This window comes from Labeo rohita, chromosome 15 (genome assembly GCF_022985175.1).
Source record: "Labeo rohita strain BAU-BD-2019 chromosome 15, IGBB_LRoh.1.0, whole genome shotgun sequence".
Taxonomy (NCBI): domain Eukaryota; kingdom Metazoa; phylum Chordata; class Actinopteri; order Cypriniformes; family Cyprinidae; genus Labeo; species Labeo rohita.
In genome coordinates this window covers 38,497,809-38,639,482 of record NC_066883.1, presented here as the reverse complement: position 1 = coordinate 38,639,482, position 141,674 = coordinate 38,497,809, and the positions used below count along the sequence as shown (strand labels likewise).

At 39.3% G+C, this 141,674-nt stretch overlaps 12 protein-coding genes and 1 long non-coding RNA gene across 21 annotated transcripts in view; 7 read left to right on the top strand and 6 right to left on the bottom strand.

The window, feature by feature from the left end:
• LOC127177414 (transmembrane protein 25) overlaps positions 1-15 on the bottom strand; it is a 5,866-nt gene extending 5,851 nt beyond the window's left edge. For both annotated transcript variants that reach the window (XM_051129687.1, XM_051129688.1), the window contains exon 1: positions 1-15. This exon is cut by the window's left edge and continues 121 nt beyond it. The gene's annotated coding sequence lies outside the window, so the exon portion shown is untranslated.
• A 1,927-nt stretch (positions 16-1,942) lies between these two features.
• Positions 1,943-30,813, bottom strand: sik3 (SIK family kinase 3). Of its 3 annotated transcripts, XM_051129682.1 has the most exons (25): positions 30,560-30,813; positions 20,471-20,587; positions 20,317-20,380; positions 20,065-20,226; positions 19,867-19,991; positions 19,181-19,304; positions 15,737-15,855; positions 15,532-15,642; positions 15,301-15,432; positions 14,844-14,918; positions 14,619-14,728; positions 13,237-13,387; positions 13,007-13,159; positions 12,312-12,385; positions 11,694-11,819; positions 9,664-9,805; positions 9,465-9,584; positions 7,509-7,570; positions 7,312-7,421; positions 6,960-7,233; positions 5,395-6,119; positions 5,027-5,169; positions 4,807-4,936; positions 4,597-4,727; positions 1,943-3,352 (listed from the first exon to the last, which is right to left on the bottom strand). In XM_051129682.1, exons 1-24 carry the CDS (start codon positions 30,806-30,808, stop codon positions 4,606-4,608), a joined length of 3,720 nt encoding a protein of 1,239 aa, XP_050985639.1. In that variant the 5' UTR covers positions 30,809-30,813; the 3' UTR covers positions 1,943-3,352; positions 4,597-4,605. The 3 variants fall into 3 exon arrangements, with proteins under 3 accessions (XP_050985639.1, XP_050985641.1, XP_050985640.1); XM_051129684.1 differs by lacking the exon at positions 6,960-7,233 and having other exon boundaries at positions 7,284-7,421; XM_051129683.1 differs by lacking the exon at positions 11,694-11,819.
• Positions 30,814-31,495: 682 nt separating this feature from the next.
• LOC127177417 (platelet-activating factor acetylhydrolase IB subunit alpha2) lies at positions 31,496-34,353 on the top strand. The gene is made up of 6 exons (XM_051129691.1): positions 31,496-31,663; positions 32,110-32,176; positions 32,333-32,422; positions 32,534-32,650; positions 32,724-32,846; positions 32,917-34,353. Exons 2-6 carry the CDS (start codon positions 32,111-32,113, stop codon positions 33,178-33,180), a joined length of 660 nt encoding a protein of 219 aa, XP_050985648.1. The 5' UTR covers positions 31,496-31,663; position 32,110; the 3' UTR covers positions 33,181-34,353.
• Positions 34,354-34,593: 240 nt separating this feature from the next.
• On the top strand, positions 34,594-45,865 carry sidt2 (SID1 transmembrane family, member 2). 2 transcript variants are annotated; one of them, XM_051129685.1, is made up of 28 exons: positions 34,594-34,865; positions 35,862-36,084; positions 36,178-36,299; positions 37,518-37,682; positions 37,907-37,952; positions 38,818-38,919; positions 39,022-39,105; positions 39,473-39,572; positions 39,689-39,754; positions 39,835-39,928; positions 40,462-40,517; positions 40,668-40,679; positions 41,076-41,114; positions 41,193-41,270; positions 41,793-41,908; positions 41,985-42,058; positions 42,147-42,213; positions 42,299-42,372; positions 42,481-42,604; positions 42,713-42,830; positions 43,130-43,266; positions 43,469-43,577; positions 43,663-43,739; positions 43,823-43,869; positions 43,948-44,053; positions 44,276-44,386; positions 45,138-45,251; positions 45,337-45,865. In XM_051129685.1, the coding sequence occupies exons 2-28, from the start codon at positions 35,887-35,889 to the stop codon at positions 45,397-45,399; spliced, it is 2,499 nt and encodes an 832-aa protein (XP_050985642.1). In that variant the 5' UTR covers positions 34,594-34,865; positions 35,862-35,886; the 3' UTR covers positions 45,400-45,865. The 2 variants fall into 2 exon arrangements, with proteins under 2 accessions (XP_050985642.1, XP_050985643.1); XM_051129686.1 differs by lacking the exon at positions 40,668-40,679 and having other exon boundaries at positions 34,595-34,865.
• Positions 45,866-48,140: 2,275 nt separating this feature from the next.
• Positions 48,141-65,074, bottom strand: LOC127177350 (centrosomal protein of 164 kDa-like). 3 transcript variants are annotated; one of them, XM_051129605.1, is made up of 31 exons: positions 64,892-65,074; positions 64,365-64,474; positions 61,709-61,820; positions 61,378-61,621; positions 60,766-60,876; positions 60,599-60,682; positions 60,432-60,509; positions 59,906-60,007; positions 59,123-59,728; positions 58,196-58,951; positions 57,595-57,648; positions 56,693-56,755; positions 56,534-56,601; positions 55,879-56,140; positions 55,608-55,831; positions 55,407-55,493; positions 55,119-55,302; positions 54,745-54,819; positions 53,710-53,832; positions 53,467-53,610; positions 53,054-53,137; positions 52,151-52,219; positions 51,860-52,056; positions 51,620-51,781; positions 50,792-50,966; positions 49,507-49,614; positions 49,195-49,291; positions 48,876-49,112; positions 48,764-48,809; positions 48,550-48,651; positions 48,141-48,461 (listed from the first exon to the last, which is right to left on the bottom strand). In XM_051129605.1, exons 2-31 carry the CDS (start codon positions 64,444-64,446, stop codon positions 48,365-48,367), a joined length of 4,833 nt encoding a protein of 1,610 aa, XP_050985562.1. In that variant the 5' UTR covers positions 64,447-64,474; positions 64,892-65,074; the 3' UTR covers positions 48,141-48,364. The 3 variants fall into 3 exon arrangements, with proteins under 3 accessions (XP_050985562.1, XP_050985560.1, XP_050985561.1); XM_051129603.1 differs by having other exon boundaries at positions 58,196-59,728; XM_051129604.1 differs by having other exon boundaries at positions 50,792-50,924; positions 58,196-59,728.
• A 975-nt stretch (positions 65,075-66,049) lies between these two features.
• On the bottom strand, positions 66,050-72,906 carry socs9 (suppressor of cytokine signaling 9). The gene is made up of 2 exons (XM_051129754.1): positions 72,639-72,906; positions 66,050-70,792 (listed from the first exon to the last, which is right to left on the bottom strand). Exon 2 carries the CDS (start codon positions 70,646-70,648, stop codon positions 69,128-69,130), a length of 1,521 nt encoding a protein of 506 aa, XP_050985711.1. The 5' UTR covers positions 70,649-70,792; positions 72,639-72,906; the 3' UTR covers positions 66,050-69,127.
• Positions 72,907-73,570: 664 nt separating this feature from the next.
• On the top strand, positions 73,571-76,683 carry LOC127177467 (uncharacterized). The gene is made up of 4 exons (XR_007829230.1): positions 73,571-73,716; positions 75,813-75,948; positions 76,057-76,101; positions 76,210-76,683. It is a non-coding gene; the product is annotated as an uncharacterized LOC127177467 (long non-coding RNA).
• Positions 76,684-79,426: 2,743 nt separating this feature from the next.
• paf1 (PAF1 homolog, Paf1/RNA polymerase II complex component) lies at positions 79,427-85,653 on the top strand. Its single transcript, XM_051129696.1, has 14 exons — positions 79,427-79,635; positions 79,907-79,936; positions 81,097-81,189; positions 81,277-81,398; positions 81,514-81,580; positions 81,689-81,790; positions 81,874-81,979; positions 82,063-82,131; positions 82,211-82,314; positions 82,427-82,543; positions 83,742-83,870; positions 83,944-84,049; positions 84,216-84,300; positions 84,380-85,653. Exons 1-14 carry the CDS (start codon positions 79,589-79,591, stop codon positions 84,688-84,690), a joined length of 1,488 nt encoding a protein of 495 aa, XP_050985653.1. The 5' UTR covers positions 79,427-79,588; the 3' UTR covers positions 84,691-85,653.
• A 489-nt stretch (positions 85,654-86,142) lies between these two features.
• On the bottom strand, positions 86,143-89,433 carry gmfg (glia maturation factor, gamma). The gene is made up of 7 exons (XM_051129697.1): positions 89,270-89,433; positions 88,890-88,986; positions 88,763-88,812; positions 88,632-88,681; positions 86,837-86,919; positions 86,674-86,747; positions 86,143-86,410 (listed from the first exon to the last, which is right to left on the bottom strand). The coding sequence occupies exons 1-7, from the start codon at positions 89,270-89,272 to the stop codon at positions 86,339-86,341; spliced, it is 429 nt and encodes a 142-aa protein (XP_050985654.1). The 5' UTR covers positions 89,273-89,433; the 3' UTR covers positions 86,143-86,338.
• A 4,847-nt stretch (positions 89,434-94,280) lies between these two features.
• On the top strand, positions 94,281-104,692 carry LOC127177469 (protein Smaug homolog 2). 3 transcript variants are annotated; one of them, XM_051129758.1, is made up of 13 exons: positions 94,285-94,598; positions 96,638-97,077; positions 99,232-99,699; positions 99,886-100,128; positions 100,217-100,326; positions 100,658-100,744; positions 100,829-101,099; positions 101,190-101,275; positions 101,878-101,990; positions 102,071-102,278; positions 102,506-102,632; positions 102,925-103,008; positions 103,338-104,692. In XM_051129758.1, the coding sequence occupies exons 2-13, from the start codon at positions 96,882-96,884 to the stop codon at positions 103,364-103,366; spliced, it is 2,022 nt and encodes a 673-aa protein (XP_050985715.1). In that variant the 5' UTR covers positions 94,285-94,598; positions 96,638-96,881; the 3' UTR covers positions 103,367-104,692. The 3 variants fall into 3 exon arrangements, with proteins under 3 accessions (XP_050985713.1, XP_050985715.1, XP_050985714.1); XM_051129757.1 differs by having other exon boundaries at positions 94,286-94,598; positions 99,883-100,128; XM_051129756.1 differs by having other exon boundaries at positions 94,281-94,598; positions 99,883-100,128; positions 100,658-101,099.
• A 4,047-nt stretch (positions 104,693-108,739) lies between these two features.
• Positions 108,740-117,247, top strand: LOC127177425 (cilia- and flagella-associated protein 251). Its single transcript, XM_051129699.1, has 6 exons — positions 108,740-109,015; positions 111,266-111,294; positions 111,384-111,456; positions 113,455-113,523; positions 113,602-114,212; positions 116,286-117,247. Exons 1-6 carry the CDS (start codon positions 108,964-108,966, stop codon positions 116,352-116,354), a joined length of 903 nt encoding a protein of 300 aa, XP_050985656.1. The 5' UTR covers positions 108,740-108,963; the 3' UTR covers positions 116,355-117,247.
• A 2,493-nt stretch (positions 117,248-119,740) lies between these two features.
• Positions 119,741-124,552, top strand: psma6l (proteasome 20S subunit alpha 6, like). Its single transcript, XM_051129700.1, has 7 exons — positions 119,741-119,965; positions 120,344-120,438; positions 122,095-122,176; positions 122,580-122,735; positions 122,809-122,987; positions 124,133-124,227; positions 124,314-124,552. The coding sequence occupies exons 1-7, from the start codon at positions 119,890-119,892 to the stop codon at positions 124,369-124,371; spliced, it is 741 nt and encodes a 246-aa protein (XP_050985657.1). The 5' UTR covers positions 119,741-119,889; the 3' UTR covers positions 124,372-124,552.
• Positions 124,553-132,696: 8,144 nt separating this feature from the next.
• Positions 132,697-138,161, bottom strand: otx5 (orthodenticle homolog 5). Its single transcript, XM_051128609.1, has 3 exons — positions 137,811-138,161; positions 136,569-136,720; positions 132,697-135,438 (listed from the first exon to the last, which is right to left on the bottom strand). Exons 1-3 carry the CDS (start codon positions 137,905-137,907, stop codon positions 134,794-134,796), a joined length of 894 nt encoding a protein of 297 aa, XP_050984566.1. The 5' UTR covers positions 137,908-138,161; the 3' UTR covers positions 132,697-134,793.
• Positions 138,162-141,674: the final 3,513 nt, after the last annotated feature.

Here is a 141,674-nt window from a genome sequence, read left to right as displayed (position 1 = left end):
ATTCATTTTAATGCTACTACTACTTATTTTTAGCTTCTAGTATCTATTCCATCAAGTACTAGTGCTTATTTTCTAGTAACTTTTTAAAGATGTTGGTCCTTATTCATTAGATACTAGTTCTTATTTATTAGATGACAGTACTTATTTCAGTAGTGACTAGTAACCAGTGTTGCCAGTTCCTCTAAAACTGTAATTAATTACTAGCTAATTACATCTTCAACAATGTAATTTGATTACTATACTAATTACTCTCTCTAAAAACTACTGCAATACTTATTACTAATCACTTCCTAAACACCATTTCAACCTCAACCAACTGAACAACACAAAAATAGACATGAAACGGTTCTTTAAATTCTTTCAAATTTATAACATAAAATTGCATAAATTATTCTTGAACTGACCAAAGGGAGATGATTATATCAAAAACACACATTTTAACATCAGATGTTACATTTTTTCAATCCACTGTTTTGTGTAGAATTATTCTATAATCAGTACAGTATTAAATGCAGTTACATTAGAAGTAACTGTAATTAAATTCAAGGGAACAAATCAAATTTCAAGGGAAAAGTAAAAAAATTACAGAAATTAGATCATTAATTAGTAATGCATTCCACCCAACACTCCCAAATCTTTGCAGCTGAATTCTGTGGATCTGTCAGTCAGCTGTTCAGTTCTGACTAGTATGTATTCGTTAGATACTGATACTTACTTATTAAATAGTATTACTTTAAGCAAATTTTATTGTCTAATAAACACTAACACAGATCGTTACCTGTGTTCTGTAATTCATTCTCTCTATCTTTAATTATTGCCTCTTTGTCAAGTGTTATGTAAATACATTTGCATATCTGTTCATTTATACAGCTGTATATAGAGTAAATAATGCACAAATCAATCTTTCGTTCCAGATTCATACACATTATTATGTTAAGTCTTACCTAAATGTTCTTTTCTCATGTCAGATATGTATGTATTTATGTACCAGAGCTCTCAAATTTCTTGTGTTGGTGCAGACTTGGAAAATAATTCTAATTCTGATTCTGACAACGGAGTACGAGTATCTAAAAAATTACTAATATCTAATGAATAAGCTGATTTATCTTTCATGCTACTAGTGTCTAGAGAAGAAGCACTAGCACCTAATGGATCTGATGCTATTAGCTAAAAACAAGTACTAGCAGCATAAAAATATATAATAGCACGTTTAATAGATTAAATATTAAAAGGGCTTGCCATACTCAGAATAACTCAGATCTGAGCTCGACTCGTCAGGTCTGCTGAGCCTCTGCAGTGCAGATTCACATTCAGACACGAGCAGCTGCACACAGAACTGACGATGAGGAAGCAAACCCATCGACATCAGTCGTGATCCTGGTACAAAAACACTCACTGACGCCAACAATCGGTTTCTCTCCTGAAGTTAAGGTCGAGTCCTCAGACAAAGGCTGGTGGTGTTTTTCCCTAATTTTTATTCAGAGCATCTCCTTCGTTAACAGGAAACGTTCACAGAACTAACCAGGGTTCTCTCAAAGTGATGAACAGTTTTTAAATGTTACCACTTAATAATGTTTATAAATAGGTAGAATGGAATGTTCCCTTACAGCTCACTCAACCAAACTAAACGTTTAAAAACGTTCAGAGCACAACTTCACTATTATTAATGATGGCTCTGACCTGAAACATTTGCATGTGCTCATTTACTGATTGTTTCAAAGCACCTTGACAGAATAAACAGGAAAATAACTGTTTACAGGCTGCTTCAGTTTGGGGCTGTCAAGCAGCTGCAGTCGTGTGAGTGACACTAGCAGAGCATTAAGGTGTTTCAGGTGTTGCTCTGGATCTCCAGCTCCAGCACCGCAGTGTGATCATCAGATTCCGCGGCACTGCCGCCCCCTGCTGGACGCGCTCTGAAAGAACACTCGCACACACAGCTCGGTCATATTCATTTCTTTATTTATATATATTTATTATTTCTCTCAGTTTGTTTGGAATCTTTTTTTTTTAACCATTGTTGCACTTTAGTATTTTTTCCAAAAAACATAAAGCCAAAAAAAAACAAACAAAAGGAACAGAGGAAAAGGACAAAGCTCTATAAAGGAAAAGAGGGAGGAGCGTGACATGATGGACAGACGGAGGATGATGATGATGATGATGGCGGTTCTCTTCATCACAGACTCGCACGCGCCCGTCTCTCCTCAGACGATCACATGACAGTTATTGGATTGGTCGGACCGAAGACGAAACGGCGGCAGAAATCGTCCAATCACAGCGCTGGATGAAACGGAGTGGCGTCTGGCCGCTAAACTCCGAGAGAGACGTGAAACGAAGCGCCCGTCCGTCCGTCCGTCCGCCCGCCTGTGCGTTTGGCTAAAAACATCGACGTGACTTCAGAACAGAAATGAAACGGCAAAATCAACAATATACAAAAGCTTTTCCAACAACATCCACAAAAAAGAACCGATAAAGCTCCGAAACAGAAGTGAAGAGCGTCTGCGAGCAGCACGGGATCCGTCGAACTCCCCGCGGCGCACCGGTCCTCGGACGGACGGACGGACGGACGGACGGAATGAAGGAGGAGAACGAGAAACGGGGAGGAAGAGGAGCAAAACAGAAACGAAAGTCACAAAAACCGAAAGTGCAAAAATCACTGTGAGGAAACAAACGCAGCTGTTCTCTTGCAACATAGAACGCTTTTAATAATAATCGTCATTCTTTTAATAATGTCATAACCATAAAACGTCTTTTACAGAAAACAAGAACAATAATGATCATAATTCCTACAGAACATTAGCCATAAAAATGCGTTAAAAATAAAAAACAGAAGTGAAGAAAGTCGAGAGCGAGTGAGAGTCGGCCGTCCCGGCGGAAGGGGTCGATCGTGACGTCACGGCCCGACCGGAATGATCCGCCGCGGCGCAGCGGACGGGACGCGACGCCCACCGCAGCGCAGGCTTCACGTGAAATACTTTGGGTTTGTGGCGTTTGGTAATGACGTCTCTTCGTGTGTGTGTGTGTGTGTGTTTGTGTGTGTGTGCGCGCGCGCGCACGCGCGTTTACGTAAGACTCTGTGTTTGCCTTGCACATCGGAGTGCGCGAGAGCGCTGCTATGGCAACGGTAGGAGGGGTTTCGGGTGCGGGAGGGGCGGATGATTATTGGGCTGCAGCAGACGGGCGGCACTCGCCCCAGCCAATCAGAGACGCTCCCGGCGGCGCGGAAGAGGAAGCCGAGAGCTCCGCCCACTGCGTGCAGGCCACACCCACGACACCCCGACAGACAGACGATGAGGATTTGGCATGACAGCACAACACAGCAGACGGATATGAGCTTTATACAGCAAATACACCCCTGAGAGAGAGAAAAAAAGACAAGTTACAGAGCGAACCATCCACTGTATGAATTACAGAAGGTTATTTCACGATAAACCGTGCGTAAGTGCGGGACTCTACGCTACTGGTCAGGTCACACGCTGACTGTGTTTACATGCACCCTCATAATACGATTTTAGTGAGATTTAGACAATACTGCGATTGAACTTTACCTCGTGTAAACACAATACTGCAATCTGATGTGATTAAGCTCATAATCAGTCAAATATGCTGATCATAACTGCAATAAACAGGCATGTTTACACCTTAATCGCATTTGCTCAAACGTACACGGATGACGCACGTTTTTCACACAACTCCGTCAATGAACTCTGTGACATTCTGAGGATTAAGAACCATCCAATGTCCATGAAAATGTGTTTTGAGCTCATTTATGCGGTGCATTGGTATATGTGAAAAACAGCACGACGCGAAGCCCTTCAGCTGTTGTAAATTCACTGTAAACCACAGCTTCACGTGGTTTATTGCTTTTATAAAATGGTTATTTCATATACACAGTAAGGCTTCACAAAACCAAACAGAGCAAATAAAGTGTAATGATAGAAATAAAAACATTCTTCCGCCGAACAATGTAGTTCCTCAGAAACGGTTGTGGTTGCCGAGCAACACACACAGACGTAAACAAAGGTGTATGTTTGTAGAGTAATCGGGGCTCTGCGCTTTTCTTTTTTTCTAACATTATTAAAAGGATCTCATCTTTTATCAAAATTACATTTTTTGAGCTTCTTAAAAAAATTCAAATTAAAACAACAGAATAAGTTACCAATCAAATGAAATCAGTATTAACAAAATTTGTACTACAGAGGTGCACAGAAGAACACAAAAGTGGCTTGTAGGTGTATTTTCAGATGTTTAATGAGGCTCAGTAGTTTAGATATAAAATTAGTTTCAAATATAAAATTTTGAATACAGAAATATTAAATTATTTAAATAACTGAAAAAAAACTATATTTTAAAAATATAATATATATATATATATATATATATATATATATATATATATATAAAACTGCCAGTAGAAACCCTTTGAAGCGCAAATACAAATATGCTGATGGGGTCAGTCGCACCGCTGCTCTGAAATATTTTTTCATAGTTGCGCGCATAATCATATTATTGGAGCACATGTAAACATAGTCATTATATCCTTATATAATAACATATTTAATAATATAAAGGCGTCACATGCGTGTGTGTGTGTGGTACCTGTGTTCATTAGACCCCGGCCTGTTCCACGCTGTACTGCAGATCTGGGGTTTTGTAGCTTAGCAGCATGTCACTGGTGCAGGAGGACGGGTAACACGCGGCGGGGTGAACGTCTGCCTCCACGTCACACGCTAAACACACACAACACCGTCAGTGAGCGTAAGCGTGTGTGTGTGAGTGTGTGCGTGCCTGTAGTGTGCGTTTACACACCTGACGCCTCCCTCTGCTGCAGCTGCTGGCTTCCTGTCAGAGACGATTGGCTGAGAATGTCCGACATGCGGGCGGAGCTTAGCGCCTTCCCAGCCAATAAGCTCATTCCAGACATGGGCTCCGCCTGCTCCTACAAGAGAAGAGGTCAAGAGGTCAGTGCTAGAGCTGCGTCACACTCTCACACACACATTCACTCGCTCTCACACACTCATGGACTTACGTAAGCATCGTCGCAGGTCTGGATGGTGTGATGTCGCTGTAATGATCCTCGCGGTCTGTAGGCGTCTCCCTGCGCGGCGCGTGAGCCGTAACCGTTATGATCTCCCTCCATCACCCGACAGTCCGCGGCATCAGCACACGCCTCTGAGACACAACAGGACACACAAGACATAAGCGTGAGACACATTCTACACCAGCAGCAGCGCAAATCAAACAAAACATCAGAAAAATGTTATTTTGTTTGCATTGCAACATTATTTTCAAGCACATTAATCCACAAAACTATTCCATCTCATGATTTAAACTTCCATACAATCATGCCAGTAAAATACTTTAAGAAACGAGAGTAAATTGTGAGAGTGTGTGTACCTCTGGTTGCCGTGGTGCCGCGCATGTAGGCGTGTCTATGCGTGGGGGAGGAGTATGGGGGCGTGCTGCCGTGGGGCGGAGCCAGCAGCTCGTGCGTCTCGGCGCAGGAGGCGGCGGCTTTGGCCAGCAGGCCCTCGTGATAGGCCGGCATCTCGTCCTCCTCCATGCTTTCCGAGTGAGGGAGGGGTGGGGCGGGGCACTCGGGCGGGGTCCTGATTTGGAGCAGGTGATGATAGTGCTGCGTGGGCGGGGCTTGCGGAGGGGCGGGCTCTAAGCTCTCGGCAGCTTGGCCCAGTTGCTGCAGCAGCAGCATCTCTCCGTAGTCCTGTGGGTTTGCGGGCGTGGCCGAGGCGGCGGAGGGCGGGGCCGGGCGGGTACTCTGGCGTTTGAGCAGCGCGGCGAGGTCTTGCGGAGGCAGGCGTGGGTCGGCGTGTCCCGTGAGCGAGTGCCGCGGCGAGAGGAGGCCCTGCAGGGTGGGCGTGACGTGCTGCTGGGCCTGCCGGTACTCGAGCGGCGTGGGCGAGAGCAGAGCCTGCTGCAGCGCAGACGGACTGCCGTAACCCACCGCCGCCGCGCCCTGATAGCCCTCCAGCCCCGGCACCTTCAGGGACGCCCCCTGCAGGTAGGGGTTGTAGGTGCCGATGACGCCGCTCACACCGGCCTCGCCGAACATGTGCGGGTTAAACTGCTCGTACGTGGAAGTGTGGAAGCGACTCAAACTGCGACTGCAACACAATCAAACACACGAGCAGGACTGTGAGATAACAGAACCTAATTAGCATAACAACACCTCCTACTATCACTATGTGGGCGGAGTTTGGTCCAATCTGACTCCCCCCCTCTAACACAAGTCAACATGAAACAGTTATGTAATGTAGGGCTGTCAAATGAAAATGAAATGTTTTGAATATTTGTCGAAAAAACACCATTTCAGTAAAAGTTTTTAAACTTCAAGTTCAATCTGTAAAACTTTAAATGTTCCATGCTGATTTTTACTGTAAATTTGACAGATTTTTTCTTTGTTTACACTGAATGTTGATTTCATGTTGACTTCAAAATACTGATATCAAAACTGCGTTAATGTTTTGACGCTGATCCAGCGGTTCTCAACACTGTTCCTGGTGAAGCGTTCAGTGTTGTGAATCACTGCGCTCATCTAATAACAGATCTAATGATCATCCTGTCTCAAATGCACTGGAGATCAGATGTAATGCGGTGTGATCTCCAGCGAACGCGACACAGGACGCTCATCTACTGCTAGCACTGGACTCCACCAGCACGTCTCAAAGTACCTCAAAGGGCCGGCGGTCAGTCGTCTGGACCGATATACTGTCGTCTGGGAGAATCTCTCAATATTTACACAAATCATTTCCACAACAGATTCATTGACATCATCTACTAGCACTAGACATGCTGAACTGCATTGAAATGAACATAAACAGCACTGATTCAAAATGAAAATAAGATTGAAACTACAAAGCCATTTGAAAAAGAAGAGCACAAAACAAACGAAACGAACAGAACGATCGTGACGTGAGAGAGCGTTTCGGCGGCGCTCGCGTCACCTGTGAGTCTCCGCGTTATCGGCGCTCAGCTGCTTCCCCAGAACTCTGTGAGACGGCGTCGCCAGGAAAGCCTGCCGCTGCCCGAGCTCCACCTCCTGCACCTGAATGGTCACCTGCTGCTGCTGCGGGAGGGTCTGCGCCAGTGTTCGGGCGGAGCCTGGCGGAGGCTGCTGATTGGGCAGCGCCATGCGGGGGAGGCTGGTGGGGGGAGGGCTGGCGCTGGGAGACTGGTAGAGGGCGGAGCCATGCTGAAACTGAACCGCAGACGGCCCGCCTGTGGGAGGAGTTTAACACGTCAACGTCACGAGACACTCTATTACTCACACATCGGCTCCTGCGGAACGACACCGACCGTGCGCCTGCATCATCCCCTGACTCCCCGGAGGAGGACTCTGATTGGCTGGCCTGAAGAGGTGGTTGTTGGGATGCGTAGGAGGAGGACTGGAGGGCTGAATACGCAACCTGAGAGAGACAGACGCACAGCGATATGTGTGTGTTTCAGTGAGAGAGAGCATAAGTATGAATGTGTGTGTGTGTGTGTGTGTTTACCTCTGTAGCTGGTATGTAAGGTGACTGCTGGGCTGGTTTTCTCCATGTCCCAAAGACAGGGCCTGCAACAGGAAGTCAGCATGGTCAAATCTCAGTTACAGTCAAGAATGTGTGTGTTTATTTAACTGCTCTTCAATCAGCAGTTCTCAACCTTTTTGTCTCTATTATCCATCACAGTATTCATAGACTCATTCGTTTTCTCTGGTTCGTCTGCTGTAATGATGATTACTAAGAGTTTTCTATGGAAGCCTGTTTCTGCCACTGAAATTGTTTTTAAAAAGGTAACTACACTTCAGGATTCCAGCAGATTTAAGAGCCGATGGTTGTTCAGGGTTTCTGCTCTTTACGACCAATCAATCTGCATTAGTTTTCCACTCATTCATGATGCACTGGGTCAGGATTTTAAATTACAATTTCAATTACGACCCAATAAAAAATTTATAGCTGGGAATTACTAGAAAAATTTGTGTTTGTTATTTAAATGCCCATGGTGTTTTATTCATTTAAATAACTTTTCCAGGTCTAGCAATCAGACTTTTACAATGCGGCATCCTTATATATCCTGGCATTCAGGACTGTGAGAATCCTCGTTGTTTAAAAATAAAACGTTTAGGGAGTGACTCGTCTAGACGATCTAGAAATATCGAGATTTCTGTTTGTTCTAAATCATCATAAGTCAGCTTGAGAAGTTTGCAGAGGCCCCTAATGGATCCTAGACAGAACCCACTAATTTATGGAGAAAACGTCAGAAGTGAGTTACATGTGACAAAACCTGCCTTTGGTGACGTCCTCATTTAGAAAAGCAATTCATTAAGTAACTGTCTTTTGCAATGGGTTCAGTGCGTGTAGTTATTATTATTATCTATTCGAAAACAACAGAACCACATGTGCGTTTACATTCAGTGAATGTGTGTCAGATCAGGGTTATTACAGTAAACAAATCATAAAAAATCTTTTAACATTCATGTTAAATTAAATGAACTTCAGCTGAAATTAAATATTAAAAAACTTCAACTTGTTTCAGCTAGAACATCTCACTTTCATTTAGTTTAATCTGATGTACTAAAGTAACTACAACTGATATACACACACACACAACATAATGACAAACATATTAAATAGAAAAGTAAATTCTATTCAGAAGTCCACTTCCAGAACAACAATTTACAGATGACCCTAACTTCGCCCTGAGTTTGAACTTCCAAAATGTAGTTTAAATGCAGCTTCAAAGGCTCTAAATGATCCCAGCTGAGAAAGAAGGGTCTTATCTAGCGAAACGACTGGTTATTTTTGAAACAAACTGGCAACTGCTATACTTTTTAACCTCAAATGCTTGTCTTGTCTAGCTCTGTGATGCACATGCGATCTCTGTGTAATCCGGGTCAATACAGTTAGTGTATGTCGAAAAAACTCCCATCTCATTTTGTCCTCCAACTTCAAAATCGTCCTTTATCGCTGTTTTACCTTTTTTTGTTAAGGGTGTTTGATCTTCTTTGCATGTTTACTTAAATGTAAACACCAGGTCGGTACGTGAATTTTGAAGTTGGGGAAGAAAATGAGACGGGAGTTTTTTGACAAACCCTAACTGTATTGACCCGGATTACACAGAATTCACATGCGCTTTGCAGAGAATAGACAAGAAGAGCGTTTGAGGTTAAAAATTATATAAATTGTCAATTTTTGCTTAGACAATAGCTGATTGTTTCGCTAGATAAGACCCTTCTTCCTCGGCTGGGATCGTTTAGAGCCTTTGAAGCCGCATTTAAACTACACTTTGACGTTCAAACTTGGGGCACCATAGAAGTCCATTATATGGAGAACATTCCTGAAATCCTGAAAAAACAATTTCTTATCGATTGAAGACAGAAAGACATGAACATCTTGGATAACAAGGGGGTGAGTACATTATCTGTAATTTTTGGTTCTGGAAGTGAACTTCTTTAAACAGTGTCAGACCTGTATTTGCTGGTGTAGGATCTGCTGTTCTTGCTGGTAGAGGACGTGCTGTTGCTGCGTGTGCTCCATCAGCCGCTCGTCCTGCGGAGCCGCGTACATCTTCTGAAGCTGCTCGCACTCCTGCACACAAACACACGTCACTGACCGACCGCACGCGTCACACGACGAGCTTCGCGCGCGCGTTTTTGCGCGTCAGTACCTGTTTGAGCTGTCGGATCAGGCTGTTGTTCTCCAGCTGGGTCTTGAACGCTTGGATGGTGGCGGCTCCATCAGAGAAGCGTCTGACGGGAGAGAAGCGCTCCATCGGCAGGTGAAGAGTGTTACAGTCCTTATACGACGACCTGAGACACACAAACGCTCTTCATTAATGACCGAGCCGATACGGTGCTAACGTCATGCTGGAATACAGACAGACACAATCTCCCAAATCACACTTAAAAACCTGTCAAATCAACATCGACATCAGAGTGCTGCTTTAGCTCTGCATGTGCAAACAACACAATTAACTGGTTTAATTTCATTTCTAAACACTTCTGAATTCATGCAGTGAAACAGAAGAGCACAACACTTAAACATGGAAACACGTCTCAGATTTGAGCGATTCTCTGCTGAGCTTCATAACCTCATGGAGTGGAAACGCTTTTAAATTCACATTAATTCAAGCTGAATGAAGCAGAAGTGACATCAACATCTTCAACATCTGACCACATTCAGTATTTCACTGTGATCGTAGCCAGAGGTCAAACCTATCATCACGAGGTCAGGGGTCACCGAGAGTCTCTGTCCATCAGCGGTGTTTATTTGCTGCAGTGCAGTGGCGCTCTGATCATCCCGTGTGTGTCCAGCAGGGGGCGCAGCGACCTCACACTGCACTTCCTCAGCAGACAGGAAGAGACGCTCTTCATGTTGTCAGTCCTCTCAGGGTTTCAGCGCTTTCAATTACTTTTTGCATACAAATACATATATACATTTACATTTAGCTTGAAATATAGTCATTGTATGGAAAAAGTACCAAACAGAATCAAACACTAAGCATTATGTTCTAGATCTGTGTGCCGGACAACACAAAATTGTCAAGCTCCAAATATTAAGTCAATAAAAATAACAAATAAATACATAAATTGTTTATAATAATAATACAATATATGGTCATTTAACCCTATAAAGACCTTAAGTTATTACCATGATCAAACTTTACTTTTAAACCTGTTTCACACTCAATCTACTCCATGCCTTCTGTCGTCTGATTGATAGTTTAGAGGGGGTTTTTTTATCCAGTTAAAGCTCTTATTAGTCTAATCGTACAAATGTGTGTTTTTGCTGTCAAATCTTGACTGATTTTTATCAAGTAAACGTCAGAATAACTGCAGTCATTTCCAGATAAACACTTACTGGACTGTAGCAGCTTGGCTTTACTTGATTTTCCATGAATCATTTTGTAGAAAAATCAGTGAGTGTGAAATCTGATCATTAGGATCTTTTGAGGAATGCCTCCAAAGCCTCCAAACATCTCACATCGTTTGAGGAATGTTTATTTATTCATCATCACTGTATGTTTGAATCATTTCAGTCTCATCTTACGAAGACATTATTAGAGATACAGAGTGAACACTCATATTTAGATCATTTTTTATGTCAGTATCTGCTCTACTGTTATAACGATTTCATTGATTTACATTATAAGCAGCAGAATTTCATCGTAGAAATCTGCAGCAAGTTGCATTTTTTTTCTCAGTTTCTGAATAAAAAACAGCCATGAAAGACTGATGATCAGAAACGATACAGAACATTACACATACTTCAGATTTTGTTTCAGAAAAAATTCTATTATTTCGTATGTCAGGCTTTACAGGGTAAAAGGGAAAAAGGATCAAATGCTGCCATTAAACATTCACTCACTTCCAGATCATATACAAAGAAAATAAAAATAAAAAATAAATAAAAATAAAAAATTGAAGGACAAGAATTGAATAATAATAATAATAATAATAATAATAATAAAAACAATAAAAAAAAACAATAGTAATTAATAAAAAGCAGCCCATTTGACACTGATATCTTATTTGTCCAGTGTCCGGTGTGACCATCAGCACAAACACTGAGCAACTCCAGTGCGCTCATATTCTACAGTGTGTGTGTGTGTGTGTGTGTGTGTGTGTGTGTGTGTGTGTGTGATGTGAGTGTGTGATGTGTGTATAAGTGAGTGTGTGTGTGTGTTTCAGCCCTCACCGGCAGTGCTGTTCGGGGCTCCAGCCCCTCTGCCGGGCTCTCTGCGTGTCTGCCGAGAGCTCGCTGACCGCGTGACCGGGACCCGTGCCGTGTGTCGTGTGCCGCTTGGAACTGTTCGCCAAATACCTGGACCACAGGAAGCAGCACGGATCAGTGCTCTGATTGGCCGCCCCCAGCCTCCAGAGGGCCACACATCCAATCGGCACACAGAATCGGAGCGGCTCCGCGCGGCGCTCCGTTTAGCAAAGCGATTAGACAAAAGCAAAGCCACAGAAGGGAAGTTTGCCGTCGTTCGGCACGAGAGAGAGAGGTCAGAGGTCACTTTAGTAGCACTTTAGAGGAGGAACTCTGGAGGATTTAGAGTCGTTTTAGAAAGTGATGCTGATGGACAGACAGAGACAGAGAGAGACGCCCAGAGCTCAAAGCAGCGCTGCAGTGTTTAGTGTGTCACCGACAGAGACCCGCAACTCCCAGCGCAGCACAGCAGCTCATACACACACACACACACACACACACACACACACACTCCTCCAACACCCGTGTGTGCAGCTGCACAGGAGTCTGTGTTGGATTTAGATCAGGAAACACCAGCGCCTGCATGCAAACACACTGCCCTACCTCTGAACCGCCTCTGGATCCGGTTCGGCGTCGGACCCCTCCTCATCCACCGGAGCCACGTCCAGGATCGGATGCTGACAAACACACAGAGACTCACGTCAGAACTCACACTCTGCTTCTGTCAGACCCCACCTTCTGATTTCTGGATTTAGTCTATCTTCATTTTAATGGACCAATATTGATTTGTAAACTTATATTCTGTGTTGTTTTCAGCTGATAAATGCTTTGATAAATATATGCACTATACTACATATTCATTATATTGCATTCATATTTATTATGGTGAGACACTGCAGGTGAATAGGGTAAAAAATAACTAGACCAATGTTAAAATGTTAGATTTAAATATGAAAATTAGGCATTATTTAATGAAATGTACACTAACTTGCATACATTTCTATAAACACCGGATGATGTCAGTTTCAAAATTCTTGTTTAATTCTTTTGACATACTGAAGTCCAACAGAGGGAATTTGGATTATCTGATTTTTGTCACTCCAGAATTCAGAAAATATTTAGAACAGACAGAAAACCATACTTTTTCACAATTTTTGGGGAATAAAATGTTTATATAACCAAGCAAATTATATATGAAGAAATCCCTTGGTAAAAACCTTAAGGATAGACAGGAATAAAATGTAAAGTTTGAAGTGCAGACAGCCTTTAAAAATTGTGGGATTGTGGGATTGTCTCACCGGGCTGGTGACCAGCGGCGACTGACCGCGCGGCCTCTTCAACAGCTGCTGCGCGTGAAGCTGAATGTTGGCTCCGCCGTCAGACGCCCGGCGGCCCAGAGGACCCATGCCGTTCAGCAGCTGCAGGGTGGGAGGCTGCAGGAGAGACTGTTCCTGCACACACGGACGGACAGGATGTCAGGTGATCTCAGTGTCAGGAGTGTGTTTGTTTGTGTGTCTGTGTGCTTTACCTTGTACTCCAGCTGCTGCGTGGGCTGCAGGTTCGGGGTGGGCATCAGATGCATCTGCGCCATGGTGGGAACCAGCGGAGGGAAGGGCGGCTGAGGGGCCACACGCGGAAACCCAGGCGCCAGTTTCTGGAGATCCTCCTGAATCTCAGTCCTGACAAACACAAGGGTGGGAGGGGTTTAGAGACAACTGGGAGGAGCTTAAATTATGTGAGTGGGGTTTATGATGAAGTTCACTGGACTAGTCAAGTGGGAGGGGTTTTCAGTGACCTGGGAGGGTCTTGAGTTAGGTGGGAGGGGTTAGAGTTTTTTAGAAGGGGTTTGCATTGGAAGGAGCAGGGTTCCTACCCATTTTCCATTTCAATACTTTTCCAGAATCAAATTTCCAAATCTCTCAGCATATTTTCAGACCATATTTAACATAAATGGTTCATAGAGCAACATTACATGCACACGAAAAACTTTTTTGTGCCCTCGAGAAACCATTCACATGCGCATAGGAATTTTTTGCATGCTTATGCATTACAATTTCTAGATTTATATAACCTATTTCCTTTGTGCATTGCTATGAATAAAACAAGAGCATGGATGCACATGAATTAACAGATCTACTTGCTCAAAACTGGACTTTTCTTATTGTGTTGCTACTAATATCAAGGCATAATGTCCAATTTTTACACATCCTCTGTGGCGGCAAAGAAACCATCACACGAAATTGGCTGATGACCTGAGTCTAGAACTGGTACTGTAAAAAGTCATTAAATTTGTCTCTCATTTCAAGGTCTTGGGTCTCTTTAACACATACCTTGTGGAGACCAAGAAACCACACCGCGAAATGGGGCAATAGGTGGATCAGTGTGCACTATATGCTAAGTTAAATGGTTTCTCGTGCGCACATTAAAGTCTGTATATTTTATATTTTTGCAAAGATCCCTGAGGCTGTAAAATACGGTGCTAAGAATATTGTGAGAACAAAATGCTTATAAACTGCAGTTTACATAATCAAAAAATGCCTATTCGACAATCACTAAAGAATCACTAAACAGCTGCCATGAAATCTCACGTCTTGTAAAATAAATGTATTAATTTATTATTATTAAATTTAAAAGTCTGGAAACACAAATATTTTTCCATACTTTGCTTTCTTTTTTCCATACTTCAATCAAATTCCATACTTTCCATACTTTTCCGAACACCATAGGAACCCTGGAGGAGTGGTTTAGAGTGAACTGGGATAGACCAGTTAGGTGGGAGGAGCTTATAGTGAATTAGGAGGAGCTTTAGTTAGGTGGGAGGAGTTTATGGTAAACTGGGCGGGACTTGTTAGGTCATAACTCAAATAAAAGGGCAGGAGAAACAGAAGCACTGGCTGTGATGAGCGGTACCTGGGGTCAGGTACACCGACTGTGTGGCGCCTCATGGACAGGTATCGGGCCATCGCCTCTGGACTGGGCTCTTCTCCCTCATCGCTGTCCAGAGCCATCGTCCCGTCCGTCTGAAACACACACACAAAAACTATCCGTCCTGATATCCTCACACTCATCCACTGTACATCAGAATGGTTTATTGTGCTGGTGAGAGCAGAGAGCTGAAAGCAGCACCACACTCACCTCAACGATCTGATTCTCTGGGTTTATGAGCTGAACCTGCGGTACCGTCATACTGACGGCAGCGTTACTCTGATCCTGCAGGACACACACAAACATACGTGATGAAGCAGATCAACCATCAGCTCTCAAACACACAGTTAGATCTTCATCTAGTTTCAGCCTTTTTGTTTTTAAATCAGATCCAAATTCAGGCTGCTCTGAATGAAACGAATCCCTGTTGTAAGTGATTTCAGAGCAAAAACGTGAAAAAAAAAAAAGACTATCAGAAGGCTAAAAAACACTGCATGACATAACCAGGATCCTCTAACAACCCCACAATCCCCTTCCTCTAAAATCATCATAAGTTCTGCAGAAGCCCACGGCTCTGCTTTCATACAGTATGTAAATGAAGCACTCCGGAGCTCATGCATATTCCCCTCATCGGGAATCAAAGGTTGCTAACGGTAACGGCACACACCTGCAAGGCGTTGAGCGGGTAGAGGGGGCGGGGCGTGGGCGGAGCCAGACACAGGTTCTTGTGCCGCTTGAGTTTGTCAGTCAGCAGACTGTAGGTGGCGCTGTAGTGATCGTACGAGTCCGCGTGCAGAGACTGAGAGGAGAAACCACCACACAAATGTTTCAGAAGAGCCCACTGGAATAAAGCATACGCATATGTGTGTGTGTGTGTGTGTGTGTGTGTGTGTGTTACCTGTAATGTCCGCTCGCGGTCAAAGCCCATCTCTGACATGGCCATCAACACCTGCTCGTTAATTAACTCCGTTTCTCTCTCCACCTTCACCTGCTCACATTCTGCTATCAGCTGACAGAGATACAGGCAAATCAGCAACATTTCTACACATCGTAAGGTCTAAGAAACGCAAAGATCACGTGTGTGTATAGTGTAAGTGACTGACTCTGTCAAACTCAGGGTCGGGGTCTCCTTGTCTCATCCACTTGTTCTTGCAGATCTGCTCCATTGAAAGCCGTCGACTGGGTTCCAGAACCAGCATGTGTCTGATCAGATACTCACAGTCTGAAACGCACACAAACACACATCAGTCATGCAGACATCGAGTATGTGTGTGTGTGAGAGAATGAGTGAACGTGAGTGTGCGAGAGTGAGTATGAGTGTGTGTGTAAGAGAGAGAGTGAGTAACGGTGCGTTCAAGTCACGTCGGACAGAACGTATTTACGAGTTGAACACACATGAACGCCACAAAGTTGTTATTACGAGTGGGAAATTCAAAATCTTCTTTAAGCCCCGAGTTTCTGAGCTGGGGACGTCCGTAAAAAAACGTGTCGGATGCTGTGGACGCATCCAAAGACGACAGATATGCAGCGTCTTCACTGACCATAAATTTGTTGAAATTAATAAAATGATTATTTTTTGTAATGTACAATAAAACTGTTACATATACAGAATATTACTGTATAATTACCATAGAACGTATAATGATGCAGTTTACATCACCTTCATAAATTTAATAAAAACAGAATAAAAAGCAAAAATACAAGGATACACATTCTTTATTCGTCATTTTCCAGATGCAGAGTTTAAAAAAATCATTGAATTTTATGTAGAAAAGGTAAATCACCATCTTGTTTTGACCAAAGTGGCCTGACGTCATAATGACGACTTTTCAACTCATAAGTACGAATGTCCCAGGAGGACTTGAAGGCAGCATAAGTGTGTGAGAGAGAGTAAGAATGCGAGTAGGGACGGGTATCGTTGAGGTTTTATTAACATTTTCTTGAGATCGTGTTAATACATTGGATAAACTGTGTTTGAGTGAATACTTTCGTTTGACATTTGGACGCACACCCGAAGCCCAAAGTGTATTTTGCTTGTCTGTTTTGGAGCACGCACACAATTCAGCTGGGGGAACATGTGCTTTCAACGTTTTATCAAACATGTCCCACAATTTATCAACAATAAAGGCTGTATTTTACAACTGTGCCGATTCTAACGTTAAGTTTGGGTTTTACAGAGGAACGAATGCGCACTGCTGTGAAAGTACAGAAGTTAAAAGAATAGTTTTACTTCATTTCTTCTTTTTTATGAACCTTGGAAGCCAACGTCGAAATCAACAATAAAATTAGCTTAATATTACACCCACAGGCCAAAAGTGTAAGCAGACATTTGATTGTTTGGTTCTGTCCTCTATCACCACAGTTCAACAGGGCGTTCATGTGGAGCGCTCCGTAGCTCCTCTGCGTGAGCGTGATCTCTCTACTGAAATTACGAATAGCAAAAATGCATCCTAGACAAATGTCCTAGTATTATTGCATATAAAAACAGCTGGCGACTGCATAGAAGTTGCAAAATAATGTATATATAGCAATAATAAATGTGTATTTTCTTAATTTCTCCAGTACCGACAGCAGAACCATTAACGTCAGAGCTTATCGATACTCCGGTCTTTCATTATTTAGCCCGGGACCGATTAAAAACCGGGTTTCGGGACCCATCCCTGAATGTGAGTGTGCACGAGTGAGCACGTGAGTGTGTGTCTGTCAGAGAAAGTAAGCATGTGTGAAGTCTGTGCACAAGAGAGTGCATGTGAGTTATGCTGGATACCAGTGTTGGGGAAAGTTACTTTTAAAAGTAATGCATTACAATTTTGCGTTACTCCTTAAAAAAAAAGTAACTAATTATGTTACTTAGTTACTTTTTATGGAAAATAATGTGTTACGTTACTTTTGTGTTTCTTTTTAAATCTGGGCAGGGCTTGCTTGTTTGTTTTTAATATAAAAACTTTGATTTTTAGCCCTTTCACACAAAAAAGTGAAATAAATAAGCCTAAGGCTGAAGGAAAAGTAAATTCACATCTGTACAGTAGAACTGCAGGAGAAGGAAGTTCAACACACTTCAGCAAAGAGGAAAAAAAAAAAAAAACACAAAACCAGTCATAAGGGTCAATTTTTCAAAACTGATGATGTATATCATCTGAAAGCTGAATAAATAAGCTTCATCCATTGATGTATGGTTTGTTATGATAGGACAATATTTGGCCAAGACACAACTATTTGGAAATCTGGAATCTGAGGGTGCAAAAACAAAACAAAAAAAACAAAAAAAAACCAAATCAAAATACTGAGAAAATCGGCTTTAAAGTTGTCGAAATGATTACGTAACTTGCGCTGCTGGGTACACACCACAAGATAATCAGGCTGATTTTGGGCAGATTTCTCCCCTTCTGACAAACTTAGGTAATGTCCTGATTATCTTTGTTGTTCTAAAGATTATCAGATTTTCCTGTGAATGACTGAATCTGCTCAGAAGAACGTTGAAGGTGCTCCAATTGCAAATCGTATATATTCAACATCAGAAAGTGTGTATTTTTCATATGCATATTTGTGTTCCCCACTTCAGTTTGCAAATTGATATTGTTCAATAATAATAATAAAAAAAGCAATTTCTTCCTGCCTATCGTTCACCATGTTTATTTTAAAGTCTTATTTTTATTTTTATTCTCAAGTCTGGTTGAAAATCTGTTGGTGTGTGGTGTGCTGCCTTAGTCACATTGCGGCACACCACACACTACAGGAGCAAAACAGTTCAATCTAGGATTTTTTTGTCCTCATGATTGTGGTCTCTCACATTTTGAAGATTTTAAAAATCATTTAGTGTGTACGCAGCATTAGAATGTGTCAAAGTGTGTGTGAGCAGTTTTGGGGGTAACACATTACAAGTAACGCAAGTTATGTAATAATATTTTTTTCAAGTAACTAGTAAAGTAACGCATTACTTTGAAATTTCTAAGAAAATATTTGGGTTACTTTTTTTCCCCATTTATAGATTGACAAGTGTCCTGTGGGGAAATTGTGAGTAAACATGATGTTACTGTATTCTAGACTAAATGTGAACATGCATTAATTCATCTCACTCACAAAAACAGATTCAGTATTCCTCAAAATGAATAAAAACAGTGTATTGAAACCCTGCAATAATTAAATATGTTAAATAAAACGAATATCCTTTATGTATTTAATCCCATTTTATTAACCAGTGTCTTTGCTGCTGACCTTCACTGACGCAATTCAGCCGTACTAATAAGCAAAAATTACTTTAGATGAACTAACATTTGTGCTCCTGCATAAATGTACTTTTCTTTCAGAGGTGAATTCATTTCACTTTTACATTAGAATTGTTTTATATTAAAAACAAAGAAGCAAGCCCTGCCCAGATTTAAAAAGTAAAGTAACTAAGTAACTCAATTAGTTACTTTTTTAGGGAGTAACGCAAAATTGTAATGCATTACTTTTAAAAGTAACTTTCTCCAACACCGTGTGTGAGTATGAGAGAGTGTGTGTGATTGTGAGTTTACGTGAGTGCGAGCAGGAGTAAGTGTGAGTACCTGTGGACATGAAGAACGGGATCCGGAACTTTCCACTGAGGACTCGAGCGCGGAGGTTCTGTAAAGTGCTTCCATCAAACGGTAACGCGCCACAGACCAGGACATACAACACTACACCCAAACTCTACACAGAGAGAGAGAGAGAGAGAGAGAGAGAGAGAGAGAGAGAGAGAGAGAGAGAGAGAGAGAGAGAGAGAGAGAGAGAGAGAGAGAGAGAGAGAGAGAGAGAGAGAGAGAGAGAGAGAGAGAGGTTTACATCAGTCTCAGGTCGTCACACACTCTCATGCTCAATACTGGAGCTGATCACATGATCACTGCACATGTGTGTCTCTGCTGTAAATCTGCACACGACAGCAGGATTTAGAGCAGTGTTTGACTGACAGGTGAGTTGGCGGGTCTCTCGCTGTTGTCCAGGATGAATTAGTGTTCATGTGATGTGTATGTGAGATGTGTGTTGGTATCGACACAGATTTCATTTGATTCAATATTGATTCATTTGGAAATATTTCCGTTTTTCTTACAGAAAGTAAATCTCTCTCAACTAATAAACTATTCAGGGAATGCTGTCAGCTGGTGCATTAGATAAAATAAATGTAACAGTGTATACAAATACTGTATACAAAGATATAAATGATACAGCCTTAATGGGGCGGTGTACGTGAGGTCAGACAGACGCTGGATTTTACCCATATGTCCACTTTAGGTCCGTCGTACTCTTTCCCTTCGAAGAGCTCGGGCGCGGCGTACGGAGGACTGCCACACCACGTCTTCAGCAGCTGTCCTCGAGAAAACAGATTACTGAAGCCGAAATCTGAGGAGACAGAGAGACGCACGGGTCAAACACATCCATAAACACCCACAGACACAAACACAAACACACACACCTGCAATCTTGATGTTGAGATTGTGGTCCAGCAGCAGGTTTTCTGCCTTCAGGTCTCTGTGGACGATGTTCCTGCAGTGACAGAAATAAACCGCCGCTACGATCTGCTTGAACTTCCGCCGCGCGTCTTTCTCCGCCATTCTTCCGTGAGCCACGAGATGATCTGAGAAACGCACGGGAGGAGAAACCTGTTACAGACACGTTCAACAACGTTTAGGTGAACGGATTCGTCCGAATCAAAGTCGCTCCTCACCAAAGATCTCTCCTCCGCTGGCGTACTCGGTCACCAGATAGATCATCCGCTCCGTCTCCATCACCTGTCAAACACACACAGGCTCAGCCAATCAGATTCAAACAAACACAAACGACAGACCAATCAGCTGCGAGCGTGAGGGAGGGGGCGGGACCTGGTACAGGCGGATGATGTGAGGGTGTCGCAGCATCTTCATGATCTGAACCTCCCTGAAGATCTTCTTCAGATTCTCATCGTCCAGCTGAGTCTTATCCACGATCTTTATCGCAACCTGAACGACAGATCACAATAATATCAGCGTAAACACTAACGTGCTTCATTAGCATAAATACAGGTTGTTTACGGTTGCCAAGCAATGTGATGATCAAAGAGCATCTATGAATGAATTCATATAAAATTCAACTGATGTGCAGACACACGTGTGTGTGTGTGTGTGTGTGTGTGTGTGTGTGTCCAATCAGATCAATGGATTGTGTTTTATGTCAGAGAGACAGACAGTAAATCAGATGGAGGAGCAGCAGACAGCAGCGACTGTTCCAGTAACACTGACGCACAGTGTGTGTGTGTGTGTGTGTGTGTGTATTTTAAGCATGCGCTGCTATTAATATCACTGGATCCGCTCCAGCTACAGTGATGCAATCAGACTCCAGCTGACCCTGTGCGGCCTGAACAACATCTGGATACACACGCATACATACACACACACACACACACACACACACATATTTGCTGGTCGCAGGACTGGAGAACAGCAAGTTCTTTCTCATGCAAATGGGTCCAAAATAAGGAAACCAGCAGCAGCAGAAAAATCACAGACTCACAAAATCATCTCATGCTTCTAGTTTGTGTGTGTGTGAATTAGTGTTGTCACGATACCAAAACTTTGACTTCGATACGATACCTGACTAAAATATCACGATACTACTAGTGAACTGATACTACGAAAAAAAAACAGAACAACAGGAAAAGTAACTGAATAACAGACGATCAAAATGGAGATCATAGTGATTTTATCTGTTAAAACAAAGCATGTCATCCTCCTTTAAAAACAATTTATAAAATAATAATAATCACATGCCAGTGCCACTACACAGGATTATGGTGAACAACTGCTGATGCTACAGGTGTGTAGAGATCTTTGCTATATTGGTAAGTTATCTTAGAGGATAAAGACAAATCTTATTTCATGATATAGCAATAATATTTCACAATAACAATTTGTATCAAGACATAGTCATTTTTGTTATTTTATCTTTGTTATTAATAAGAAGAAGCTAGATGCAAGTAACAAACTAAAGGACAACCACAAAAAAAACAAGACACAAATGAAATAAAGCGGGCCCTATGAAATCTGTTTTATTTTTTCCTAAATTCCATTTTAATTTTTCTAGACTCTATTTTAATGGTTACATTTTAATGGTCTAATTAATTGAAATCATGAAACTTGCTGAATTTAACAGCAATTCATTACATAAATAAGAGAAATTACACGTTTTTAAGGCCCTATGAAATATGGGTAATAATTGTATTATTTTTCTCATATTCAGCTTTCTTTGTGAATCTCTCATTGATTTTCTGGGTTCTATTTTAATAGTTTCATTACATTAATAAAAGCATGTCTAATGAATTTATAAAGAATAATTCGATTTGAAATTTGATTAACTTATTGGATTAATTTATTAATTTATAGGCTATTTATTTATCTTTTTTTTTTCAGAAATACAGTGTTTCGTATTTACAATTCTCTGGTAAATAAATTCTGGTAAATATTTTTTTCTGGTAAATATTCCTTAAACATTGTTTTAATAATATTTTTATTAGTAGTGGGAGTGCTATCTTTACATTAAGTAATATATTCATATATTTCTGACTGTCAAGTTAAAAGTTTAGGTTTCTGTTCGTATATTATATGACGATAGTTTTCCGCAAAAGAAACGGTAAAATGCTGATGAAGTGAGTCTCAGAGCAGTTCTAGAGATGATGTTATTGTGTTCATATATTGATGCGGCAGAGACTGAAAACACAGCGAGCGTAACGTGTATGTGTGCAGTAAACAAAAATGCGCAGAAATGCAGAAATACGGCTCTTATTAAAATATATTCTTAAAGTACCAGTACTAGTAAAACGCAGAATCGTATCGTTTTTAAAAGCAGGGTATCACAATACTTTTTAAGTACTGGTATATTGTGCAACACTAGTGTGAATGTTCTGCAGAATATCCACAATGAAGTGACCAAATGAGATGAGATTCATCCACTGCATTATACAAAAATCACACATCAACACAATTATATCTAATATATAAAAGACACTGTACACATATATTGTGAACATATAATGTTTTCTTAATTTTTCTCCATATATGGTGCCCCAATTTTGAACTTCCAAAATGTAGTTTAAATGCGGCTTCAAACGATCACAAATGCGGTTGTAAACGATCCCAGCCGAGGAAGAAGGGTCTTATCTAGCGAAATGATCGGTTATTTTCATAAAAAAATTCTATTTAAATACTTTTTAATCTCAAACGCTCATTTCGTCTTTCTCTCCCTGAACTCTGTGTGTTCCAGTTCATGTCAGTTAGTGTATGTGGAAAAACTCCCATCTCATGTTCTCCCTCAACTTCAAAATCGTCCTATGTCGCTGTTTTACCTTTTTTGATCTTCTTTGCATGTTCACTTTGTAAACACTGTGTCGGTACTTCTGCAGCGATGTAGGATGATTTTGAAGTTGGAGGGGAAAATGAGATGGGAGTTTTTCAACATACTCTAACTGTACTCACCCGGATTACACAGAGATCACACAGAGCTAGACAAGATGAGCATTTGAGGTAAAAAAGTATAGAAATTAATTCATTTTCAACTGAAGAAAGAAAGACATGAACATGTTGGATGACAAGGGGGTGAGTACATTATCTGTGAATCTTCATTCTAGAAATGAACTAATCCTTTAACTAATGTTAACAAATGGAAGCTCATTACTGATAAATCCTTTCAGATCAGTTTCTCACACAACACTGGAAAAAACTAAAGAAGGTCAAAATGTTCAGAGATGATGAAAATGCATTACTACAGTCACTACAGACACACTGAACACACTCAATATGCAAACACACTCCATAAAACACAGAACTCAACTGATATCCTTACAACACACACACACTCCCTATCTGAGTGGACAGGACAGAGAGAGACAGAGAAAGGAAGCGCAGCGACATGATTCAGCACGCAGCACACAGGGATTATAGGCATGGCAACCGTGTGTGTGTGTGTGTGTGTGTGTGTGTGTGTGTGTGTGTGTGTTTTGCTGAGTAAGCGACTGTTTCCTGCACGCAGAACAAGACAGAGACAGAAGAATCATGTCAACACACACACACACACACACACACACACGCCGCATGTTTGCACTGCAGATGCTCTGATCTGTGCTGACGTCAGCGTGACACAGTTGGCCTGTTATTGACGTGACGTCTCATCAGCATCAGACGGAAGCTACAGAAGGACAAAACGCTGCAGCTGCGACACACCAAACACCTCACAATATCATCAGCACATATGATTCTGAGCACTATTTTCAATAAATGCTGCTCTTTTAAACTTTCTATTCATCTGTGAATCCCGTGAAAACAAAATGTATGACGTTTCCACAAAAATATTGTGCAGCACAACTGTTTTCAACATTGCTAATAATCAGAAATGTTTGTTGAGCAGCAAATCAGTATATTAGAATGATTTCTGCAGGATCATGTGACACTGAAGACTGGAGTAATGATGCTGACAATTCAGCTGCGCATCACAGAAATAAATTACAGTTTAACAGATATTCACATAGAAAACAGCTGATTTACATTAGAATAATATTTTACTATTTTACTGCATTTTTGATCGAATAAATGCAGCCCTGGTGAGCAGAAAACACCTTAAACATAACATCTTCTGAACACAGTGTATTTACTGGACTGTGATTGAATCATAACCCTGTCTGATGTACTGATGACCATAAGAATCACACAAACTCAAATGTAAATGTCTGGATGCATTACAGTAACAAGAATGAGATTCGTTTTGCATTTCGCTAATTAAATATAAGAGAAGAATGTGCCGAGTACAAAGACAACTGGAACTATACAAAAGATCATCTCATATTGTTTTCTCTTTTGTTTGCGATGAAAAATAAGCTGTTCATGTGAGCAATGACAAAAACGGATTCATCCAGAACTGACCATCACACACACACACGTTTGTTTTTGTGAATTGTGGGGACTTTCCATAGACTTCTATAGATTTTATACTGACCAAACGATATTGTCTGTCCCCTAACCCAACCCTAACCCTAAACCTAGCCCTCACAGAAAACATGTTTGCATCGTTACACTTTCAGATAAACATCATTTACTATTTTTAACAATTTTTTAACATTGTGGGGACCGCAGGCCAAAAATTTCAGGTTTTACTATCCTTGTGGGGACATTTGGTCCCCACAATGTAGCAAAAACAAGTACACACACACACACACAAATACACACACGTTTTATGGGGACATTCCATAGGCGTAATGGTTTTTATACTGTACAAACCATATTTTCTATCGCCCTACACTTAAACCTAGCCCTCACAGGAGACTGTGCACACTTTTACTTTCTCAAAAAAACTCCTTCTGCATGATTTATAAGCCTGTTTCCTCATGGGGACCTAAAAAATGTCCCCACAAGGTCAAAATTTACTGGTATTACTATCCCTGTGGGGACATTTGGTCCTCATAATGTGATAAATACCAGGTACGCACACACACACACCCCCACAGGCGGCACCTGTTATCTGACATCAGCCTGGATTAAGACACGGACAGAGACAGAAGAGAGAGAGAGAGAGAGAGAGAGAGACATTCCAGATGAGAGCAAGTCTTAGCATGTTAATTGGCTTACACAGCTGAGCGTCTGCACTCACACACGTCACTGCTGAACACACACACCATTCACACACAGACAGACAAACGGACACACAACTATCAGCACAGAGTCTGAGACACACTGATGTCTGAAGACACACACAAGCACCAATCACAGCTCGCTTCTGGATCACGTGACGGTCCTGATCTGAACTCTGACGCAGGATCCGGCCGCTGCTTTAGAGCAGGCGACTCTTCAGACTCTTCAGTGAATCGTCACTTCCTGATAAACTGCCACTAAATATCACTAAGAAAAGTAGGAGAAACAACTGAATATATCATCATAATTTTCACATGCAATAAATTACGTGCAATTCAGAGAGAGCAGACGAAACAATACATGTGGTCAATGCTTGTAATACAGCTCTTTAAGGCAATTACACAAAAATACTTTGACGGCAGACTTCGCTCAGGCATTTTAGAATAATCAGATGCTGTGCAATGAGATCAGTCTGCTAGTTAGTCAAATATCCCGTCCCAAAACACAGTCACATGACTGAGAAATTAATTCACAAAATGCGTTTTAAATCTTAATTATTCACATTAACCCTTTTCCACAAAACTCAAAAACCACCGCAAGTGAGCGTAAAAACTTTTTTGGCAAATTAAATGATTTTTTTCAGAATTTTGGTGTTTCCGTCACTCACTTCTGATGCGATAATTCAAAATGAGCATAAAAACAGGGTGATGGAAACACAGCTAGAGTTTGGAATAAAACCATTAGCAAACATTACAATCAGACCCGTTGTCAATCCGCCAGCGCTAAGAGCTGATGGATTCCAAACCCGTAAGACCTTCGTTCATCTTCAGAACACAAATTAGGATATATTTGATGAAATCCGAGAGATTCCTGACCCTCCATAGACAGCAATGGAACTGACACGTTTAAGGCCCAGAAAGGTAGTAGTGATATTATTAAAATAGTCCACGTGACATCAGCGGTTTAACTGTAATGTTATGAAGCCACTAGAATACTTTAAGTGCGTCTCAGTCTCCGCCAGCATTCACGACAGCAGCATCACACGCATGCATCACGACACTCCCGAGAACGCACGTCAAAGACTGACACGGAAGAGAAGAAATTTCGAACGAAGATGTTATTTTTGTTTTCTTTGTGCACAAAAAGTATTCTCATATCTTCATAACATCACGGTCAAAGCACTGATGTCACATACTTTTATCAGTGTCCTCACTAACTTTCTGTGCCATAAAACGTTTCAGTTGCATTGCTGTCTGTGCTGGGTCAGAGAGCTCCAGTGTTGCCAAGTGCGTGGTTTTCCTGCAGAACTGAGCTACTTTAACGCTGTTGCCAAGGGTTGTTTTTAATGTCCGCTGGTTGAAGCAACCCCAATAACATTATATTTAGCCCCTGGAGTACGAATTTACCAGGGGAACCCCGACAAAAAAACGTGTATTTTATCCCCTGGAATGTGATTTATAACAGGGGACCCCCCTCAAAACGCGACTGGGTTAGTTTTGAGTAGCAATTGGATGGGTTTTGTTGAGAAAACCTGGCAACCCTGGAGAGCTCTCGGATTTCATCAAAAATATCTTAATTTGTGTTCTGAAGATGAACGAAGGCCTTACGGGTTTGGAACAACAGGAGGGTGAGTAATTAATGACAGAATTCGTATTTTTGGGTGAACTATCACTTTACCATAGAAAAGCAATGGAGAAGCAGAAATCTGTGCTGAGCTACTACTGTACGCCTGATATCTGATGTTTGATGATGCTGACAGACCGAAAGCTGCTGCCGTTTTACTGTTACTAATCATTATTACTGCTGTTATACTTTTTCAGTTGACCTACAAAACTGCATGTCTACATTTTAAACAAAATCTTATTTTATTTCTGATCATTTAGGATGGATCTAAGTGTGTTGAATCAGTGAAACATTCTGGGAAACAAATTGTGAATTTATTTTTTGCAATATCACCCAGCACCACAATGCATGAGGATCTCCTGAGCATCTCAAAGTAACTCCTGAACCACAAATCATACAAACATCATCAAATCCAGTGACTGATTTTTCTTGGGCATCAGCATGAAGTGCAGAGAACTTCTAAACACAGCTGTGGCTTGGAAAGGGCTGGTTTTCCTAACTCCTGAGAAATAACAGAATGCAAATCAATCAGATTGATCTCAACGTTTTGAAAAAGATCCTCTCATTTTGTGTGCAATATGCATCAGACGCCTCATAAAGCGTCCACAGGACACACGCAGCGTAACAGCAGATCCACACCGGGACGCTCGCGACCATGTTCTAGTGACGAGACAGAACTCCGAACAACCCAAAATATAAAGTGCCATCATCACAAAAATCATCAACTCCAACAACTTTAACACGCGTCAGAGCCCAATTCAACTAGATGAAGTTGAGTCTGACAAACCCAAGATTATGGTTCCCTGCCACAACTAACCAATCGCAAGATATCTGAGATACGGCGATAGATTCAGATCACATCAAAACATCCCATTCACACTGAGATTCACACAGACTATAGTCAGATCTGCTTGTGTTGGATGTGCAGCTACACGACCGTTCGACAATCTAGAATCAGTATGATTTGTTTATTTAATGAATGCTTTTATTCATCAAGGATGCATTAAATTGATCAAAAGTGACAGTAAACACATTTACAATGTTGCAAATGATTTGTATTTCAAATAAATATTGTTCTTTTGAACTTTCTATTCCACAAAAATATTGTGCAGCACAACTGTTTTCAACATTGCTAATGATCAGAAATGTTTGTTGAGCAGCAAATCAGTATATTAGAATGATTTCTGCAGGATCATGTGACACTGAAGACTGGAGTAATGATGCTGAAAATTCAGCTGCGCATCACAGAAATAAATTACATCTGAAAAGTTATTCGCATATAAAACAGCTGTTATGAATTGCAAAACTATTTCACTATTTTTACTGTATTTTTGATCAAATAAATGCAGTCTTGGTGAGCAGGAGAGATGTCGTGTTCACAACATCAACACAAACAGTCAAGAGTTCTGAATCTTGTCATAATCGTGCAGCTCTGCTTCAAGTCAACAGGCAGATTCTGAAATTCATAACATGATGGTAAAATATTTTGTGCATCTCACAGATGTACCTATGAAATGCGTGACCATCAAATGCAACTGCACATTTCATATTTGGGTTTGCATTTTGTGTATAAAACGTGAATGAATATACAATAAGCCTCATTCATGTCAAATGTATGTGAATCATAAATTGATTCTTGTGTAAAGTGCTGCACTGAAAATGATCTACAAAAGATTTTACGAATGATTTAAATTCTAAAACTAAAGTATATAAGAGAGATAAACAAGTAGGCTGAATCAAAAGTCAATAATATACATTCTAGTTCAGGTTTTGGCTCAGTGCATCCATATTTTAACATTTTAAGGTCGTCAACTAGTTGTTTCTGCAATGCACATTCAAAGCTGCACTGCATTGTGGGAAACGGCTGTGGAGTGAAATACATCAGGACAGATGATGCTCAAACTAAGGACACTGTGAAACACGTATGGGTTCACATGTCATACGTGACGCACACGATTGCGGTCATATCACGTGAACAGCTTCAACACAATCACACTGACAACAAACAAAACACCTGTCGGGCACTTAATGTTCATTAAACACAATACATCACACTTCTGTTCCAGTGCAGATCGAAATGACAGCATATCATCCTGCTCACCGTATGAGAGAATATCCAGTGCATCACACACACACACACACACACACACACACACACACAAATGAACAGAGGTAACACACAACAACACACGACACAAGATTCACCGAAAACACGTGATATGATCCACTGTGTGTGTGTGTATATCAAAGCAAGCGATCAGTGCGAATACCAAAACATGAATATTCACTGCAGCGTCAGGTGGAGAAACGCATCAAACATCGACTCATACTCGTTCGGGTTTTCAAAGGATACCGATATCTAGAGATCAGTGTGGCTGATATTACATAACGCTATTGTTGAGATTATGTGATGATACTACACACAATATGAACTCTAAATCTGTGTGCATCCACTGACATCAGCAGATTATAGGACCACACACTGCTAATCAAACCGACGCCGTATCAGCCGATGAAAACCCCAAAATCATCAGCGGATGAGTCCAGCGCTCACATTCATGCACTGAGCAGATGCTTTTATGCGTTTCTCACATGAAGCTGCACACACAGCAGCGCTCCTGATCGAGTAACGCCGTGTTAACGACTCATCGCAGCTCAAGTGTGCGTGTGTTTTACGCTGAACATCATGACGAGCAGATGCCCTGCGCTGACGTACGCCGCTCCGTCACCGGCCTATTAGAGCCCTTAAGATGAGTTAAAACTGGGGGAATCCTGACGCTGACCTGCAGTGATCCAGAGCAAACCAGGACACACACACACACACACACACACATGTACGTCACTCCAGCAAATGACAGATTTGAACCCAAACACACTGAAGATCCAGCATGAGCAAAGCACACAGCTGCCCACATGACACCCACACTGTACAAACACACACACACAGACGAACAAAGATCAACACTAAACACACAAACATGTGTATGAACACACTCCTGATTATTCTGAACACACATCAAACCTCTTCACAAGCACTGAGAATCATCACAGATCAGACAGCCATTGGGACCCCTGTCTATCCCACTGTCTACCCATTTATCTATTGATCCAGTTCAATTCAAAGGAGTTTTATTGACATTGACTTGTACAGTATTGCCAAAGCATTTAAGCACTGAACAACATGATTATGTAACACATAAACAAAAATAAACCCATAAATACAAAACATTCTCTGCTTGTCAGTCTTAATCTCTATCTACCTGTCTAACTCTCTTTCTCAATCCATATCTCTCTCTATTTCTATATCTCTGTCTGTCTATCTCTCTCCTCCCACAACAGCATCACTGCTGCAATAATACAACATGGATTACTGTTAACCAACCCACATTTACACACACACACTGCCATCTACACACTCCCTCACGCGAGACACACACGCTCCACATATGCGCAATCTAAACACGTATACAATCCATACGCAACACACACACGCGCGCGCATCTATACACAATCCATACACAATTTTCACAGGCACGCGCGCGAGCGAGGAGCGAGGGCAGGCCGCATCAGAGTGTGTGTGTGTGTGTGAGTGTGTGAGTGTGTGCGTGTGTGCGTGTGTGCGGTCGGTGTCTCCGCTGGTCGGTGCGCGGATGGGCCGCGCGGCGCGTCCGACGCGGCGACGCCAGTGTCGCTCACCTTGGCTTTGGTGATGATGTGCGTGGCGAGTTTGACCACGGCGAAATTGCCCTTCCCGATGGTCCGCTCCATCTCATAGTAGCCGACGCGCACGGGGGGCGGGCGGCCGACGCCCGCGACGCCCGCGACGCCCGCGGCGGCGGCTCGGTTCGCGTTCGGGTGGTGTATGGAGGCGGCGGGCTGCGCTCGCTCGCGGTTCGGGTGCGGAATCCCGGCGGCGGCGGCAGCCCCGCTCGACACGGCCGCCATCTTCTGCCCTCTCTGCGGGAACAACAAGCGAGGACGCGCAGCGCGCTCTCCGGACACGCCCCCGCCGTGCGTCAGGACGCGAGCGCCGCCCCTTTGCGCAGCGCCCTCTCATGGATGTCGCCGTGGCAACCGATCATAGCGTAACAATGACTTCATTGCCTGCGCGAGCGCGTGCCGCGGTCGCCTTGGCGACAGGACGTGCGCGCGCGCGTGTGTTTATTATATTCCTCAGATCTGTCGCTGCTGTCTGCGCGAATGCGCTGAGGAAACTATTGCCATGACAACAAGAAGTTCCCTGCATAACCCCCCCCACACACCCCACCCACCCCCTTCCAACCGGAAACGCGCTCGGAGACAGGAATGTGGGAACCGTGAATGCGCAACTCCTCGTGAACGAGCCTCAGAGCATGCGCTTCCATGTGTCTATCTACCTCTATTATAGCTGCATTATACAGTAATTTTTACTGTACAGTGCAAATAAAAACACACAGATTTGATGATGTAATAAGATGCTAGAGCTATTCATATAAGTGATCATTATTTCAGAATGAACTGTGGAATTTAAACTTATTCAGTGTCTGATGCTTCAAACTGATTCATTTGCGTAACATCTACAGGATATGAAGAACACACACACACACACACACAGATGCTGCTCTGACCTCTCTCTCTCTCTCTCTCTCTCGTGATCAGTGTTGTGTGCTGACGTCAGCGGAAGAGGCGGGGCGTCTGCGTCAGCGCACGGTGGTTCTTCATAAACGCGGAAGTGAGCTTTTCTGTGTGAAATAAACATAAATCAACAGTCACACATAAACACTCTTACAGAGGTCTGTGGAGGAGAGCTTCGCCACACAGGTGTGTGTGTTAGTAACTTCATTATCTAGTTCTTACACAGTTTCTGCTGCTCACTTGAGTGTGAACAAACCTGTTACAGTCAGACAGAATGAGCAGTGGGTTAGTCTAGTTCAGGAGTATGACTAACTACTTTTGTTAAACCTATTAAACAGGGACTTAAAACAGCTGTCAAAAGGTGAAATAATCACAATTTCTGTAGGAATGATCTTTCACAGGGTTGTGTGACTAATCATATACGTGTGTGTGGGTTCATATGACAGCTGGGAAACACTGGTTTACTGGTCAAAGATCTAGTCTAGGACTGAAAGGTTGTGGGATCAAACCCATCACATTGAGCTGATGATACTGCAGCACTGCTGCTCAGACGTGACCTGAACGACTTTACATACATCTGATAAATGACACGAGTTAGTTTGCATGTTTATAGTGTGTGTGTGTGTGTGTAGGATGAATCCTGCTGCTCAGCCTCTCCCCGTGCAGGACGTCCAGGGTGACGCGCGCTGGATCTCACAGGTAAAACTAGAGCTTCTCACTGAATACCTGGATTCTCAGTGATCGTGATCCTTACAGTGGCTCCAGCATGACTACAGGAGTGTGTTTCTGTAGTCAGGAGATTAGTGAGCAAACGCACCGTTTGGTTTAAATGCATCTGATTTGAACATGTTTCAGCACGAGCGCTTCGTTCAGGAGTGTAAGGACGCAGAACCCGAAGTGCTGTTTATCGGAGACTCCATGGTTCAGCTGATGCAACAACACGAGGTAACGCAGGCCACACGACACCTCGGCTGCTTTTAGATGAAATTGGCTGGATCTCACTAATAGTTTAGTGCAAAAGAATCTCCTGATGCTGTAGTGTTTCTGCTCTCTCAGGTCTGGAAGGATCTGTTCTCTCCGCTGCACGCGCTCAACTTCGGTCTGGCTGGAGACACGACCTGTAACGTTCTCTGGAGGATGCAGAACGGAGAGCTGCAGAACATCCAGCCGAAGGTGGGTGCTCAGAGCACAGGAAGTGACATCACGAGCAGCAGAGCTCTCTGTAATGTGTGCGTGTCGCCACCAGGTGGTGGTTCTGTGGGTCGGCACCAATAATCACCAGCACACGGCGGAGCAGGTGGCAGGAGGAGTGACGGCCATCACGCAGTTCCTCATCTCACAGCTCCCTCGCGCCAAAATCGTCGTGCTGGTACGTACACGAGTGTGCGATTGTATGAATGATGACACACACACACTGACTCTCTGCGTGTCATTCTCAGGGTCTTCTTCCTCGCGGAGAACATCAGAACCCGTTACGCGAGAAGAACGCGGCGGTGAACGAGTTGCTGCGCTCGTCGGTGGCGCGGCTCGGCCCGGCTCAGTTTCTGGACGTCAGTGCCGAGTTCGTTCAATCAGATGGAAGCATCTCAAAACATGACATGTTTGACTTCCTGCATCTGACAGCGGCTGGGTATCAAACTCTCAGCAAACCTCTGCACGACCTTTTGCTGCAGATACTGGAGGAAACCACAGCTGCTAAATAGACTTGTGTCAGCACGCTGCACACATACACAGCCGTGTTTGTGTACAAAATCAAGCCTCTTTCTCTTCTCTGGCATGAGGAAAGCATCAGTATAAATATATTTTCTCTTCCTCCAATTGTTGTTACTGTAACATATGTAAACATAACCATGTTAAAAATGCTTTACAATAATAAAATATGAAATAAACACTTTTAAATGTGAGAACTGTATTGGCGGTTAGTATCGCATTCATATGATTCACTGCTTTTATTGATGAATTGTGTATTTAGTGTAGTGCTCTCAAACGATTCATTGCGATTAATCACATCTGAAATTTTTATATATGTGTGTTTACTGTGTGTACTTATTATGTACAGTTAAAAGTTTTTAAGATTTTAATGTGTTTTAAAGAAGTCACCAAGCCTGCATTAATTTAATCCAAAGTACAGCAAAAGCAGTAATATTGTGAAATATTTTTACTATTTAAAATCACTGCTTTCTGTTTGAATATATTTTAATATGTAATTGATTTCCGTGATCAAAGCTGAATTTTCAGCATTTTTTTAATTATAATTATGTTGAAAACACTTGAGTAGTGTTTTTTCAGGTTTCTTTAATAAATAGAAAGTTCAGAAGAACAGCATTCATCTGAAGTAGAAATGAAAAAAAAAAGTCTTTATCATCACTTTTGATCAATTTAAAGCTTCTTTGCTAAATAAAAGTATTAATTTCTACAATTTCTCCTCTTGCACGCTTTTGAACGGTGTTACAAAAGCTTATTTAGATAAATGGTGATCTTTGGATCTTTCTATTCATCATAGAATCCTGAAAATATGTACTCAATTGTTTAAATACAGATAATAATAAATGTTTGTTGAGCAGCAAATCAGTATATTAGAATGATTTCTGAAGGATCATGTGACACTGAAGACTGGAGTAATGATGCTGAAAATTCAGCTGCACATCACAGAAATCAATTACAGTTTAACAGATATTCACACAGAAAGCAGTGATTTTAAATGGTAAAAAAAAAATATTTCACAATATTACTGCTTTTGCTGTACTTTGGATCAAATAAATACAGCCTTGGTGAGCAGAAGAGACTTCTTTAAAAAACATTAAACATTTTACTGTTCAAAAATGTTTGATTGGTAGTGTATATAAACATACATTTGTCTTTAAAAACCTAATAAAATATGACCTGTATTGTCGGTTAGTATCACATTCATATGAAGTCACTGCTTTTATCGATTAATTGCATATTTGGTGTAAATATATGTGAGCGTCACAGTGCATAAATGAGCTTTAGTGTCAGTTTCAGCTCAGCTGTAAACAAACGACGTCAACGCGAGCGCTCACGTGTCGTTCTGTGCTGCGATTGGCTGTTCCGCAGTGTAACTCCGCCCTCAGCTAATCCAGCGCGACCGCATCTGTTCTAACTAATCGGGAAACGTTTACATGCCGAATAAATATTAAAAGATGAGATCTGCGCCCCATGCAGTTTGCGTAAATCAGTGTGACAGTGAACAGTTTTCTCCCTGCGTTTGCGCGTGTTCATGATGTGTCACATGACGCGTGCGCGGTGACATCACGCGACGCGGCGTCCGGTCAGTATCAACACAACAGCGAGAGCGAGCGGATCGGAACCGACGCAACCGGAGCAGATCGCCTTTCCATCAGTTTAACAGCGGACTGTGTGTGATATGGTGAGCGCTGTCGTGTGTTATGATGTGTTTGTGTCGGATTTACAGCAGTTAAATCATCATGACGAGTTGAACGTCATTCATCTCCAGAACCCGACACTGTTTATGTGCTCATTCTACTATATATACTCACATTTCTCTATATATATGCCTGCGACTACATGGATGTATATGTGTGTGATCTATATATACACGCTTGTGTGATGTGGTGATTGTAGAATTGTAATTGTACAGCCCTTCTTATTACAATTCTACCATATTTTACTATAGTAAAAGTAGTGTGGCTCTTACGGCCTCGGAGACGGGTGAGCATTCTGTAGATTCATATTTTAATAATTTATTATAAAAAATTCCGTTTGAATATAAATGTTCAGACTGTTGTTGCTATCATGATATTGATGACAGAAATCAGTTTTTTTTTATATAAAATATGGAGTCATGAGTTTTGGAATATTGAGATTTATTTAATGTTTTTTGAAAGAAGTCTTTTCTGCTCACCAAAGCTGCATTCATTTTATTCAAATAACCGTTTTCTATTTGAATGCATTTTAAAATCATACTTATTCCAAAAGATTTATATTTTACACGTTTGAATTTTTTTTCATCAAAGAATCCTGAAAAAGGGTATCATGATTTACACAAAAATATTAAGCAGCAACAACTGTTTTCAACACTGGTGGTAATAAGTACTATTATTAATAACTGAGCAGCAAATCAGCATATTAGAATGATTTCTGAAGGATCATGTGACACTGAAGACTGGAGTAATGATGCTGAAATAAATCAGTTGAACAGATATTCACATAGAAAACAGCTGTTTTCAAAACTGTATGTTAAATGAATGCAGCCTTTATGAGACTTCTTCTAAAACCACATCAAAAAAAATCTTAATTATTCCAAACTCTCTGTTGTTCATCTGAAGTATGGTAAGTATGCAGGAACGACATGTCTCACGCGTGTTTCCTGATTCAGACTCACTCTGTTTGTGTTCTGCTTCAGTTCTCAGGCTGATGACGGATCCAGGATGCTGGAGCTCTGCTGCGCGTCTGTCCGGTTTGCTCCGGTCTGGCTGGTCCTGATGCTGGTGTGGTGGCGTCCGGCGGTGTGCGGCGACAACGTGGTCATCCAGAGAGACGCTCAGTTTGACGTGACGTACGACGACACGGTCACCAGCGACAACCAGACCATCTACTCCTACAACCACACCGTCTCCAGAAACAAGGCAGGAGTCCATCAGAACACAGACAGGTTCACGAACATCTAATGCGCTCACAGTTACTCAGTGCGGTACCTTCTGTCTCGGTGTGTCTTTCAGACGGAGGGCGTGCGCGTGTCCGTGGAGCTGCTGTCGGAGAGCGCTCAGAGTCCGGTTCTGTTCGTGGTCCGGCAGAAACAGGCCGTTCTGTCCTTTCAGGTTCCCCTCATCCTCAGAGGCCTGTGAGTATTGCTGTTGCCTAGCAACCCGACATCCCATAATAACCTGATCAAAGTGAGTTCATCAGATGCCAAAAACAACAGCAAACAAACAAGTTGTCAAGGAGCCATCAATATTTACAAGATACAATGTCACTGTATATAATACACAACAACTATATTTTTATATTTATATATATGAATATGTGTGTGTGTGAAGTACTGCTGGAGTCAGATGATAATCAGGTGTCCACGTTTAATTTGGACTCCAGTGTGATGATTTGTTCTTTCATGTGTGAACTTTGATCTTTCAGTTCCTCATAAACTTCTGTTTTTGCACAAGCAGTGCAAATGAAGCAATAAACTCATTTGTATAGTTCTCACACTGGGACAGTTCACCCAAAATTAGAATTCATTCCAGTTAGATGTCGCTCCAAACCTGTATGATTCTTCTGGTGAACAAAGAAGAATGTGGGGAACAAAACAATTGCTGGTCTCCACTGACTTCCATTATAAAAAAATAAATAAAAAATTACAGACTTTACGAGAAACAGTTTGGTGTTCGGCAGAAGAAAGAAATGCATGCAGGTTTGAGGAACAGCTTGAGGAAGCGAATATGCAAAGCATTATATCTTTATTTGTGACCCAAGATCACAAAACCAGTGATAAGGCTTAGTTTTTTGAAATTGAAAGCTGAAATATACTGAAATAAATCAGCTTTCCATTGATGTGTGGTTTGTTAGGATAGGACAATATTTGGCTGAGATACAGCTATTTGAAAATCTGGAATCTGAGGGTGCAAAAAAGTCAGAATTGAGAAAATCACATTTAAAGTTGTCCAAATGAAGTTCTTAGCAATGCATATTACTAATCAAAAATTACGTTTTGATATATTTACGGTAGGAAATTTACAAAACATCTTCATGGAACATGATCTTTACTTAATATCCTAATGATTTTTGGCATGAAAGAAAAATCGATCATTTTGACCCATACAATGTATTGTTGGCTATTGCTACTAATATACCCGTGCTGACTGGTTTTGTGCTCCAGGATCACATTTAAGGATGTTTAAATATTTGAATTGGAAAACCAGATAAAAATACTAGGAAAGATATTAATTTCTTAGTGTGTACCACATTTATTGCATTTATTTCTGCTCTGATTTAAGATCTTATTAGGCCTTAATTAGGATTTTAAGAGCCACAGAAATCCTTTCTGACTGTAATGATGTCTGTGCAGGTATCAGAGGAAGTATCAGTACACGCAGGTGGGCCGTACGCTGTGTCAGCCGCCCACCAAGGCAGTGTCAGAGACGCAGTTCTTCTACGTGGACGTGTCGACGCTGTCCAGCGCTGGGATTCACTATCAGCTGCGCGTCAGTCGTGTGGACAGCTTCACCCTGCAGTGAGTCACTGATCAGAGTTCAGTCGTAATCAGACGGATATCACGATGCCACGCTGATCTGACCCGGTCCAGACTTTGACTGCATCCAGTGACTTGTTCTTGTTTTCTTGGTGAACTGCTGTAAACATGTCCTGAAGCTGGTGATTTAGTTGTTTTAGCGTCAGAAGGGCGTGTGCTCCGATCTGTAGGAATGTCATGCTTTTCTTTTCTCTTTATGTTCACAGGACAGACAAGAAATTCAGCTTCAATGCGACGCCGTCCCAACCACAGGTCCACACACACATTCACTCACTCACTGCGGGCTTTCATGGGTTTACATAGTTTACCTTCTCAGATTCACGGAACTGATTTCAGATCAGATTCCTCCACTGCGGATGAGCGTCGGTGAGTGTTGGAGACGCTGCAGAGCTGATCTCAGAGCAGTCAGTGAATCATCTGGCACTGATGAACATCCTCTGATCTCAGTCCTGCAGCGTCACACACTCACTGCTAGAGGAGTTTAGAGCAGACAGGTGTGTGTGAGAAAGCAAACAGGTGTGTGTTTGACATCCTGCTTCTGAAGGATGTGAATAACAGATGCAGCTAAAGCTGATGTGTGCAGTTACTGTAATGACAGAAGAATCATGATAAATGTGAGTACAGGGCCACACACAGCAGTCGCACATATAGAACACTTGAAGACAGATCAAAGAATCCTGAAAAACACAAATCACAGGTTCCAAAAAAATATCTGGCAGCACAACAGTTTCCAACATTGATCATTCTGATAATAAATCAGCATATGAGAATGATTTCTGAAGGATCATGTGACACTTAAGACTGAAGTAATGATGCTGAAAATTCAGCTTTGCATCACAGAAATAAATTATATTTTAAAGTATATTCAAATAAAAAACATTATTTTATATTGTAATAACATTTTGCAATATTACTATTTTTTCTGTATTTTTAATCAAATAAATGCAGCCTTGATGAGCAGAAGAGACTTCTTTAAAAAACATTACAAGTCTTACTGATCCCAAACTTTTGAGCGGTAGTGTGTATATATAACTAGGTACAAACACACACACAGATCTCCTGCAGTGCTGAAGTCAGTGTAATGACTGTGTGTGTGTGTGTGTGTGTGTGTGTGCAGTTCTTTAAGTACGTGTTTCCTGAAGGTGTGGACACAGTGATTGTGAAGGTGAACTCACAGAATACCTTCCCCTGCTCAGTCATGTCAATACAGGACATCCAGGTGAGAAACACACACACACACACACACACACACACACACGTCATAATCAGTCAAATGTGCATACACTGACATCTGTCTGTCTGTCTCTCTCGGTCTGTCCAGTGTCCAGTTTATGATCTGGATAATAATGTGGCGTTTATTGGAATGTATCAGACTATGACCACCACAGCCGCCATCACAGTGCAGGTAACACACACACACACACACACACACACACACACACACACACACACACACACACACACACACACTTCTATCATCACAAGAGCTTTCCATTGCAAAACTAAGTTTCTATACTAAGCTAATGACATTCTCTGTCGTCTAATCCTCACTGAAACCTGTGTTTAGTATTGTACTCAGGCACTGAGAAAGGTCATGTGAATTAAATATTTGCAGCTTTTAGTAAACCAGTGACTTTTATCTCACATTTAGTCTTGAAATATGTTTATGTGGCTGTTTGACACAGTCGCACCAACACAAATAATCAGTGCATTGTTGTTGTTGTTGTTGTTGTTATTATTATGTGAGGATGTGTATGATCTGTGTGTTTCAGAGGAAGGATTTCCCTAGTAACAGTTTCTATGTGGTGGTGGTGGTGAAGACCGAAGACGAGGCGTGCGGAGGACCGCTGCGATTCTACCCGCTCTTACCCGGTTAGTTCAACTATTCAGAGCACAGTATTACTCTACTGCAGCCAATCAAAGCACACCGTTACTCTGTTGCAGCCAATCAGAATCCGTGTTTGATGTAATTGTGTGTGTTTTCTCAGATGAGCTGCTGGATGCTGGGAATCGCAGTAAAACGCTGGATGTAGTTGTTTCTCCTGCTATTAACTGTGAGCTGCACACTACACGTTCCATCAGTCGTTCATTCATCTGTCCATCAGTTCATTGGCTCATTCTGTCTGTTCTCTAGCGGAGGTGTATGTGATGGGGATGCTGTTCTGTCTGGGGATCTTCCTGTCCTTCTATCTGCTCACGTTTCTCGTGGCGTGTTTGGAGAATAAGAGGTAAGCTCTGCCTGTGCTTGAATCGGACATTATGGCGCAGATGCTGCTCTGAATCTGAAACGTAATGCCAGCGACACTCAATACATCCAGTAGTCAGTGGATTTCATGATGTCTGAATTAGGGCTGCACAATTAATCAAATTTCTAATCGTGATTACAATTACAGATGCCACAATTATGTCATCGTCTGAAGGCACAATTACAAAAATTTTGTGTTTTTACACTTACATTATTTTGCTTTCTTAAGATGTGTGTGTGTGAGAGAGAGAGAGAGAGAGAGAGTATGTTTTTCCTACAGGTTCTCTTAAGGGTTTTTTATATTTATAAACAAGAAACTATATAATGTGGCATGCAGTTGCTTCAAACTATGGTGTAAAGCTTTTCAAAGCATCATTTAATGTCAAATTTGATAATCGTAATTAATAAACGCAATTAAAATTTCAAGGGAATAATCGACAGTTATGATTTTTGTCATAATCGTGCAGCCCTAGTTTGAATATTCAATGACAGCCAATCACATTATCTCATTCTCAGGATGAACAGGAAGAGGGAGGGGCTTCTGAACACTGACACCTCACCTGCAGAGACAGGTAACCAATCACACAGCTGTAGAAATTAGCAGTGATTCATGAACTCATCTGGATTATTTATCAATGTCTTTAATGTAATGAGTGACTTTGTTAAAATGTTTATCCTTTTATTTTCTATTCTCTTTTTGGCATCTTTGTGTGTGTGTTTAGCATCTCTCTTGGGTAAGATCTGTGTGTGATTTATTTGCATGCTGTCTCTCACCGTGTGTGTGTGTGTGTGATATGACACTTCCTGCTTTCATTTGCTCTCAAACTCTCTCTCTCTGTATGGTAATTATCTGTTCACATCTGTAGTTGTGACATCACTAAACTAACCCAAACACTAACCCGCTCCTGTTTAGAAGTGAATAGTAGCATCTTTCATCTCAGCTTTGGGCATGAAGACCTCATTTACATGCTGAACGATGTAGTGATCTCTATAGAAAGAAACATGAATGCCAGTAGTGTCTGCAATATTAAAGACTATTATACTAGCTGTTGAGATCAGTTCTGTGTGGATTATGTGTAAAACATCTACATCACACACACACCGCATTTAACCCACTGTTTATGTTTCAGGAAAGGCTCCAGTCTCTCCGTGTGAATACGGTTCATTTGGTGAGTGAGTGAAAGTTTTCATTCAGACGGATTGTTTCTGCGTCAGATGTGTTGTAATCTGTCTGTCTGTTTCTCTAGCTGATAACGGCAGCACATTGAGCTCCGAAGCGGTTACTGACAGTTTAGCATCAGCCGATGGGAACTACGGATACATGGGTACAAACAGACACACACACAAACACAAAGTATATTCATGTTATGTTGGCAGTTCATTGCCCTCTCATTGGCTGTCTGATGTGCTCTGCTTTCTGATTGGTTTATTTTTACCACTTAGGATTGGAGGCTTTTAAACGGCGAATAATCACAGCACATCACGTAGCCATCCGCATTGGTGACACGCCCACTTTATAAATCAGCCAATCAGCACCTACATATCAATTCCCACCCAATTCTAAAACAAAATCCACAAATATTGGTCCGATGTCCTGAGAAACACTGGAAATGATAATTTCTCTAATTGTATTCGCAGTAATTTTTATTTAAATGAACACGAGTTATGAGGTTTTGTTCCACTCCAAATAAAAATGTCTATTAAATGCATCAATGCAAAGGAGTAAATCAAGTGGCCAAAATTTTGCATGAAAAGTCTGTTGAATGCTGTGATGAACAAAGTCAGCATCTATTTCAGAAATTCCTTCAGTGATCCGTCCATAACGAGCGTTGTGTTTTCTGTTTCAGAGCGTTCCTTAGAGAGTGTCGGCCGCAGTCGTCAAGAGTCTCTGAGTTCAGTAGAAGAGGACGATTACGACACGCTGGCCGACATCGACTCTGACAAAAACATCGTCCGTACAAAGGTGCGTGAACTACTGACAAACACCGCTGAACTGTGTTTACGTTTATTTACTGACTGTGATTCTCTGTCCTTCACAGAAGTTCCTGTGCGTCTCTGATCTCGCTCGTAAAGACAAACGCGTCCTCAGCAAGAAATACCAGATCTACTTCTGGTGAGTCTCAAACACACGGGTCAGGACAGGAAGCGCATGTGTTTGTCTTATACATCCAGTGATTGCGACGTGTGTGTTTTCTCTATAGGAACATCGCTACGATCGCCGTGTTTTACGCTCTTCCTGTCATTCAGCTGGTTATCACCTATCAGACGGTATGAAATCCCTGTTTCTGTCTCACGCTGTCCATGTTCTGTCTCGACTGGACTGTAATGTCTTTTATAATGTATTTTCTGACAGGTTGTAAATGTCACAGGAAACCAAGACATCTGCTATTATAACTTCCTGTGTGCACACCCTCTTGGAGCTCTAAGGTGTGTGTTTGTGCATTCTTCAGACATTCTGGAAGTGGTTAGTGGATACTAAACAGTCTAATAGCATGACGAGATCTGCCGTAAATGTGAGTGTTTTGACGTTTTCAGCTCCTTCAATAACATCCTGAGTAACCTGGGTTATGTGATGCTGGGGCTGCTCTTCCTGCTCATCGTCCTACAGAGGGACATCCTTCATAACCGCGCTCTGGAACGCAACGAAAACACTGCGCTGGTGAGAACCGTCCGAATCCGTCTGAACGACTGACACACAAACAGAAGCTTCGTATCCACTCACAACTCTCTGCGACACTTCTGACACAGGCTGTGGTTTGTCTTTCAGGAGTGTGGTATTCCCAAGCACTTCGGCCTGTATTATGCGATGGGCACTGCTCTGATGATGGAGGGGCTGCTCAGCGCCTGTTACCACGTCTGTCCGAACTACACCAACTTCCAGTTCGGTGAGTGTGATGACGTTCAACATTGCTAATAATCATAAATGTTTGTTGAGCAGCAAATATCAGAATGATTTCTGAAGGATCATGTGACACTGAAGACTGGAGTAATGATGCTGAAAATTCAGCTGCACATCACAGAAATCAGTTTAACACATATATTACATTGTAATAATATTTCACAGTTTTTACTGTATTGTTGATCAAATAAATGCAGCCTTCTTTCAGAAATTTGTGGTTGCATTCATAATAAAGATAATAAAGTTTCTGAATCTCTGATCTAACATATTGAATGTGTGTTTCAGACACGTCGTTCATGTATATGATTGCTGGATTGTGTATGTTGAAGCTGTATCAGAAGAGACACCCAGACATCAACGCCAGTGCGTACTCTGCTTACGCATGTCTGGCTGCCGTCATATTCTTCTCTGTGCTGGGAGTGGTGAGAGCTTACACACACACACACACACTCACACATCTGTATTCAGGTGTTTAATCTCATAAATCCTCCAAACCATGTTCACATTTCAGTCTAATCGTGTGTAAGTGTGAGGGTTGGTTTAGGGGTCAAAGGTCAGTTAGGACATCGAAACTGATAAAAATGTTTCTGAGATGAGTCAAACCTGTGTGTATGTGTGTCTCAGGTGTTTGGAAAGGGTAACACAGTGTTCTGGATCGTTTTCTCTATCATACACATTCTGGCCACACTGCTGCTGAGCACACAGCTCTACTACATGGGCCGCTGGAGACTCGGTGAGTCACAAACGCACTCAAACTCACACATACACACACTCAAACACTCACTCACGCTCAAACATGTGATGTGTGTTCGTTTCAGATTCAGGGATCTTACGCAGGATGTTGTATGTGATCTACACTGACTGTATTCGGCAGTGCAGCGGACCCATGTACATTGTGAGTACACACACACACACACTCTCACACATGCAGCTGTCACAGTGAATCTGTCTGTTTGACGTGTGTGTTTGTGTCTATAGGATCGGATGGTTCTGCTGGTGATGGGAAACATTGTCAACTGGTCACTGTGAGTAACACTGATCATCTCACGTCTCTTTCAATCACATGATTTGAGCACATGTGTGACGTGTGTGTTTTTTTGTAGGGCGGCGTACGGCCTCATCAAGCGACCCAACGACTTCGCCTCGTACTTGCTGGCCATCGCCATCTGTAATCTGCTGCTCTATTTCGCCTTTTACATCATAATGAAGGTGCTGCTCTCATTATGACATCATCAGATACTCATACCACTTCAGTTCTTCAGATCCGATCCCGACTGACGGTGGCCCTCGAGGGCCGGATCTAAAGAACTGTCCTGTGTTTTCTGTGAGAAGAGCTTGTGCTCCAGATTTTGAACTCATTCAGATGAATTTGAGTTTTAGTCTAATTAAGATGTGTTTATTTTTGACCTGATTTAACTGTTCTGTGTGCAGCTGCGCAGCGGTGAGCGAATCCAGTGTCTGGCTCTGGTGTGTATTCTCTTCACCGCTGTGGTCTGGGGATTTGCTCTGTTCTTCTTTTTTCAGGGTCTCAGTACATGGCAGGTGAGTCAAACACACACACAGCAACTTCACCCCTTTTGTCCTTGAATGTTATTTAAGTATGCATTACTCTTATAAAATTAACATTTTTATTCATCAAGTCTGCATTAAATTGATCAAAAGTGAGAGTAAAGTTAGGGTGTGTTTATAATGTTTCAAAAGATTTCTATGTCAAATAAATGCTGTTCTTTTGAACTTTCTATTCATCTGTGAATCCTAAAAAAATCATATGTATGATGGTTTCCACAAAAATATTGTGCAACAACTGTTTTCAACATTCAACGGAAATGTTTGTTGATCAGCAGATCAGCATATGAGAATGATTTCTGCAGGATCATGTGACTCTGAAGACTGGAGTAATGATGCTGAAAATTCAGCTGCGCATCACAGGAATCAATTACAGTTTAACAGATATTCACATAGAAAACAGATGTTTTACATTAGAATAATATTTTACTATTTTACTGTATTTTTTTTAATCAAATAAATGCAGCTTTGATGAGTAGAAGAGACTTCTTTTTATAGGTTTTTGGTTGCATTCAGTGTTTAACTTGCTACTTGCCAGTGGCTGACGAATGGAAAAGATTTACCAGCTGTAAAATCACTGGCGTTTGGGATTACTTATAGTTATTCTGTTTATTGGGCTGGTCACTGTATTCACAAGCTCAGGTTCCCATTGGTTAAATAAAGTCATCGAGGCTCAGTAACTGCGTTACCTGTGTTCAGTGATGTTGATCAAACTGTGTGTCGCCAGAAAACTCCAGCCGAGTCTCGTGAGCACAACCGTGAGTGTATCCTGCTCTCCTTCTTTGACGATCACGACATCTGGCACTTCCTGTCCTCCATCGCCATGTTCGGATCCTTCCTGGTGAGTCCAAAACATCAGTCAAACTCAAAGACAATTGAAAATCATCATGTCAAATAAACATCCGTTTGTGTGTCTGTGGCCTCAGGTTCTGCTCACTATGGACGACGACCTAGACACGGTTCAACGAGACAAAATCTACGTCTTCTGATGGACAGATATTGAGAGCTTCTGTACTAGCCAATCACAGAGCAGCAACGGGGATGTCGGCCAACGAGAGGCCTCTCTACCTGAAAATGTTTAGCTGCCAGTCAGAGGCAGTGTGGGAGGAGCCTCATACAGGAACTAATGCTGATAGGACAGTGAATGTGCCAGTCAAACTGCCAGAGCTCCTCCCCTCATTGGCACGGTTAATTGCTTAGGACCTGCCCTGCAAATCTCAATGCATTTTTGTACTGGTGGAGTTTGCCTGTTCTCTGCGTTTGTGTCCGTCTGTGGCCTTCTGTGTCTGTGGTTTTGGACCGTGCGGTTCCGACTGTAAATCCGAGCCGAGCTGCTTCACTCATTTAATGATGATTCTGATCTGATGAAATCAACTTTGCACTGTCTTAAAAATACTAATTGTGTTTTTACAGAGTACAAACGGAATGATTACTGAATAAAGACTTTTTACGGTTGTTTTCAGGCGTCTAAATCCATTTTGCTTTATGATGACTGACCATGGACAGCAAACATAAAATGCTAAAAGTTTTCATTAAAAACTTCATTAGAAAGATTAGAAACTCTGATGTGACGTTCTCAGGTTCCCTCGTGACCACAATCAACCCATCACAAACGTACGTCATTCACAAAAGTATTCTGCCATGTACATGTTTAAATAAAACTGATGATGATCATCACATAAAACAATATTAGAGTGGGAATCGGAGACAGCTAGAGATCAGAAATGAGGACCTGTACTGTTTCTGCATAATCCCATTATGAATTCAACACTTTGATTAATGTAAATCTAATAACCAGTGCATTACCTGCATTCCAAGGCATGTTTTTTTATTCTGCCTTGAAGGAGAAGTCCACTTCCAGAACAACAATTTACAAATAATGTACACACCCCCTTGTCATCCAAGATGTTCATGTCTTTCTGTCTTCAGTCGTAAAGAAATTATGGTTTTTGAGGAAAACATTTTAGGATTTTCTTCATATATTGGACTCGGGGCACCGATTTTGAACGTCCAAAATGTAGTTTAAATGCAGCTTTAAAGGCTCTAAACGATCCCAGCTGAGGAAGAAGGGTCTTATCTAGCGAACGACTGGTCATTTTGTTCAAAAAATTAAAATGTGTATACTTTTTAAGCACAAAAGCTCATGTAGCACAGGCTCTGGGATGCGCGTCCACGATGCTACGAATTAGTGATGGGTCGTTCTTGAACGATTCTTTCATTTTGAACAAATCTTCAGTTTGACTCGGGAACAACGAGTCGTCTCGGGGAGTGATTCGTTCAGTCGCGCATGCGCAACATCCTATTAGCTTCCGTACTGGAATTAGTTCACCTGTTTCGGGTTTTTGGAGTTGTTCGTTCATCTTATGGGGTGTCACGTGATGAACGAACGACTGGAGCCCAAAAACTTGTCAGATGAGAGGTGAGGTGAGCTAATCATAGACTAAAGACCCAGGTAAAAAATGAATGAATCTTTTCTGTTTCTTATAGCATTACAGTTTTGTCTTGTTTGTAGTGTGATCAACGTTTGTGTAAGCAGTAGATGTGTTAGAGAAGTAACACATAACACTGTACTAAACAAGAACTGAACAGCTTTTTAAAATCATTACAAGCGATATCGAATTCGAAAAAGAATGGCTCTTTTGATCATTTAATTCAGATCGTGACTTCAAATCGCGTGTCACGAATTATTTGAGTCTGATCGGGACTTCGGAGCGGGTTCGTGAATCTTTTGAATCAGACCAGAACCTCGGATCGTGAACCGCGAATCATTTAATTTAGATTGGGTTCGCGAATCATTTGATCGGAACTGCATTTAATTCAGATCGGAACTTCGGAGCGCGAATCACGAATCTGTTTTTCTGATTTATTTATTATTAAACAGTAGAGAACATCAAACCATTATGGCAGTACAGTTATAAAAAAATATTAGGAAATGCAATCTAAACTTTTCTGAAGGCAGTCAGTTCCCTATTATGCATACAAGTGATTCTATCATACATTCTTTTATATCATTGTCCTTCAGCTCTCTGCCTTAAATTATATTTTCACACAACGAAACCTTTTCGCCTGGAGCCTTGAGATTTTTAACTTACTTTACTAACTCAACGCTGCTCAGTTATTCACCGTTGAAATCGCGATAATCAAATACGGGTTTAACGATCATTAAAAACCGAAAGGGGATAACGTTAAATTACCTCATATGTCAAGAATGTCTTGGCAAACTTCCTCTAATCAGCCCACGAGATACTGGTAGCTCACGAGCGATGTCTTGGAGACCCCTGACCTAAATGTTATGATGATAACATTCTTGTACGTAACTTAATACTTTTACTTAATTTAATTTACTGGAGTTTGTCTTCTTACCTCAGCGAGGCTCCCGGCAGATTCGCGTGCTCCCGCTCCTCCAGTCAGTTTAACGGTTTTTTGTCACGTGATCCATTCAAATGAAGAAGTAACTTAAAAACGTTGATGCCCCGTATGTACACCGCACATGCTTTAGTTTATTATTTTGAGATTTAAGTGTTATTTCTAAAGCAGCTTTTCAAGGTTTTACGGCAGTGAAATCTAGCTACAATCAGAATGCTTTGAAATGTAAAAAAAACAAAAAAAAAGTTTTTTTTTTTAATTTAGACTTAAGACTGCTCTATGCCTGCTCAAAATTCAGTAAAAAGGTGCAACACTACATAAATTAGCCAATTTCTACCATCCAAATTAGAAACAGAAAAAATAATTATTTCTCAAGTAGCAAATTAATTTATTGTTTACAAAAATATGGTACAAATGAGATCTGCACATTGCACACAGCTATACATATGAAAATGTAGACAAAACTGCTTTGTGAAACTGCTTCTGAGCTTATAAATCTTCCACAATTCTTACAGCGCATAAACACGTCAAACACAGACGATCTTCAGCCGTCCTGAGAAACACACGTGTGGTTATATTTGAGCCGCTTCAGTAGTGATGAACTTTAATCTGGTTGTTGTCGTCGAGGCTGAGCTGAACTAACCCGCCGCTGCTGGACGCGCTTCTGAGGTTCGGGAACAGAGGACTGAGTGTGTGACGCTCAGGAAAACACAGACTGGTGCATTTGCTGTGTGTGTGTGTGTGTGTGTGTGTGCGCGTGTATGTAAGGATACATGTTGCGGTTCTTCCGTTGAGCCTCCAGCCAGCGTTTGTTTCCTTCAATGAGACCCTGCAGCCGCTGACCCTCGACCTCTGATGGACGCAGACTGGATAGACTGCACACACACACACACACACACAATCAGGCAGTTAACACTAAATATAAACATGGAAAATCAGAACTGTTTCTCCTGATAGAATCATCAACTAACACTAAAAGTGCCTCACCTCGGTGGTGTGTATCCTGAGTAGGTCATGTGTGCTCTGCTGGTTTCTATGGAAACAGAGATGATATTCAGATGATGCAGCAGGTGATGGTGTGTGTGTGTGTGTGTCTCACCTGAGCTCAGGCCGCTCCAGCGTGTCTGCAGTGTGTCTGTGGCTCTGTGTGCGAGTCCGTTGGCCAGTGACGGGGAGGGGTTTGCAGGCCATGCCCATGATGGGCGGGGCAGCAGAGGTGTGGTCAGAGGGGGCGGAGTCTGTTTGTGAGTTATTGAACCCAAAGCTCCCAACACAGAGTTCAGCTGACCTGAGATCAGCTGCAGAGAGTCGGCCAACTGCTGCACCTTCACTGGAACTGACAGACGTTCAGATGCTCGTGAACCACAGTGTTTCATGTCTACAGTGGTTTATATTTAAAGTGTGTGTGTGTGTGTTACCTGTTCCCTCTGGGCTGTACACGCTGCTCATCTCTGACTCAGTCACATCAAATGTCACTTTCCGATCAGCTGACCTCTCAGCGTCGTCACATGACACCTGGCACAAACACACACACACACACACACACACAAAATGAACTGCATACATGCATGGTTATGTGTGTTATTCACTTAAGATCCTGCATCATCTGGCATTTTTAAGGTTCTATAATATATTTCTGTCATACTTTATTCAAGTTAAACTAAACCTGTGTGTGTGTGTGTTGGTATAGTGTATATAGTGCAAGTGTGTGTATCTGGTGTGTGTTGTACCTCTTCAGTCAGTGATGTTTCAAGCTGGTTGAGTTTTTCCTCTTTTTCTTTCAGGAGTGTTTGACCCTTCTGAAGCGTCTCCCTCAGCTCAGCCAGATCCCTCACCTCCTACACACACACACACACACACACACACACACACACACACACATGGACTTCTACAGGTTTTCATGACTGCAGAGAGACTAACAGAAAACTGTAACTTTATTCACTTCATTTTTGATTCATTTGCTTACGCACTCTGTGGGATTTTACTCTGTCCTGAACTTAACCCTCAAGCATCCTTCAGGACAAATTTGGGCTTTTTTTTTTTTAAATAGTTTCCTTAATCTGAGCGGTACAAGACTTTGCTACTTTTCCTAAATTTGCCACCTGAACAAAAAATTGACTTGATTCAACAAAGGCAAGTGGTTGAAAAAAAAATTGTCCATGGACAAAAATGGGCACCCATAGAAAATGAATGGGAAAAACTAAAATTCAGAGCGTTTTTTAAACAATTTGTCCAATAAATCCAACAAAATGCGGATCATACATACACATAGGGTGAGCCTATACAACATTCCCAATGTGGCAAACACACACACAAATAAACACACACATACATACTCAGATCAAATTCCTACTGCAAGATTTGTTGATTATTCCCAACAAAAAAATGTCTGGAACATGCTACTTGTTAGGTTTATTGTTTATTTTTACCTGTTTGGCACAATTTGGTTGTGGTGGATGTTTTTTTTGTTGTTAAAACAGTGGTTTATAAATTTTAGGCTATATGCAGCCATATAGTGGCTATTTTATATTTTTGATATTTTGATATTTTTAATACCATCATATGTCAACCAGAATCCACCAAAGTCATCAAAACTTTAGGTTTTGGCTGGTCTGAACTTACTGGAAGTAAGTTTTTACTGAAGTATAAGAAATATTAAATATAACAAAAATATTTTACATATTAAAAGTTTGGTACTTTTACAGGTAAAAAAAAAAAAAAAAAATTAAACTGATATATATATATATATATATATATATATATTTTTTTTTTTTTTTTTTTAAATCAAAGACATTGATATGACATTTATTAAAAAAAATTGGATCACACCTGAAAACTTTGTGCTAAATTTGTCCACAAGGGGCAAATTAAGGTCTGTTATACAAAGAATGTTTAAGGGTTCAGTGAATGAACACACACACACACTCACACTCACACACACACACACACACACACACTCACACTCACACTCACACACACACACACACACACACACACACACACACACACACACACCTGCTGCAGGTTATGGTAGATCTGCTGTGATGAGCTCCCAGGCGTGGGGTCCTTCAGACTGCTGTGAGCCGCCCGCAGCGCCGCCTGTCTGTCTGACATGTGAGCGCTCTGCCGCTCCAGAAACTGACGAGCCCTGAAGAGAGACACGCTCTCATTCCACATGTACTGCCTCACGCTGACAGAGATAGAGAGAGAATAACACAATAACACACTCCAAACCCTTCTGTCCACAGGCAGAATCCTGCCGTCACTGAATCATCTCTGGGTTCAAGGGATAGTTCACCCAAAAATGAAAATTTGATGTTTATCTGCTTACCCCCAGGGCATCCAAGATGTAGGTGACTTTGTTTTTTCAGTAGAACACAAACAAAGTTTTTTAATTTTTTTAACTCAAACCGTTGCAGTCTGTCAGTCATATAATGGCAGTCACCAAATCTTTGCGAGTAAAAAAAAAAACATATACAAACAAAACCAAATTAAACCCTGCGACTCGTGACAACACACTGATGTACTAAGACACGAAACAATCGGTTTATGCGAGAAACTGAAAAGTTCGTTTCGTGTCTTAGGACATCAGTGTGTTGTCACGAGTCGCAGGGTTTAATTTGGTTTTGTTTGTGTATGTTTTTTTTTTTACTCTCAAAGATTTGGTGACTGCCATTATATGACTGACAGACTGCAATGGTTTGAGAAAAAAATCTTTGTTTGTACTACTGAAGAAACAAAGTCACCTGGGGGTAATCAGATAAACATCAAATTTTCATTTTTGGGTGAACCATCCCTTTCACTAACTCTACCCCTGATTCACACTCACACACACACACTCACTCGTCTACGCTGGTGTCGCTGGCGTCTGACCGCAGCAGCGGAGCCTCCAGATCCCCCAAACGCAGACCGTTCTCTGTCTTTCTCTTGCTCTTCTTCTTCTGCTCCTCCTCTGCTCCGTCCTGCTGATGTAGTTGCTCTGCTCTGCTCCTCTGCTCCAGTTCACTGCACACACACACGGCTGGTACTGAGCAGATCTGCAGGTGTGTGTGTGTGTGTGTGTGATGATGGTGGGAGTGTTACCTGACTCTGGAGGTGAGCTGCTCACATCGCTCCTGCAGGAGTGTGACTCTGGCCTCCAGCTGCTGTCGCTCCTCCATCATCCTGCTGTTCTCGTCTCTCTGTCGCTCTCGCTCCTGTCTCTCCCTCTGGAGATCTGCTCTCATCCGCTGCAGCTCCTCACGCAGCTCATCACGCTCCTTCAGCAGCTGTGGGAGAGACTGCACACACACACACACACACACACACACACACACACACAGGGTCATCATATTTTCCCCATGACTGTATCAGACATCTCCGTCTCACACACACCTGTAATCCTCTGTGAAGGTCCTCCTCTTCCTCACACAGCTGCTGTCTCCTCCTCCTCAGATCTGATGCCTGATGATGATTAATAAACAGCACTGTTAGTTTTTCTGTAGAACTGCAATAAAACAAATTCAAAGTTCATTTCCAGAACAAAAATGTACAGATAATGTACTCACCCCCTTGTCATCTAAGATGTTCATGTCTTTCTTTCTTCAGTCATAAAGAAATTATGTTTCTTGAGGAAAACATTTCAGAAATGTTCTCCATAAAGTGGACTTCTATGGTTTGTACTTCCAAAATGCAGTATAAATGCAGCTTCGACGGGCTCTAAATGATCCCAGCTGAGGAAGAAGGGTCTTATCTAGCAAAACGATCAATATTTTTCTAAAAAATATTCTCATCTCGTCTAGCTCTGCGTCAGCTCTGTGTAATCCGGGTCTATACAGTTAGGGTATGTTGAAAAACTCCCATCCTATTTTCTCCTCCAACTTCAAAATCGTCCTGTATCGCTGTTTAACTTTTTTGTGAAGGGTGTTTGATCTTCTTTACATGTTCACTTTGTAAACACTGGGTCGGTACTTCTGCATTGATGTAGGATGATTCTTCCTCAGCTGGGATCGTTTAGAGCCCGTTGAAGCTGCATTTAAACTACATTTTGGAAGTACAAACCATAAATGTCCATTATATGGAGAAAAATTCTGGAATGTTTTCCTCAAAAACTATTTCTTTATGACTAAAGAAAGAAAATTTGTAAATATTTGTTCTGGAAGTGAACTAATTCTTTAATCTGAAGTAAATCAGAAACTACAATTAAACTAATCTATAACTAAAGTAAAAAAAAAAAAAACTCACTACAACCAAACAAATTCTTGAATGTAACAAAACCTACATGAAAAGTTTTTGTACCTTTGACTGAAGTTCGGCCTCCTGAGTTTGAAGTTCTTTGGTTTGTATCTCCAGCTTCTCCATCCACTCCTGTAGCGCTGACTCCTACACACACACACACACACACACACACACACACACATTACATTCCTGTGATAAGTAATCTATCTGTCAGATCACAGCCAATCAGATGAGTGAGTGGGCGGAGTCTGCCTGCAAGCACTGTCTGGACAAGTATATGATCAAAAAGATTAAAAATGTTAAGCTGGATACACGCGTTCATTCACAGATTGGATGTTCTCATTTTATTTATTTTTCAGATCTGAGGTGAACGATAATGTCGATAATGCAAAAGGACAACAGTACACACTCAATTTTCAGTTAAAGGCAGTTTATCATTGAATTCAGATCTTGTGTGTGTGTGTATTGCTGACCTTCTGTGAGTGTGTCCTGCGCATCTCCTGCAGCTGTGTGTCCAGCGTGTGCTGTAGTTTGTGTAGTTGTGTTGTGTGTTTGGAGATCAGAGAGTCTCTTTCCTTCTGAAGAGATTCCAGCAGACGCTCCCGCTCACTGCTCTCCTACACACACATTAACACAGAAAGATCTCATCATCGCTGTGTAAATCAGACACACACATAGTCTGACGCAGTGTGTGTGTGTGTGTGCGCGTGTTGTACCTGCTCCAGGTGTGTCTCTCTCAGGTTCTGTAGCTCCTGTTGATGTTCCTCCTTCAGTTGTTCTAGTTTCCTCCTGTGATCTCGCTCAACGTCCTCCCGGACTTCCTGCAGCACTTCTGTGAGCTAAACACACACACGTGAACACAAACCAGTCAGGGCTGCACAATATCAGAAATTAAATCCCAATTATGGCTTAGTGCAATTATCAAAAGGCAAAGGCTGTGATTTAATTAAATCAAGACTATAGAATACCCAAGACGAGCCACTTGTATTGTTTTGAATTGGGAAAAACGCAACGCTCATTATGGCCACAAAGGCCCGCCTTCGGAATAAATGAGCCAATCGCTAATTGGTAAAGTCATCACATCACTGCAGATGTCATTAGATTAAAAAAAAATCTTTTTTTAACGCCACTTGAGCAAAAGAAACAACATTTATGATACGGTTGTTGTCAGATTTCATTGGTGATTTCAAATATGAAGTTTAATGGTAAACTTGGTGAACAGTTTTGGAGAATTTGATGTTTCCCCATTCAAAGAGAGAGGAGCGGCACTTGCCTGCCCGAGAGGCGTTTCAAAGATTTCCGCCGAGTGAAATGACTTGCCTTAAAGGGACTTTGATTAAATGAATATCTGTGCTGTGTGTTTCAGAGTAAAGTGTGTCACTGTGTTCTTTTACACGTGTTCTTTTCTGAGTCGCTTTAATGTTCGTTTGGAAACACAACATTCATCAACCATCTTCATAAACTTGTAATAAGAAGCGCTATAATCAACCATTGAGAAGCTTTAAGGCTACATGTGTTTTCCATCAAAATAAACATCGGATGGCTTTTGAAAATGAAGACAATAAGACCATAAATAATTTAATTTTACAGCTGTATTGTAAAACCACATAAATAAAACAACTAAATAATATTTTTTTGTCTTAAATACTTTTTAACTTTACCTTGAAACATTGCAATAGTAATATTCCTTATTTTGTTTAATATTTTTATTTATTAGTAGCAGTACTAATGTGTGTGTGTGTGTGCTGTACCTCTCTCTGGTATTCTACTAAAGGTTGTTCTGGTCGTGTGCTCCTCAAATCCTTCTGTGTGTCACTCAGTTTAGCCTGAAAAACACAACAGTGTGTCAAACACACACACAAATAAATATCTAACACTGACACTGCATAGACTTCTATCGTTTTTATATAGCATACATAACCTATTTATACATTTATTTATAACCCTAATCCACACATTAACCCTATAAAAAAAAACATCCTGCATTTTTTACTGTATTTTATATTTTGTTTCACAAATAATGACGTCCCCAAAAGGGAGGTTTTGGGGGGGTTTAGCTTGCTTTTGGGTACAAGTTTGCTCCCAAAATATGGTTACATAGAGACAGACAGACACACACACTCACCTGTAGTCTGATGGAGGTCAGCTGCTCCTCCTTCTTCTCTTGTAACCGCCTCCTCTCTAACCGGAGCTCCTCCTCTAACTCCTCCCTCAAGTGTTCGAGATCCCGCCTCCTCTGAGTCTCCGCCCTCTCCCGCTCCACCTCCAACTCTGAGCGCATCTCCTGCAGCTTCACCTCACTCTCAAGCCTGAACACAAAAGGGAAAGATGAGTGTGAGTGCACTTATGGTGATATAGAGTGTGTGTGTGTGTGTGTGTGTGTGTGTGTGTGTGTGTGTGTGTGTGTGTGTGCCTGAGCTGCTGTAGTTGTGTGTGCATGTCGTTGTTCAGTCGCTCCTCTTCATCTCGTCTCTTTTTGAGTATCTGCTCCTTCATGAGCCTGAAACACACACGTGATCTGCGTCATGTGATCTGCTGTACGCAGGTACACTCATGCACTCAGTCTGACTTGTATATCAGCAGCACATCTACCCAAAATGCAGCAGTGACTGACCTGAGCTGCTCAGCACTCTCCTCCTTCACCCGGCGCTCCTCGTCCTCCTCGTCCTTCATCAGAGCGTCTCTGAGCAGCTGCAGTCTCCTCTGCGTCTCCTCCATCAGTCTGCTCCTCTCCTCCTCCATCTGCCTCTCTGCGTCCTCCTGCAGCCTCTTCCTCTCCTCTTCATCACGCTTACGTTTCTCCTCTTCCTCCCTCTCTTCTCGTCTCTTCCTCTCCTCTTCATCACGCTTACGTTTCTCCTCTTCTTTCAGAGCTTCCTCTCCTCATCACGCATACGTTTCTCCTCTTCTTTCAGAGCTTCTCGCCTCTTCCTCTCCTCTTCATCACGCTTGCGCTTCTCTTCCTCCCGCTCTTCTCGTACTCGTCTCTCTCTCTCCGTCCTCTCGTGGTCAGCGGTGTCGGTTCTGCCGCGGGCGGTCGTCGGTCTCTGGTCATGTGACGACGTTCTGATGATGTCATCTGCGGGTGAGGAGGCAGCGGAGCGCGACGGCGGCGTCTGAGCTAACGTCACGTTTTTAAGCAGACGCCTGAAAGGAGACACAAACCATCATTTCCATTCACTAAAAACCATTAAAAACACTTCTAAAAAGTAATTTTTATTTTAATGAAATAAATATTCACTGAAATAGCCACAAAGTGCATCTTTTGACTTTCCATCAAAATATTCTGTTTACAGAATAACAGAATATGAGAGACTTATGAAGCTAAATACACACTGTTAATAACGCACTGAAAACTGAACATGAGTCTATATTTTATGTCTGCTTTAGTGCGGCGTTGAACTGACTGCTTGAATGCAGTTGCTTACTGGATCATTGGACAGAAAGCTTTCCCAGAGTTTAGTCATTTGGTCTAGAGTGCTCATGCTCATCCCTAACTTATACCATCATCATCATCATCATCATCATCATCACACACACCTGTCTGCAGAGTCAGAGACATCCACACAGCTGTCCACATCTGCCTCGCCCTCCACTTCCTTCCTGTCCTGAGAGACACACGGACAGAGAGACCGAATGAGTCTTTATTTATATCTGTAGAGTTAGGAATATAAAGGTGTGTGTGTGTGTGTGTGTTACCACTGCAGGCGACAGATCCAGCAGGTCAAACACATTCTCTGAGAGTTTGGAGCGGAAACCAGTCTGAGGAAACACATGAAGAGGATCAGTAAGACTTGTAATGCTTTTTAAAGAAGTCTCTTCTGCTCATCAAGGCTGCATTTATTTGATCAAAAATACAGAAAAAAACAGTAATATTGCATAACGTTATTACAATATAAAGTAATGGTTCTTATTTTAATATACTTTAAAATATAATTTATTCCTGTGATCAAAGCTGAATTTTCAGTATCATTACTCCAGTCTTCAGTGTCACATGATCCTTCAGAAATCATTCTCATATGCTGATTTATTATCAGAATGATCAATGTTGGAAACTGTTGTGCTGACAAATATTTTTTTGGAACCTGTGATTTGTTTTTTCAGGATTCTTTGATCAATAAAAGGTTAAAAAGAACAGCATTTATTCAAAATATAAATCTTTTCTAACAATGTAAATCTATGCTATCACTTTTTCCTAATTTAACACATCCTTGTGAATAAAAGTATTAATTACTTTAAAAAAATGAAAGAATAAAAATGTAATTGTTAAATAAAATGTAATAAAATGTACATTAATAATAAATCAGCATATTAGAATGATTTCTGAAGGATCATGTGACACTGAAGACTGGAGTAATGATGCTGTAAATTTGAATGTATATTAACAGAGAAAAACATTGCTTTACATCATAATATTTCACAATATGACATTTTTTTCTGTATTTTTGATCAAATGAACACAGCCTTGATGAGCATAAAAAACATTTTTAAAAGCCATTAAAAATCTTATTGATCTCAAACATTTGATTGGCAGGATATGTGACGTGTGTGTGTGTGTGTGTGTGTGTGTGTGTGTGTGATGTGTGTTGATGAGGTCATACCTGCACATTATCAGCGGATGAGAGTGATGCTGCTGCTTTACCGTCCTCAGACTCCTGTCACAGAACAGGACATGATATCAGACACGTGTACATCAGCTCACACACACACACACACACACACACAGCAGTATGGAGAGAGGATGCTGGGAGATTCAGCTCTGCTGCAGAGAGGAGCTCTCATTGGCTGTGGCCGGCTGAATAAACTACTTAAACTAGTCTTACGAGTCAGTCATCTAATTTCTTAATTTTTTAGGACTGGTCATCATTTTAAGTCAGTAACATAAAAGGCTAAATTGGCCTAATTACGTCTTGACTAACTGATAGACTAGTTCCGTCTCTTGATGTCACATGACTGTGCTGAGACACGCCTCCTCTCTGCAGTGACACACAAACACTGAACGAATCACTGAACGAACGAATCACTGAATCAAAGGTTTCGGAGGTGATTCACACAGACCCAAACAAACACAGACTCCAGCGCTGCGTGTGTTGTGTGGGACGGAGTGAAGCATCCAAACACAAACACAAACACAGGCAGGGCGGGGGCGGGGCACGTGGAATGGGCGGGGCTTGCGGGCAGGGGCGGGGCACTCAGTCCTACCTCACTGGACACTGGATTCCACTGAGGCACAAACTTCCCTGCTTTAACGCGTGTTAATTGAGGGCGAGAGCTGTTACTGTGAAAGCGTTCGATCTCCTCATCGTCGCTCTGAGCCTCACACACCTCTGAGACGCATCCTTCACTCTCTCTCTGCTCTTCCTCATGTTTATCCTCCTCTGTCTCACGCTCCTTCTGCTCCTGCGGCTCTGAAAGCCTCTCCTCCTCCTCACAGTAAACACTTCTGACAGCCTCTTCTTCTCTATTAATAGTTTGATTGTCCTGTCTGTGTGTTTCATCCTGTTCGTCTCTTTCAATCATCTCTTCTTCCATGTTTCCATCATCTTTGGTCTCTGTCTGATCTCCTTCAGTTCTCTCCTCCGTCTGGTTTTTCTCCTCAGGAGTGCTGAATCTCTCGATCTGTTCATCAATCTCCTCACTCTCTGTGTTTTCTGTCTCTTTATCTCTGATCTGTCCATTTTGTTCTTCCATGTTTTTTTCTTCATCTTTAATCTCGGCTTCATCTTTGTCTTCAGTCCTCTCGTCCTTCTCTTCAAGACTGTTGAATCTCTCAATCTGTTCATCAACCTCCTCACTTTCTCTGTTCTCATTTTCTTCATCTCTGATCTGTCTGTTCTGTTCTTCCATGTTTTCTTCATCTTTACTCTCAGTCTGATCTTTCTCTTCATCTTTCGTCTCCTTCATCTGGTCCTTTTGTTTCTCCTCAGGAGTGTTGAATCTCTCGATCGGTTCCTCGACCTCCTCACTCTCTCTGTCCTCCGTCTCTTCATCTCTGATCTGTCTGTTTTCATCTTCTCGGTTTTCTTCATCTTTACTCTCAGTCTGATCTTTCTCCTCGTCTTTTCTCTCCTCTGTCTGGTCCTTTTGTTTCTCTTCAGGAGTGCTGAATCTCTCGATCTGTTCCTCGACCTCCTCACTCTCTCTGTTCTCTTCATCTCTAATCTGTCTGTTTTCATCTTCTCCGTTTTCTTCATCTGTCTGATCTCCTGTTCTCTCCTCCATCAGGTTCTTCTCTTCCTCTTCAGGGCTGTTGAATCTCTCGATCTGCTCCTCGACCTCCTCACTCTCTCTGTCCTCCGTCTCTTCATCTCTAATCTGTCTGTTTTCATCTTCTCTATTGTCTTCACATGTCTGATCTCCTTCCTCTATCAGGTTCTCCTCCTCCTCTTTAGGACTGCTGAATCTCTCAATCTGTTCATCAGTCTCCTCAGTCTCTCCATCTCTGATCTGTTCGCTCTCTTCTCCTGTCTTTGCATCATCTTTAATCTCTTCTTCTATTCCCTCCTCCGTCTGGTCCTTCTGTTTCTCCTCAGGACTGCTGAATCTCTCGATCTCCTCATCGTTCTCTGTCTCTTCATCTCTGATGTCCTTATCGTTTGACTGCTTCTTGTCTTTGCTCATCTGCTCGTCTTCCTCACACCCGCTGGACGCCGCAGCATCCGGGGTCAGAGGTCGTGAAGCGGCGCTGCTGCCGCCCGCCGCTGTGGAACGGAGGTGACGTCCACGCAACGAGTCCTTACAGTGGAGGGATGGAGTTAGAGACAGACGGACAGACAGACAGACGGGCTGTGAGGTCACATGCAAACCTCAAACAAACAGGTGTATTATTAACAAAGACAAACAGAGAAACTGCAGAGACAAGCAGAAGAGAGAGACAGACACAGACAGACAGACAGACAGACAGACACGTACCTCTGAAGGTGATTCTGGACTGTGATCCCTCGACAGGGCCAAATCCTGCAGTTCAGGTTCCGTTCTTTCTTCAGGAGGAATCGTCACACTGACCTCACTGTCCTGAAACACACACACACGTTGTGTTTCCATGTTTTATGGGGACATTCCATAGGTGTAATGGTTTTTATACTGTACAAACCGTATTTTCTATCGCACCTACACCTAAACCTAGCCCTCACAGGAGACTGTGCACACTTTTATTTTCTCAAAAAAACTCATTCTGCATGATTTATAAGCTTGTTTCCTCATAGGGACCTAAAAAATGTCCCCACAAGGTCAAAATTTACTGGTACTACTATTCTATGCTTTTTAACCTTCAATGCTTGTCTTGTCTAGCTCTGCGATGTGCAGACTCTGTGTAATCCGGGTGTGTAAAAACTTTTCGACATACCCTAACTGTATTGATCCCGAAAGAACGTGCTGTTCTCCAGCAGGATGGGATGTGTTTGTGTTGATGTGTTTGTGCTGATGTGTCGGTGCTCACCTCGTACTGCAGTCCTGCTCCCAGAGCGTCCAGATCCAGATGGAGGTTCTGCAGGAGTCCGGCTGAATCCTGCGGCCTCTAAACACAAACACACTGAGATCTGATCCAGCGTTCAGTGGGACTCATGTATTCTCTCTCAGACGTATGTGTGTGTGTTTCAGACTCACCTCTTCCTCTGAGATCTCCTCGTCTTCCTCAGCGCTCCTCTCCTCCTGAACGCTCCTGACAGCAGCAGAGCTCGACGCGCCAGCCTGACGCACACCGGTGACAATCACAATCCAAAACATAGTTCACATTCATAAATCAGAACTCAAATACATTTCTGCAGTTTTACCCTGAGAGACGTCTTGAGCGGCTGGAGTCCAGACGAGACGCCCAGAGAACCTCTGAGAGGAGCGACAGGAGCCTCAGACAGACTGCGGAGAGGAGCGAGAGGAGCCAACACCTACAGACAGACAAGAATGAGACAGATCATTCACATCTGATATAGTTCAGCAATAGTTTTTGACAGAAATTAATACTTTTATTTATTAAAAATGCATTAAATTGATCAAAAGTAAGAGTAAAGACATGTTCCAAAAGATTTTGATTTCCAATAAAAGCTGTTCTTTTGAACCTTCTATTCATCTGTGAATCCTAAAAAATTAAATTTATGATGGTTTGCACAGAAATATTCTGTTTTCAACATTGCTAATAATCATAAATGTTTGTTGAGCAGCAAATCAGCATATTAGAATGATTTCTGAAGGATCATGTGACACTAAAGACTGGAGTAATGATGCTGAAAATTCAGCTGCGCATCACAGAAATCAATTAGAGTTTAACAGATATTCACATAGAAAACAGCTGTTTGAAATTAGAATAATATTTCACTGTTTTTACTGTATTTTTGGTCAAATAAACACAGTCTCTGAGATCAGAAGAGACGTTTGAAGGCTGTTCTCACCCCTGGAGCTCTGACTCCCTCTGGCTCCTTCTTCTTGTCTTTCTTCTTTTCTTTCTTCTCCTTCTTCTTCTTCTTTTCCTTGTCTTTCTTTACAGCGGTGCCGGCGGTCGGAGGGGCTTTGGCGTGTTGGTTGCGCTCGCGCTCCAGCTCCACCAGGCGGCGGTAGTGCTCGTCACACGGATGATCCCATGTGGATTGACCCGTGGTGAAGTTGAAGTAGTAAACCTCACCAGTGACGTCCTGACTGAACACACACACACAGTCACTTTCTGTGTCCATGTGAACATGTGTGTGTGTGTGTGTGTGTGTGTGTAATGTAGGCGTGTGTTACCATGGTTTCCACTCGGCCGGCAGCGGCACCACCATCCCCTCTCTGGCCAACCACAGCAGCTCTGGCTCTCGCTCCGGGTCGATGCCGATCTCGATGGCGTACTCGTGGATTTCTGATCAACACACATGAATCGTCAGCACACGTGTTCTCACGACACGCAAACAAACAGCAGCACTTACTGTCCTCATGTCACTTCAGACCTGCATTGACCTTCTTTTCTCAGCAAAACTCAAAAGAAGATTACTTTCAAAGAAGAGACGTTCATTACACGAACTAAAACACCCGGACACTGCTCACAATATCTGCTTCACGTTCACTCACACAGGTTTGAACGTCCTGAGTAAATGACGACAGAATGTTCAGTTTTTAATGAATTAGTCCTTCAGTGTTTACAGTCACAATGATATTCATCAAAATAATCAATCATGTCAATGTCAACATGTTTGAGTGAGTCTGTCATGAACATGTGTGACCCTGCACCACCAAACCAGTCTAAAATATTAGTAGCAATAGATAAAAATACATCGTATGGGTCAAAACTCTCAGTTTTTCTTTTATGCCAAAAATCATTAGGATATTAAGTAAAGATCATGTTCTATGAAGATATTTTGTACATTTCCTACCGTAAATATATCAAAACTTAATTTTTGATTAGTAATATCCATTGCTAAAAACTTCATTTGGACAACTTTAAAGGTGATTTTCTTTTGATTTTTTTGCACCCTCAGATTCCAGATTTTCAAATAGTTGTATCTCAACCAAATATTGTCCTATCCTAACACACCACTCATCAATGGAAAGGTTATTTATTCAGCTTTCAGATGATGTATAAATCTCAGTTTAAAAAAAAAAGACCCTTATGACTGGTTTTGTGATCCAGGGTCACATTCCACAATCAAAATAAAGAAATAAACTGTATTTTACATAAAATAAATGACATTATTTTAATGATTATTATTAATGGCAAGTTCTCAGTATTATAATAAGATAAAATTGATGATACATTATTTATACTGTGAAATATTTATATCTCACTGTATTATTTGTTGTATGTCCATATAGCAGATTTTAATTTAAAATTAACTTTGCTCAGAGAGGATGATGAGACTTGTGTTTTATTGAGTTATATGTAGTATCATTGAGATACAATAATGGTTTTTGTTTTAATATTCTCCTTTTGCATTTTAATTTTAATTAAAGTTTTTTTTTGTTTGTTTGTTTGTTTGTCTCTATATAGTTCTTACCCATTTTAATTTCAGTTTTAGTTATTTGAGTACCTCAAGAGAAACTAAATGAAAATATGGAAGCCCTTTAAATAAACAAATAAAAATAAATTAAAAGCTCATAATTTTGAAAAGACTTAAATTCACATTTCTGAGCAAAAACGCAAAACATTTTTAATCTGTGTCAGAAAAAGCTTTTGTGGGTGTTTAAAATAAATACATAAATTAGCTAACTTTTATTTAATGAATTTTATTTTATAAAGTAATGGAAATGTTTTTTAACGGAAAACACGGACGGAATCGCGGAATCCAGTCATATAAATGGAATGTACTGTATACTGTTAACACTAAATGCCACGGAATTTTTCAAAGTTTGGATGAATTAATCAAAAGTAGGACCGTATACTAGAGGTCTGCATTCCCGCGGGACTCGACCAGATTTTTTGCGACGCGGGAATAAATTTACAAACAAAACGCGGTAGCGATCGGTAACTCTGGTGTAATTTGGACGGGAGCAGGCGGTGTAATAATTTCCTTTTCCCGACGTCCTTTCTGAACAGCATGTCTGTCCTTTAGTCTTTGGCTTTACTCATTCTTATAGAGCACCTGTACGGCCTGCGCTCATGACTGTTATGCACGCATGGACTGCGGCGCATTTTATTGGCAAGGTCTGTGCACGCAGGATTTGCATAACGGTCATCAGAGCGGGCTGTACAGACAGAGGATGGCACATGGCCGAGCAAAGTGTGGATGCGCTGTCCTTGAAGGACGTTCAGCTTGGACTAGAAAATGGTCAGTTTACTGTTAAGAAACCGACATCTATCATTTAGTCTATTACTACTTGTTGTTGTATTTATATATATTTTCCTTTGTGGGAGAGACGCTGAAATCGACGTCGGGACATTTTTTCGTTAAAAGTTATTTAATTTCGTCATGGCTACAAGCCAACGGATTTGTTCTTTTGCTTATAATTGTAAATGGCAAATGTAATTTTTGTTTTCAGCTTTTCCTAAGCTACTGTGTTGACAAAAAAATGTGACATTTGTATTTTGACACATATCGGTTCAAAATATCGTTTATCGGTGCATTTGATCTGTAATAATCGGTATCGGCATCGGCCCTGAAAAACACATATCGGTCGACCCCTATTGTGGGGACCGGCTTGAGGTCCCCATGGGTACAAAAGCTTATAAATCATACAGAATGAGATTTTTTGAGAAAGTAAAAATGCAGAAAGTTTTCTGTAAGGGTTAGGTTTAGGGGTAGGGTTAGGGTAAGGGGATAGAAAATACAGTGTGGACAGTATACAAACCATTGCGCCTATGGAGAGTCCCCACAAAGATAATAAACCAGACATGTGTGTGTGTGTGTGTGTTCACAGACAGACACGTTATTCACTCTAATCACAGTTCTGAGTTTAAAAATCCTTGTACCTTGTTCTGAAGGGATGTAGTTTTCATCATAGTCTTCCTCCAGCACCAGCTGATCTCCGATGCGCAGCCCCGGGGTCGTCATGGCGACGGCGGCGTGACAGGAGCGCGCACTGCAGCGGTAACGGGCCTTCGATTAATTTCCCTGAATTACTTCAGATTAAAACTTTACAAACACACCACACAACGTACATAGCATTTACTTAGAAATGAAACCGCTGCTTATTAAATCAACACTTTATAATATCGACACCGAACTGTTTGCGTTTACCTCAGAAAAACGGTCGAACCGCTGCTCTCTGTTAATAACAAACATGAAACCGCAAACATAAACAGCACTTTAATGATGATCCATATCTAATAACAAGCCGGAACGACTAGATTGAACGACTGAATAAAACAATATAAAAGCACATCATCAGTAGAGACTGAGAGAAAGTTGGACGGCGAGTGTCGCGTTTATTAAATATGAAATACAATAATTCTTAATAATTACGATGATCATTTAACGCGATTAGTTTAATCCTCACCTGCTCTCTGATCCCACGCCTTCAGTTCTGCCGTGTTTTTAGAAGCATTGTGTGATTGTACAGCTCTGCTGCTTCAGGTCTGAGATGTTGTGGATTTCAGAGGATTTTCTGAATTTAAAACAGAAAGTTTAAAAACCGAAGCGCCGCGTCTCCATCACAGCAACCACACAGGAACATGGCGGCCGCGGCAGCCGCGCTTCACAATAAAAGTCCCGCAACAACGCATGCGCTATTACACCTACGATAAATAGACCACTAAAACATGTATACGATTTTTATTTTAATCGATTAGAAAACATGGAAGGCATCTGAAATCGTCTAAGAAATTAGTGTGAACTTTCTGATATTTTCATAACAATATTTCAGTGAAAACAAAATAAATAATAATGCGGTCCAACCATTAATCGTATGCAAAATAAAAGTTTTTTGTTTACATAATATATGTGACCCAGGACCACAAAAACAGTCATAAGGGTACATTTTTTTGAAATTGAGATTAATACAAGCTTTCCATTGAATTATAGTTTGTTAGGATAGGACAATCTAGAATGTGAGGGTGCAGAAAAATCACAATATCTCAGAAAATCGCCTTTAAAGTTGTCCAAATGAAGTTCTTAGCAATGCATTTTACTAATTAAAAGGTTTTTACAAAATATCTTCATGGAACATGATCTTAAAATCCTAATTATTTTTGGCATGAAAGAAAAATTGATCATTTTGACCCATACAATGTATTTTTTGCTATTGTTACAAATATACCCGTGATACTTAAGACTGGTTTTGTGCTCCATTAAGTGTGTGTGTACTGTGTATATTTATTATGTATATATAAATAATACACATGCAAGTATATATTAATGACAAATAAGTTATGTTTATATTTTATATATATATATATATATATATATATATAAATTGTAAATTATTTGAATGTAAATACATGTAAATATTTCCAAAGATATACTGTATGTATGTGTATTTATATATACTTAATAAATACACACGGTACACACAAACTATTTTAAATGCAATTAATTGTGATGAATAGTTTGACAGCACTAAATAAAAGCTCCTTTTTGTAGCATTGGTAGCTCCTGATTCAAAATGTAGTTATAATTTCACACAGAAATGGCAAAAAAGCAACACCAGAGAGTCAGAAAAGATACAACATAGTTTATTAATATGTGCTTTTGTTACACCATACACACCAATAAAATTATTCACACTTGGCTTTAGTATATCAGAAATACATGTGAAAAAATGTTAAGCATATTAGGCAAGCCTTAAATATAGAAAATAAATAAATATCAGTGTAAAAAAAAAACAAAAAAAAAAACAAAACAAGGCAAGCTGCTTTAAGAACAGAAGTTTGTGACATTCATGATGGTCCTCTGGAATCACGGTAAACTGTCGACATAAAACAAAACAACCTCACTGTGTTTCACATCAATCCAGACTTGACCAGCAAGGCGACACGTCTATACGTACAAAAGATCCTTACAGAAACAGCAGGTTAATGCTAGAAATACGCTAACAGTTGCTTAACGAGTGAGACTTTCATCGTCTCCGAACACGTGAAGTTTGGCCCCTTTGAGTTCAGATTCAGTGTTGTAGTTTCTGGAACATCTTTGACATTTTCATAGAGTTTTACAAGCATTTCTAACAGACACATACATGTCGTTGTAGATTCACTCGTCTCAATAGTTTTCAATGGGGTGTCAGTAGTTGAGATTGTTCAAATATGTGGTTTCTGAACAAATCACAAAAAAAAACCTAAAACATGCCTTGAGTGGAATTACAGAGAATGAACACTGAAAACAAAAGCAACGGAGTGGAATGAATGAATGAAAGCGTGTTCGGAGCGTTTCTCCAATCCATATCTGATGTCCAGATGGAAAACCAGGCCTCAGTATTCAGAGAATCCGCAATCCTGTCATTCCCAAATCAAATCACGCCCGAGAGAAGCTCTTCTCCAGACACACAGACTCTCGTATTACACTAAACGAGACATGATGAGTCAATGAGAGTGAGAATGAGAATGGTGAAGCAGCGCTCGTCCAAGAGAAGCAGAGCTGTGGATCTGGTCTATTTTATTCATCAACAGCCTCAAGATCTGGTGCAGTGATCCGTTCTTGAATGAAGCGTCAGATGCATATCTGTGTTTGACGTGTGTGCTGTGATTAAATGAGCAAACATGCATTGAGCGTCAGTCATGAGTATATGGGGCTCTAGAGAGAGAGAGAGCTGATACTGAGATGCTCCATTATCTCTATTAGACTCCATTAGAGCTGATGTAGAGCAGCATTAGCAGCGCTTCTCCAGTGTAATGTACTTCAGTGCTGTGGCGTCAGCGTGCTGTGAGCGGCAGGAACGCGTGAGCGTGTCTGGAATGAGTGACTGATGTTATGAACGAAAGATCAACATCTCTGACATCATCTAACGCGAGGAACCGATCCACACGCCTCCTCAGACTCAACCTGCCGCATTAAAGAACGATAACTATACCAATAACTATAACGGTCACAGCACAGGGGAACAATTTCGCTGGAAACACCTTGAGTGTTTGTTTGTTTTTAGTTGATGAACAATAAAACACTGACAGCCAATCAGAATCCACAGACTTTAAAGAACTTGAAAATTTGACGACACGCTCTTACAATAAATAAATATAACGCTGACCGTGTTGATGCTAATATAGTTATCGGTTTAGTTATCGCTGTTCTAGCTGTCGTTATAGTTAACATAATAGTCACGGTTATGATCATGGTTACAGTCGGTCATCTTTATACTTAACGTAACATTCGTTGTTATAGTCAACAGTTATCGTAACAGTCAGCGTTAAAGTCATCGCTATAACTATCATTATAGTCAATGTTACACTCGCTGTCAAAGTCACCATTACATTCTTATAGTCACTATTATAGTCAACACTACAGTCAATGTTATATTGATACAGTCAACGTTACATTGTTTTAATCAACGTTACAGTCAATCTTACACTGTCATAAGCCCTATTTGGACGGGACTAGTTTTCTATGTCTGAGTTTCAATTCTTATCACCTGATGTGTGTGATTTTCTTGTACCAATTCGGACAGGACTAACATCTCCGTGTTTATTACAGAGGTGGGAGGGTCTGTTTTGTACAGCTGGGCATTGCAGAGATCACACACTCTGTATGTGCGTACTCTACTTGTGACTCTATTTGTGACTCTGTTGACTGTAACAATGTAACATTGTATGGGTCAAAACTATCAATTTTTCTTTTATGCCAAGAATCATTAGGATATTAAGTAAACATATCAAAACCTAATTTTTAAATAGTAATATGCATTGCTAAGAATTTAATTTGCACAATTTTAAAGGTGATTTTCTCAACATTTTGATTTTTTTGCACCCTCAGATTCCAGATTTTCAAATAGTTGTATCTCGACCAAATTTTTTCCTATTTTAAACAAACCATATGTCAATGGAAGGCCTAAATATATTTAGCTTTCAGATGATGTTGAAATCTCAATTTCAAAAACATTGACCCTTATGAGTGATTTTGTGGTCCAGGGTCACATTGGTATAGTAGTCAGTCACACAGGGAAATGCGTTGTGAAAAAAAATATTGTTGGCAATCACAGACATTTGCATTTGGACAGGATTTGTTTTCTCAGATGATCACTGAGTAGGTCATTTGATATGGAAATATTACAGAGGTTGTGTCGGAAAAACACAGATGTGGCACATTCAGACGGGATTAAAATCGCAAAGTACGTCTGTGAATTACAACCTTCTCTAACGACCCCCTGTAAAACTAGTCTTGTCCAAATAGGGCTATAGTCAACGTTACAGTCAGTGTTATATTGTTACAGTCACCGTCATGCTGTCATAGTCAACATTACATCATCGTTATATTGATACAATCAGCGTCAGAGCCAACGTTTAAGTCTACGTTATAGTCATGGTTATAGTGTTTGCTATAGTTATCGTTCTTGGTGTGAACAGGTCGTAACTCCCAAACGGAACATTTGATAAGCATGAGAAATGTTCTAAACTAACGAAGGCTTGCCGATTCAGTGTTACTCAGTTAATTGCTCCAGTGAACCCTGTGACGAACTGCCAACATCATGATGATGAGCTAACAGCACTTAGACTCAAAATGAGTATCATCAGAAAGGCACTCACGTCTTCATATCAGCGGTGGCACTTCCGGTCGTGTTCACGCCTCCGTACCCGAGCCGACGCGCACGTCACTCCCACCAGGTGTCAAGTCTGCGAATGCGCACGCGCTGCTTGTAGTGGTACTCCTTCAGGTGCTCCTTGAGAGCGTTGGGCAGCGGCAGCGCGTTGATGCCGTCGTACGTGGTGCAGCTGCTGATGACGGCGCGGCAGATGCGCTGCAGGCTGAAGGGCTGCGAGCGGTGGATGGGGTTGGACAGCAGCGGCTCGAAGAACATGCACGAGTTGGGATCCTTGTAGTGCTCGAGCAGCCCCGTGACGGTGGGCGCGTGGAACACGCTGGGGTCGTGGACGTCGAAGCTGAAGTTGTGGTTCCACTGCTCGATCCGCGCGTGCAGCGAGCGCCCGTACCGCCGGAAGCTGACCGAGAAGAGGTAGTCTTCCTGCGCCGAGTCGCGCAGCAGGAACGTGCCTTCGGGTTTGCCTTCCAGCAGCGTCTCCGCCTGGTATCGGTCCATGACGCCCCAGTAGCACGCCAGGTTCGTGATCTGCAGGAGATCGGGAACCAGGCAGTGGATGTAATCGATCTGCGTGTGGATGCGATGGTGTCCGTCTTGCGATTTGGGACTGTCCGGATGAACTAGAGTCGCGCCCGTTAGGGAACGCGTGGACGGAGACGCGGCGCCCAAATCGAAATCAGACGACGTGGTTGACGCGGCGACCTCGTCTAGCGTGTCCAAGCAGCTCTGAAGAAGCAGCTGGTGCAGCGTCGCACGCTCGTCCCCGGCTAACTCGTTCATCCCGTGAGCTAGTTTGGGTCCCAGTTTATACAGCGGGTTGATTTGCGCCGTCACTTCGAAGGTGTGGATCTGGGCGTTGGGCGGCGGTTCGACTCCCTGCTCGATGCTTATCCGTCGCCTCTCGCGTAAGCGGTCCTCCTCGTCCTCCACGGGCGTAACGGCGCACACCAGCGCAGCAGATGTGGATCCGGAATCCAAGACGGGCGCTTGAGAAATGGGAGCCGTGTGCTGTTTGATGAGGTACCACTTCTGCGCCAGATCCGAGCCGGCAGGGAACGGACAGCTGTCCAGCATGAGCTCGCTGAGGTGGATCTTACGCCTCGAGGACGTGGACGCCGTGGACGGCGAGTGGGACAGGCCTTGGCTGTGGGTCTTGATGGGGAAGCACTGGCCCACCGCGTCCTGGATCTTTTGCCGAAGCGTCCTGCTGCTTCCGGACGCCTTGCTCTCCGTGTCGCAGCCGACGTCGGCGGCCGGCGAACCGAGCGACAGCCTGGCGGAAACCCTTTCGGACGACCCGAGGACCTGCCGTCTCCTGTGCTCCCGCAGCGGAGAGGACGAGCCGGCTTCGCTGGACTCCTGCAGGCCATTCAGCAGATCTCCGTACTCGAAGCCGTCGCTCACGGGTCGCTCGGAGGTCAGGTCGTGCGACGGGTGGCTTTTCTTCTTCCCTCTCCCGCCCTTCCTCCTCCCTCCGTCTCGTCTCTCCTCGGAGCGGCTCTGACGCACTTTGGGCCGGGCCCCGCGCTCCCTCTCCTTCCCACGATCCCCTGTGTCCTCAGGCAGAGACATGACGGCGGCGGGTGAGAGTCGTTCTGAAGCGGAGCGGATTGTGCTCAAACGAGAGTCATTTCACATTCGCTGAACATGACTAATTAGCATTCGACAGATACTGAGTCCATCCAGAAATGATCACATCCAGATCATGCTTTCACTCTGTGGAGACAATAGAAAACAGTGAGATAAACCGTTGAGACACAGTGATGAATGAATGAATCAAACACATGCTGACCGGACTGGTTTTCGATCATATTCATTGTGCTGCTGTATTGTTAGAGTTTAGTACACTGTTCTTGAATAGATGATGAGTAAAGCAGTGTGACGAGCATTAGGAAATATCTGGAACAACATTTTTTTTTAATTCTTGTGTAATTAATAGGCATGTCGCTTTTGTGAGGTCATATTAATTAACAGATGACAGTGAATATTCCTGTGTCACTCTGATCGGGATTATTGTGAACTGTGAAAGAAAAAATAAAACTTCAACTAGCTACTAATTACCCGCTGTGAGCAACAGATTTGTTACTGTTCACTAAAGTGATTAAAGTAATACAATTACTAAAACTAAAAAAATACATAAAATAAATAAAAATAACAAAGCACATACAACTTCTAATAACTGTGAACGATTAATCGCGATTAATTGCATACAAAATAAAAGTTTGAGTTTGCCTAATATATGTGTGTGTACTGTGTATAATTATTATGTATATATAAATACAAACACATTCATGTATATATTTAAGAAATATTTACAAGCATATGTATTTATTATAATTTTTATATAATTTATATTATATATAAATAAAATCATTTTGTATATTAATAACGTATTTCTCATACATATACACATTAATTTGTGTGGATTTATATAGACATAATAATTGCACACAGTACACACACATATATTAGGCAAACTCAAACTTTTATTTTGTATGCAATTAATCGCGATTAATCGTTCACAGCCCTAACTTCTAAACCTTAAACTAAATAAACTAAACTTTAAAAAATACAAAAACACATTAAAATTACTAAAAATCAAATCAATCCAATAACAGCAAGTTTTTGAACAGTAATGTAATTTGTAATGTCTTTAAAGACATTTTTTCTGCTCACCAAGCCTGCATTTATTTGATCCAAAGTACAGCAAAAAAACAGTATAATTTAAAAATATTCTTATTATTTAAAATAACTGTTTTCTATGTGAATATGTATTAAAATGTCTGAATTTTCAGCATCATTACTCCAGTCTTTCATGTCACGTGATCCTTCAGAAATCATTCTAATATACTGATTTGCTGCTCAACAAACATTTCTGATTATTATATTAGAATCAGTATAATTTTATTTATGTGTTTATTTTTGGGGAGAAAAGAAATTAAAGAAGTTATTACTTTTATTTGGCACGGATGCTCTAAACTGATCAAAAGTGATGATAAAGACATTTATAATGTTACAAAATAATTCATTTCAGATAAACGCTGTTCTTCTGAACTTTCTATTCATCAGAGAAACCTGAAAACTTCTACTCAGCTGTTTTCAACATAATAATAATAAATGTCTTAAGCAGTAAAATCAGAATATCAGACTGATTTCTGAAGGATCATGTGACTGGAGAAAGGATGCTGAAAATCCAGCTTTAATAAATTACATTTTAAAATATATTCAAATATAAAAGAGTTATTTTAATAGTAAAAATATATTTCGAATTGCCACAGTTTTGCTGTATTTTTGATCAAGTGATCGCAGGCTTAGTGAGCAGAAAAACATCAAAATCACAGTTTACATAAAACTACATGAAAGCTCAGAAACACATGAACATGACAGTGACAGTCACAGATGAGACAGAAACGAGACAAAAACAGTCTATTCAGTGTAAAAACACTTTACAAACACAACACAGCACTGAGAGTCACTAAACACTGATAAACTCTGTGTGTGTGTGTGTGTGTGTGTGTGTGTGTGTCAGGAGAGAATCATCAATACAATCACAAACACGAACCTGTTTCTCGAATAAAGGCGTCGTGACCGCGCTCCGCTGCTTCTGACGACACCGCGACACTCCTGAGCTATAGATGAGGCGTCGATGAACAAACTGTGATCGATTAAATCACTTTAATACGTGAACTTTCATCAATAAAGTCGCTTTGACTCGCGCTAACTCACACAGCCCTACCGTAGCGGTGACTTCACTTCCTGTTCACGGCGGACGGACTTCCGACATCCGACGGAGGAGTCTTCCGGAATGACAGCAGAGGATTATGTTTAGAACTATCATGTCTAAGGTTTATTTGGTTTTTTTCAGTTACATTTATTTTGCAATTATGTACATATTAATACAAATATATACATCTCACAACAGACGTAGAAAAAGGGTATACAGAGAGAATAATTATAAAATAAAAAAAGAAACGCACAAAAGAACAAGTGCATGTACATGAGTAAAAAAGGATCTATGCCAGGGATAAAAGAAAAATTAAAATGAAAACATTTAACTAACCAAATTAAATTTACACAGTGCTTCATAAGTCTTTTTAGCTTTTCTGTTTCTAATATTTTGCAATGTAATACCATATTGTTTAATTTCTTTAACAAAATGTTCACAATTTGGCTTAGCTTTTGTCCATTTCTTTACATGAATGTGATATTTTCCAAGTAAAACAATTAGTTGAGTAAGAAAGGAAATTGTACTTTTAGAATCAATAGTATCTTGTACAAAAAAAGGTTTATTTGCTGATGTGTGGCTGGTATTAAATAAGAAACGTTTGTTTTTCAAAATTGGGGTTTTACCGCTGACATGGGTTAAATTATTATTGGTTTTATTAGTGTCAGGCGACTTTATGAACGTCATTATTTCATATTCAAATTAAATTAAAATATTTAAGAACACTTTTTAAACTGCGTTGACTTTATGTTTTTGATGAGGACTTTTATCCTGAAATGTGAGCGCAAGCGCGCATGCCCGGAAGTGGCGCTTCGGCGTGATCAGATTAACTACAAACTGTTCCTGCAGCGTTTCGCAGTTAAATGCGTTTAATTAATTAGTCGATCACATCAGCACAACCATTCGCTCGTCACAGGTACAGTCGGAGCTCGTTCACTGATTCCAGCCGCGTGTCTGACTGACAGATGTTGTTGTTGTTGTTGTTGTTGTTGTTGTTGTTGTTGTTTTCAGGATGGTGTGTGATCTGCTTTTACGCATTACAAGTAACGCGAGTTACGTAATCAGATTACTTTTCAAGTAACTAGTAAAGTAACGCATTGCTTTTTAACATACAAGAAAATGTTACTTTGTTTCACCGTGTATTGACTGACAGCTCCTCGTGTTGCCATGTTGAGAGAAATCACGAGTAAGATGTTACTTTACACTGTGTGCAGAATTGTTAGACACACTAATATTCTGGTCATATTTTTTTTCCAAACACATTTTACCAATTCCAAACCACATCAGTCTTAATAACTACTATTAATTTTGTATTTAATCATTTGTAAGTGATATATATTTGTCCGTGAAGGCTGGAAGTGAAAAACTCCTTATATTCTGGTGTGCAGAATTATTAGGCATGTTTTCTTTTACAGATAAAATGAGCCAAAAAACAGATTTAACCCAGACTGAAAAGTCAAAAATTATTAAATGCCCATGAGAAGAATGCAATACTAATGCAACAGTAGAATTTGCAAAGTTAAGGCTTGACCATTGGACAGAGAAATGCTTGTTGAGTCTGCATGGTCAGAAAAAAACAGGTGGAGAAGAAAAGATGCATGTGAACTGCAAAAGAATTGGGAATTAAGGTGAAGAATTAGGTGTGACACCATCAGGAACCGTTTAGTCTCCAGCGCCACCATTTTCCAGAACTGCAACCTACCTGGAGTCTTCAGAAGCGCAATGTGTCAGGTTCTCAGAGACTTTGCTTGGGTGAAAAATCCTAAAAAATGACCCTCATTTAAAGAGAATAACAAGCTGAAGTGTTGTGAAATACATGAAGACAGTTTTTTTTTTTTTTTTTTTTTTTTTTTTTTTTTTTTTATAGGCTTTATAGACAGATAAGTTGAGAGTGACTCTTGAAGGACAAGCATCACATCCTCTTATACCTCTGATTCAAGAATTTATCTTTCAAAATCTGGCAGTAAGTTTTGGGAGTTCATTTTAGTCCATCTCTGCAAGTCAGACTTTTCAGGATAAGAGACTAAACATGAACTCCCAAAATGTACTGCCAGATTCTGTTTTTAAATCTGTTTTTTGGCTTTTTTATCTGTAAAAGAAAACATGCCTAATAATTCTGCACACCAGAATATAAGGAGTTTTTCACTTCCAGCCTTCACGGACAAATATATATCACTTACAAATGATTAAATACAAAATTAATAGTAGTTATTAAAATTGATGTGGTTTGGAATTGGTAAAATGTGTTTGGAAAAAAAAATATGACCAGAATATTAGTGTGCCTAATAATTCTGCACACAGTGTAGTTCTAGAATAAATGTGAACATGCATTTCCTCGGTTTGATTCAATCTTCATCAAGGTGAAATGCAACTCAGAATATGATGCAAACCTGCAATAATTAAATGTTAAATAACACAAATAGCCCAGTTCTCAAAAGTAACGCAACACATTACTTTCCATAAAAAGTAAGTAAGTAACAGTTTACCTTTGTAGGGAGTAACGCAATATTGTAATGCATTACAATCAGTCCTATAATTAGTGCATTAGTTCTTCTAGAAATGGCTAAAAACACATCTCTTCCATCTTTATTTGACCTTCTAAGTCTCTTCTAATTCTAATCTGTAAAACAAAAAAACGCTTGACCTTTTAAGACCTTGTAAGACTTGCACTCTATTCATTTTCAACTGCTTGTTTGTTTTTTTTAAATGAACACAAACTTCTATTCTTTTTGTATTCTATTTATTTGTTTTCTTTTTATTTATTATATAATTAACAACGTGTAACGTGTACTGCGTTAGGCTGACTGAGACTTGTCATAGCACTTGCGTATCATTGCTCTTTTGTTGGTTTTGATTGCTTTGTCCTCATTTGTTAGTTTGGATAAAAGCATCTGCTAATTGACTTAATGTAAATGTACTTTAAAAGTACTTTAACCCCAACACTGCTGATCAGTCAAACTCAGTGATGATGATGATGATGATGATGATGATGAAGGTGTTGTTGTTCTCTAGGTGTCAGGATGGTGTGTGAGCTGCTACTCTCCTCGGTCTGGTTCCTGTTCGTGATCTTCTGGCTGGAGACCATCAGTGTTTGGCTCTTCCTGTGTCTGTACTATCAGGACCGGGTTTTCTATCACTGGGGTTCAGGGTGAGTCCAGCACTGACTGTCGTTCAGTACCCTTCATATGTGCTGAAGAACTGTTGTGATGCTCTTATTAAGTGCCTCTGTGAGTGATGCTTGTTGTTGTGTGTGCAGTGAGTTTGCGGATGATCCAGATCAGTTCCTGTATGTGTTGAGCAGGTGAGCTTTATTTGATTTGGAAACGCTCCTGTTTCACTTCTTGTCCCAGTTCAAAAACAAATACTGTCAAATCACATTTTGACGCCGAGCGTTTGTCTCCCGCCGCAGAATCGACCTGTCTGCGCACATGCAGACATGAGGAAGTGACGTCACGACACGAGCGGCAGGTCACGCGAAGGGACGCGGGGAGGGTCGGAGGTCAGCGGTGATGTCAGCGGATCCTCGTGACGTCAGAGAGTCTGCGATGGACGGTTTCTACAGACGGATAGAGTCGGGAGATTCGTGTATAATCAGCAGAAACACATTAAACATGAGCAGCGTTTGCAGTTTACTAGAAGGAACGGTGGAACATTTTAGTCCTGAGGTTTTAGATTTCTTCACATGATCAGCGATTAGCAGAAATGTCTTTAAAACAGTTCCCTGTGTGAACATCACTCATAGCTCATCTTTTAACCCGCTTGGAATTTCATTTTATAAAACACTAACATCTCCAGATGAACTTTTATCTAATTATCGTTTTTCTATTTTTGTATCAATTTGTCTTTTTTATCTAATAATAATAATAAAGCAGTTTTAAACAGAGTTTCTCTGAGGTTTCTTTTCTGCACTGAACAAAATATACAAATAAAATCTCCCTAATCTCTCTTTCATGGAAATAAAAATAATGTTTACTATTTCATACAACCTCAAAAACCTTCACAAAGAAAACCACAAATCAATCAAAACATATATATATATTTTTTATCTTATAAATATGACTTGGTATGTGATAATATTGACTTTGCCATAATTATAACTTTTTTAAATCTCAGAATAAATGCTTTTTATATTAAAATTATGATATATATGTGTGTGTATATATATATATTTATTTATCACAAATTACAATAAGGTTAATTGTGTTCACATGAGTTAGTTTTTTTCAGCTGCTTACACACAAAATCTTTACTTGTCACACAGTTTCTAAAACCTGACACTCAAACACCAGAACCACACACCAAATCTGCAAAACCATACACTAATTCTCAGCCTTTGACTCAGTTTTCAATTTCATAAAACACTTTTTGCAAAACACAACACACAATTCTTTATGTAACACACAAGAATTATTGTGTATTCTCAAAATATATTATGCTATTTTACTCAATATGATATTATTTTACTTAAACATATAATGTATGGTCACAACAGTAATCAATAGACTGATCAAAATGTTGATTGTTATAATACTGGATGTCTTAACATAGATTGAGAGTCTCATGTGTATTCTGTTGGGCAGTACTGGTGATTTTCACTGGATCATATCAGTGAACTTAAGTGAACTCATGAACTTTGGGTAACTTCCAATTTATGATGTATGCCCCATGTGACCACCTCCAACCATTTGGAGATGGGTCATTTTTAATTGGGTTGGAGGAGTCAAGATCATCGTGACCGAGATAACCAAACTCCACCATTGAAGATGGGCCAGGTGGGCTCACCAAAACAGATAGGAGTAACCGGAATTACCAATTTTGGTGAGCATGGATAGGTATAAGAAAGGACGGAGACTAGATGCAGCTGCTGTCATCTCGGCTTTGTTGCTTTGTTCAATAAAGTCTTATTTTGACATCTGGAACTCTGCTTTTCGAGATTTATTGACTTCATTGAGAAAATTCATCAACTTTGCTCCACAACATAACCTAACAGGAAGTATCTTGATTTTCTTTTTCAAACACAACCAATCAAAATGCCACACTAATTCGTCAGTGCCTCACACTAACACCTCACCTGTGCAAACACTCATTGCTTTACTTAACACCAACCAATCATGGCCTTAGAATAGGCCTTGGAATAATCACCATTTTCAACAAATTATGTTTGTTTGTTTGTTTGTTTGTTTGTTTTTGTTTTGTTTTGTTTTGTTTTTTTTTTGGTAATTCCAAGCCTGCATTAATGTGATCCAAAATACAGCAAAAGCAGTGATATTGTAAAATATTTTTACTTTTTAAAATAACTGCTTTATAGTTGAATATATTTTAAAAGTAATATATTGTAATCTATACAAAAAGCTAAATTTACAGCATCATTGCTCCAGTCTTCAGTGTCACATGATGCTTCAGAAATCATTCTAATATGCTGTTCAAGAAACATTTATTATTATTATAAATATTTAAAACAGTTGAGTAAATTTTTTCAGGATTCTTTGATGAATCAAAAAAAATTGATAGAAAAAAAAAAAATATATAGAAATTAATAATTTTATTTAAAGACGCTTTAAAGTGATCAAAGGTAAGGATAAAGACATTTATAATGTTACAAAAGATTTCTATTTCAGATAAATGCTGTTCTTCTGAACTTCCTATTCATCAAAGAAACCTGAAAAGCTGTTTTTAACATTTTAAATTTATTAAAATATAAAACAATTATTTTTAATAGTAAGAATAATTTAAAAAATATATTGTATTTGCCCTACTTTGGATCAAATAAATGCAGGCTTGGTGAAGAGACTTCTTTAAAAAACAATTATCTTACTGTTCGAAAACTTTTGACTGGTTGTGTATTTCTTTTCTTTTGTACTGTGTGATACTTTATTCACAACCACAAATGCTTACAGTAAAAAATTTCAATCTTGCTTTCTTGTTTACTGTGAATTTTTCTGCCAGTTACTTTCATTCTTGTACAGAAATATACACAGGAGCTCATGAAAGAAGAGCTTTAGGTTTTGAATGTGTATATGATATATGCAAAAATATAATATTATGGCAAAGGTGTTTCCAATGTTTGCTTTTGAGACGAGTTTGTGATATTTTGAATGCAGTGCTTCATTCTGCAAGAGACGTGGGCCATTTTACATTTTGTGTGTGCAGTTCTTAGATTTGTGTGTAAAGTTTTGAAAATGTGTGTAAGCAGTTGAAAAAAACTGTAATGCACTATATTGTGTGAATAACAAAGAACAACTTTAACAGTATTTATAAATACGTTTTGTTGTTAAATCACGTGCGTTCATACATTTGTTTCTAATGTTGAACATTTCCTTCTCTACTGTACGAAATAACACAATGGAATAACAGAACTAACTGAAAGCAAAACAAATGCATTAAAAGTCACTTTAAAACAAACATCGCGATGTGGGAAAAGTTTGGAAATTCTGACACATCCGTGTGTTTACTTACATTTACTCTACTGAAATAACACATCTGTTCATATAACTGCACGAGATTATTATATAGTGATATGCGTCATTATATAAATGTATAAATGCATGAATACACGTACAGAGTTGATGTAATTTGATTTTGTGCGAATGTGTTTGATGCAGGCGCTGGTCGGGGCAGCCGCTTCTCCCGCGCGGGGTCCTTCAGCAGACGGTGCGGGGCGGAAGTCGCACACACACGAGCGCGCTGCTGTTGTTTCTGTCGATAAACCGATTTATAACTCTTTATTTCTGCGTTTCGTCGCTGTTTATTAATAATTTGCGTGGAGAAGCGCGTTTATTTTCTCCACCATGGCTCCTACAATACAGACGCAGGCGCAGCGCGAGGACGGACACCGGTGAGAGACATTTCGATAAAAACACACAGATATGATGACACAAACACGGAATACAGCACATCTGATCACTAAAACACACGCACATTCACTTAGACAACTCTTTATCACGCTAATAACTCTGTTATGTTTAATTACAGACACTATAGATCGGTATTGTGCGCTGGTCGTGTCTTATCTGAGTGTTAGTGTGCTTCATCTGAGTGTTAGTGTGCTTCATCTGAGTGTTAGTGTGCTTCATGAAGTGTGTAACGTGTGTTTTGTGTTTCTGCAGGAGTTCAGCTCACAGAAGCGTCCCAGAGAGGTACTGATGATGATGATGATGATGATGTGTGTCAGTGTTCATGTTCAACATTCACATACTATCAACCCTAAATAGTATTCAACATTCGTTTTCTTAAGTGCTACTTAGTGTGGATGGTGTGTGAATTGGTACAGTGAGTTTAGTGTTTGAGTGATCTGCAGATCAGCTTATGACTCGACCAATCTCGTGAGAGTGGGGCGGGGCTGTCGATTTGACTGACAGATGGAAACCTGTTTGGAAACAGGATCAGATCTGAGACCTTCGTTTTTTAATAAATGTCACATCACTATCTTCGATAATATTAAATGATCAATTATGCATTTTTTTTGTGATTTTTGATTGTTTTTTTTTTTAGTTATTTACCTCTAAAAGTTCCATATTTTTAATGTAAAATATGCTTTTTTTATTGTTACACTTCCAGTCAAAAGTTTTTGGACAGTAAGATTTTTAATGTTTTCAAAGAAGTCTCTTCTGCTCAACAAAGCCTGCGTTTATGTGATCCGAAGTACAGCAAAAGCAGTAATATTGTGAAATATTTTACTATTTTAAATAACTGTTTTGTATTTGAATATATTTTAAAATGTAATTTATTCCTGTGATTTCAAAGCTGAATTTTTATCATCATTACTCCAGTCACATGATCCTTCGAAAATCGTTCTAATATTCTTATTTGCTGCTCAAGAAACATTTATTATTATTATTATTATTATTATTATTAAATATTATGTTGAAAACAGCTGAGTAGAGTTTTTTCAGGTTTCTTTGACTAGAACGTTCAGGAGAACAGCATTTATCTGAAATAGAAATCTTTTGTAACTTTATAAATGTCTTTAACGTCATTTTTAAATAATTTAAAAGCACCCTTGCTAAAATAAAAGTATTAATTTCTATAATTACTTTCTCAAAAAAATGCTGTTTTAAACTCAGCTGTTTTAAATACTGATAATAATAATCGGAAATGTTTCCTGAGCAGCAGATCAGCATTTTAGAATGATTTCTGAAGGATCATGTGAAAATTGATGTTTTTTTGAGCGATGTTGTTTTCTGCATGTGAACTTGATTCAGCCAATCATGTGAGAGTGGGGCGGGGCTATCCGTTTGACTGACAGATGGAAACCTGTTTGGAAACAGTGGTGTGTTTAAGCTCTTCTGTGCTGCAGGTCTGGCGTCGTGTGCAGAGTGAAGTATGGAAACAGTCTTCCGGATATCCCGTTCGATCCGAAGTTCATCACGTATCCGTTTGATCAGCACAGGTGCGGCTCTGACGATCATCTGCCGTTCGGTTTGTCTCTGAGGGGCTGCTGGGATGTGCTGCATTGAACGTGTGCTGTTCGTTGCAGGTTTGTGCAGTACAAAGCCACGTCGCTGGAGAAACAACACAAACACGAGCTGCTCACCGAACCGGATCTGGGCGTCACCATCGACCTCATCAATCCCGATACGTACCGCATCGACCCCAACAGTGAGACGAAACACTCATGACATTTATCAAATGTGACAATTTTACAACACTGCAAAGCTGCTTTGAATCAATCTGTACTGTATAAAGTGCTATAAAGGCGACCTGTGTGTTTCAGTTCTGTTGGATCCTGCTGACGAGAAACTGCTGGAGGAGGAAATCCAGGCTCCGTCGAGCTCAAAGAGGTGCGAGAGAATCGTTTCAGCACAGAAACGTGTTCTCCTGTGACCTTTGACCCCCAGCACTGACTCTGACCTGTGTGTGTGTGTGTGTGTGTGTGTGTGTGTGTTCAGGTCCCAGCAGCACGCGAAGGTGGTGCCGTGGATGAGGAAGACGGAGTACATCTCCACCGAGTTCAACAGATACGGCGTCTCCAACGAGAAGGTGGAAGTCAAGTGAGTGAGACGCCACCGATCAGTCTGAGCTCTCAGTATGACGCGCTGATCATCATGTGACCCGTGTGTGTGTGTGTTCGTAGGATCGGTGTGTCCGTGAAGCAGCAGTTCACAGAGGAGGAGATCTACAAAGACAGAGACAGTCAGATCGCGGCCATTGAGAAGACGTTTGAAGATGCACAGAAATCCGTGAGTGCACACGGAACACACACGTGTGACGTCAGCATGAGTCTGATGTGTTTCTGATTCATTCTTCTGTTGGAATCTTCCAGATTGCTCAGCATTACAGCAAACCCAGAGTCACGCCGGTGGAGGTTCTGCCCGTCTTCCCAGACTTCAAGGTCTCTCACACACTGACACAAACTTACATTATGTTGCTTATTGCGTTCAGCGCTCACGTCTCTCCGTCTGTCCTCACAGATGTGGATTAATCCGTGCGCTCAAGTCATCTTCGACTCTGATCCGGCGCCTAAAGATGTTTCTGGACCGGCGGGAGTGGACATGATGTCACAGGCCATGATCAGGTGTGTGTGTGTGTGTGTGAATCCCCACGCCAGACCAAGTGCTGCAAAACAGGCCTGATATTAGCTAAACTGATGATGCTGAGTTGACAAATATATCTGTGTGTGTGTTCAGGGGTATGATGGACGAGGAAGGAAATCAGTTCGTGGCGTACTTCCTGCCTAACGAGGACACGATGCGCAAACGCAAGAGAGACGTGGAGGAGGATATGGAGTACATGCCTGATGAAGTGTAAGACTCATTTATCAAACACAGCACAATCAACATCAACATGCACATTCAGAGTGACTGGGTTCGCAAAATGCAGACAGACTGATGAGAGAGTTTTGATAACACTAAAAATATATAATAACAACATTAGTAAATTCTATTAACACGTAATTCACATCGTTGCAGTTAATAGTTGGGTTTATGCTAATTGTAAACAAGCATGCAACATCAATGTTAATGAATCTGTAAATAGTGTGTTGAAGAAGATTGAAATTCATTAACAAGATGTTCAACTCTTAAATCTGAAGTTTACAAAGCATTTCTGATAAATGCTTTAAATTAAAAATTAAAATGAAAAATGTAAGGTAAATTTTATGCACAAATGAAGGTTTTTTTTTTCTTCACAGTTGTGATTTTATATCTCACAATTTAGACTTCTCAGAAATAAATTCTGTTCATATCTCACAATTGAGTTTATCTTGCAATTTTAAGTTTGTAACTTGCAATTCTGAGGAAAAAAAGCCTGAATTGTGAGATTAAAAAAAAGTTACCTTTTTTATTTTCTATCCCACAATCTTTCATAAAAATACCTAAAAAAGGAAGAAAAAAAACATATATTTATTTATATATATAAATGATTCAAAGATGTTAAGATGTCCACATTAAAAGAAATTTACAACAGTGATTTTATGTCCATAGAAAGCACATTAAATGTAAGTAAAGTGTCTACTTTTAAGGTTTCAAATAATTTTTTGGAGAATAAAATGTCAAAATTTGGTTGCAATAATGTTACATTGTTATTTAAATTAGTGAAAAATTTACTGACAAATGGGCAAAACCTAGAATAGTGGCAAATGTTAAAAATGTAGAATTACATCTGAATAGTGTTTGGGGTGAAAGTAATTCATCTTAATATGTCATGAATTCATTTTTGTTGTAAATATGCTTGACAAGATTGTTACACTGAAATGACATTTTAGTGGGTGTCTTCTGTAAATTAGGGAAAAAAGTATGATATTTATTTTTTTCGAAAAACAACAACAATTTAAAGCAGTATTACACACGTTGTTTTCATGCTTAAACCCTCTTTTGTCTTTGACATATATATATATATATATATATATATATATATGACAAAAATGTAACTAAAATACAAACATTGTATCACTATGTTACTAAAACAACACTGGTGTGTGTGTGTGTGCGTGCGTGTGCGCAGGTATGATTATAAAATTGCTCGTGAGTACAACTGGAACGTGAAGAACAAGGCCAGTAAAGGATACGAGGAGAACTACTTCTTCATCTTCAGAGACGGAGACGGGGTTTATTACAACGAGCTGGAGACCAGGTAACTGTCAGTCACACAGACGGCTCCGCCCACTGTGTCTGAGTGTGTGTTACTGACCGTGTGTGTGTTTTAGGGTACGTCTGAGCAAGCGGCGAGCGAAGGTTGGCGCTCAGTCGTCTACAAACGCTGTGCTGGTGTGTAAACACAGAGATATGAACGAGAAGGAGCTGGAGGCTCAGGTCAGTTCACATCTCACATCACATTCATCTGATCTCAGATCAGCAGCAGGGACTCATAAATGTGCTGCTATAAACGGCAGATGAAGTTTATTTGCACGGCAGATTGTAAATGATGTGAACGTGAGCACAGTCACTGATCTGTGTGTGTGTGTGTGTGTGTGAGCAGGAGGCCCGCAAGGCTCAGCTGGAGAATCACGAGCCTGAAGATGAAGAGGAGGAGCTGGACATGGAGAAAGACCTGCAGGACTCTGGTAACACAAACACCTTTATGTTGTACTCCTGTGTGTGTGTGTGTTATTGTGATATAACGCTCTGTGTTCCCGTGCTCAGGTGAGGAGCGTGAGAAGGGCAGCGACTCGGACAACTCCGAGAGCGAGTCCGAACGCGAGGATGAGGAGAGGCCCGCCGACGAAGAGGAGGAGGAGGAGGAGGATGAAGAGGGCGGTAAGCGGCGCGAGAGGAAGAGCAGCGGCAGCGAGAGCGGCGAGGACCGGCAGGCGCGAGACGAGGAGGAGATTTTCGGCAGCGACGACGACAGCGAGGATGATGAGGGAGGAAGAGCGAGGAGCAACAGCAGCAGCGTCCAGCACAGCGGCAGCGAGAGAGCGTCCGACTCCAGCGACGCCAGCGACAGCGATTGAGACGCCGGCACGTCACGCTCGGCCCCGCCCACCAGCAGCTGCAGCACTCGTGCTGTTTCCTGTTGTGAACTCAGATCTCTGTCTCTGTTGTGTCTCTGAAGGTTTTAGGGTGAATGTCCTGTCCAGCTCTCTCTTCACCCCCATTCAAATCCAATTCTGCTTGACCTGGACGTGTGAGATTGATTCGACGTGTGTGTGTGTGTGTGTTGCGATCTGTGATAGATGTTGATGTGAGACATGAACTGAATGACTGGTTTGTCATTTGAGTTTTCATTTGGTGTTTGATGTTCCTCTTTTATTTCTCTGCTTTTTCATCATGGACTGAGCGAATCGCTTATTAGTGAGCATCTTTTTCCGTAGTTTTCTCTCATTACAGTGTAAACATTGTAAATAAACAATGATTTGGTTTGTTTTCTAGAAGTGAATGTGACTGGAGTCGTACACAGTGTTGGGGAAATTTACTTCTAAAACTAATGCATTACAATATTGTAATGTAAAGAAGTAACTAATCGTGTTACTTTTTATGGAAAGTAATGCGTTACTTTTGTGTTACTTTTGCGTTACATTTTAAATCTAGGCAGGTCTTGCTTGTTTGTTTTTAATATAAAAAGTTCTATTTTAAGCAAATGTAAAAGCTCTTTCACACCAAAAAGTAAAATGAATCAGCCTCAGGCTGAAGGAAAAGTAAACTCACATCTACACTAGAAAACAGGACAAGAAACTTCAGGAGTTAAAAAATGAAGCACAAATGTTTATCTGAAGTCAATTTTGCTCATTTTTATTGTGGTTGAATTGGATCATTAAAGGTCAGCAGCAAAGACATTGTTAAAGGAAATGGGGTTAAATACATAAAGGATATTTGTGTTATTTACACATTTAATTATTGTAGGTTTGTGTTATATTCTGAGTTGCATTTCAATTTTAATTCATTTTGGTGAATACTAAATCTTTTTTTTTTTGCAAGTGAGATGAGTAAATGCATATTCACAGTCTATAAATGGGAAAACAAACTATTTAAAAGTAATGCATTACTTTACTAGTTACTTGGAAAAAAGAAAAAGTAATCTGATATTGTAACTCACATTACTTGTAATTCATTACACTAAAAAAAAATTTTTTTGAGTCAACTTAAAAATACATTTTTAGTTCGGTCAACTTAAGTTTAGTCATCTACAAATGTTAACTTGTATTAAGTGAAAACTTGGGTTTTTAAGTTGACTAAACAAAAATTTGGTTTGTTAAACTCAAAGGCTGGGCTTGTTACCCAGCTGCCTTACCATTTTAAGTTGAATGAACTCAAATATCATTTCAGGTTAGACTAAACTTTTCTTGAGTTGACTGAACTTAAAATGTTAAGGCAGCAGGATAACAAATTATTTTAAGTTGACTCAAATCGTTTTTTCATGGTGTACCCACAACACCGGTCCATGCACTAAAAATCACCAAACACTCTGAGATTGAGACGTGATTTATATGATGTTGATTCACACACTTGAAAAACAGTTTCTCCAGATTTACAGGCACAATGTCTTACATAATACACAAAATGAAAAAAGAGCAAGAATTATGATGAAATATTTAAAACAGGAAACAGTTCTCACTCTGAACAGAGATCAGTTGTGAGTGATTTCCTGATGCCGTTCACAATTTAGCGAAAAAATGACAATTTCTCCTTCAGCCATTCTTCGGTCAGGTCGTCTGGATTGCGAACCTCAAAGATCTACAGCGAGAGAAAAGATTTACAGCTTTATGAATCAGTGTCAACAGCAATGCCATCAAAAATACTCACGAATGCTCTGAAACAATAAAGTCCAACAACATCAAACATTCTATTAATTCTACTTCATAACATTTGTCCATAACTTTGATGAGTGTTTTTTTCATATGCAGCTCATCTGGTCCAATTATATCGCTTCTATAATCGGCCATTTGACCATTTACGTAACACGTGACAAACACAAGAGCCTGTGCTCGACCCCCGACCTTGGTGAGATCTGCCGACTGCACCAGCCTGTTCTTGCTGCCGGCGTACATCATCTGCTGCTCCGGTTTACAGCCTGACAGAGATCAGAATAACATCAAACACACAAACAGTGACCTAGTGCGGCAGAACTGCTCTCAGATCAGTGCACAAGTCTGTACTCACCCACAGGACTAGAGAAGATGAAGCAGAGCGGATACGACACCCGTCCGTCACCGTGGGTCAGTTTATAACTGTACACGATATACGTGCAACTGAGTTAAAGAAAACACACACACACACACACACACACTACTCAACACACTATTTTAGTATCACCAAGATACTGTTACAGGCTTTTACTGTACAGAGTTTTTTTTATAATGCAAACTATAGTTTTTATTTTTTGAGGTTTTCAGGTTTCAATTTTAGTCTCTGTAATTTTGTTGTGTCTTTGGTATTTTTTTCTAAAAAGTGTTTGTTTTTGAAATGTCTACATCATTTTTATTTTAGTGTAAAAAATATATTTATTATTTATTTATTTTTATTTCAAGTTTAGTTACTTATTTCAGTACTTCATGTTTAACTAAATTTGCCTTGACAACTACACTGTAAAAAACAATTTGTTGAGTCAACTTAAAATAATTTGTAACCTGGCTGCCTTAAAATTTTAAGTTCAGTCAACTCAAAAAAAGTTTATTCAACTTGAAATGTCAAATTATACTAAGTGACAACTTAGATATTTGAGTTGAATCAACTTAAAATTTTAAGGCAGCTGGGTTACTTACCCATCTGTTCAGTTTAGCAAACACAAATATCTAAGTTGTTACTTAGTACAACTTAACATTTCAAGTTCAATAAACTTATTAAAATTTTCTTAAAATTTTAAGGCAGTAGGGTAACAAATTATTTTAAGCCGACTCAAAAAATTGTTTTTTATTTTTTACAGTGTAGTTGAAATAAAGTTGCATCTTTGACATTTTAATTACATTTAAAGTTTATTTTATTTCAGTTATTTTATGTTTTTGATTAAATTTTAGTTAAGTGTTTTATCATTTTGTTGTGTGTTTTTGTCATTTTATTAGTTTATAGATATATCTTTCATTTCGGTTTTAGTTGTAGTTATTGTAGTACGTAAAGTTAAAATGAGCTGAAATCAAATAAATTAGTTTAACATTTTGTTAATGTTCAGGTAACAAAAAAAGTTTTTCATGTTTTCAGTTTCAGTTAACAATCTTGCTTTGGCAACTTGATCAAAGAAGTTAAAATTTTCAAAACATTTTATTGTATTTCATGTAGTGCTGTCAAACAATTAATCACATCCAAAATAAAAGTTTCTGTTTACATAATATATGTGTGTATATTTATTATGTACATATAAATACACAAACATACAGTGAATATTTTGAAAATATGTATTTACATGTATATATTTATATTCATATAATTGATAAACATATTTTTCCTAAATATATACATGCATGTGTGTATATTTATATATACATAATAAACATACACAGGACACACACATAAATTCTGTAAACAAAAACTTATGGATGCGATTAATCGTGATTAATCGTTTGACAGCACTAATTACGTATTTTCTGGTTTCATTTTACATTTTAGTAATTTTGTTGTTTTGTGATTTTCATTAGTTTCTTCTTTAAACATGTCTAGTTAAATGTGTTGTATTTTATGTTTTTCGTTTAATTTTAGTTACATTTTCATTTTCTTATTATTCCATTTTTAAATATGGTATATTTTTATATGTTGTTATTTGTTTTAGTTGTACTTATTTTAGTATTTAAAGTTAAACTAAATGAAAATGAGCTGAAATAAAATGAATTAGGTGAAGATTTTTGTAAATGTTCAGTTAACAAAAAACAGTTTTTCTGGTTTCAGTTTTCGTTTTAGTTATCAGTAATGAAATCGACTAAGTGCATGTATAAGTAAAGCTGTGGGCGTGGTTGGGTGAGGATATCGAGGCTGACGCTCTGGAAGCTCTTCTCTGAGTTCATCCATAGAGATGTTCTGAAACACACACAAACACACACACAGGTGAGATGACCTTTGACCTCCTGACCATCAGAGCAGCACAGAGGTGACACTGACCTCATATTCCTCCTCCAGCACCACCAGCTGCTTCTCCATATCGATCTTCACTGAGGAACACAAGAGCTGAATGAGCGTCTGAGAAAATCACGATCATTCGCACAGATTGACGGCGCGTCAGACTCACTCAGAATGGCTGCGTTGTTGGTCTCCTTACGAAAGCGGAACTTCTTGAGCTTCTCCTGCAGACCGACGTCCACCTCGCACACGACCAGAGAACTCGACTGAAGAAACAAACCCCACACTCGCTGAACATCTTTAACTTCACACTGCATTCACAGTTCTTACGGCAAAAGGAAGCGTGCATTCTCTCAGACTGAATTATGGCCATTATAACGGCTCGTTCGCGAGATCGAGGACAGGAAGTGTGTTTTGCTGTGCTGTAACGCGTCGCTTCCTGTTTTAACTAAAGTAAAGTCGTAAAGCAGCTCTCGAACTCGACGCTTTGAGACTCAGACATGTTATTCGTGCAGTCAGATCTGACAGAAACGGACGAGATGATCTTACCATCCTGCGGCTCTGAGCGTCCGGTTCCTCTGGGCTCCTCTGACAGGATGCTGAAGATGCGAGACGCTCCTGCAGACGTCAGATTGAACACTGCCTTCTGCTGTCATGAGGAACCACAGATCACTGCTGTTGGCACTTTCTCAATTCATCTGCAGCTGAACTCACGACAGCGTTCGTGCAAGGAGCTTGAAGTACTTGAATTTGACTTTTTTTTAAATGTAAGGCCTGGAAAACACCTGAAAATAGCAATGCTCCTACTTAAAAAGTTCTTGAATTACTGAAAGACATTGTGAGTGTTTAATTTGATCAATAAGCACATATTTGTTCATGAAAAAAATCACACAATACTTTTTCACTTATTTCAGTTAATGTGACAAAATTAGCGAGCCAGTAGTACTGACAGTGTCATATAAACATAACTGAAAAGAGGAACTGATAAACTGAATCATTTGAGTGAGTCATTTGCGCTCCAACTGATTCAAACTCGTGACTTCGATCATTTAGCTCAAGTGATTCACTACTCAAATTAAAAGAGACATTCATTTTCGAATTTACACATTGCTTGTAATGATTATAAATAGCTACAAGTACTGTGACTGGTGAAATGGGGCTCCAATCGGATCGCGAATCACGAATGATTTGATTCAGATCGGGACTTCAAATCATGTCAATGATTATAAATAGCTAATCATTTGATTCAGATCGGTGACTGGTGAAATGGGGCTCCAATCGGATCGCGAATCACGAATCATTTGATTCAGATCGGGACTTCAAATCATGAATCATTTGGTTCAGATCGGGACTTCAAATCGCGAATCCATTGATTCAGATCGGGACTTCAAATCGTGAATCATTTGGTTCAGATCGGAACTTTAAATCGCGAATCATTTCATTCAGATAGGAACTTTGCGTATCGCGAGTCATTTGTTTTAGATCGGGACTTCGGAGTTGGTTCGTGAATCATTTAATTCAGATCGGGGCTTCGGAGTTGGTTCGCGAATCTTTTGATTCAGATCGGGACTTCAAATCGTTAATCCATTGATTCAGATCGGGACTTCAAATCTCGAATCATTTAATTCAGATCGGGACTTCGGAGTGAGTTCGCAAATCATTTGATTCAGATCGGGACTTCAAATCTCGAATCATTTAATTCAGATCGGGACTTCGGAGTGAGTTCGCAAATCATTTGATTCAGATCGGGACTTCAAATTGTGAATCCACTGATTCAGAACAGGACTTAAAATCGCAAATCATTTAATTCAGATCGGGACTTTGGCGTGGGTTTCGCGAATCATTTGATTCAGATCAGGACTTCGAAATGGGTTCGCAAATCATTTAATTCAGATCGGGACTTTGGAGTGGGTTCGCGAATCATTTAATTCAGATCGGGACTTCAGAGTTGGTTCGCGAATCATTTGATTCAGATCGGGACTTCAAATTGTGAATCCACTGATTCAGAACAGGACTTAAAATCGCAAATCATTTAATTCAGATCAGGACTTCAGAGTTGGTTCGCGAATCATTTGATTCAGATCAGGACTTCGAAATGGGTTTGCAAATCATTTAATTCAGATCGGGACTTTGGAGTGGGTTCGCAAATCATTTGAATCAGATCGGGATTTCAGAGTTGGTTCGTGAATCATTTGATACAGATCGGGATTTCAAATCGTGAATCCACTGATTCAGAACGGGACTTAAAATCGCGAATCATTTAATTCAGATCGGGACTTCAGAGTTGGTTCGCGAATCATCTGATTCAGATCGGGACTTCGGAGTTGGTTCGTGAATCATTTAATTCAGATCGGGACTTCGAAATGGGTTCGCAAATCATTTAATTCAGATCGGGACTTTGGAGTGGGTTCGCGAATCATTTAATTCAGATCGGGATTTCAAATCGTGAATCCACTGATTCAGAACGGGACTTAAAATCGCGAATCATTTAATTCAGATCGGGACTTCAGAGTTGGTTTGCGAATCATTTGATTCAGTTCAGGACTTCTGATTTGGTTCGTGAATCATTTGATTCAGATCGGGACTTCGGAGTTGGTTCGCGAATCATTTGATTCAGATCGGGACTTCGGAGTTGGTTCGCAAATCATTTGATTCAGATCAGGACTTCAGAGTGGGTTCGCGAATCATTTAATTCAGATCGGGACTTCGGAGTTGGTTCGCAAATCATTTGATTCAGATCAGGACTTCAGAGTTGGTTTGCGAATCATTTGATTCAGTTCAGGACTTCTGATTTGGTTCGTGAATCATTTGATTCAGATCGGGACTTCGGAGTTGGTTCGTGAATCATTTGATTCAGATCGGGACTTCGGAGTTGGTTCGTGAATCATTTGATTCAGATCGGGACTTCGGAGTTGGTTCGTGAATCATTCAATTCAGATCAGGACTTCGAAATGGGTTCGCAAATCATTTAATTCAGATCGGGACTTTGGAGTGGGTTCGCGAATCATTTAATTCAGATCGGGATTTCAAATCGTGAATCCACTGATTCAGAACGGGACTTAAAATCGCGAATCATTTAATTCAGATCGGGACTTCAGAGTTGGTTTGCGAATCATTTGATTCAGATCAGGACTTCTGAGTTGGTTCGTGAATCATTTGATTCAGATCGGGACTTCGGAGTTGGTTCGTGAATCATTTGATTCAGATCGGGACTTCGGAGTTGGTTCGCGAATCATTTGATTCAGATCGGGACTTCGGAGTTGGTTCGCAAATCATTTGATTCAGATCAGGACTTCAGAGTGGGTTCGCGAATCATTTAATTCAGATCGGGACTTCGGAGTGGGTTCGCGAATCATTTGATTCAGATCGGGATTTCAAATCGTGAATCCACTGATTCAGAACGGGACTTAAAATCGCGAATCATTTAATTCAGATCGGGACTTCAGAGTTGGTTCGCGAATCATTTGATTCAGATCGGGACTTCTGAGTTGGTTCGTGAATCATTTGATTCAGATCGGGACTTCGGAGTTGGTTCGTGAATCATTTGATTCAGATCGGGACTTCGGAGTTGGTTCGCGAATCATTTGATTCAGATCGGGACTTCGGAGTTGGTTCGCAAATCATTTGATTCAGATCAGGACTTCAGAGTGGGTTCGCGAATCATTTAATTCAGATCGGGACTTCAGAGTGGGTTCGCGAATCATTTGATTCAGATCGGGACTTCAAATCGTGAATCATTTGGTTTAGATCGGGACTTCAAATCGTGAATCCATTGATTCAGATCGGGACTTCAAATTGCGAATCATTTAATTCAGATCGGGACTTCGGAGTGGGTTCACGAATCATTTGATTCAGATAGGAATTTATGGTATCGCGAATCATTTTTTGTAGATAGGGACCTCTGAGCTGGTTCATGAATCATTTGGCGAACGAATGATTCGCGATCCGCGCTCCAAGTCCTGATCTGAAATGATGAATCCGAATCATTTGATCAGAACTTCGGTGTGGGTACTCATTTGATTTAAATTTACAATATTTGTACGAACCCTGTGATGAAGAGAGATTTACACAGATTTATAACAAACAGCTACATGCTGATCTGGAGTGACTGTAGTCTGGATGATTTTGTCCAGCAGATGTAGATCAGAATGAGTTCAGAACACTAGTGTAGTGCACACTATCACTGCATACTGCACTCTAGTGTATACAGTATGTGACACAGTATGCATCAGTAGCACACTACATCCAGTACTGTATTTACATGACCATTTTACATGCAGTTATTTTGCATTTTTAAATGCACCTTTGACTTGTGTACAGCACATTTGGGCAAATCCAGTCCAAGTATTGCATACAAAAAAATAAAATCAAATAAAAATGGGAGAAATATACAGTGAGAATGTGCTGTAAATGTGTTCATCCTCAGGTCATCCAAGATTAGGATGAGTTTGCTTAATCATCAGATTTGGAGAAAGTATCCCCAATGGATGCTCTGCAGTGAATGGGTGCCGTCAGAATGAGAGTCCAAACAGCTGATAGAAACATCACAATAAACCACAAATAATCCACACCACTCCAGTCCATCAGTTCACATCTTGAGAAGACAAAAGATGTGTGTTTGGGGAAAAAACAAATCCCCTTCCAAAAACAACCTCCCTAAAAATGATATTTTTGTACTTTTTTGGTAAATTGGTGTACCTTATCCCCACCTTACTGAACTTGGTGTTTCTAGTCAAAAATGTCCAGTCATAAATTTCAAGTAATCTCCCATGAAGATAAATTATCACCAAATCTTGGATTCAATCTATTTGTGGAATTCTTTTCTTTCAGTTAGCACAGAGTTTGCTGTTTTGTTTTAAATCTGATTGATCATAGGCCTCACTGATCTCAGTGTTTAAGTCAATATTGCCAAACCTATCCACAAATACAAATTAAATAAATAAAACACTAGAAAAGACATTGTTTTTCCATGCACCTGTCAGTTTGAAATTTTGGGCTTTTTGGTTTCTCACAAAGTGTTTTTTCAGACTAGTGGAAAGAAAGAAGTGTTTTTTATAGCACTTCTGTCTATTTCTGTCAATAGATTTCAATTACAATACATATTTTTAAAGGCTGTTTTCTCATAATAAGATTTTTCTCCCACAATGAGCCATAAATCTTATAATATACAATTGTTTTCTGTCTGTTCTAAGTATTTTCTGAATTATGGAATGACAAAAATGAGATACTCAGAATTCCCTCAAAAACATTTGACTCTAATATGTCAAAAACAACAACAACAACAAAAAAACCCTGACTTCTTGCAATATTTCTGTATTAAAAATATATGCAAATTAGCGCGTATTTCATTAAACAATGCATCATTTGCATATTTAAACCTAACATTTTAAAAAAACTCATACAAATGCAAAAAGTGTTTGCAATTATCAACGCAATCAATCAACTGGGTAAGTAAGGTGATAACTATTAGTGTCTGACCTTAATAAAAAATAAATTTTGTTCCAAATGAAGTTATTTGGACTAAGATCTCAGGTTTTGAAACTACAAGGGGTAAAAAAAACACTGTAGAAATGAAGTGAACTACACTGAAAGTGAACTGGTAGAGCAGCTCCTGTGAATGGAGTGAGAGAGACTGACAGACTGAGAGAGTGTGGTAGAGCGAGGTAGACACAGACGGAGAGAGAGAGAGCGAACGCGAGCGCGCGCTGGAGCTCCAGCGAGAGAGAGAGGGGGAGTGCGGTAGAGCGGTGTCTGTCGCGCGGTCTGTCGGTAGAGCAGCTCCGGTGATCCGGTGATCCACTGATCTTTAGGCTCGTCTGTGTGTTTCTGTCGGAGCTGCACCGGTGTGTTTCCACGCAGGTCTCACGCGTGTTGCTCAGTAAGTGTGTGTGCGCGCAGTGTGTTTAATCTGTGTGTGTGTGTGTTAGCTGTGGGTTTGTGCTTTAGTGTGTGTGTGTTGGCGATGCTTCCTCTCGTGAACTGTGTGTTATTGAGTGTAATGATGAATCAGGTGTGTTGTTATTGTTCTACGGTGTGTTCGTGTGTTTGTTTGTGTGTGTGTGTTTATGTTGTTCAGTCAGATTGCTGTTAGCATTAGCTTTAGCATCAGGCCTGTTAGCCGCGCGTCTGTGTTCAGCGTTTATTTAATTTCTGCACAAATCAAGGGTTTATAAACATTAAATCGAACCTCAGTATCTCATTTAATGATGCTCGTCAGGATCTCCGTGTGTGTTTTATACCGTGTGTCTTTACTAGAGCTGTGAGTGTGTGTGTGTTAAAGCTAACAGCGGCTATCGATGCACCGCCGCCTCACATCGATATATTTCACAGACACATTTCATATTTAACCTGTAATAACCCTCCGATTCTGTGAGTGTAAGTTTAACTGACTGATTTTCGCCATCTGACTGAATTTACCCCTGTTCTGACAGGATGTGCTCTCATCTCTCTGATTTCACCCTGTTCGTGTGAATTTACGCCCCATCTGTGTAATTTTTACATTCTCTGACTAAATTCACCTCTGTTTGACTGGATTTACTCGTTTCTGACGGCGTTTAGCTGCATCTGAGTGTGTTTACACTTGTTTTTACCCTCATGTGTCTGCATGTACTCGTCTTGTGTTTTTACACATTTATTTTACTCTGATTTGACTTAATTCTGGGTGATTTTGCACAGTATCTGTCTGAATTTGCCCCTCTTCTGACTGTGTTTTACTCACTTTCTTTGGATTTACTCAGATTTTACACCCTGTCTGTGATTTTTACCCTCAGCTGACTGAATGCACCCATTTTCTGACTGTATTTACTTATTTCTTTCTCATTTACCTTTATTTTACACATCACCTGTTTTATTTTAATGAATTTACCTCCCTTCTGAATGTATTTACTCACTGACTTTCAAAATTTATTCGGATTTTACACCTGACTTTTTTTCACCTTATCTGTCTTAATTGACTTTATTATTTGATTTTACCCTGATTTTACACCTCATTCAATGATTTTTACACCCTAATCTGACTGATTTCTACTCGTCTTCTGACTGTATTTAGTCTTTTCTTTCTAATTTGCTTTGGATTTACACCTAATCAGTTTGATTTTACCTCATTTATATGATTGTACACATCGTCTGTCTGATTTGTACCCCTCCTCTGACTGTATTTTACTCCTTTCCTTTATATTTACTCTGATTTTACACCCCGTCTGTGATTTTTACTTTCATTTGGCTAAATGCATCCATTTTCTGACTATATTTACTATTTTTTTTTTTTTCCTTGTTTACCTTGTTTTACACATCATCTGGTATGTTTTATTTTAATTTACCCCTCTTCTAAATGCATTTACTCACTGACTTTCAGAATTGAGTCTGATTTTACACCTGATTTTTTTTCACCTTATCTGACTGAATTGACCTTTTTTTTTTTTTTTTTTTTTTAACCCTGATTTTACACCTCATTCAATGGTTTTTACACCCTAATCTGACTGATTTCTACTCGTCTTCTGACAGTATTTAGTCTTTGCTTTGTAATTTACTTTGGATTCACACCTAATCAGTTTGATTTTACCTCATCTATATGATTGTACACATCATCTGTCTGATTTTTACCCCTCTTCTGACTGTATTTACTTTTTTTTTTAAATTTATTTTACCCTGATTTCACCCTCATCCGACTGTGTTTTACCCTCATCTGACTCCTATTTTACCCTGGTGTGACTGTCCTGACCCTGTTGTGTCTGCGGCTCTGGCGCGGTGGATGTGAGTAGCGTGTGCCGGTGATGGATGTAATCCGCGCTGAGAGTTGCTGTGGTCTGCAGGACGGTGGGAATCTGATTATGTGCAGCTCTGTTATAATCTGAGACAGAAAGAGGGATGAACGAGTGTTTGTGTGCTTTATTTAACGCGCGTGTGCTCCGTCCGCAGCTGCCGGCGTCCGTGTGCGCGTGAAGATGCTCTAGACACGTCTGCGTTTGCATCCGCCCGCGACCTCTGACCCCTGAAGCCGAACGCTGACCCGTGCCTGGCTGGCGCCCACCGCGCTCCAGAACCATGTGAGGGCTTTTCAGTGCGTCGTTGAGTGGACTGGAGCACTGCCTGTAACCCCGCCCCAGTTTATACAAGCCCCGCCCTCCCTTTAGCCCCACCCCTGACTCTGAAGAAACTCGCCATGATGTTCCGGGACCAAGTGGGGATTTTGACGGACTGGTTTAAGGGCTGGAACGAGTGCGAGCAGACGGTGGCGCTGCTGTCGCTGCTGAAGCGCGTCTCTCGGACGCAGGCCCGCTTCCTGCACATCTGTCTGGACCACTGGCTGGCCGACTGTACCGAGATACACATACTGGAGGCGGAAGCAAACAATGCAGGTAAAACCAGCGTAATCAACGCTGATGTGCATGAGCTCTTTGTGTATGTTTTATTTTTTTTTTTTCCAAAGGGCTGGTTCATCCACAAATATAATCTGTCGTCATTATTGCTCCATATAGTGGCAGCATGTCACACTCCACAAATGTCATAAAAATATATTAACGGTGGTTCAGATTGCTGGGAATAGAGTACACGAGTCATATGAAATTATATAATGAGTTTCAGTCTCTCAGACAGTTTCAAGTCGATATTTACTGGAAATCCTCCCATTCATCATCAGATTTACTTTTCTCTTCGTCATATTCACGTTTGGTCTTTTTGGACAGTTGAGTGTCCTAAATCTGTGCAAGTCTTTTAGTCACTGTCTGTACAGCGATTAGATTCACTGTTTTGTACTTGTTTTGAGCTCGCACGTACGGAACGACGTGATGTGTGATACCTGTTCTACCTGTGACGCAGCACGGCACCTTTAACAGAGTTTTTGCAAGTCTTTGAGTGTTTGTTTGACCGTTCAAGAACAGAAAGTCTTAAATTCACAAAGTCGTGGCATTTAATGTTGCATGCAATACAAAAAAATGTAATATCTTCCTTAGTATTTCCGTCTTGTTTTCCTGTACAAATATTTAAACATCCTTAAATATACATATAAATATACAAAAGATACATTTACTGTAGATGCACAATGAAGTTTGTGAAAGATATGAAATCTTGTTTTCTGAGAAAATCAGCTGAAGTTTATGATCAAAACAAGAAGAAATATCTGTCAGTGGGTAATGAAAACCTGTTTCCCTTTTGAATTCCTTTTTTTTTCTGAGCTCATTGGCAGATATTTGTTCTTGTTTTAATCATAAACTCACTTCATTTTGTTCAGTTTCTCATAAAGCAAGACTTCTTTAGTCATTTTGTTTCAGAATCTTTAGACATTTGCACTAGAAAACAAGACAAAAAAAAACAACGCAGAAGAACATATTTTTTGCAATGTGTTTAGAAGCTAAAGTTATATAAATTAAAAATAGATGCTGATCTGTTGATGTTTTGTTTACAAGAAAAACATTTACACGTGGACCGTATTCATGCATTATGTACCTCCGTCAAACCTACATGTGTGACCCTGGAGCACAAAACCAGTCTTAAGTATCACAGGTATATTTGTAGCAATACACAAAAATTCTTTGTATGGGTCAAAATGATAAATTTTCTTTTGTCAAACATCATTAGGATATTAAGTAAAGATCATGTTCTGTGAGGATATTTTGTAAATTTCCTACCATAAATATATCAAAACTTAATTTTTGATTAGTAATATGCATTGCTAAGAACTTCATTTGCACAACTTTAAAGGCGTTTTTTCTAAATATTTAGATTTTTTTTTTTTTTTGCACCCTCAGATTCCAGATTTTCAAATAGTTGAATCTCAGCCAAATATTGTCCTATCATAACAAACCATACGTCAATGGAAAGCTTATTTATTCAGCTTCTCAATTTCAAAAAATGGCCCAGGGTTTTGTGGTCCAGGGTCACATAGTATCTTAAGTGTTCAGTTACTAAAAAGCAGTTAGTTGGTTCTCATTTTAATTTTTAATTTGATCTAGTGCTGCTTTGCAGTAATTAATATGTATGTACTTTGTAACAATAGCTGTCTTTTCACGCAAGGCCAAAAAAAAATTTTAAGGACAAATGCAAAATTGTCCATTTTGATTATCATCATAATTTGGAAAAATATTGAGATGATAATGAGAAACTTTGTCGCTTGGCTTTAAATGCAAGTATAAACTGCATGCTCGATTGAGATTTGAGAGGTGTGGAGAATCATTTATTGGTGATGTGAATTTAGGTCTGCACTGAACACAAAACCATCATAAGACGAGTCATGTGGACTGATGATATTATTATTATTATTAAGAATATGATGCGATATTGTCCTGTTTGGAGCTTGACGGTCACTTGGCACAGTGTGCTTTCATTGTACAGAAAAGTGCTAGTTTCATAACAGATAGATTTTTGCAACATTAATATTGTTATTTTCAAGTAAATGTGAACTATAAGTTTAAAAGGGTTCAAGTTTAAACCAAAAACACCCTTTTTACCACAAATTTAATATAACGGCATCCAATCAGCAGGTTGAAACTGAAACCTTGCTTGTGTCTCTCCAGCGATCGTCAGTCAGTGGCAGCAGGAGCCGAAGGAGAAAGCCGTGTCGCTGCTGCTCTCCCATCTCCCCCTGCTGCAGCCGCGCAACAGCGAAGCCAAGTGTGAATACATGAACCTGCTGCAGAAGGTCTTGAGCCACACCATCGAGAGCAGCCTGTTCGTGGAGGAGAGTCGACAGCTGCTGTCCTACGCCCTCATCCATCCCGCCACCACCCTCGACGACCGCAACTCTCTGGCCATGTGGCTCAATCACCTGGAGGAGCACCTGTCCTCGCGGCCGCCTCCGCCCGGCCCCTACCATCACGCCCGGCAGGGGTCCGACGAGTGGCCGTGTTCGGCCGAGTCTCTGGAGCCGTCGTACGGCTGGCAGGAGAAGCTGCCGTCCACCTGCAGTTCGCCGGCCGGACAGAACGGACACATGGCTTTCCCCGGAACGGGCGGAGTGACCTCACCTGTCAACAGCAGCACAGGTAATGAGAAAGCTCAATTTCGACTTTTTCTTTTTTGTTCAATTGCAAGATATAAAATCTCAATTCTGAGGTCAAAACTCTTGAATGAATGGTAGTAGTATGTAAAAATGTAAACATACTAAAATGCACACGTTTAGTTTAGTATCTGAAGATGTCGTCGGCTCACCTGTAATATTCATTCAGCAGGACTGGCTGGTCAGGTGCAGCCGAGCCCACTGAAGCCCTCCATGTCACTCACCCCCGCCAATCAACCGGCCTGTAGCTCTGATTGGCTGAGCCAGGAGGAGGGAGGCGGGTGTCAGGGCGTGTCCGGAGCGGAACACGCCCCTCTGTCGCCGCAGAGCAGCGTCGCGTCGTCAGGCAGCGAACAGACGGAGGAGCAGAGCAACACACGCAACACTTTCCAGGAGGACGGCAGCGGGATGAAAGGTGACGACTCTCATCAGATGTTCACAGGTCAGCGACAGCGTTAGTTTTCCGAAATATTTCACCTTTCGTTTGTGTGTTTCTCCTCCAGATGTGCCGGCCTGGCTCAAGAGTCTCCGTCTGCATAAATACGCGTCACTTTTTTCTCAGATGACGTATGAAGAAATGATGATTCTCACAGAACAGCACCTGGAGTCACAGGTGAGCTCAACCCTGATTGGCTCGTGTGACCCAAGCCCCACCCACCACACTTTCACATTGGTGCATGAGTGAAGCTGTTGAATTTAAAAATTCTTTGAAATTTCAAATGAATCACACAGAAAATTTCTAATATTAATTACAATAATTCATCAAAAACTTAAATTCATAATATTAATTACAGTTGTTGCTACATACATATGAAGAGTTTATTTGCAAAAAACAGATAACCATTATTTTTTTAATTTCAAAAATGATGTTTTTTATTATTATTATAAAAAATATAATATTGTAATTCTCATCATTAATTAGTTGTCGTGTTTGTTTGTTTCAGAACGTGACGAAAGGAGCTCGACATAAGATCGCTCTGAGCATACAGAAACTCAGAGAACGACAGAGCGTCCTCAAATCTCTTGAAAAGGTGATGAATGAATCTGAAGGATCTGCGTTTGTTTTCATCCGTCTTGAATGGTCTGCTGATCATAGATTGTGTTGTCGGTTTCAGGATATTCTGGAAGGCGGGAACGTTCGGAATGCTTTACAAGAGCTTCAGCAGATCATCATCACGCCAATCAAAGTTTATACCCCGCCCGCTGTTGCCCAGAAGGAGGTGGAGCCTGGAGTTACACCTGCCGATAAAGCAGCCAATCCCGGTGAAGAGAAGGAAAGCGAGGCCTTCCAGACCCACAATCCTCCAGCGTGTGACGGAGAATCGCCGTCCGCACCCATCGGTGACGGAGACATCGCGGGACAGTTCACGCGTGTGATGGGGAAAGGTACGTGGGGAAAGAGAATTTTTGGAAAATCACTATTTACAGGCAGATGAAACTGCTGTGTTTGTGCTGAGGTTGTCAGTGTGTGTTCAGTCTGTACGCAGCTGTTGGTGTCCAGACCGGATGAGGAGAACATCAGCTGTTACCTGCAGCTCATTGAAAAATGTCTGACACACGAGGTGAGGCACGTTTCATGCCGTCTCGTGTTGTTGTTGTAGGGCCCTATGAAATGGTTTTATTTTTCCCAAATTCCGTTTTATTTTTTCCCAAATTCTGTTTTATTTTTTTCCCCAAATTCTGTTAAATTTTTTTCCAAATTATGTTTTATTTTTTCCCAAATTTAGTTTTTTTTTTTTTTTCCAAATTCAGTTTTATTTTTTCCCAAATTCTGTTTTATTTTTTTCCCAAATTTTGTTTTTTTCCATATTCTGTTTTTTTTTTTTTTTTTTTTTCCCAAATTCAGTTTTATTTTTTCCCAATTTTTTTTTTTTTTTTTTTTTTTTTTTTTTTTCAAAATTCTGTTTTATTTTTTCAGAAATTCCATTTGATTTTCATATAAAAATGAAAAAAAAAAAAATCATTTTAAATAAAACCTTTTAATTATATTACAAATTAAACAGATTTTATTATTTGGCTAATAAACTATTACTATTTTTTATTACTATATAATTATTCCTCAAAAAAATTCTGCTGAACAATAGTAATGTATTCCTGCCATAGGGCAGGAATAGGGCCCTAGGAATCATTTCTGGTGAGGCTCATACGAGTGTGTGTTTGTCAGGCGTTTACAGAGACGCAGAAGAAGCGGCTGTTGTCGTGGAAACAGCAGGTGCTGAAGCTGCTCCGCCTCTTCCCACGGAAGACCATGATGGACAGCAGCGTGTACCGGAGAGGGTGCGTGTCTCACGATGCGTTCGCGTGTCTCTCCGCCCGCCGCCTTCGTCCTCACCAATGACTCCCGTGTGTTTGCGCAGGTGGCAGCAGTACGGATCCAACTCTCTGCCCACAGCTGGATCTGTGAGCGCAGGTTTGGGCAGACGGGGCCAGAGGCCCTTCCAGATGCCCCCGCGAGGAGCTCCTCCGCCCGGCCGCATGGGGCTGATGAGTGCCGGCGGTCTGACCGGAGCGTCGCCGCGACACACGCTCGCTAACCCCGCCGCCGTCAGCGCGCAGGGCCGACAGGTCAGAGACAAACCACGCTGACCTCACTGTCGAGTGTGTCATTTGCTCCATGTAGTTTTTTTTTTTATATGATGAAAAAAACAGCTCAATTTTATTCAGAGACTCTGAGCAGCAATATGAAGATGGACTTTGTTCAGTTAAAGTAAAAGAGTCCATCAGTCAGATGACAGAGGCTGATCCTCTAGTAGCTGACGGTGACAGACGGTTGGTGTGATCGTGTGTTTCAGAACCTGTGGTTTGGGAATCCTGGAGGCAGTAACAGCATGCCGAGCCAGAGCAGAAGTTCGGTGCAGAGAACTCATTCCCTTCCTGTTCACACGTCTCCTCAGACCATGCTCCTGTTCCAGCAACAAGGTACCGACGGCACCTGATCCACAGACGCTGCTGTCTGCTTAGGAATAGCAACACTGTGAACCTTAAAATAACGACTTTAACAACAACTGCCAGACTTTAAATACAAGTTTTGGTGACAGTTTTGTAAAATGATAAACATCACATTTAAGCCCTTAAACCGTAATACTCAGCATTATGAATTTCACTGTACAGTGTACACACGTTGTCTGTCTAGGCACGAAGCATGATCTGTGCTGTACATGTGTAAGGGCTCACCCTATCATTGATCCTGTGCTGTTGTTTGCATTCCCAGAATGCCAAGTTCCGGGGACGGATCTGGAGATCAACCCCACGCTGGAGTCTCTATGCCTCAGCATGACAGAGCACGCCTTAGGAGGTACGACCAATCACAGCACAGCATCATCCCACACTACCCAGTCACAGCACGGCGTCATCCAGCGCCATCCAATCACATTGCAGCGTCATCTTGTGTTACCCAATCACAGTGCAGTGTCACCCAGTGCCTCCCAGTCACACTGCAGGGTCATCCCATGCTACCCTATCACAAGGCAGCGCCATTCCGCGTCACCCAATCAACATAGGGAATCACCCAGTGCCTCCCAGTCACACTGCAGGATCATCAAACTGTTGAAATGCACGTCATTTATTCTTTCGAATATGATGCATTATGAGGGTTGACCTCTGTCCCGTTGTGTTTCTCCGCAGACGGAATGGACAGAACGTCGACGATATGAGACTGCATCCGGGGGAGGAAGTGAAAGAACTCTGCGCTTCTCCGTCAGCGGGCGGTCGGGCCGGCGCTCCAGTAGCCCAGCACACACACGCAAACAACACGAGTCACTACAGACCACACACAACTAACTGTGTATACGTTCTCTAATATTTTTCTACTTTATTGTACTTAACTAAGTTTATTATAAAGGAAATACAGAAACTATTGTATCGCGGAAGGGAGAGCAGGACGGAGGAACGACGTGGTGCTTACGGTCCGAGCGAGACCTCCTGCCGAGCCGCGGTCAGTAGCCGTTCGTTAGCCGATGGCCGTTTACATCCGCTTCCCGCGTCCATCCGCCCGCATGAACTCTCGCCCCCCCGCGACGGACTTCCTCCCGCGCTTTTCTGCGTTTGGACGGCGGAGAGTTTACGCGCCGTCGACTCCACGCGTCCCCGTGTTTCTCTGTTATGATGCGTTCTTATTTCTGTCCAGGTACAAGAGGTTTCTTAGCACTTATACGTAAGATGTTTACCAGGGCGTCACTACAGCCGTGAGCGTTTCCTGTCGCACGCAGATTTTGTAAATACGCAGGTATAGGAAAATCAGAATATGACCCGAGAGACTTTATCCAAATGATTTTTATACGCAGATCTATGAAGTAAAGGCGCGAGGCGCGGCCGTCGAGAGATCGAGCTGTGCTCGTCTGTTGCTCCGCCCCTCCGTGACCGACAGGGACGTCCGCCGACGACAGACTCCGCCTCGTACCGACTGATGCAAAAACCCACCCTTCAGATTCCATTTCCTCATCATCATCATCATCATCACCTTTGATTTCCTCCCGGCTTCACAGATTCGACCGATCGCACCGGTGCTTCTAAACGGCAGATTTCTGTTGATTGTTTGTGGTGTGTTTTCTGTTCGAATGGTACAGTCTGTGAAAATCCCATTCGGCCTTACGGAGCATCAGAGCGCTGTGTGTGTGTGTGTGTGTGTGTGTGTTTTTTACGTCTCTCAGACGCTGCTCTATATCTAGTAAAACTTTACTGACTGAAAAACAGGCTTGTTTGCATTATTTGTGTAATGATTCGGTCTGTCGCGTCACTGCCGTGTGTTTGTAGAGCTCAATCGCATGAAACCGCTCAAGAACACGTCCTGCTCACATCAGTCTAAAATCACGAAGATAAATGTTTTTCATAAAGAAAAAGAAGCCTGTTTTATATGGAATCTTGTTTCCGCCGTGGCATTATCTTGCAATTCTGACTACTTTTTTCAGAATTGTGATATATAAACTCATAATTCTTTTTTTTTTTTTTAATCTGTGGTAAAAAAAAAAAAACAATAACAACATGCAAACTCAGAATTCTAAAAAAAAGTCAGAATTGTGAGAAACTTGTGAGGAGAAAGTCAGAATTCTGAGTTTATATCTTGCAATTCAGAAAACTGAGATAAAAAGATGAAATGACCTTTTTATTTTTAATTGTGGGAAAAACTGATTATCTCACTTTTTTCCTCAGAATTACAAGATACAGAATATTACAAGAATCAGAATTGAGATATATCAACTCAGAATTGCTTGCAATTCTAAATATAAACTCACAATTATTTTTCTTTTTCTTTCTAAACTTCAGAAAAAAATCTAAATTGTGAGATTAAAAATTCCTTTTTTATTCTGTGGTTGGAAAAAAAAAATCAGAATTGAAAAACTCAGTGCTTGCAAAATCATAAACTCAGAATTGTGAGGTGAACTTGAGGTGAACTTGAGGAGAAAGTCAGAATTCTGAGTTTATATCTTGCAATTCAGAAAATAGACAAAACGTTGAAATTTCCTTTTTTCTTTTTAATTGTGAGGAAAATTGTCTCGCTTTTTTCTCAGATAAAAGATAAAAATCTGAATTGTGATATTGCTTGCAATTCTAATATAAACTCACAATTCTTTTTTTTATTCTGTGGTAAAAACAAACAAATGGAGCATGTAAACTCAGAATTCTGGGGGGAAAAAAAGTCAAAACTTGTGAAGAAAGTGAGTTAAAAGTAAAAATTGTGAGATTAAAAAGTTGAAATGCAATCAGAATTGCAAGATATAAACTCCTGAACTGTGAGAGAAAAGATGTTTATTCCTTGGTAGAAACAAACAAAAAAAAAAAACCTGATGTAAATTTATAATTGTGAGGAAAAATGCTGCAGTTCTCTTTTAATTGTTTTATCCCATGGCAGAAACAGGCTTCTGTGTTTTTCTGATAATATCACTGATCGTTTGCTTTATTTTCATGACTGTTAAGCACATTCCCAATTACTGCGATGCCAAAAATATCACAATTCATTCATCTGCAGCACGATAACACTTAATGAATGGAGTTGTCGTTATTGGAGCGAGGTCTGTTTACAGCGGTGAAGTGCTTGACGGTCATGTCGCGTGTTCGTGTGCTGGTTTTGTGGTGATCCGTGACCCAGACGTTCAGTTCTTGTGATTTGTGTCTGTGGATCTCATCGCACTATGCAACCGCTTCAGTCTCATCACGTTCGTCCGGAGCGCAGCGCGGTCTCGTGTGCTTCCTGCCGGAGACCGAATCCGTCGACGAGAGCGAATCGGAGGAAGCGGCTGGAGTCTCTCCGATCCGATGTTTTATCTGTGCGCGGAACAGCCTGGCGCTGCTTCGCACGTCGGCTCTCCGTCTTAATCGATTGTTTCGTTAACGTGGCTCGTAACGGGGTCAGGAACCCTTGGAGGAAACTCGACTTCCTCTGTGTCCATGTGGGGATGAGAAGCTTTACTGGAGGGAATCATTCCAAAGATGTGAGCTCACTGTCTGTCCGTCTGTATCTGTCCGTCTGTCCGTCTGTCTCTCTGTCCCGGTGAGACCTCCGACTGTGAACCTCGGTACAGGCCGTCTGCAGGGCAACTACTTGAGATCAGACGCAGATGAAAGGCGCTTGGCATGAGATATTATTATTATTATTATTATTATTATTATTATTTATTATTATTATTATTACTGACATCTGGAGTGATGGGACTTGTGTGTGTTGCTCTGTTTGGTTCAATTCTTCTAATATCTTTGTCATGCTTCTTACCTGAATGGACATCAGAATGGTAATAAATTGTTCATGTTTTGCATTTACCGAAGGCTTTGGCGGACTCTTTTCTTTTTGAATGCGTTTCTGCTGCAGACTGAGGTCAAATGAGTTTATTTTCTCCATGTCTAACAGATGCAGACATCATCAAACTCGTCCAGCTTTTATAAGAGTCAAATGATCTGCCAACATGAGTTTCTCCTCAGGCTGTTTGGCTCTTTAACAGATAACCGGCAGCTGTGAGCTGTGTGTGCGTGTGTTTGTAGGTATATGAGCTGCTGGAAGTGTTTTATGCATTGGTAATGAAGATGAATTTCATGTATTTATGAGGTGACATCAAATATTTGCTGCTTTCTTTCTCATATATATGCTAGGTTCATCTTTAAATGCATACAATACTAATCCAAACTAGAACAAGGATAAGAGAGTATTTCACTTCTTGGATTTTTTGCACCGACTTCCTGTTAGGTTTAGGGTTTATTTTAAAATTCGGATGTTTACAAGGCTGTTCATGGTTTTTGGGCAGCCTAATATTCCCTGAGGCGTGACTTTCGCTCTTTTAATATTAATGTTCCTTCAACCTGTTGAAGATGGATGGTTGATGGGGCTTTCTCTTCTCTAGCTCCAAAACTGTGGAACTCCCTATTAAAATAATCTCGCCTTAAAACTAAGTAAGTAGCTTTTACTTGAATTTTTACATTTATATTTTATGTTATTCTATTTTGAATGTAATTTTATTTAATTTTTTTTTTTTTTTTGCTTATTTTAAAATTTTTATATGGTGTTTTATTTATTTATTTAAAGCGTTTTTGGAAGCAGTGTTGGGGTTAATGCATTACTAGTAACATAATCAGATTACTTTAACTACACTTCTAAAAATAAAGGTGCTTCACGATGCCATAGAAGAACCTTTTTTCTCTAAATGGTTCTATAAAGAACCTTTAACATCTGAAGAACCTTTCTGTTTCACAAGGTTCTTTGTGGTGAAAGAAGGTTCTTCAGATTATAAAAAGGTAAGAAAGAGATGGTTTGACTGAATGGTTCTTCTATGGCATCACTGTGAAGAACCTTTTAGCACCTTTATTTTTAAGAGTGTAATAAAGTAACGCATTTTTAATTTACAAGAAACCTGTTACTTTGTTTCCCGTGTATTGACTGACAGCTCTCGTGTTGCCATGTTGAGAGAAATCAGGAGTACAGAGGTGTTGTGTGAACATGATACTGTGATTCTAGACTAAATTTGAACATGCATTTACTCATCTTAGTTGCAAAAAAAACAAACAAACAGACTATTCATCAAAATGAATTAAAACAGCGAAATGTGAATATGACACAAACCTGCAATAATTAAATACGTTAAATAACTCCGATATCCTTTATGTATTTAATCCCATTTTATTAACCAATGTCTTTTTTGTTTTGTTTTTTTTTAAATTGCTGAAGTGTATTTAAATTTCTTCTCGTGTGTTCTACTGTACAGATGTGAATTTCCTTTCAGCCTGAGGCTGATTAATTTCACTTTTAGGTGTGAAACAGCTTTTACATTTGCAAACAAATAAAAAACATTCTTAGCAAACAAGAACGCCCTGGCCAGATTTAAAAAATAACGCAAAAGTAACATTACTTTACATAAAAAGTAACTAGGTAACGTAATGAGTTACTTTTGTTTTTTTTTAGAGAGTAACACTATTGTAATGCATTACGTTTAACACTGTTACACTGTTGAGAAATAACATTTAAAGACGCTGTAGAAAATAAAGATTATTGTATTCTGAAATCGAATCTATATCATTAACTAAAAAAAAGTATTAAAAAAAGAACATTTTTTTTAAAACAAATCTTATTTTTGTTAAAACTTAATTATTTACTGATTTTGTTTAGTATTAGTATTTTTTTAAAGTGCTAAAATGATAAATAATAATAATTTAACTATATATACTCAATATATTTTAATCCTTAAGTGTTAGTTTATTTTTTATAGTCTAAGGACTATATAAAAAAACTAATAAAAAACAGAAAAACAACAAATAGAATTACAACACACTACTAAAAATGTGTTAATATGAACAAAGAATATTTTATACATTTTTAAAACCAAGGTTTGTTTTAGTTAATTGTAATTTTATTAACATTTCTGAAAAATTCATAAATTGCGTAAGAATTTTTATTGTTAATGTTAACATGAGAAATTGTGTTGAGTTATGCAGTTAGAACACTGGAGTAACTATTTTCCTATGTAAAGTAATTGTATATTTTGTCTAGTAAAATATCTGATGCTCTTTATTTATTTGAGTGATTTTGTTGTTTAGATCTGAGAAGTCAACTCTAATCCCCCCAGACAGCCCCGAGCGCGCGGACGGACACGCGCACTGGTCTTATCTGTGCACGAGCACGCCGCGGGAGCGCGCAGAGCTCATCATGTCCTCCAGGTGGATTTCCCTGTAGTCTCTCCCCACAAACAGACGTGATCAAAACATCTCAATCTTCATCTTCAACCTTCATCGTCATCATCATCTCCTCTGCTGTGCGCGCGCCCGTGTGTGTATGATGCGCGTGTTGTCGTTGTGGACGGTGGCGTGTGTTTTCTATGCTGGAGGTGAGTAGAACAGAAATCTCCATCAGTGTTGATGAAAATGTCCGGTTTGTGTCCTGGAGGTGTAACAGATGGATTCGACGCGGATCAGAGGTGATGCCGGGTTTCTTTCACACATCGGTCTGTGATTACATAATCCTGCCGATGTGTCCATCAAACCCGTGTTCGTTTATGAATGTTAATGAGATGCTGGTGAGAGCTGAGCTGCTTCATTTGAGCTCATCAGGTGAGACAGGAATAGCAGTTCGCCGTTAATCTGCGGGATTATTCGCCTCCGACAGGTGAAAGCAGACGCGGGGGCGCGCTCTCACATGCGCGTCTGAGACCGAACTAACGTCACGTCAGCGCTGTTTATTCAGATTAACGCTTAATAAACGCTAATGATGATAAGTAACGCGGTAATGAAACGCAGCGTCACCAGAGCGAAACATAAACCAATATAAGCGCATGACCTTATTCCCTTACACAGCAGCAGAGCGGCATTAATATTCATGTTTATTAATGAGCCGCTTCATTAATATGTAGCGCGGACGCGATGAACGTTAAATGAGTGTTAATGAGGCAGAATCACGATCTCTAGACGGGAAGGAGTGTAATCCTCTTAAAAACTGATAAACCAGGATGTTTTCCAGGATCTGACCGGTTCTGCTCTCAGATGGGTTATCATCCAGAACTAAAACTAGAACCACTGAAAGAGTAATTAGTCATTTGAAACTTTTATTTATATGTTTTTATAAATATATATGTTTTAAACTCTTAAACTTTTCATCTAGTTAACTTGAATGTACTGCAATAACTAAAACTGAAATAAAAATAATAATAATAATAATATAAAAAAATATACAATAAAATGGCTACTAAATTTTTATTAAAATGAAAAAAATTAAGTAATAAATATGAAAATATCCAAATGATGTGCCATTAGTAACCCTTTGAAATAATCAATTTTTTTATTTTTTTTGGAAAATTGTTTTCAAAAAACACAATTGTGACTGGTGTGTTAATGTGTATACTGAATTACCATATTTCTGCAGTCAAAAAAATTATATATCTTAGCCCAGCTAGTTTAAGCTGTTTGATCAAATTGGTCAGTTACTACTATGCATTTAAAAAAACCCTTATTGCAACACTTGCTAATAGGAATACTGAGATAAAAGACACACACACACAAAAATCAACGTATTTCAAAATTGTTACTTTTTTGTAACATATATCATTAAATATTTATATTAGTGCTACCAGTAATACAAGATCAGTATTGTAACTTATTTGTAACTTTTGAACTTTTAATTTAGTGCAATATTTTGCAACATTTTAGTGTAATTTTCACTAATAACTGCAGTTGGATTTATATTGTAAACCTAAATTCACTGTTCGCCCACCAGTCACTATTGTGACCATCAACATGTTCACTCATTCTGTGACCACACTCAGCAAAACTGAATATATGTGAATTCATATATTAATACTAGACACCTTCAAAATAATGTGTACCAGAAATCTTCTCGTTCTGGAGCTTTGCTGCAGCCATAATCTTCAAGGTGCAAACAGGAAATAAACTGCTTTGGTCATGTGACAGTTTGCACCAACCATGATGATGAAGCTTCACATATTTAAGCAAGACCCTTTATCTTTTCCATATTTGCAGAACGTGCACTAAAACATCAGTCAGTAAGGTTTTTAGAGCTTTATCAATAAAAACCTTTTTTAGGGTCACTATTGTGACAGGTGGGATTAAACGGGTTAAATCCGTTATTTGAATGAAATACTGCAGTTGCATGAATTCTCGTATGATTGATATCAGATTTATTCAAACATAAAGAAACTAAAAGGTTATCAGAATTTCATTGGATCTTGTCTCCAATCATTTACTCTCTTAAGCTCCGCCCCATAAGCTCATGCTCATTTGAGGGCCACGCCCACATCTCAACATCCAATCAACAACTGATGCACAGAATCAGGCCCCGCCTTTTAATAATCTGTTACACTGAGATGTTCGTCACAGTACAGAAGAAAACGTCTTTCATCGTGACTTTAAAAATCACATAAAATCGTGTATTGCTGCTCGTTCAGTCTCTTCATGTCACATCTTGTACCTGGTACACATTCATAATTCTTTCAGTAACGAGTTTCCACATTAATATGTACTGTAAGTGCAGTGAACTGCACATGGATCCATTCAGCTGTTATGAGTGTGATGTGGATCATAGTCTGAACTCAGTTTGAAATGCTTCCATTTCTGTCTTTCTGCAGTGAGATGTGTCCCTCTGGCAGATGAGAAGGTCAGAGATGCTCTCTTGATGATTTCTGTCTTCTGGCGTGTGTGTGGATCTCTGTAAATAACCCGTGTGTGTGTGTGTTTGTACACTAGAGCACTGGCTGTGGTTCCGATGACGTCAGTATTGCTAACGGAGCGGCGGTCGGCTGCGACCGACAAAAGACCGGTGAGATTCTGACACGCATCTGTCATTGGACACTTCCTTTCTGTACAAAACACTCTGGTTTTCCAAATAAATATGCTTAAATACCCTGAACCTTTAGGCTACATACAGTATCTCACAATTTCAAAACTGTCTTTGTACAGTTGAAGTCAAAGGTTTACATGCACCTTGCACAATCTGCAAATCATCATACAAATCATACAAAATGCATGTTATTTTTTTTTATTTAGTACTGACCTGAATAAGATATTTCACATAAAAGACATTTGCATGTAGTCCACAAGGGAAAATAATAGTTCAGTTTATTAAAATGCTCCTGTAGAAAAGTTTACATACACTTGATTTGTAACACTGTGTTGTTACACGATCCACAGCTGTTCTTTTTTGGTTTAGTTCAGTGATAGTTGTTCATGAGTCCATTGTTTGTCCTAAACAGTTTTTTAGAATTTGTGTATTTGAGCCCTTTTCAATAATGACTGTATGATTTTGAGATGCATCTTTTCACATTGAGGACAACTGAGGGACTCATATGCAACTATTACAGAAGATTCAAACACTCACTGATGCTCCAGAAGGAAACACAATGCATTAAGAGCCGAGGTGAAAACTTTTGAACAAAATGAAGATGTGTACATTTTTCTTATTTTGCCTATGAATATCATATTTTTTTCATTTAGTACTGCCCTTCAGAAGCTACAGATGATACCTGCATGTTTCCCAGAAGACAAAATAAGTTAAATTTACCCTGATCTTCAAATTCCAAAAGTTTTCACCCCTGGCTCTTAAAGGAGAAGTCCACTTCTAGAACAACAATTCACAGATAATGTACTCACTCCCTTGTCATCCAAGATGTTTGTGTCTTTCTGTCTTCAGTTGTAAAAAATAAATTATGGTTTTTGAGGAAAACATTTCAGGATTTTTCTCCATATAATGGACTTCATTTGTGCCCCCCGATTTTGAACTTCCAAAATGTAGTTTAAATGCAGCTTCAAAGGCTCTAAACGATCCCAGCCGAGGAAGAAGGGTCTTATCTAGCGAAACCATCTGAAAATAAAAATGTGTATACTTTTTAAGCACAACAGCTGGTGTAGCACAGGCTCTGGGATGTGCGTTCACGTACTATTGAATCACGTCGAAAGGTCACGCGGAACTACAGACCCAGTGTTTACAAAGCGAACATGCAAAGACTAAGAAAGTGCAAGTAAGTCAAACGCTGTTTACAAACAAAAAGGTACAACGATGTCGGACGATTCTGAAGTTGTAGGAGAAAATAAGATTTTTTCGACATTCTCTACCTTTGTTAGCCGGAGTACACAGACGATGAACTTAGATGCGATTCGTAGTAGTGATCAAAATCCATAATTTCTTTACGACTGAAGACATGAACATCTTGGATGACAAGGGGGTGAGTACATTATTTGTAAATTGTTGTTCTGGAAGTGAACTTCTCCTTTAATGCATGGTTTTTCCTTCTGGAGCATCAGGGAGTGTTTGAATCTTCTGTAATAGTTGATATGAGTCCCTCAGTTGTCCTCAGTGTGAAAAGATGCATCTCAAAATCATACAGTCATTGTTGGAAAGCGTTCAGATACACTAAAATGCTGAAAAACCACAGAATTTGTGGGAGTTGAAGGATTTTTCTGAAGAACAGCAGCAGTTTAACTGTTCAGGACAAACAAGGGACTCATGAACAACTATCACTAAACTAAAAACACAGCTGTGGATCATTCAGGAACAACACAGTATTAAGAGTCAGGGGGATGTAAACTTTTTGTCATTTTTATACATTCAACTATTATTTTCTCTTGTGGACTGTGTGTAAACATCATTTATGTGAAATATCTTATTTAGGTCAGTACTAAATAAACAATAACATGCATTTTGTAGGATCCCTTTTATTTGGGTCAAATAATGAACATTTTGCAGATTCTGGAAGGTGTGTGTGTGTGTGTGTGTGTAAACTTTTGACCTCAACTGTAGCTGTAACGTCTCTGTTCACAGATGATGATCTGAACGCTCAGGAGAGACACGAGGGTTTACTGAAAGAGCTGCAGGAGCTGGCCGAACACGGTCAGCGTCACAGACACGTTTTGACTTTAATCAGAAAGACTTTTAACTAGTAAAATGACACTTGTTTGTTTTCTCCAGAGAAAGACAGAGAGCGTGAATACGCCCGCGAGAGAGACGACTACGAGCTCAACGACACCTGGGAGGAGGACGAGGACGACAAGGAGGATGAAGATGAAGATGAGGGAGCGGTGAAGGAGCAGAATGAGCGAGACCTGGACGAGCTGCTGCAGGAGGAGATCCAGAAGACGGAGATCCAGAGGAGACAAGACGAGGAGCTGGAGGAGCTGCTGAAGGAGCTGAAGAAGAAACAACAGGAGAAGAAACTCAGGAGAGACCAGGAGGAGGAGGAGGAGAAGAGGAAGAACGAGCTGGAGCTGATGGTGGAGAAGGAGAAGGTGGAGAAGGAGCTGAATGAGCTGCTGGAGGAGCAGAAGAACGACACCAAGAGCTGGAACAAAGAGAAGGAGAAGGAGGAGAAACAGGAGGAGCTGCAGGAGCTGATGAGGAAGATGGAGCGCGTGCAGGAGGAGGAGGAGAAGGAGCCGCAGCGCAAGCGGGAGATGGAGAACGCCAGCGACGAGGCCACGCGACAGTTCGAGAGAGAGAGAGACGGGGAGGAGCAGGAGGAGGAGAAGGAGGAGGACAGACAGCATGATGAAGAGGAGGAGGAGGAGGAGGATGAAGATGAGGTGAGAGATCACAGCTCCTGCTCATCATCCAGTGTATCAGCGACTCCGTTAACCAGGGTTGCCAGGTTTTCACAACAAAACCCGCCCAACTGCTACTCTAAACTAGGCCAAATGCATTTTGAGTGGGGCCCCGGTAAAAATCGTGTTCCAGAGTGTAAAATACACATTTTTTTGCCAGAGTTCCCCTGGTAAATTCACATTCCAGGGGCTAAAAATTACGTTATTGAGGTCACTTCAACCCGCGGACATCAAAAACAAGTTAAAGTAGCCCAATTCCACAGGAAAACCGTGGACTTGGCAACACTGCCATCAACACTAAATAATACAGAAATAAAACTATAAATATTTTGTTTAATTTTTATAACAATATACTGTTAAAAAAAATTATATTATTATATACATTTTCATATTTTTAGTACACTTTACATTTGTAATATTATATTATTATATTTTTCTGAAATAATAGACTTTTTACAGTGGCATATTATAATTGTAAAGTTTGCTTGTTTTCAAACTTTTTTATTAGTAAAAAATTAGCAGTATTGATAAATTTAGTTAACCATGATTCATTTTGTGATGTCTGACGTTTTAAGAATGGTATGTTTTTCATTTAAAAATAAGTTAATTATTATTGTTTTTATTATTTTATTTTAAGATTTTAATCTATTTAAGGTTTATATATTGATGTTTTAGTGTATTTTAGAGTTATTAAATTATTTTATTATATTAATAATTATTTCTGCTGTAGTTATCACAAAGCTTTTCAAACAACAGTTAATTAAATGGGGGAAAATAAATATTTGTATTTATTATTATTATTATTATTATTATTATTATTATTATTGTTATTGTTATTATTATGCATTTTACATTTTAGAGTTTATTAGATTATTTTAATGTATCAATATTAATTTTTGCTGTAATTATGACAAAGCTGTGTGTTTTCAAACAACAGTTAATTAATGGGGGAAAATAAATATTTGTATTTATTGATGTTTTTATTTTTTGCATTTTACTTTTTATTAGATTATTTTAATATATTAATAATAATTTTTGCTATAATTATGACAAAGCTGCTTGTTTTGTTTTCAATCTTTATTAGCAGAAGCTGGGATTAAATTGATTTATTTAATAAATTAGATAATCACAGTTAATTTTGTGATTTCAGATGTTTCAAGAATATGTTCCTCAATTAAAAAAGTTATTGAGGGGTAAAAAATAAATAAAATTATATAATACAATTATAAATAATAAAATAAGTAAATTTTATGCAATAAAAAGTGATTATTAGTAATAGAGTTTTTAGATAATTTGTAAATATTAATAATAATTTATTAATATTATTATTATGGGCCCCAGCTGCCTGGTTGAGAAACACTGCTGTAATTGTTAAATGTGTTTATTTTTGCCATAATTTATGAGTATGTTAGAATATACACTACCGTTCAAAAGTTTGGGGTCAGTACATTTTTATTGTTTCTTTTTTCTTTTCTTTTTTTTTTTAAGAAATTAATACTTTTATTCACCAAGGATGTATTAAGTTAATAATTAAAAGTTTATTAAAAGTTAATAATAAATAATTTACATTGTTATAAAATATTTATATTTTGAATAAACACTGTACTTTTTAAACTTGTTATTCATGAAAGAATCCTGAAAAAAAAAAAAATCACAGGTTCCAAAAAATATTTGGCAGCACAACTGTTGATATTATCCAACACTGATCATTCTAATAATAAATCCGCATATTAGAATGATTTCTGAAGGATCATGTGACACTTAAGACTGGAGTAACAGTCTCACAGTCTTTCATCACAGGAATAAATTCTATTTTAAAGTATGTTAAAATAAAAAACATTATTTTATATTGTAAAAACATTTTGCAATATTACTGTTTTTTTTCTATATTTTTAATCAAATAAATGCAGCCTTGATGAGCATAAGAGACTTCTTTAAAGACTATTACAAGTCTTACTGACCCCGAACTTTTGAACGGTAGTGTAGATGATCTCAGCTTTATGGATATGATGTGAAATGTGTGCTGAATGCATGAACTCTCTGTTTCTCGTTCAGGAGCTGCTGGAGATTGAAGCTGAACTGAGGAAAGTGGCGGCACAACTACATGAACTACGCAGGGGTTAAACACACACACACATACATGCTGAAATAACACATCATTTAGTCCATTTATGAAGAAATATATTCATAAGCTCATAGAGGTGGTTCATTCATCAGGCTTCACTATTCTACTGCAGATGTTCATAAATATAATTCTCATAAAACTCAACACCGAACACACAAACACTCATAAACACACAGCGCTGGTAAAGCCATAGACACATGTTTAGTGCTCAGACACACAAGCCACGCCCCCTAATCACCACTCCGTGAATATTCATATTCAATATCTCCGCCTCCTCATTTGAATATTTAACATTCATATCTATATTGTAATGCAATACTTCAGTGAGTGGTACTAATATAATAAGACAAATGTGCACATATGAAGTAATAATGTGATTCGTGCTCTTGACTGTTACTGTATATCTCAATCATTCTGCTGTGTGAACATGGCTGAACACTGTTACCACACTCAGACTGTTCTGGGGTCAGAACGCCGGCCGCTTTCTGCCGATCACGTCACGTTCAGGAAATCACAGCGATCAGGGTGTGTTTGATTCATACGAAGAGCTGCAGAGAACAATCGTGTGTGTGTGTGTGTGTGTGTGTGTGTGTGTGTGTGTGTTGGACAGGAGACGCCGGCGTTCTTTCCCTACATGTTGCACTTTCCTAAAAGCAGCCAATGAGAGCAGGTCTGGTCACAGACTCCGCCCACACACATTGTTGTCATTGAGTTTGAATTGATTTGAAAGAAAAACCAGCAATAAGCGCCAGAGGAGCTGATCAAATACATGAGCGTCAACCGCAGAATTAATTTCATATTTATTATGAATGTAATGCAGATTAGCAGAACATGTTCCAGAGGAGAGAATAGTTCTGTGTGTCTTTGGTTTAATAAAGAGCTGTTGACTGAACGCGCCGCGGCCTCCGAGTGTTTGTGATGGAGATCCTGTGCTGTTGATAATGTGTGTTTTCATCTCATCATTGACTTACACTCCAAACAGCTCCACTGCAAGCTCCGACCAGCATCGTTCATTCTGCGAGTGAATCGTTTAGTTTGAATCCAATCCTAAACGATGATCAGCAGTGTGTGCTTTTCTGTAGACCAACAAAAAATAAATAAAATAAGACATGACAACAATTCCTCATGTAGTACCATACCGGAATAATATTATAGAGCGTGTTCCATGGGAGAAAGTATGGACTTTGGCTCATAAGTATCTGCTTGCCAACAAAATAAAGGAAATAACACTTAATTCATTCACAAATGTTATCTAAGGCCTTTCTTAGGAAACGTAAGTCAGACGTTGAAGTGAGTTGCTGTTTATGTCATTCTCGTGAGGAAGACTTCATTCATTTGTTTTGGTGATGTACCCACAGAATATTTTTAAACATTTATCCAATCTTATTTTGTAAGTGAATTCTCTTTCTGCTTTAAAGATGTTATAGTTGGACTGTTTGACTATTTAAAAGAGAATATATGAAAATATTACATCATTTGTGTTTTCTGCTGGCTACATTTCACATACACAGGCAAAAAATGACTGGCTCTTTTTATTATTTATCTATGGTTGGTTCAAAGTTGATTTACACAAGCATAGGACTAAAGTCAGTGTATAGAACTTTGCATAACTTTGTATAGTGCTTTGAATAGAAATACACAGTTCTGTTAAGCTTAAAGCTATATAAACTCTACTGTATTCCTCCTTTGTGTCTTTGTAAGGTGTCCATTTAAATATTTTTAACCCTATCAACTATTTATGTTTACTTGTATTCGTATGTATGTCTATAACTGTAATTTCTCTGCTTTATCATCTGCTAAATGAATGAATGTAAATGTAATGTAAATGTAATTTTAAAAAGCGCTCTGAAGTTCAGATCTGAATCAAATGATTTTTAAATTACAAGCAATGTCGAAATTCGAAAATGAATGGCTTTTTTGAACTGGCTTTATGAATAGTTTGAAATTAATGATGCAAGTCTCCAGTTTAAGTTTGAATCAACTGTTCCATCGTAAATGACTCGTTGAAATATGTAAATAACATTGTGCATTATGATGGGGTTTGCAGTTCAGTTGCTGACAGTTCAGTAGGAAATCTCATACCATTGAGGTCAATATGTTATATCTGTACTAACACTGATTAGTGTCAATGGGAAAACGTAGAGTTTTTTTAAAAGCACAACTTTGCATACCAAAATTTGGCATGTAATTTAATCCACCTGTCTTTAGTCCCACTCTTAATATGTTTATTAATTTGTTTATATATGTGTGTATATATATATATATATATATATACACACTACTGTTCAAAAGTTTGGGGTCAGTACATTTTTATTGTTTCTTTATTTATTTTTTTTTTTTTTTATGAAATTAATACTTTTATTCACCAAGGATGTATTAAGTTAATAATTAAAAGTTTATTAAAAGTTAATAATAAATAATTTACATTGTTATAAAATATTTATATTTTGAATAAACACTGTGCTTTTTAAACTTGTTATTCATGAAAGAATCCTGAAAAAAAAAAATCGCAGGTTCCAAAAAATATTTGGCAGCACAACTGTTGATATTATCCAACACTGATCATTCTAATAATAAATCCGCATATTAGAATGATTTCTGAAGGATCATGTGACACTTAAGACTGGAGTAACAGCTGATAAAAATTCAGCTTTTCATCACAGGAATAAATTCTATTTTAAAGTATGTTAAAATAAAAAACATTATTTTATATTGTAAAAACATTTTGCAATATTACTGTTTTTTTTCTATATTTTTAATCAAATAAATGCAGCCTTGATGAGCATAAGAGACTTCTTTAAAGACTATTACAAGTCTTACTGACCCCAAACTTTTGAACGGTAGTGCATATATATATATATATATATCGGTTTTAATGTTCTTGACATAAAAATAATAATAATATATTTTTTAAAAAACTAATTGCGACTTATTTTTAATTTAGTTTTCATAATTGCACGTTTATAATCTTAAACAGATAACGCCGTTTTTTTATTATGTTGTCATGTTTTTATTGTTTTATTGTTAGTTAGCTGTATTTTTACAATTATTTTTTCTTAATCAACCCATCTGCAGTTTAATTAAGATTAATAGGAATACACAATGAAAAACATGATTTTTGAAAATTAAAAAGTTAAAAACGGAGATATCTGTCTTTGCAAATAAACTCTTCATATCTTCACTTTAACCACCGGACAATTATTAATTTATTTAAAGAGCAATTGTGAGTTTATGCCCATGCGTTTATATCTGAAGTCCGAATTGTGTGATTTAAAAAAAATCGCAGTTACACTCTTAAAAAATAAAGGTGTTTTGTGATGTATATTGCTGTAGTTTGTGTTGGATGTGAGTCTCAGGTGTGTGTGCGCGCGCATGTTCCTCTTCGAGTTTAACGACGCGACTGATCGAAAGAGAAAGTGAAAGTGTCAAATCGCTTATTCACGCTCAACTCCACCAACTTCTCCGCGCGTTCGAGCTGTCGGTGGTGAATTTGACGGATTGAGCTGCTAAACTCGGTGAAGTGTGTTCGTAAGGATGTCTCGGGGCTCAAACGCGGGGTTTGATCGACACATCACCATATTCTCACCGGAGGGCCGCTTGTACCAAGTCGGTAAGAGATTCGCCATCTCATTATCCAGCATTCCTGTTTACAGCTCCTGTTCAACTATTATCAGAGCTTCCAGCTCGTGTTTGCTGCACTAATGTAACTTTTCAAACTACTGGGGACACATTCATGCGTAAAGTAGCTGTTCTGTGAATTACCGTGTGTCACAGCGCAGATGCGAGTGTGTTTGTGATCATAATGAAACTATATTTCATTATTTAGCATTAAACACCACCTGTCGGGTCCAGTTCCTTCAGCAGGACTTATTAAGATCAGACCTAATGTTCATTAATCCGTAATAATTGACTGAATGCGATCATCACCCGAATGTCCTTCACAGTTCCTGATCATGTGTGTTTATATAATGTTGTGTGTGTTGGACAGAATATGCCTTCAAAGCCATCAGTCAGAGCGGCCTGACCACGGTGGGCATCAGAGGGACGGACTGCGCTGTGCTGGTCACACAGAAGAAAGTCTCGGTAAAACGCACACCTGAAAAGAGTCTTTAGTGTTCAGTCTTGTCTGAACGAATGATTTCACTCTGTAAGAGCATTTAGGGTCAGATTCAGAGCACAAACACAGAAGCAGTTTGTTTTGGTTTCCAGGGATTCCTTCAGCTCACATGTATTCATATATGACCCAATATGATGGAAAGAACAAGTAAAATAAAAAGTAAATACAGTACTATGCATTTAAACGGAGTGAGAATCAATGCAGATCTTTACTGTGGATTCTTCAGTTCCACACCTAACAAAGCTTCAGCAAATACAGACACTCGGCTAAAAACTTTTAGAAACTTTGGGTGAAAGACTGGTTTAAAAAATGACTCACTCAGTTCATCTGTAGGTGTTTTACTACATTGTAGATTTTGTGAAAAAATCTTCTTTTCAAAATTCTTTGACATAATTTTCACTCTTTTGCAGATTGTAGGTTAAATGATACATTTTAAAGACTTCAAAACAGAAATTTGTAACATTTGACTGCTTTCGTTGTGTGCGTAAAAGCTGGTAATTTGAAAAATCTTCATTCTTATTTTATGAAAAAACTACATGATGGAAAGTTTTTATTGATATTTTTGAACTCGGCATCATCAGATTAGCTAATATCAGGCCTTTCTGCAATATTTTCAAGATGCAGAGCCTGTGTAAATGAGCCTTTAATACCGGAACAATTGTTTTTGCAAAAAAAGAGGAAAGAAATTTTATGTGAGACACTGCAGGTGAATAGGGAAAAAATATTAACTAAGAGTTATCGCTAACTCAGTTAGTGGATTACACTGATAACAGCAAACATTTTTTGTATTACAAGTTTTCTCAAATGTAGGTTTAAATATGCAAATAAGGCATTTTTTTTTAATGAAATAGGCGTTAATTTGCATACATTTCTAGGACAAAAATCTAAACACTGGATGAAGTCAGTTTCAAAATTCTTGTTGAGTCAAATGTTTTTACAGAGGGAATTTTGTGTAGCTCATTTTGTCACTCCATAATTTAGAAAATACTTAGAACAGACAGAAAACAATATATTTTTACAGTTTTTGGGGAAATAAAATGTTGTATATAATCAAGCAAATTATATATGAACAAATCCCTCTGTAAAAACCTTCAGGATACAGACAGGAATAAAACTGTAAAGTGTGGTGTGTGTAAGTGTAGATTTATGTCTCAGTGCAGGAGAAAAAAACTCATTTTGAGAAAACGGTCTTTAAAATATGTACTGTAATTGAAATGTATTGAAGAATAGATAAAGTGCTATAAAAGAAACACTTAGTGTGCTTTGGATGTTTTCTTTCCACTAGTCTGAAAAAACACTTTATGAAAAACCAAAAAGCCCAAAATCACAAACTTGACAGGTGCATGAAAAAACAGTGTTTTTGCCTGCAGTGTCTCCCCTTAAAATGGTTTTTGAGGCAGAAAAGTTCTCCAAACTGAAGAATCCCTCACATTTACTAGGTTTACACTAGCTGAGTGAGTATTAATCAGCCAGTTTTACTCCTAGACTGAGACTGAAGCGTCTTCAAGCATATGTGAGTGTTTTGTGCAGAGATGCTGTGATGCTCTTGAATTACACTGAGCTGTGTGTGTGTGTGTGTGTGTGTGTGTTTAAGCGTCTCTTTCTGTTTCTCTCATGTTCAGGACTCTCTCATGGATGCATCGACGATGACAAACATGTTCCGTCTCACTCCGCGAATCGGATGTGTCATGACCGGACATTACGGTGTGTGTCTTCATCTGTAGATAATTATGTCAGCACTTTGCAGAAGCAGACGTGTTAGTGTATATATACACATAGTGTTGATTCACATATGTGACCCTGGACCACAAAACCAGTCATAAGGGTCAATTCTGAAAATCACCTTTAAAGTTGTCCAAATGAAGTTCTTAGCAATGCATATTACTAATCAAAAACTGAGTTTTGATAGATTTCCTGTAGGAAATGTACAAAATATCTTGATGAAACATGATCTTTACTTAATATCCTAATGATTTCTGGCATAAAAGAGAAATGACAATGTGTTGTTGGCTATTGATACTACTATACGCGTGCTACTTATGACTGGTTTTGTGCTCCAGGGTCACACATGTATGATCGTGTGCTAATTACATGTGTGTGTGTGTAGCTGACAGTCGTTCTCAGGTTCATCGGGCTCGTATCGAGGCGGGGGAGTGGAAGTATAAGTTCGGTTATGACATCACAGTGGACATGCTGTGCCGGCGTATGGCGGACATCTCTCAGGTTTACACGCAGAACGCAGAGATGAGGCCGCTGGGCTGCTGTGAGTGTGTTCATATCTCATGTGTGCTGTGACGGGTGGCTGCGGGTCTGACGTGATGCTCTCTGTCGTTCAGGTATGATGCTGATCGCTATGGACCCTCAGATGGGCCCCATGCTGTATAAATGCGATCCGGCCGGGTATTTCTGCGGATTCAGGGCGACCAGCGTCGGGGTCAAACACCACGAGGCCAACAGTTACCTGGAGAAGAAGCTGAAGAAACAGCCAGATCTGCCCTACGACAGGACCGTGGAGGTGTGTGACGCACTCACAAATACAGGCCGTTCATTTATAAATTGTTAGAAAATCAAGCATTAAAGTCATTTTTCACAAAAAATATTGTGCAGCACAACTGTGTTCATCATTGCTAATAATCAGAAATGTTTGTTGAGCAGCAAATCAGTATATTAGAATGATTTCTGAAGGATCGTGTGACACTGAAGACTGGAGTAATGATGCTGAAAATTCAGCTGCGCATCACAGAAATCAATTACAGTTTAACAGATATTCACATAGAAAACAGCTGATTTAACCTGAAATAATATTTCACAATTTTTACTATATTTTTGATTAAATAAGTGCAGCCTCAATGAGCAGACAAGACAAAAACAATGTTGATTCAATCCATTTTCACTGCAAAATATATTTTAATTTGTGAAACTCATTACCAACATGTGCTTTAATAAAATGTAATATAAATATAAATTGTATAAATGTGAGGGTGACTATACAGTGTGTAGAACATACTATATTATAATGTAATATGAAATTTATATTATAATATTCCTTATTATTCCTATTAATATTTTAAATTAGATTAATTTTTATATTTTCTGTTTTCATTTTCATTTTAAAGGTTTTGCAGTTTTGTTGTGTGTATAGTTTTTTTTTTTTTTTTTTATAAATGTTATATATTAGTTTTAATTTTTTTAGATTTAGTTATTTTAGTACTTGAAGTTAAACTAAACTAAAATAAATAATGTTGCCTTGGCAACTTATTTTATTTCAGTTAATGTTTTATTTCAAGTAACTTTCTTAATTTTTTCCAAAGTTTGTTTTAGTCTTTTTTTTTTTTTACAGGTGCAGTGTGGTAATTTCATGTGCAACAAAGATGTTCTGTTTTCGGTTGAATTTATTTTATTTTTTGTATTAATTAATTAATTAATTTACTTACTTATTTTTTTCCTTAATTTTGAGAAAATAAGTGGTAAAGGAATAATATATCATTAGCAGCTCATTGTTTTAAAATATTAGGCCACGGAATTACATCACTGATCAGTCACAGTCAGGTTTTTGAACAACCCTAATTGTTATATATTAATTATTATAATAGTAATATTAATAATAATATGAATAATATTAATAAGTGTGTTGATTAAATATTGTCTCTTGTCCTCTAGATGGCGATCTCGTGTTTGTCTTCTGTGCTTTCAATGGATTTCAAATGCACTGAGCTGGAAGTGTCTGTTGTGACCAAAGAAAACCCTAAATTCAGGTACAGAGAGAGAATAAAGAGCAGAATGAACACAGACAGAAATGATGTGATGCGGTTTAACATCATTGTGTGTGTGTGTGTTTCAGGACTCTGTCAGAAGCAGAAATTGAGCGTCATCTGGTGGCGATTGCAGAAAGGGAGTAACTGTTTTTACAGGTTTACCGTGTTTATACTGTCCTGAAAGCGTGTTCATCAGGCGTTTGCTGATGTTTTCTAGTTTCACTGTGTATGTGGTGTGTGTTACTGATCAGTGACAAACTCAGTCTATAAACCAGCAGACAGTGCACTAATTCATAAATAAAAGCACCATTTTTATCAGTCTAAACAGCTCTCATACAGTCTCATACTGCATGTGTGTGTCTTGTGTTGCACCAATGTCATGATGTGAGCGCAGATCTTCTGTTTGTCCAGCTGGTGGCGCCAGTGAGTCACATTCACTCACATTCACACTCGTTTTACAGGCTGCGCTCCTTCAGTGTGTGTGTGAGTGTGTGTGTGTGTGTGTGTGTGTGCTTGTGTGTGTGTGTGTGTGTGTGTGTGTGTGTGTGTGTGTGTGTGTGTGTGTGCTTGTTTTTGCTACATTGTGGGGAGCAAATGTCCCCACAAGGATAGTAAAACCTGAAATTTTTGACATTGTGGGGACCGGCTTGTGGTCCCCATGGGTACAAAAGCTTATAAATCATACAGAATGAGATTTTTTGAGAAAGTAAAAATGCAGAAAGTTTTCTGTAAGGGTTAGGTTTAGGGGGTTAGGGTTAGGGGACAGTATAGGGGAGATAGAAAATACAGTGTGGACAGTATAAAACAAACCATTGCACCCCATGGGTATGGAGAGTCCCCATTGCGCCTATGGAGAGTCCCCACAAGGATAATAAACCAGACGTGTGTGTGTGTGTGTGTGTGTGTGTGTGTTCACCTTCTCCAAGGTCTGTTTGTGTTTTGTCCATCTGTGTGGTACTGGAGGATTTAAGTCCAATCCGTCTGTCTGCTTCTGCAAAGTGCTGACAGACACACGACAGATTATCAGACACAGACAGCCGTCATGATGATGATGATGATGATGATGATGAAGATGGAGGTGATGAGACACACACATCTACACATCATCACATGCGTTTCACTGTCTACTCACAATAAACCACTGGTCACAGCAGAAACACTGATTACACTAGTAAAACAAGATTTCACTGTAATAATTCAGATCCAATTATATACTTATAAGTTATGATTTGAGGCAGAACCGTACAGTCAAACCAAACATGATTCAGAATTTGGGACCAAAAATTGGATTTGACACTTTGACCAGACCATGTTTTATTAAACACCTTTTTATCAAAGTGATCTGACATCATCAATATGAATTTGTTCTGACAAAGTTTAACTCTTGATTTCTTGACATATTTTATTACAATTTTATAAACTATAGTGAATAAACTGTGATAATGTGAGAATTGTTGAAGGTGTGTGAATAAATTCTGGTTTGACTGTACATTATCACTCATTTAAAGGGACAGTTCATCCAAAAATGAACATTCTGTCATTTACTTACCCTTAATGTTGTTCCATTTCTGAAGAATATCAGTAACCGAACAGTTGCCGGTACCCATTGACTGTCATAGTATTTGTTTTATACTATGAAACTCAGTGGCGACTGTTTACTTATCAACATCCTTCAGTGTTCGTTCTGTGGGTTTGTGATGTCTCTGAATAAGTGTTTATTTAACCTGTGATTTCAGAACAACAGATAAACATCTCATAGTAAATCTATCGTAATTTGATTTACAATTCATATGTGTGTGATTAGAATCGCTCATGCCGGGGTTATTATCATTATCATGAACTAAAACTAAAACAGTAAGAAAAAAACATGAAGTAAAACAACATTTTGAACTTATTTTAGTTCGTTGCCAAGGCAACATTTCAGCCTTATCAGTGTGTGTGTGTGATTAGTGTGGTATAGGGCACCATAGAGATTAACCTTGTTCAGACACGAGTGCAGCACACACACACACACACTGGTACCAGTCTCTCTCTGAGGTTCTTTTATGCATAAGACTGCGTGTGTGTGTGTGTGTGTGTGTGTGTGTCACAGGTCACACCGCGGTACAGACAGATGGGGGAGGAGCTTAGAGAGAGAGAGAGAGAGAGAGAGAGAGAGAGAGAGCTTGGCTGTGTGTGTCTCCAGTTAATTTCCATTTCAGTCATGGACATAAAAAAATGAATGAAATGCTACAAGTGTTAATTTAGTGCAATATTTATGCTGTTATAGTCTTAATATTTTGGATTCGTTTTTAATGTTTTGAATTTAGTTTGAAGTTTTGTGCATTTATCATTTTTTTAACAAAAATATTTGTATTTAATTGTAATTTATTTTATATATATTTCATATAATTATCATAACAGTTTTATTTTCAGTCATTTTAGTACATTAACTTAAACTTGTTTGTTTCAGTTATTTTTAAGTTTTTCATCTGGATCATTCTACAGAAATGTCCATTTTTGCTATGGCAAGATGTCTTCAAATATATTTCTTTTTCTAACATTTAAGGCAAGACATAGGGTAAAATGCAGATGTATAGGGTAAAAAAACAACAACAACAACAAAAAAAAACATTTTGACCTAAGTTTCAGAGTCAAATTGCCAAACCATGTTGATTAGTTAGTTGATTGATTACTCTGATAATTGCAAACGTTATTTGTATTATAAGTTTTCTAAAATGTTTAGGATGTTAAAGGTTTAGGTTTTTAGATATGCAAATGAGGCATTATTTAATGAAATATGTGCTAATCTGCATAAATTTATATTACAGAAATCTAAACACTGGATGGAGTCAGTTTCAAAATTCTTTTTTTTTTGACATATTAGAGTCAAATGTTTTTACAAAGAAATTTTGTGTAGCTCATTTTTGTCACTCCATAATTCAGAAAATACTTATAACAGACAGAAAACAATAAATGTTCACAATGTTTGGGGGAATAAAATGCTGTATATAATCAAGCAAATTATATATAAACAAATCCCTCTGTAAAAACCTTCAGGATATAGACAGGAAAACAAATGTAAAATGTGGTGTGTGTAAGTGTTGATTTATGGCTCAGTGTAGGAAAAAAAACTCATTATGAGAAAACAGCCTTTAAAAATGTGTATTGTAATTAAAATCTATTGACACAAATAGACAAAATGCTATAAAAGAAACACTTCACAGTGTGTTTTGGATGTTTTCTTTCCACTAGTCTGAAAAAACACTTTATGAAAAACCAAAAATCCCAAAATCTCAAAGTTGACAGGTGCAAGAAAAAGCAGTGTTTTTGCCTGCAGTGTCATTATTAGATTAAAATCTGACCTTATGAATACACATAAATGACAACTTAATGATTTTTTTTTAAAAACATTTTGTGCATTTATTTACCTGTAAGAAAGGAAACACCAGTGATCATTTTCATGAAAAACACATTTTACAAAACGACTGCTGCAAGGTGTCAAAACACATGTTGTCAATCATGGTATGTTCACTAAATGAAGTTTAATTCATTTATATTGTAGTTTTTTTTTTTTTTTTTTTTTTTTTTTTTTTTACAATTCCCTAACAATAAAGTAGGTCAAAACCTCAAAGCTTAAATCTTCATATGAAATCATAAACGAGCAAACTTCTGATACCTGAAAAAAGACAAAGGACTTAACATGGGCCTTTCTTCATAGATTTTTAGGAAATAGAAGGAAGTCAAGTGAAGTCATCAGCGTGATTTTTATTTCAAAATAAACGAGACACAACCTCAGTGGATCACTACTTTCATTATATATTTTAGAATATTTATTCAGCATTTTGTTTTGATATGCCATCATATATTTGATAGTTCTAAATATATTTTTGTATTATAAATGGTAGAAAAAAACTTATAAAGCACTTTCTCTCTGTACATGGCTTTGGTTTTGAGCGGTTTTGTGGTGCTTGGCATTCAAAATAATTAATTAAAAAACAAATATTGCCACATTGACGGCTCAAGAAGGTGTAATTGTTCAAATAACATATTGTTTCATTTTAAAACAAAGAAACTGCAACCATGAAGTGTTTTTCAAGTGTAATATTTTCTGGCTAGGGACAGAAAAATGGACATTTTCATACTTTTATTTCAGCTTTATTTGAGTTAATGAAAATGAAATCAGACGTCAGAAATCAGTCAAACAAAACAACATAAAACACTCCTCGTGCTCCTCTGATTATTCGGTCCAGTGGTGAATGAGGACACTGCCAGCAAATGATTCCTCATACTTGTGAATGAAACAAAAATGATTGAGTTTGTTTTACAAGAAAATACTGCTTTAAAATTCAACATTTAACTCAATGTGTTATTTGCAACTGTAATTATTTGTAAAAATTTGTCAGTTTCAGAGTGAAAATTCTCACTGAGAGTTTTGATCGTAGCAGCTCATGTGATTCAGTCCTGCTGTGTTCATGTAGAATCAGTTTTGATGATTGTAGAGTAACACACACACACACATGTGTAAACATACATGTTTTACTTTCTGAATCATGTTTTCAGTCGCTCACGTCCTCAGACTGAGGTCTGGTCTGAATGTCTCCTCATGTGATCGTGCTGCGAGCGCTCCGATTGGTGGGAACCGTCTCCGCCGTCCCGTCACGTGACCCATTACATCACTGGATTGAGGTCAGGCCTGGATTAGACAGAATGGGGAGATTAGGAGCTGCGAGTGCTCAAAAACACAGGAGAAAGAGTGAGACGCGCTGAACACGTCACAGTTACTGATTCACTTTTACTGATTCACATGCGCTTCATTGCCTGCTTGATCAACTTGAGCATGTTGATTGTTCAGAAATAGTTTTTCCAGCTTCATTAATACAAAACAACAAAAATTACACTTACATGTTCCAAACATTATATAATATGCAGCATATCATGAAAATGAGTAACAGAAGTGAGACGTGAATCTTAATGAATGAGAGACAGATTCATCATGATGAAATGATCAGATCATCAGTGATCCTCCAGGAGATTCAAACGAAATCTGAGGAATTTCATAAAATATATCATTCATTAATAAAGATCATGTGTAAACAATACCTCCAGTTTCAGTGTTTTTCTGATCTTTTAGCCAAAAATTGTTACTGAACTCTAAACTGTTTTTGTCTTATAATAATATATATAATATTCTTTTAAATAATGTATTTTCACTGTTATTTTTAAATTTGTGTATAAATTTTATAAAATTAAGTGCTTTATTGCATGATCAAATGCAGGTCCATCTCTGTTTTGATAATGATTTTAATTTAATATGAGATTATATGAGGTTTGTTCAGACGCTTTTCTTCAGGTTTTATTAATGATTAGAGTCTGACATGTAAATGTACACTGTAAAAAATAAAAAACACAATTTGTTGAGTCAGCTTAAAATAATTTGTTACCCTGCTGCCTTAAAATTTGAAGTTCAGTCAACTAAAATACGTTTATTCAACTTGAAATGTTAAGTTGTACTAAGTAACAACTTAGATATTTGTGTTTGCTAAACTGAACAGATGGGTAAGTAACCCAGCTGCCTTAAAATTTTAAGTTGATTCAACTCAAATATCTAAGTTGTCACTTAGTATAATTTGACATTTCAAGTTGAATAAACTTTTTTTGAGTTGACTGAACTTAAAATTTTAAGGCAGCCAGGTTACAAATTATTTTAAGTTAACTGTATTTTAAGTTAAGTGTACATGAACAGCAGGAGATCTGCTCCACCGATGTTTGTTTTCAGAGACGGTTTGATTTAGAAAATCAGAAAAGTGGCTGAACGTGAGTATATGTAAATAATATTATATATAAATATATAAATATTAATATTTGTTTAAAAGTCATTTAATTGCAGTAATTTTGGTTTAAATTAATGAAGTCATGGAAAATAACGTGACCATGGAAAAGTTCTTTTTTGGCAACACTCAATCTCCTGCTGCTGTAATGAATCTGACTTGTTTTCTAGATGTTACTGGACGTGTGAACCGGTTTGGTCTGCACTGAATCTTCTCACAGACGGTAGAATCTGAAGGTCCTCATGGAGATGATGGACGGAGATCAGGTAAAGTGTGAATCTCACTGACGAACACAAACCTGCTCTGACTGTGATCCTGGAAAGACTCTGAGAAGAAAACACCAAACGAGAGTGAGAGACACACAATAATCCAGACTAATTCACTCTGAAGCGCACCGGAGCGTAAGAGGATTGAAACATTTGCTAAATTAGATCAGTAAAAATAACAAACTACAGACACACACAGATGAAGTTGCTGTAAGTGTGTAATTACACTCATCCCCGTATGAAAACTTCACAAGTCTACATTTCAGACATAAAAGCCCAATATATGTTTGACTTTACTTCTTACCTTCTGTGAAACACAAAAGAAGAAATGTTGAAGAATGTTTTAGTTCCCGCTGACTTATATTCTGTTTTTTTGTCCACATGAAAGTGTTTAGTTCACTGAGAGAATCTTTCTAATGACAGTCAATTTGTGTTTCACAGTTGAGACACGACTCTGACTCTGATGATGATGATGAAGGTCACACTCAGGATCATTTCTACAAATCAAGCAGCAGGTAAATGAGTCTTGATGTGTGTTTATATTTGTTTTTAATGAATTTATTAGTATTTATTTAGTATTTATTTTTGAACAGTAATGTGTGTCAACAGAAGTGTGAAAGTGTGGAAGAAAATTCTCATTTAAAATAGATATTATAGTTTAAGAAGAACTTTTTCAGTTATTCATTGTTTTCAACTAGGTTTAAAATGACACACATGAACACTTAGTGGATAACTGCAGTTATAATAATGAAGAGTGTGTGTGTGTGTGTGTGTGTGTGTGTGTTATTATAATGACAAATGTGACCCTGGAACACAAAACCTGTCATAAGGGTGAATTTATACACTAATAAATAATCTTTCCATTGATGTATGGTTTGTTATGATAGGACAATATTTGGCCGAGATACAACTGTTTGAAAATCTGGAATCTGAGGGTGCAAAATATTGAGATCTAAATATTGAGAAAATCACATTTAAAGTTGTGCAAATGAAGTTCTTATCAATGCATATTACTAATCAAAAAAGAAGTTATCATATATTTACAGAAAGAAATGTACAAATTATCTTGATGGAACATGATCTTTTCTTAAAATCGTAATGATTTTTGGCATGAAAGAAAAATCAATAATTTAGACTTATACGATGTATTGTTGGCTATTGCTACTAATATACCCGTGATACTTATGACTGGTTTTGTGCTCCAGGGTCACACATGTGTATAATGGTAAATGTGTATGATCACATTGGCACTACAACATAAACATTATTTACTTCCTGTGTCCCCGTAAACCAAAAGGTTTAAAAATATACTAAATGGTGTTTTATGAAAAGCAAAAATTGCCTGTAGTTTGGTGTGAAGGGTTTAGGTGTAGGGTTCATGTAGGCAAATAGAAAATGCAGTTTGTACAGTAGAAAAACTATTACGCCTTTGGAGAGTCCCCATAAACAACATATGCAAGCAAATCAGTGTGTTTGTGTGTTTCACTGTGTGTGTGTGTGTGTGTGTGTGTGTGTGTGGGATTAGGAATCGATTAAAGGGAAATTGGAGGAAGTCTGCTCTGATGTGTCTGTGTGGATTAGAGGGAAAGAAATGAATCATATTTTAAGTCCTGAGAGTCTCTGAGCCCGTCTGCACCGCACACGCCATATGCTCCGTCCATCCAGATTACACAACACACACACACACACACACACACACACACACACACTCACTCGCTCCTGTGACGCTTCCTCCATCTCTCGTTTCTTTCTGCATCTCTCTCTTACAGCTACACAACACAACACATGATGGACCCACACCGTTTAATGTGTGTGTGTGTGTGTGTGTGTGTAACGTGTTGTTTGGGTAAGAAACATGAAGGAGGTAGAAGGTCCATGCAAACAAAATATTTAATAAATCCAGAGAAAACAACCGCTTAAATCATGACAGAGACAGGACAAAGAAACTATGGAAGGGCAGGGCTATAATACTAACTTAAACGAGGGACTAATGAGGATAATTAACAAGGGACAGGTGAATGGAATGAGAATCAGGAAACTAGGTCATGGGAAAAACCTAATGAAGACACTCAAAACACAAAAGACACGTGACAGTGTGTGTGTTTTCATTATGTGAAAAAGCATATTTAATCCCAAAATCTGAAGAAACAATTGAGAGTTAGGAAAATAAATCTTATTTTAGGACCATCAACATATTTTACCATTTCAATCAAATTTATTTTTATTATTATAATGATTATTAGGTTGGATTGAGAAAGCAACAACTCCTAGAACATTCAAGCTAGAACCAACAAACTCAGGCCAACTCTTCAGACTGATCATGATTACTGTTTTCATTAACTTGCTAATCATGATAGTAACATTCTAATCATGCTAGAAACATGCTAGTAACTTGTCAACCATGCTAACAACATGCTAGTAATTTGCTAATCATGTTAGAAACATCCTAACAACATCAATGTAATCTATCTAAATATTAATACTTCAAGCTTTTATAGCTGATTTAAGATTTCCGTCTTGCCAACTTTTTTATCTAGTTATTCATTCATTCATTCATTAAAAATTACTAAATGAACAAAACTGACCTGTTCTGTATTTATGGAAAGAAATAGTTTATTCATAATTCACTGAAAGTCTCAAAACTACAAGTCTCTAAATGCAAACACAATGAAAAAGCAGGACATTACAAAGAAAGACAGAATCTTACATCAGAAAAGAGCGCTGATTTACAAACGAGCATTAAGAGCCGATAAACCTCTGCGTCTGTGAGCGATAGAAACCCCTGAGATTGACAAGAAAACAAACGCTGATTGTTGGCAGCATCTAAACATCAAGAGTTTGCTGGATGTTCAATTCCATGTAACTCAACACATGATTATTTTATTCAAGTAAAGTTTGACGTTTCAGAATCACAGTCGTGTAAACGACAGTAAATACTGAGCGAATTGAGCCGTAAATACTGAACGTTTCACAGGTTCAGAACTGTAGAAGAAACAACAGATGTTTGTTCTAATCATTACATCAATTAAGGAAACATATAAAACATAAATGAGACATCTTCAGCTCTAGTGAGCGCTAGAGTTCATGTCGTGTGACTTATAGTGGAATCCCAGCATGCTATGCTCCTGGTGTCTCCGAGCGGGACTTTGTGGTTCGTTCTTCAGAAGCAGCTGATTCACACACATTTGGGATTCTGAAGGTTGAGACATCATCTAGCCTAATCATAACCCTCCTAAAACAACTGTGATTCAGCAGTTCAGAAGATGATGATGATGATGATTGTCTTTAACGCAAGCGTTACCGCACTAAACGTGAGCTGTGCGGCACCTGTTCATTTCTCTATCATCTACCAGCTACACATCATTCAGTGTTATTCATAAATAATCAAGACAGACAGTAAGAAACAATTCCATCTACACTGGACAGTCAGCTGTACGTCTAGCCGTGTCCTACAAACGCTTCACTCGTGCGTGAACAGTTCTGAATATGGTTATAACGTGATCCACATTCATAAAAATAAGGTTCTTCATCAGTGGCTCCATGAAGAACATTCAGCATCCATGGAATCTTTCCATTGGACAAAAGGACAACGCTGCTGAAAAACAAAACAATATCACTCCTAAATATAATGGTTCCAAAGGGTGTTTTTGCAGTGATTTCATAGAAGGACCAGTTTGGGTTTCCCAAAAAACCTTTCAATAAACAGTTTGTAGGAGAACCAAGGGTTTCTTCCTTTTTTAAAGTCTATCAAAGAAACATTTTTCCACTATAAAGAACCTTTAGTGGTTCAACTGATGTTAAAGTTTCTTTGAACCATCAATGCCAATAAAGAATGCCAGTATTTTAAAAGTGTAAAAAACACTACAGATGTTCTAATGATTTCCAGTACAAATACCATTATAAACATTACAAACCATAAACTTTTAACCATTAAAACCATTGCAAATTCTAAGAGGGTTTCCGTGTTGGGGAAAGTTACTTTTAAAAGTAATGTGTTACAATATTGCATTACTCCATGAAAAAGTAACTAATTGCGTTACTTGGTTACTTTTTATGGAAAGTAATGCGTTACATTAAGCTTGTTTATTTGTTTTTTTTCATAACAAAAAAAACCACCAAAAAAACATATTGTTGGTAACTGTAAAGACCCTTTCACACCAAAAAAAAGATGAATAAAAGCCTCTGTCTCTGCACTTACTCCCGATTTCTCTCAACATAGGCATTACTTGCGTTACTTATTTGAACTAGGATATAACTTTAAAAGTAATCCATTACTTCACTAGTTACTTGAAAAAGTAATCTGATTACACAACTTGTGTTACTTGTAATGCGTTAACCCCAACCCTGAGGGTTTTTTTCAGCAGATTCTTTACACTTTTTCAAAACCGTTCACTCTTAGGGGAACCAAAAATGGCCCATTTTTGGCATTACTGACAATACAACCCATTTTGGAACCTTTTAGAAGTGCTGCGAAATTACTTCTAGATGCCCTACAGGACCTGGAACTTCCAGGAGTTTTGGTCCTTATAGTCCAGACAGTCTGCAGCGTTGAAGTTGAGTTTCCAGGACGCCGTTTGATCTTTGTAGTCTAAGCAGTCGACGGTGCCGAAGCCCAGCGACGCGGCGGTGTAGCCCTGAGACGAGAGCGAGGCGGGCGACTGGCTGAGCGCTCCACCCATCGACGAGGCGGTGATGGGGCTGAGAGCGCCGCCTGTGGCCGACAGCTGCGGGTGCATGGGCGACAGGTACGAGCTGCAGTCCAGCCCGGTGAAGTAGGACGAGGAGGCGGCGTAGCTCTGGCCGTAGGCAGGGGCCTGAGTGTAGGTCATGGGGTAGGCGCCGGAGCGCTGCAGGCAGGGCGTGCTGGAGGCCGACAGCGGGTCCGGCAGTGGCGAGATAGAGGCCGGGCTCCAGATGGACACGGTGGCGCTGGTGCTGCTGGAGCTCGGGGTGATGGCCGTGCCGGGCGGAGGCGGTGGGGGGCTGTAGGGGCCGTTGGTGCTGGCGCTGGCCTCGCTGACGCTGGGCTCTCGGGCCGGTGACGACTTCTTCTTTGGCGGTCTGGGTTTGGTCTGGCCGCTGGTCTGTTGCTGCTGCTGTTGTCGGCACTTCGCACGACGGTTCTTAAACCACACCTGCAAAACACAGACAGGACCTCTGTCAGTAACCTGTTCCCCTCAATGCCAGACTAGAGCATGCAGGATGTAAGTAACAAAAACACGTTGTCAGAAAGGCCTGAGTCTCAAGATGCCGTATTTGGTGGTTATTTTGTGATAGACGTAATATTGACGGAGAAATGCATCAAAAAAATCGTTTGATGGCACCTGGTGGCTGTTTGTGGTATAACATCCTAAATAAAATCTCACAGGAATCTCAATTTTTTTAATATCAACTTCAAATTTGGAACCTAACTTATTTAGACATAAGGCTTTAATTTTATAGCAATTTTAGATTCAAAACTGTTTTAAAATATATTTCTTTTATATAAAATATAAAATTGGTACAGTGAATTTTCTTTAGAGTAAATTTAAACTTCAATAACGTTTTGATTAATATTCTGAGATGATTCTGTAATAATCTGCAGACTGTCTTCTTTAAAAAGAGTCCAATCTTACATCTATATTCCAAAGTGTTCATGAATTATAAGTTTGCATAGTGCACTTTCACAAAAACAAACAAAAAAACAATCAAATAAATCAAGGAAGGACTGTAGTGAATAAGTGCCTAGTGCTGCCATCATTGCTTCGCTTTTATGATTTCTTTTACATTTTTTTTCTAATTTATATCAGGGTTGTACCACAACTTAACTAAAACTACATCTACAAAAAAGAAAGAAAAACTAGATGTATTTAAAAACAACACAAACTAATTTAAAAAAAAAAAAAAAACATACTAAATTACTAAACTTTAACTAAAATTAAAATGGTAACAATAAAATCCAATCAAAATATTAACAAAAACTACAATAACTTTGTATAACAAATAATATAAATACTAATTCCCCAATAACAAATCCCCAAAAACCTTTCAGTGAACACTTTAAATGGGAACAATATTTATAAACGTAATTAAATATGGCTCTGCCCTCAATATCTAAAAACAACCCGTGGATGTTGAATGTTCCACAGATGCGTGATCTTCACCCTCATCATCATCATCATCATCATCATTATAATCAGGGGTTAATGCTGAATTCTAACTATCTAAACCTGGTCCTCCCGATGTTCTCAAACAGTCGAGTGTCTCCGGGTTCTGCTGGACTCACCTGGACTCTGGACTCGGGCAGGTTGATTTTGAGCGCGACCTCCTCCCTCATGAAGATGTCCGGGTATCGCGTCTTGGCGAACAGCGCCTCGAGGATGTCGAGCTGCGCCCGCGTGAATGTGGTTCTCTCGCGTCGCTGCTTGCGCGGAGTGTCTGACGAGAAAACACAGAAACACAGTTAGTCTTTAATCTCCATCTATCTATCTATCTATCTATCTATCTATCTATCTATCTATCTATCTATCTATCGTTCCAAAATGTTCAAATGTATAGACATTTATATGTATTAGTCCACGCGTACAAGAATTAATTTATGAAATCTTCTGTGAATGAGATGTGGGTTTTATTTACATAAACCTGTTATTTAATTGACCGACACGTTTGTTCCATTTCTTGAAATAGTTCTATATCACTGGTGGTTAATAAAGGAATTAACTGATTAATTTTTTTTTCAAGAAACTCCCGTTAGAGATGTCAGTCAGCAGTATATGATACTCATTCGTGTTTACAAAGACCATTATTTCGTATTTCGCTCAGAATATTCAAACAAACAGACTTTCACGAAATAAATCACCATCTGATTTGAAACGTGATTTTATGATTATTTATATTACGATTAACAATTAAACTCGCATTTACGAATCATTTGAAACTTGTGAAGATTCATCTGAAGTTTTAGTTCATCACTCTCATTTTTATATTTTAAAAGCTCATTTAAATGGATGTTACGTGACTTAAAATTCGATTTTTAAGGAAAGAAATTGAAAATTGAATATCATGTTCGTTATATATAGGCCTTATCTACAAACCTAACATTTTCGATTACTGGTTTGCTCGTGATATAATATTTTAATTTCTTTAATAGTTGAGCTGTGCATTACACAAAATATTTTTTCTCATTCTGAGTAAGAAAAGGGAGTGTAAATCATATAAATAAATTATATATCATAAATAGGCTCATAAATAACGTAATGATATTTATAAAAACATGTTTTCACGTCAGTGCAGCTCATTTCGTTTTTTATATAACGTTTATAAAAACTTTATTGTGAGAATTGTTTGCGTTTTTCTAAATTCCATGTTCTAAAAGTAATACATAAAATAATACTACTAATACAGATAAGCTGATCATCACCTTTACGCGCAGTTTAACGCGTTAAATATCACATCTGACTTGTCAATTCTCATTAACAGGCTACAATAATCAGATCAGAAATGAAACAGGGTTTTGCTCAGTACTTACTGGGGTAACCGACGGCGGAGTGCAGGAGATCCATCCCGGTACCGGACAGAGTCAAACCGTTCACAGAGTAATGAGGCTGTTTCATGTAGGACATCATGACTATAAACTCTCTCTCTCTCTATCTCTCTCCCCTCTCTCTCTCTCCCTCTCTCTCTCTCTCCTTCTGTCTGTCTGTAATGGATCTTTGATGCTGATTGTCTGTCAGTTACAAATGTTCAGTTTTCTTCTTTGTTTATCTGCGGTCTCTGAGATGCTGTAAGTCTGTGAGCTCCAGCGGGCATCAGCGCTCGGTGTGTCCGGTGTTCGGTGAGTTCGGCGATTTGGGCTGCGCGCGGTGCGCGTGTCTCCGTCTCCGTGTGATAGTGAGCTGAAGTGAGGAGGAGGAGGCGGCTAATTAGAGACGGACAAGACCTGAACAAACCCCTCCCTCCATCCCTCTCCCTCTCTCTCTCTCTCTCTCACACACACACACACATACACACACACACTCAGTAAGTTGTATATGCATTAGTCGCTTTAAAAAAAACAAAAAGTTTTGAGAAAAATGAGAAAAAACACAATCAATGCATCACATCGCGAATATTATAGTGTCTGCATGAAGTATAGGTTATTGCGCAGTTAGTGTTTGCGTAAATAATACTTCAGTCCGTGTTGAATTAAGACGCAAAAATCACTTTAGATCACATTTGACTTTTACAAATCTTTAAAATAAAGGCTCTAAATGGATGTTTTTAAATGAATATTTGAAGAGTTTATTTGCAAAAAATATAGATAACTGCGTTTTTAACAATTTTCAAAAATCATGTTTTTCATTGTGCATTCCAATTAATTTCACTCAAAATGCAGTTGCGTTATTTTTATTAGGTAGAAAATAACTAAAAATACAGCTAACTAACACAATAAAACACAACAAAATCATAATAACATTATAAAAAAAACATGATAGGCCTATTTGAAAAAAAAAAGGAGTTATCTGTTTTTGCAATTTTTCTTAGCGTAAACGGTCTTTAAAAAGGTTTTAAAAAGGTTTCAAACGATGGTTTTACATCGATGCCATAAAAGAACCATTTCTGGGCCCTCAAAGAACCTTTCAGTTAAATAGTTTTCTTTCGTGAAGAGCATTTTAATTATCTAAAGAACCTTTTCCCAATGAAATTAAAATATTCCATGCATGTTGAACGTTTTTCATGAAACCATATATGTCCATAAAGAACCTTTATTTGTGAGCGTGATAAATAGATTTCAAGAAATTGAAATGTCCTTCATGGATCCATCGACGAAGAAACTTTATTTTTAAGAAACTCTTAAGAGCCTTTTTCCACTATAAAGAACGTTTTTTCATGGATGTTAAAGGTTCTTCATGAAACCATAGATGCCAAATAATCTTATTTTAAAGAGCTTTCCGCTATTGCGTTCATTTCAGATATTAAGGCTATTTCTTTCTGCCGATGTAGAAAAAGAACAACCTGAAGATTTGGGCTCAGATTTGGCACAGAGATTCATTCAGTATTAAAGAGATATAAAGGTCCAAATAAATGGCAAATGAGCGCGTACATCTCTATAAATCCAGTTCATTGATCAGAGTCGCAGCCTAAGGATCGCGTGTCTAATCGATCATAATTATGCCCGTGTTTTATACTGTAAAGCAACTGTTGTGTTCATGGCTGGGGTTCAGAGCTCACACACAGCAGATTACACGTCACAGCCGCAGAAAAACACATTTCATGATTTGACATCGCTGCAGAATGCTGGAATAATTGGAGTCGGTGTGTGTGTGTGTGTGTGTGTGGAGGGGGTTCGTGCGTCCAAACGGGATTAAAGAAACAAAAGCACCCAGTGTTCCTCAAATCCCACAAATATCCAGCCTCTCTCCCCGAACTCTCTGTATTAAAATCAAAGTTTATTATAATGCATCATCTGTGTCTTTTGTGGTTTTTAGATTTAGTTTAGATCTTGAGTTTGATCTCGCAGTGTTCAGACAATACATTTTCTTTGAAGAATTTGTTTTGCATTTATTAATTATAAATATTCATATTTAGGCTAAACTATAACTTGAAATTATAGAAAACATTTATTCATGTATTCATTTGGAATAAAGTTGTTTTACAATTGTTAATTAGTCATTTTCATATGTAGGCTGAACTACAGTTTTTGGAAATAACTTTTGACAGCCATATGCAATTATTTTGTAATGAAAATAATTACTGAAATTATTTGTTCTTTTAGTTGTGGTTTTACTTTGGCTTAAGTACTGTTAAGAACAAAGAAGAATTAAACTAAAAAACTAAAAATACTGAAAATAATTTAAATCCCGTTTAAAACGCTCTTCAGTACTGTAGTCGTTTTCTTCTTCGCTTGTGTTCCGTTTCTCTGCCGTAATCGGTGTGTGATTATTCTCTGTAGTGTGTTATAGTTTTTGGTCTCGTTGTCTGTGATCTGTAGTGTGATTCTGCTCGATATCTGTGTGTCGTGTGACAGTGGTTTTGTCGTATGATTGTGAGGATGTAAATGAGCGCGTGTAAAGCGGATTCTGCGCTTGTTAATTGAATCGGATTTCTTCTAGTTTCAAATCCACAGAAACTCTATAAGGGGTTTATCTGCAGATATAAAGAGACACAGACAGTATAACAGCCTCTGTTCAGACCTTTCATATCTCTCATATCTGTTTCAGATGTTCACCTGCAGCGGCAGGCCGCATCTCAAACCGGCGGATACGCGAGAACATCTTCATCACCATCATCATCATCATCATCATCATGGGCAGAAACAGGATCCAGGACACTCATCGGGTCAGCTGGGAAGGTGGTGAGTCGAAACTTTTCATTTGGTGGGAAACATCCCCATACACGCACGCGCACGCACGCACGCGCGCAAAGACACCTGTTCAGACGATCGGCTTGAATATAGACGCTGTGTATCTTGAATGAAAATATTGCATTAACTGAATGTTCACAGAGAAATCAACGCTTTCAGAAAACGTGTACTTTCCCCCTTTGATCTATAATGTTTACCCATTTCACTCAAGAGCCAAAAAAACAAACAAACCAACAAAAAACCCCAGAAAATTTATGCAAATATTTAAATTTGTAATTTATTACCAGTTATTTTACTTATTTATACTTAAATATGTTTAGGTAATTGAAAGGATAAAGACAAGAGGATTTCTTGACAAAATGTTATATTTTTTCATTAAAATGCTTTCTGGAAGTAGGACAATATTCATTATTTTAATGAAATTAAATGAATCACTTCTGCTAAAGATCTGTTGGTCTATGGTTTTTTGTTTTGGAATTTTCCTTTTCTCCTGATGGTGTGGCACTAGGACCCAGCGCTGACTGAAATTAAGGACACATCCACCACATAAGAAGCTTACAGTATTTAATCTGCAGGGCCTAAAAACACCACACACACACACACACACACACACTCACACAGACTCACAAACACTCATACACACAAACACACACACACTAATTCTACAGGCTTGGACTAAATTGTACAATCACATTTGTATCTGTTGCTGCTGTTGTTCATGTGTGGATGTCTGGTTTTGTTTGGTTAGGTGTTGCTTTTGTCAGTTCTGATTATGGCCTGAAGCTGTAAATCTAATAGTGTGTATGATGAGTCTGTATGCTGTGAGTGAGACACCAGTGACGTACGTGACAGCATCTCTCACATCTCGTATCAAGGTTTTGCAGTGCTTTGAACTAACTCCTGGTTTTCTGTAGAATCTTATCAGGGCTTCCAGCACAGAGTTAGAAACCACCCGTAGACCTGACTGGAGCTGAACGTTCACCACATCAGTCAAACTGCTCGAATATGAAACTAGAGCGTACTTTTATCTCAAACTCTTCAAACCTGTTG

Coding starts and splice junctions, on each gene's coding strand:
- psma6l (XM_051129700.1), top strand. CDS start 119,890: ATGTCTCGGGGCTCAAACGCGGGGTTTGATCGACACATCACCATATTC. Junction 119,966..120,343: donor GGGCCGCTTGTACCAAGTCG/GTAAGAGATTCG, acceptor TGTGTTGGACAG/AATATGCCTTCAAAGCCATC. Junction 124,228..124,313: donor AAAGAAAACCCTAAATTCAG/GTACAGAGAGAG, acceptor TGTGTGTTTCAG/GACTCTGTCAGAAGCAGAAA.
- LOC127177425 (XM_051129699.1), top strand. CDS start 108,964: ATGATGCGCGTGTTGTCGTTGTGGACGGTGGCGTGTGTTTTCTATGCT. Junction 111,457..113,454: donor CTGCGACCGACAAAAGACCG/GTGAGATTCTGA, acceptor CTCTGTTCACAG/ATGATGATCTGAACGCTCAG. Junction 113,524..113,601: donor GCAGGAGCTGGCCGAACACG/GTCAGCGTCACA, acceptor TGTTTTCTCCAG/AGAAAGACAGAGAGCGTGAA.
- socs9 (XM_051129754.1), bottom strand. CDS start 70,648: ATGTCTCTGCCTGAGGACACAGGGGATCGTGGGAAGGAGAGGGAGCGC.
- otx5 (XM_051128609.1), bottom strand. CDS start 137,907: ATGATGTCCTACATGAAACAGCCTCATTACTCTGTGAACGGTTTGACT. Junction 136,721..137,810: donor CTCCGCCGTCGGTTACCCCA/GTAAGTACTGAG, acceptor TTTTCTCGTCAG/ACACTCCGCGCAAGCAGCGA. Junction 135,439..136,568: donor TGCCCGAGTCCAGAGTCCAG/GTGAGTCCAGCA, acceptor TGTGTTTTGCAG/GTGTGGTTTAAGAACCGTCG.
- LOC127177350 (XM_051129603.1), bottom strand. CDS start 64,446: ATGACGACCCCGGGGCTGCGCATCGGAGATCAGCTGGTGCTGGAGGAA. Junction 60,008..60,431: donor GAGCAGGACTGCAGTACGAG/GTGAGCACCGAC, acceptor TGTGTGTTTCAG/GACAGTGAGGTCAGTGTGAC. Junction 48,652..48,763: donor TCAGGATACACACCACCGAG/GTGAGGCACTTT, acceptor GTGTGTGTGCAG/TCTATCCAGTCTGCGTCCAT.
- gmfg (XM_051129697.1), bottom strand. Junction 88,682..88,762: donor TGCTGGAGGAGGAATATGAG/GTCAGTGTCACC, acceptor TGTGTGTTTCAG/AACATCTCTATGGATGAACT. Junction 86,411..86,673: donor AGTCGGCAGATCTCACCAAG/GTCGGGGGTCGA, acceptor CTCTCGCTGTAG/ATCTTTGAGGTTCGCAATCC.
- LOC127177417 (XM_051129691.1), top strand. CDS start 32,111: ATGAATCCTGCTGCTCAGCCTCTCCCCGTGCAGGACGTCCAGGGTGAC. Junction 32,177..32,332: donor ACGCGCGCTGGATCTCACAG/GTAAAACTAGAG, acceptor AACATGTTTCAG/CACGAGCGCTTCGTTCAGGA. Junction 32,847..32,916: donor GCGCCAAAATCGTCGTGCTG/GTACGTACACGA, acceptor TGTCATTCTCAG/GGTCTTCTTCCTCGCGGAGA.
- sidt2 (XM_051129685.1), top strand. CDS start 35,887: ATGCTGGAGCTCTGCTGCGCGTCTGTCCGGTTTGCTCCGGTCTGGCTG. Junction 36,085..36,177: donor ACACCGTCTCCAGAAACAAG/GCAGGAGTCCAT, acceptor TGTGTCTTTCAG/ACGGAGGGCGTGCGCGTGTC. Junction 41,909..41,984: donor AAAACATCGTCCGTACAAAG/GTGCGTGAACTA, acceptor TGTCCTTCACAG/AAGTTCCTGTGCGTCTCTGA.
- LOC127177469 (XM_051129756.1), top strand. CDS start 96,882: ATGATGTTCCGGGACCAAGTGGGGATTTTGACGGACTGGTTTAAGGGC. Junction 97,078..99,231: donor GGCGGAAGCAAACAATGCAG/GTAAAACCAGCG, acceptor GTGTCTCTCCAG/CGATCGTCAGTCAGTGGCAG. Junction 99,700..99,882: donor ACCTGTCAACAGCAGCACAG/GTAATGAGAAAG, acceptor ATATTCATTCAG/CAGGACTGGCTGGTCAGGTG.
- sik3 (XM_051129682.1), bottom strand. CDS start 30,808: ATGGCGGCCGTGTCGAGCGGGGCTGCCGCCGCCGCCGGGATTCCGCAC. Junction 20,588..30,559: donor ACATCATCACCAAAGCCAAG/GTGAGCGACACT, acceptor TCTGTCGTTCAG/GTTGCGATAAAGATCGTGGA. Junction 14,919..15,300: donor ACCCGCTCAACGCCTTGCAG/GTGTGTGCCGTT, acceptor TGTGTCCTGCAG/GATCAGAGTAACGCTGCCGT.
- paf1 (XM_051129696.1), top strand. CDS start 79,589: ATGGCTCCTACAATACAGACGCAGGCGCAGCGCGAGGACGGACACCG. Junction 81,190..81,276: donor TATCCGTTTGATCAGCACAG/GTGCGGCTCTGA, acceptor TGTTCGTTGCAG/GTTTGTGCAGTACAAAGCCA. Junction 81,791..81,873: donor AACGAGAAGGTGGAAGTCAA/GTGAGTGAGACG, acceptor GTGTGTTCGTAG/GATCGGTGTGTCCGTGAAGC.